At 29.3% G+C, this 105,576-nt stretch overlaps 4 protein-coding genes across 5 annotated transcripts; 1 reads left to right on the top strand and 3 right to left on the bottom strand.

Annotated features, from left to right (window-relative positions):
- Positions 1–3,108: 3,108 nt before the first annotated feature.
- On the bottom strand, positions 3,109–17,838 carry LOC145843333 (sperm-associated antigen 17-like). 2 transcript variants are annotated; one of them, XM_082950796.1, is made up of 23 exons: positions 17,766–17,838; positions 17,252–17,366; positions 16,567–16,693; positions 16,084–16,225; positions 13,569–13,683; positions 13,309–13,442; positions 12,806–13,036; positions 12,522–12,664; positions 11,574–11,713; positions 10,919–11,039; positions 10,616–10,773; positions 9,654–9,829; positions 8,525–8,748; positions 7,933–8,123; positions 6,827–6,904; positions 6,694–6,756; positions 5,620–5,685; positions 4,741–5,135; positions 4,564–4,680; positions 4,145–4,285; positions 3,650–3,806; positions 3,300–3,407; positions 3,109–3,223 (listed from the first exon to the last, which is right to left on the bottom strand). In XM_082950796.1, the coding sequence occupies exons 1-22, from the start codon at positions 17,811–17,813 to the stop codon at positions 3,304–3,306; spliced, it is 3,186 nt and encodes a 1,061-aa protein (XP_082806922.1). In that variant the 5' UTR covers positions 17,814–17,838; the 3' UTR covers positions 3,109–3,223; positions 3,300–3,303. The 2 variants fall into 2 exon arrangements, with proteins under 2 accessions (XP_082806922.1, XP_082806923.1); XM_082950797.1 differs by having other exon boundaries at positions 4,741–5,108.
- A 5,321-nt stretch (positions 17,839–23,159) lies between these two features.
- Positions 23,160–35,680, bottom strand: LOC145843092 (sperm-associated antigen 17-like). Its single transcript, XM_082950556.1, has 19 exons — positions 35,622–35,680; positions 35,104–35,245; positions 32,548–32,662; positions 32,288–32,421; positions 31,784–32,014; positions 31,500–31,642; positions 30,548–30,687; positions 29,892–30,012; positions 29,589–29,746; positions 28,634–28,809; positions 27,602–27,825; positions 27,042–27,232; positions 25,924–26,001; positions 25,791–25,853; positions 24,712–24,777; positions 23,833–24,227; positions 23,657–23,773; positions 23,235–23,375; positions 23,160–23,174 (listed from the first exon to the last, which is right to left on the bottom strand). The coding sequence occupies exons 1-19, from the start codon at positions 35,678–35,680 to the stop codon at positions 23,160–23,162; spliced, it is 2,709 nt and encodes a 902-aa protein (XP_082806682.1).
- Positions 35,681–42,547: 6,867 nt separating this feature from the next.
- Positions 42,548–93,504, bottom strand: LOC145843090 (sperm-associated antigen 17-like). The gene is made up of 45 exons (XM_082950555.1): positions 93,421–93,504; positions 92,657–92,794; positions 91,883–92,099; positions 91,017–91,163; positions 89,967–90,173; positions 89,395–89,576; positions 86,585–86,783; positions 86,276–86,460; positions 83,039–83,176; positions 82,228–82,430; positions 81,836–82,068; positions 81,332–81,523; positions 80,695–80,834; positions 78,201–78,355; positions 77,743–77,921; positions 77,191–77,436; positions 74,959–75,109; positions 73,522–73,625; positions 70,437–70,730; positions 65,595–65,741; positions 64,976–65,229; positions 63,988–64,117; positions 56,577–56,695; positions 56,063–56,177; positions 55,386–55,512; positions 54,905–55,046; positions 52,705–52,819; positions 52,444–52,577; positions 51,945–52,175; positions 51,681–51,823; positions 50,833–50,972; positions 50,177–50,297; positions 49,872–50,029; positions 48,981–49,156; positions 47,817–48,040; positions 47,254–47,444; positions 46,152–46,229; positions 46,015–46,077; positions 44,945–45,010; positions 44,067–44,461; positions 43,891–44,007; positions 43,467–43,607; positions 42,973–43,129; positions 42,645–42,752; positions 42,548–42,563 (listed from the first exon to the last, which is right to left on the bottom strand). The coding sequence occupies exons 1-44, from the start codon at positions 93,502–93,504 to the stop codon at positions 42,649–42,651; spliced, it is 7,182 nt and encodes a 2,393-aa protein (XP_082806681.1). The 3' UTR covers positions 42,548–42,563; positions 42,645–42,648.
- LOC145843334 (uncharacterized) lies at positions 58,747–61,936 on the top strand. Its single transcript, XM_082950798.1, has 4 exons — positions 58,747–59,000; positions 59,608–59,735; positions 59,807–59,987; positions 60,651–61,936. The coding sequence occupies exons 1-4, from the start codon at positions 58,857–58,859 to the stop codon at positions 61,260–61,262; spliced, it is 1,065 nt and encodes a 354-aa protein (XP_082806924.1). The 5' UTR covers positions 58,747–58,856; the 3' UTR covers positions 61,263–61,936.
- Positions 93,505–105,576: the final 12,072 nt, after the last annotated feature.

Genomic DNA, 105,576 nt, shown 5'->3' with positions numbered 1-105,576 from the left:
TTTACAATTTAATCGATAGGCCATAAAAAGAGAACAATGCACGAAGTCTGGAAGAATTTCGTCAACGAAACAAACTGTCACTACCTTGTGATAAAGTTTGCATTCAACATTTAGCTGCCGTTTATTTTAAGGCATGCATTAAAAACATACGACTTATAGGAAGACGTCGTTTTACAGTCCGACTTAATCTACATTGTATGGATATTTTTACAACCGTAAGTCTTAAGATTGATTCTTTATTTACATTAAAAATCTATTTGTGCTAAGACAACTAATGATTCGCAACTGCGCTCTTGAATGAGTTTTTTACTTAAAATTGACGGTGAACGCTCCACCAACATTCAAACATCGCAGGTGCCTCGGTAGGAAACGGTTCGTTTGAAATGTATGCCTGTCAATCGAAATAGCAGCAAAAATAAACGGTCAGAAATGAAAACTACAGAGAGCTCACAAATCGCTTCTACCGAGACAACAGCACGTCATGGTTCTCTCGAAATAAAAAAAAAAGAAAAAGTTCACCCTCTCTCAATTTTATCGATACATTTTTTCTGTATCGAAATTTACATTTAGCTAAAATCAAATTTAGCTTTAGAAATATAAAACAAGAAAACTATAATTTTTACTAAATGTACTTGTGTAAACAGTGTATTATGGTAGTTTACACGCTTTAAAAAATCATGTGTAAATATGTATTAAATAATTTTGTTATATTTTCATTAAAATTAATTAGAGAAGAAGTTCTTCGTGCAAATAAATACAAATTAAATTAAGTAAGTTCTTTAGGAAAAAATAAATGAAAGGAATGAAATGTTTTAAAACTCACACTAAACCATGTTTTTGTTTTTAAAAATTGTAGAACTCTGTTATGTTTATTTTTAACTAAAAATTTTTATTGAGTGAAAAATTAGCTTTTATAACAACCATATCTTAATATAATATAAAACCATAATTTTACCTAATTGAGTCTAACACAGTTGGTTACTAAACAAATATTTCTAAGTTGTACTTAAAACTTAGTAGTTGACTTTTAGATAAAATAATCTACGAACTATTGAGCAAAGTTTTAAAAAATCTATGTTTTTGTAAAAGTCTAGTAATCTAAGAGTATACTTGATGTAGATAATTTAAGTATATTGCAGAAAATGTTGTTAGAATAACCGAACAATATAAGGTTATACAATATATAGACTGTAAAATGTTATGAAACATAACCTTTTAAAGACTGTAAAATTTTTTTGTTTTTTATTTTATTTGTTGCTCATTATAATTTTGATTAAGTTGGGTGTGCAACTCGATGACCGAGAGGTCTTTCTGCATATCCAGGTCCTTGAACCAAAAAAAATTGATTATTTTTTTGTTTTTGTTTAATAAACCACCACTTTTAGAAAGTATAATTATTAAAATAAAATAAAAATTACAAACAAATAAGAACTAAAATTCAAATAAGATTTTCAAAGGCATGAAGTTGTCGTATCACTAAGAAGTTTTTTTTTGGTTCGCAAATACGTGATTTACTTTTACAAAATACTAATTTTAAACAAAAACAAAACAATTGTACGCTATAAAAGAGTTTGATCTCAGAATATCACAAATGTTTTAAACTTTAAAGAAAACTAAAAAAGAGTTATCTTTCCAATTAACAACCCAGTTGAAGTGTGTTGATTCGTTGACACACAGAAACATATGTTGGTAGAATAAAGGAAGATTACTGTATAATTTGAGTTGAAATTTAGCGATTTAACTAAAAGTTATGACTTTTAATTTTTTAACGCAACTTTTTGATAAACGGTTGTCACGAAAATGGAAAGTAGTTTCTTGATATTAAAATGTCAAAACTCTTGTTTATAAGTTTGCACCATATAACTTCAAAATAAAACTTTTTAATACACTAATGCCACTATTGCTAAGCATAAACTAGTTTCACAAATTTAATGTTATTTGGTCGAACGTTTTTTGTTATATGTGTCATTTATTAAGAGAAAGTAAAAATCTTAAAAAACTAAAATGATTAAGTAAGATTAAGCGCAAATACTTTTTTAACTTATCTATAAATAAACTTTTAGACCTTAAATAAAAAAATTGTAGGTTTGAGAAAAAAAGTTTAATTTTTACGTTAAATAAAAAACTTATTTTGAAAAACAAGTCAACTAAATAATGTTTGAGTTTTTCTATTAAGTATAATTACGCTTAAGCTGATTGAGATAAATCAATAAAAAATAAATTTAACGTAGTAGTCACAACTACAATTAAAAACTGTTACCTAAAAAGTTTCTTCATTCAAAATATTTTTTATATCTTTATATTAGGACAGTTTAACGACATTACTACACATAACTTCACTTATAAGATCTTATTTTTTCATTTTATACTAATTTGATAATTATAAAACTATTCTAAATAAACTTAGTGTTTCTATAAAATATAATTGATCACTAGTATGATAAAAGTGATTTTCATTATTTTTCAATTTAAAAATTATTAAATTTTCTTGCTGTACGAATCGTGAAATTGAAAAGGTTTGTTTTTATAAACTTCTAAAATACTTTAAATTCAATCTAACGCTTTTGAATTGTAGTATTTAATTTTAAATTTAATTATGTAACTTGATATTTTACATTTATATTTTTTCACCCATTTTTCTTATCAGTTTCTATTATTTCGTTTGATAAATAATTTTTAATAAAGCTCATCGATAACTTTTACTTATACTCAGATGGTACGCTATCAAAATCTATCCGCGTTGAAAATCCATCCAATTTTTTTAAATTTTCTTTATTTATTAATTTATTTTATATATTTTTTGCATTTTCTTTATTTATTTTTAACTTTCACTGTTACCTCTAATCCTCGATCGGTAAGCGGTTTTCGAATTTGACTGGGTGGACTTTGATCCCGGGTGGATTTTGATCGCAGGTGGATTTTGAAAGTGTCCCATTTAAATGTTTATAAAACTTGAATACAAGTTTTATACCTATTACAAATATGCCTTTTAAAGTAAGTTAAAATGTTATTATTATTTTAAATATAACTTATTGCAAATAAAAAAAACCAAAACACACTTAAGAGTTTATTACACAAAACAAAGTAAAGAGTTTACTACACAAAAAACACAGTGAAAAATACAGTTAGATAAAAACAAAGCGACAAAAAACACAGATTTTGATTTTTCATCATTTTTGTCAAACATTTTTCTGATTGATGGGTCCACAGCTTAAACCTAAAACTATAAAATTAATCGATAAAGTGTTTAGAACTGTCAGTGACAATACGAGTTATAAAAAAACTACAGTTGAACCAACTTAGTTACACCAAATCGCCAGAAACACAAGACTTGACATCAACATTTGAATTAAATTTGACAACTGCACACTTTTCCTCTTCATTTTCAATGGTGTTGTACGCGTTTGCTATTTTAATTAAAATATTAGAACTAAATAGTACATTATTATTGATTTTTTGATTTAAACTGCAAAATCTAAATAATTAAATATATAAAGTATGCTTTAATAAATCAAGCTTTTCCTTAAGTTTTAAATTCAACTTACATAAAACCAAACTATAAAACAACAATATTACAAAGTTTTTTGAGGACTAAGAACAAATAACGTCGTGATTGGTTAGATAATTACAAAATAATAAAATAAACTACATAGAAGAATAGTGGCTCGAATTGGAAGGTGAATAATTTCAGTTTCAGCAATAATTTGAAGCTGATAGTTCAAACTTCCAACAATATCTCCAACCAGCACATTCGGTGCAATCGCACAAATATCTATCGTTACTTTCTGCTCCAAACCGGCAGGTATCTTTGTAAGTTATTGTTTAAAAAAAAAGACTAAAAATGATCTTTGAAAAGTATTTATACTTAACTAGACAACTTGTGCGATAACTGTATACATACGGAAAAAAACTTATCAGACTTTAGCACATATAGCCGTGAATCTTATTTCAAATCTATAAAACTTAAATCATATAACAATTAAAAAAAAAAATTGGTAAACATATTCGATTTAAAGCAATTATTTGTTACGTTCTGTTCATACTTTACTACTACTATTAAACTTTTATCTGTAATTCCCCGATAGCAGAAAATATATAACAAAAAGTTGTTTACAAAAACTTGCGACAATTTAATGAAACCAACTTTTTTAGGAGCGTATCTGATTCGTAATCCAGTGTTGACTGGAGGGGATTTTATTCGGTATTTGATGGTATCGATGCCGACATTTCGAATCCTGAATGTGCAGCAATACATCTTACCTTCCACCAATTTTCCAAGATTCAACTGAAACAAAATCAACATTTTATTTAGTTCTTTATAGTCCATAAGTTTGTCAAACTAGCTTTGTTATGTCTATTTAAAATAAAATAAAACATGCTAAGGTAAATATATCCAGAAAAACGTTTACTTCTAGAATCTAGACGGTCTTAAATTCTGGGAAAAACTAAAGATTAATTAGTTTTAAATTGAAATGTATTAGAATTTAAAAAAATTGTTACAAAACTTCATTAAATAAAAAAAAAATCTTGACCAAATAGTTTTAGTTTGAAGTAAAACATTACTTGTCTAGGATGAAGTTCTACTCCTCTTTTCATAACTTTCATGTTTCCCTTGCTTATTGGTCCTGCTATGGACACATTGTTCACCTGCTTTCTTACCGGTTCTTCTATTTCTATGTACTAAAATAAAACAAAAAAAAATAAACAGATATTTAAAATAGTTATGACGTCACAAAAAACCTTTGTATTGGGCACCGCGTTGGGCTTGAAAGCGAGCAGCGACTGCATTATGACGTCACTGACGCCTTTCTCCCCTTTAACTTTGCCGCCTTTCTGCACCACCGCTTCCGTTTTATTCATCTTTACTTCTCCGGGGCGCCGCTGCCGGTAGAAATCCCTCAAAATGTGCTCGTCGCTGTCGATGGGCCTCGCCTGCGTTTGGCGGCCGATGGGGGGCGCCACCGGGTGCCTGCTCCTGCGGGGACCGATGACGTCATTGGGCCAGCTCATGACGTCGAAGCGCCGCTGCTTCCACTCGTCGTCGTTGCCAGGCAACGCGTCGGTTTCCAACGGCGGAGGGGAATTTTTGTTTTCGGGGAAGTTTTCTTCTGCGTTCGAATTGATGAATGTTGAGTCTGAACATATGAAGATTTTTTTTTTCTCATATTTGGTAGCTTAAACGTAAATTTTTAAAACTTTTGGAAGATTATTTTTGATTCTAATATTTTTTTTATGAATCCTCTTAATCCTTAAAAATTTATACTAGTGTACTTATGATCTCTATTTCACAACTTGAGTTCAGAATTAAACTTGAATTAAAAACTGTTTTAAAAAACATAACTTGTGTGATTAATATCACAAATATTATCCAAATATTTTGTTTTACATAAACTAAATTTTATTGAACTATCAAACTTTTGTATTTAGAAATTTTGTATTTTTTGACATTAACTTTTTAGTTGTTTTTATTATTTTAGGAAATTAAATCTAACTTTAGTAAGATTAACAAAAGCTACGTCTATAAATACAAAGGTATTATTAACTTTGATTATAATCATTAGAATGTGCTAATAACTATGTATTTTCAATGGAAGTTTAAAAACTATCAAATATTTCAACCTATTTGTTTTGTAGATCCATTTGTAGCTTGATTTGATAAAACTTCACCATTTTCTTTATAAGGTTCTGTCAATAGATTAAATTAAATTAGTTGAAAAAAAAAAACGTTTTAACTTGCATTTAGTATAGAAAGCAATTTATTTAACAAATTATTTAAAGGTAAAAGTAATTAAATGAAAAAGGTCTAAAGTTCAAAAACTTTATACCTGTTTATTAAGGGTAGAATTCGCATATACAACGAATATACATAGTTAAAAAGTAGTACTACAGACAAGATATTTATGTTTTTAAGACATGAAATATCTTATATCTATTCAGTAGCTTTTTCAAACATATACATATTATATTCAATAATACCGTGAAATCTACATGCAAATAAAGAATAAAAAATGAGTAAACGTAAGATTTGTAGGAGATTCTTGTTAATTCTATTGATTTTTGATCGGCTCGAACAAATAGCATACTTATACGATAAGAAGCCTGCTTTGTAATGTATTTTATAAAAATCCATACAATTTTGCGATTTACCTTATAGCACGCAAACAGAGACGGAATATAATCAATAAAATGTGCTTTTAATTTAGCAAATGTTACGAAAAATTGATTAACTTTTTCCATCGCAGCAAAGCAAAATGCTTCTTAATTTTCGCATCGATTTGGAAGCCTTGATAAAATTCGCTGTGAGTGTTTTGATAAAATGAACGATTTTGTGAATAAACTCAAAATCCTCATATTCGGTAATGAAATTGCATATAAAACTAGCTGTATCGAAATGGGATACATTATATGAATTAATAAAGTCGTGATCTAATTTCCTTGTTTAAAATAGAAGATGATCTTATCACGCATACTTGGAAGTACACTTATTTATTAAACATATAAAACTATAAAATTTCAGCTTATGTATGTTTTAGTTAAAATTTAATATAAACTATTATTAATGAAACAATATTGTGTTTAAACAATTTTTTTTTTCTTGTAAAGGCTGATAAAAACAAAAAGTTTTATTAATATATCTTTTTATTTGATGTGAATAGTCTCAAAACAATTTGTAAACAAATAAATGTAACTTACTTTCATTATCAGTGGATACTGATTCATTAATTTGTTGCAAAATTGACTTTTGTTGTGCATTAACTGTGTAATATAAAATTAATTAGTAGGAAAAAGGTAATACTAAAATGTTTTTTTTGCAAATATAAATCACCTGAATTACGCTGTAACTTTTCTTCTTTTGCGGCCATACTTTTTCTTCTCAGTTCATTAACTTCTAGTATTGATTCCTCTAAAGTTTTATAACACATGTTATTCACAATTTATCGAAAATTTCATTAACTAACTAACTATTAATAATAGATTTGTAGTTTAAAATATAATACCTTTATTTTGTTAGTCTTTTAAACAAAGTAAACATTTTTAGGATGCTGTGTTTATAGTCATAAAAATATTTCATGCGCTTTTTAGAAGTAAAACACTTATAATTCGTTATTATCATTGATTCAATTAAAAGCTCAATCACACAATAAACAGCTTGGAAAAAAAGTTAACCTTAAACTAAAAGTGGTACAAAAGTAATTGGAAAGTTTGTGGCATTTTGAACTTATTTTTGGCAAGCTTCCCGAAGTAAAACTAGCAATATGAGCAAGTTAATTAAAGTTGTGCTGATATTTTTTAAAAGGAAAAAACATCTGTTTAAGTTGAGGTCAAATATTTTGGCACAATTTCATGCTTTCAATATACTGAGGGTTACTTTTTCAATTAAATCAGTATTAACGTTAAAAATTTACAATTATTTGCAATTATTAAAACTGAAACAATTATCTATAAATATAAAAGTAATGTTCTGAAAGTAGTTGACAACTCAAAGTAATACTTTAATGTTTAATCATTCTAAATTTCAAACTAAGTTTACTTTTCTTCAGTATTTACAGATTTGGTTTTTAAAACAATCAATTTTTTACATTACGTTTATCAAACTTTATACCCAAAATGAATAATTAGACTAAAAAGTAGAAGCACATATAGATTTATATTTTGTCTCTTTTTCAAACAAATAAATAAATATCAAGACTTACTGAACTGTTTTTCCACGAATAAAATATGTTACACTACTTACTCACTTTTACTTAATAAGTCTATTTTCAAAATAAAATTACAGTTTTAACTTAGTAGAAATTTTTTATTGTTTTTACTCTTGCAGCTGTTTAATCAATTATAATTATTAAAAGCTAAAACATCTTGCTCATATTAAAAAGAAAAATTCAAAAAGTTTAAATTATTTTATCAAAATTCTTTAAAGTGACGTCACATTACCATTACTGGTGACGTTCATCTTGTCGATGGGGTGCTTCCCCACGTACACCTTCTCGTCGTTGTTGCCTAGCAACACGCTCATCTGTTGCCGCGGCTTCAGCCGCTTGCTGGCTTCGTTGAGCAACTCCGTTTGCGTCCGTAACCACTCTCTGCCCTCCTCACTCTGAAAGTACGTCGGCACTTTCTTGTATCTGTTAATGATTTGTGACGTCATATCAACAAATGTGTGGTTTTTATAAAAAAAGAAAATACTTTTCGATTGATCAAACAACTGGGATACTAAGTGAGCAAATTTTTATGACTCTGAAAATACCGTTAAAAATATCTTGTTATATGGTGTATACTACTTAAGTTATTACCATTAATATATGTATTAATAAAAAATTGAGTAAAAACAGTTTAGGAAATTAGCTGAATGCTATATATTTTATGGTTACAACAAAAACATCAGTTAAAAGTACTCAGAATAAAAATTAACGTAGGAACTTCCTAGTTTTTTAGGAACTCTTAGGTCGGGGCAACAGATTCACCCTAGTACATACATTTAACATGTAAATACAATTAAGATTTAAAATAATTTGTCTTTTCCGACCTGAGAGCGTTCCTGTTGCAGCTTTCTTCCAGCAGCTCCTCCCTGATCTGATCCCAATCTTCCCTGGTCAGATTGACCGACGCTCTTCTCGGAGTCGGGGGTTTTTCGGGGGAAAGCGCCTTCTCGTAATTGTGCTTCATGCAAACAACGTCGCCTAGCGGTTGAACATTCGTCGGAATTATTTCTTCTTCGCGGTCGATCGGGGCATTGCTGTCCTTGTGGGGCTGAAAAAAGTTTGCAACACTCACGTTGGATCTAGTAGAAGTTTTGCATTATCTTTAAATAATTTAGTTTTATAACGATAAATATATGTATTTTGAGTCAATTAAGAGTCGCATTTTTAAAATAACTTGTCACCCCTTAACATTAATAATTGCTTCCTATTAAGTAGACTAACACAAAAACTTTCATTACTTTTTACGACTTTAAAAGCACAAGCTTTTATTTAATCGTAAGAGAAAATGGCCGGTTAAATTTCAGCTGAACAGATGAATTAAAAGCTTTCGTTTGTAAACAAAACCCAAATTTCCAAACAACAAACTTTACTGCTGACCAAACAAAAAGCACTTAGGCGGCGAAAACAAAACAATTTCGCGTCGTAAAACAAACACTTGTCACTTTTCGCCACTTTTTATTACCAGGCCGAAATGCAAATGACTAAACAAATATTTGATCTATCACTGATGGGCAATGAAATGGACAAAAAAACGGATTTTGTTACATTAAATCCTTCAAAAAAGATTCATCTTTTTTTGTAGAGACATGACAATGGCCTCAGTTGTTGATTCAAGTTAAAATGTGAAAGTTGTTTGCATTTGATAAGGTGAAGAATTATCGACGATTAAACGTGTCACTAGACAATGCGTATAAGTTGGATGCATGACTTGGCTGTTTTAGATTTTGAACGTTAAAAACTATTGAAAGTATAATGAGGCATATGAGCAATATTTAAATCATAACGACAAACAATAAAACATATATTAGTAAAAAGTACTGCAATATTAAAATAATACTAGGTATTACACATACATTCCATTAAAAAAAATATATAAATACTAAAATTAAATGTTTGTCCTTAAATTTTCAAACACCTTTATTTGCTATAAATAAATATTGTTGTTAAACGTACAGACAACATTTTGACATTGTCGTCGTAGTGGAGGAGTAAGGTAAGAAGATCCTCCGCCCTCCTCACTTCTCCCTCCTCCCTCGGATCTTCCATCTGCATCAGCTTCCTGTGGATCTCCTCACGCGATAACTTCCTCACAAACTCCAGGAACCTCTTCTGAAGCATCGAACGCGTTTCTGTGCGGACATTGTTGTGAAAATTTTGTTTTTATGTTACTCTATATCGGTAAAAAAATAAATAAATAAAGCGATCAAAGTATGAACTTTGTATGAAAACTAATAGAATAACTAGAAAAACAAAAAATTTCAATTGCATAAATGAAATAGAAACTGTACTTATTTTTTACTAAAGTTCAATAGTTTATGTTGGATGTTAGTATTTTGTTAAATTGTGCTTAATTTTCTTTTAACAAAAAAATATAAGGCGTTTTATAGATATTTTAATAAGAAAATATTGTTTTTTCTTTAATATTTAGAAAATTGTCAAAATGTTTTAAAAATCAATGGTATATAAAGCAAGCCTAAAAAATAGCTAAGTTATAGTAAAACTTGTTGATAAAAAATTGGAAAGCAACAACAAGTTTCTTATTGAAAAAACTCAAGTATGTTTGATAAAGCACATTTTATTGTCTGTTTAAGCGCATTAAAGGAAATTAAGCACAAAAAAAAGTTTTGTTTAGAAAATTTACAAAGCAATCAACGGCAGGTGACAAAACTTATTTTAACTGAAAATTGCAAACAAATCACAATTGGAATGTTTGTCGAGCACTCAAACTTATCTCAGTACAAACAAAAAGCCGTTGAAACTTCATTACTTTCAGCTTAGAGCTTTTCTGTCAATGACAACTATGTATTGTAAAACCGAAAGTGAAAGGTGTTAAATTGAAAGGTCAAAATGCAAGATGATTTAAATGAGAAAATACAACTTTTAAAGCATTATTTTTGTTGCAGATATTTTCTTACCGTTTGAAATTTCCGGATGCCTGACCAATTGGCGCACTTCCAATGTATCGGGACAAGTTGGGGCCACTGGTGTGGGTTTTGGCGGCTCCAACGACCCAATTGCTAGTCCTCTGCCCTTTTTGTGGCCGAATTGGAAGATTTTTTCACTGACTGGCTTCCTGAAAAGGATAGACATATAGTACACTGTTTCTATTTTATTAGTTTAGAAAAACTTTGCATGCGTATTTTTTTACAAGTTTAAATAAAAATAAATTGTAACAACAACCATTTTTTTTTACGAAACTCTTCAAACAAACAACCAACCAGAAGTCGTAGGTTTGCAGGTCACGTGATCTGATATTTGGCGGGATTATTTCGCTTTCTATTTTGTCCAACTTCCAAACTTGCCCGAGATCGTTGTGATGAGGTCGCATTATTGTCAACCCTGAAAAAATTGTTTTTTGCTGTCTTGAATTAATATTTTTATCTTGGTAATACTAAAATAAATTAAAAAAACGGATTATGCTTTCTCTTGTAGTATTTTCTAAAGTGTACCCTTGTACTGTAGTAGTTGAAACTAATTTACTGTGCACATAAATTTGAGGGTAGTAATATTTCTAAAAAAACTAGTTACAACATATACTAATTTTTGATGAAAAGTTAACTTTTGAATGTTTTCAATAAGCATTTATACATGATAAAGACAGCCTTAATATTTTTTTTGTCATAAAACCTATACTAATCTATCTAGTATTCATATAATTTTTTTAAGTAGTTTACTGTCCACTACAATAAAGTTTTTGAACCAGTGGTCTAGATTTATTTTTACTTAAATATAAAATAAACCAGTCAAAAGCTTAAGTAAACTACAATATAACAACGCTCTTTGTAAGAAACCAAGTATACAAGTAAATAACTGCAACAAACAATTAAAATAAAATTTTATTAGTTTAGCAATTGATGTATGAGTGCAACGTACCAACTGCAGTTGTGTCACCTAGCAACTGGTCCTTGACAACAGCAGTGAACTGGTCCAATTCGGCAGCCTGTATGGAAGGTTTGACGTCACTATGACGTAACAATTCGTATCCGCTTCCGTCATTCTTGACTACAAATAATCTGCAAAAAAAGAATAAGCACTTTAGTTTGTTTATTTTAGAGTACACAACTTTAAACTTTTAGTTTCACATATTCTAATTTGATATTTAAAGTTTATTTATTTTTGTTCATTTAGTTAGCAAATTCTGTGGACAAAACTACAAATTTATGAGAAAAATATGTTACAAAAATATGTTTTCTCTATTGAACGAAAAAAAGAAACATTTATTCAAACTTTAAACGAACTATTACAAAATTTAAAATGTATTTAAACAATGTTTAATAAATTTTCAAGGAAACGTTTTAAACTACTGATAATAAATTACTTTTGATGATGACTTTACAACCATGAAATAAATTTTATATAATGTTGCGCCGCGTTAAAATTTATTTAAAGATGTTTAATTTTTCTTTCTTGTAGCAGTTGATTACTCAAAAACACTGCTTTAAAAATATTCCCACAAAGAACAAAAATACTTGCACTTTTAAATCATCTACGCAGCATGAAATTTTAACGGCATAACAAAACTGAATTAAGAGTTTTTAATCCTATTCAGCAGAAAAGCAAATTCTGGTTCATTATTTTGTCCTTGGAAACTAAATTTTATTAAGCCTGTTCTTAACTTGTACGTAAGGTAGTTAAATTAAGTTTTCATTTATAGATTTTTAAAGCAAATATTTTGAAAATAAGAAAATATAAATGTTGTAAAATACTTAACAAATTGTTCAGTAAATAAAAAATAGATTCGCCTTACATTTTTACAGTTTTGATTAAAAACCTCTACTTATCTTTCTAAAATAAGTCAAACCAATGTTCAAATATTTTCACCTGGGCGGATGTTTTGAGTATTTTTTCAGGTATTTTTGCTGACCCTCGATATTCATTGTAGGGTTTTCCCCCTCCTCGTCCTCATATTCCTCCACGCAGCCCTGATGCGCGTTGTATGACGTCACACAACCGTTGTTCCTGATCTGTGGGGAGAAAGTTGTTTAGCTCGAGAAAAAGTGGATATTTTTTTTGTGCTTAAAAAAATTACTTGACAGTTTGTAAATGCTTTAAAAACTTTAAACTGATATAAAAATAAATAAATTATAAAAAAACAAAACTTGAACCTGAAAAACGTTGCCGTCGAAGTCGCTCATTTCGAAGCAGACGGGGTCATTGTGACGCAACAAATAAGTGACCTGCTCCTCCTCGCCTGAGAAGTTCTCCTCACCCCCGACGTTCTCCCTGCTGATGTCCGTGTCCGATCGCTTCCTGGCCGGTGGGCTTTCGGGGGCAGGTCGGTAGAGGGCGGTGCCGCCGCGGGAAAGCACGAAGATTCCCCCCGTCCAATGCGACAGCTGTTGTTGTTTGGGTTTAATTTTAATAAACAACCTTTGTTTGATTGTTTATTTAATATTTGATGTTGGAACTTCTTTTGTGGTAAACAAAAAATAATTTTGGTGCTTTTATTTTAAATAGGTTTAGTTATTTTTAATTGATTTATCTGAACTTGAGCTTTTGTAAAAACAAAACAAAAACTATTAAAACAGTTATTAGTAGATTCACACGCCTAAATAATAGCAGAACTAGTATCTTTAATTAAAAGAAAACTATATAAAACCGTTTAAACCTTGTAGTCCTGATCCTGAGACATGGACAGAGTTGTACCACTTCCAAATAAGGTCATGGACTCGCCATTTGACAGATCGAATGTGACAGTGGCAAATCCTTCACATTCAACTCGAACCAGCCATACTATGTGGCCTGTAAAAAAACATAAAATTAGTATTCAGAAACTTTATTTTATACTTTACCTTGTAATAAGGAGTGTTTCAGAAAATGCTTAAAACAAAAAATACCTTAGAGATTAAATATTTAAAAAATTCTAACCGAATTGGTCGTAGGTGAAAAATTTGGTTATTCTGGTTCCGTCTTCGTGGTCACAAACCAGTCCACCGTCAGGTCTTTCAACCAGAACTGTACTGTCCTCTAAACTGTACATTACCTGGGAAAAATATTGTGTTTTAAAATTTTATTGTTTTAATGTATTGATTTAATTTCAAAGTAAAAGTAAAAACAATTATATTAAATTACCTTGGAACAAAGTTATCTACACTTACAAATACTTGTAAAACATATACTAATAAAAAAGTTGTTTTATGTAATATAGTTTTAAATCTTTAAGTTTACTAAAGCTAGACTCCAAGCTTAGCTAACAGCTTTTCAAGAAGGAAAGTTTTCAATGCTTAAACTTTACTTTATGTTACAAAATTTTGATTGCATTGAGAGAAATTTTAAAGGTAAATACAATAATGTTAAACTATTAAAACTAAGTTATCTACACTTACAAATACTTCTACAACATATACTAATATATAAATCAACAATATTTACACACTTAAGAACTAAAAATAATTAAAAAATGATTACGGAGCTTTCTATATCTTTCATTAAGTTAAAAAAAAACAGGTTTATCAACATTTTTTATATAAGTTTCTAAAAAATGTCCTTAACAGGAGTTTTTAAAACGAATTGTATAAGTAAAATTTTCATTGAACTAAACAATTATAATTTATTATACAATTGCTTTCTTAAAAAATAAATAACCAAAATTTTGCTTTTACAAATTTTGAAAAGTTTACTCCATGCTAATACTTTTCGGTGGTTTTTAAACTTAAAGCAGAAAGTAGCTAAAAGAATTTGAAAGTACAGAAACATATTCAAAGCAATTAATAACATTTGAAATTATAAATAAATCATAAGTTTTCGTTTGTATGCAAACATTCGAATTTATCAATTACAAACATTTTCGCTTCACATATCCAATTCTGCGCAAAAATATTTATAACTTTGTTACCCAATATATTGCAACTAGTTTTATATTTGTTAAACTTGCAATAAAAATTCAAACTATCTATACATTATTATGAAATTTTAATAGCCCACACTTGACAACCCTTTGAAAATCACAACAAGCTACTTGAAATAGTTGTGTGATATTTTTACATCAGATAATATTTGCAACTGCAGATAGAAAAATTGCACCTGGGCATAATAACGTTTGGCACGATATTGTCACTTTGAAATTGGCCAATCACCGTCAATTGGTCCGTCACACACCAGTGACTTCAACTAATCAATCAAAATGCAGCTTATAACCTCTTTCTAGATCATACATGAGCGCGTTTATGATGATAGATTAAAATTTAGCTCGACGGCATCACAAAACACTATTCGGAAAATAAAACAAAAAACAAGGCTTATAATATAAAAAGTCGCTCAAGTCAGGTTTTAGTGTTTGGATTGAGGGCGGCGATGACAAAAGACGCGCAAACATTTCGAGGGTCATCTCAAATTTTTATGCTTTCATGTGTGTGAAAGTTGACAGGCTGCTGGTGGGAATCGCGCATCTGCTAGTTGTGACGTCACATTTTTACGTCACGCCGTGAAATCGAATCGCCACAAACAAATTGGATTTAAAGGGGATTTTTTTCTCATAGCAGCTGAAAAAGCAAATTGAATTAGCGAGCTGACACCAATTGCGAAACAGATCAACTATTTTTTGATGCAATTTGTTTTTGTCAGAAGATTGAATCGATGTGATTGGTTACGCTCAAACAGTCACGTGATTGATGATTTGCTGACCCCTTGTGTTATTCACCCCAAGTTGATAAAAATTAAACAAGTAAATATTGACCCGCAAGTAGTTAAAAGAACACGAAAATCTACTTGTTATAAAAAACTTCTTTTTAGTACTTTTCAAATTTATAAAGTTTGTTAAATTGAAGAAAAATAATTTATGCGCTGTAAAATTTATTGATAATAAAAACAGGATAAACAGTTTAAAGTTAAAAAATTTCTAACTTGAAATACAGGATATTTTAAGTATTTAAAATAATTTAACTGTCAACAAAAACTTACAAGATACTAAAATGGAATAAAAAGTCAATTAAACCGACTATGAAACTTTATCTTATAAATTGAAGACAAAATTAAAGCAGTTCAAATGCAATTTAATGCACTTTAACGCATGAATAAGGCAGACAAAGCAATTAAAATTAATGTCAATTTGAGTTGAACTTCATAGGATTTTTGTAAGCTTGTTTGGGGTAACAATTGCTAGCAAAGTGAAGGTAATTACCGGCAAAATAGATGGCGATTTTAGCATAAACTATTTGTTTACTGCAAACAAGATTTTGTTTGAAACAAGAGAAAAGGATCAATCAGCTGGGATTAGTGCCGCTCGATTTAATATTGAAAACCTTTCGTTTTTTCCTAAAAAACTTTTTACCAAATGAGTGTTGATGTTTGAATTTTTTACTGCCATCTTTAGGAAATATAAAATATTGTTTTATCTAATCTTGTTTTTAAATAAAATAACAATTTGCTTTTTTTTCAAACTCACCTCTCTAGTGATTGGGTCCTTGGCGACGTAGCAAACTCGCTTGGTGATTGGCTGAGAAGGTTTGTTGTGGCACGTGATGCTGACGTCACCGCATATTGACGTAGTCTGCCACAAGTGGTCCGTATGATCTCCGTTATCCAATCTGTGATTGGTTAATTAGTTAGAATAAAAAGATAATGTATCAGAAGAAAATGTTAAGTATTTCATTATTTTATTTTTGATTGAAATTACTACTATATCTAAAAAAACTGCTTTTTTTTTAAACATCCTGTCATTTATGAGTTTTAAAGTTAAATGAATTAACTCAAGAAAAATAGAGGGTTTCCGAAATTTAATGGGTTTTCAATATATTTTTAGTTTACAACTTAAAAGCGAAACATGCAGATTTACTTACAAGTTTTTATGTATTGTTGCAAAGACTTTATAAATGTTTTAGAACTTATAGTTTAGTAATTTCTTTTTAAAATTAACAGTTTTATAAACTTGTATATATCGGATGGTTGGAGGTAAACTGCTGGATTCCGGTGCGAGTTGGAGGCCCTTTTCTCCTCCTTTGCGTTGGATTTTCTCCCATTTCCTCCTTTCACAACGCCCCCTTGCACCACAGAGTCTGTCGTGAGAAAATTAATTGCAGTGAAAGATTTTCGAGTGGCGATGAAAAGGGGTGATAGCAACAAAGAAAAGCTTTGAAATAATTCTTTAACGATTAACTCTTAACTCTTTTGACAATACCGCTATTGAGTTTTTAATTCGGCGTTAAACTTGATAAATGAAAATTTTTATGATTTATTTTAAGTTGATTTCCCAGTAACTTTAATATAATGAATTAGTACTTATACTTAGGCTTTTTTTCTGTGATTTTACTAGTAAAAAATAAATAAATTCAAGTTGTTTTAGTAATTTATATCGAAAGTATGTCACTATGTATGGTTTTATTTTAAAATTTATTTCTAAATATTATTTTTGCTTTAATAGTTGCTGCAAATAACGACGAAACAATAGTCAGAAACATCGATGATAACAACTTACTTTTGTTGTTGAATTCTATGTTGCCTTTAATATGAACCTGGATAGACTATTTAAATTTTGAGCTTAAAAAACTAATCCTGCTAAATCCTCCTAAGAGATAAGTAGAATTCTAATTCAGAAACATATAAGTTAAACTCACTCTTTTTGTAACTGTCCCCAGCATAAATTGGGGAATTAGGGGTTTTTTGGTCGTCTTTAGGGTAATTACCTTCATCGAAACCTGCTGTGTGAACTGTTCCGTCCAAACATAAAATCTGTACATAAAATGTTTTCAGGTTTAAGTGATCATATGAAGATTCATTAAGTCAGATAAAACTTGGTTTATGGTTTCATATTTAATGTAAACAGTAGAAATATTTAAGTGCATATTTCTATTGTTTACAAATATATTACAAAATATTTAACATTTTGATGCTTTGAAAAAGAGGTTTAAGAACTTAGATAAAGTATTTTTTTGTAAAATTTTTTAGTATAAACAACTTTACCATGCGTGTTTTATATATATAAAAATTTTTATAATTAAATTGTAGAAATTATTTTTATTATAGTTGTTTTTCTTAAAGTAAAAATATGTTTTGTCAATATAAAAAAAAATCGACTCATTACTTAAACTAAACCCAGATTAACTATATATATAGAAAAATTAATCTGACTTGTGTTGAACTATCCTTCATATTTTTCACTACTGTTCCATCGTACATAATGACTCTGGAAATCTCTTCTCCTATTGGTTGAGGGTAATACTGTCTCACAGTTGGCCCAAAAACTTCACCTATCGTAAAATTGTCAAGTTAGATACAAGTATGTTTGGTGAAGTTTATAAATAAGATATATATTATAAGAAACAATTAATAACAGAACAAAAGGTTATGAGAAATCGAGGTTATTATTAATTTTTACTAAACATTTCAAACTGTTTAAAATTAGACTATACTTATTATTAAAGTAAGGTATTCATTTCAAAACATAAACTATAAGTAGGTTGTTCTGCTTTTAATCATTTCATGAAGATTAATTAGTTTACTAAATAAATTATTTTGTTTTATTTGTATTTGAACATTTAGTACACATAAACTTAACATGCGCATTTTGTTTACAAACCAATCCTTAGGACAAGTATATAATTAGTTTGAAGTTGAAAATCAACTCAAATAGTAAATTTAAAATATCTAGAATAATATAAGTCAATATCTAAAAAGACTGAAACTTTTATTAAACATGTTATTTTTTCAAAACCTAATAATATCTTAAAGACATTGTTTCAAAACAATTATTAAAGTAAAAAAAAATGACTAATAATATTTTCAAACATTAATTGAATTTCTCAACTTGCAAAGCTTGACTCAAGCACACAAGATTCATTCAGCCAAAAATCAAATATATTCTTAGCTGCTTTATTTAAGTGCAGCTTTAAACACTTGGTAGATTTGAACAAAGCAAGTTGCTGCTAATTACACTCGACTTGAGGCAGACAACTTCAGCCTTCACAAAAAATGAAGGGTTGTTGAACTATCAAGTGGGGCAAGCAATGAACCAGCGAACAACAATAACAACTTTCCCCCTTTTAGTAAAAACTTGTGCTCAAAACACGAGGATTTGGCTTCAAAACTTTCATAAACCTTAACAAAACTATATTAAGAAAGCATACAGAGCTTTTGGTGCAAACTTGTGATCAAAGTGAAAATTTCTCACCTTTTATCTTGCGTCATTCACAACTTTGTTTTCATATAATCAGCCAGAATTTAATTGCTCGCAATAAACTTGCGTGTTTCTCATTAATTTAAAATTGTTTTTAAGTGGCTCGCGTATTAAGAATGGAAGTTAAAGTCAAGTGCGGCCTTTGAAGCTTGCTGAATCGAATTTTTAACCCAATTACTGAACAGGATGTTTCATTATAAATTTGTAAAATTAAAATTTTTATACAAATTCTAGTTTATGAAAAACTTTTAATCAATTAAATAAATTTATTATTCGATGCAAATTGTAAAAATTTGGTAAAGTAAATTAAGTAAACAGTTTTAAAATTGATTATTATAATTTTGTAGAAGTTTTATCGAATTTAATCAATTGTTATATTGTTTTAAACAGATATGAAAAAATAACAAAACCAAGTTGTTATGTGTTTTAAAAAAATGCATTTTTTTATAATTTTTTAAGATTTTATGTTTTTTGCTATTTAATAGTTTTTTTGTTATAAGCATAAAATGATATAAAATTTCAAATATATTAAAAAATTAAAAAACTTTTACAATTTAATCGATAGGCCATAAAAAGAGAACAATGCACGAAGTCTGGAAAAGTTTCGTCAACGAAATAAACTGTCAGTAAAATACCTTGTGAATAAAATTTGCATTCAACATTTAGCTGCCGTTTATTTTAAGGTCTGCATTAAAAACATACGATTTATAGGAAAACGTCGTTTTACAGTCCGGCTTAATCGACGTTTTATAGTCATTTTTACAATCGTCAGTCTTAAGATAGATTCTTTGTTTACATAAAAATCTAATTGTGCTAAGACAACTAATGATTCGCAACTGCGCTCTTCAATGAGTTTTTTACTTAAAGTTGACGGTGAACGCTTCACCAACATTCAAACATCGCAGGTGCCTCGGTAGGAAACGGTTCGTTTGAAATGTATGCCTGTCAATCGAAATAGCAGCAAAAATAAACGGTCAGAAATGAAAACTACAGAGAGCTCACAAATCGCTTCGACCGAGACAACAGCACGTCATGGTTCACTCGAAATAAAAAAAAAAAGTTTATTCTCTCTCATTTTTTTTAGTACAATTTTTTTGTATCGAGATTTTTATTCAGTTGGCTGCTTTAAATCAAATTTAGCTTTAGAAATAAAAAAAAAGAATTCTCAATCTTATTGAAAAATAAAATTTTTACTAAGTTTACTTGTCTAAACAGTGTATTATGGTAGTTGGTACACTTTAAAAGTTCATGTGTAAACGTATTTTTAATAATTTTGTTATAATTTCAAAAAATGAATTAGAAAAAAGTTCTTCGTGCAAATAATTTTTTTTAGTTAAGTAATTTTCTTACTCAAAATTTGAAAAAAAATAATTGAAAGTTTCATAATGATCTAAAACACAGACTAAACCATGTTTTTATACTGTTTTTCTAAATTTTACAACTGTGTACTATTTATTATTAACTAAGTTTTTTATCGATTGAAAACATAGTTTTTAAAATTTACAGATTTTGAAAAAATATAAAACTATGATTTTACCGAATTAAGTCTAAAGCAGTTGGAAACTAAATAATATTTTTTAAGTCGTACTTAACATTTAGTAGACAAACTTTGAGTAAAATAATCTAGGAACTACTGAGCAAAGTTTAAAAAAAATTATTCTTTTGTAAAAGCCTATTAACCTAAGAGTCTAACTTGATGTAGATAATCTAAGTAAATTGCATAAAGTTTTGCTAGAATAACCGAACAATATAAGGTAAGACAACCTATAAAATTTTTAAATATTATGGTACATAACCTTTTAGAAAGTACAACTATTTGAAGAAAAATTACAAATAATTAAGACTAAAGTTTTCTTAAAGATATGAGGTTTGACGGATCACTAAGAAGTTTCTATTGTTCGAAAATTTATGTTTTACCTCTACAAAATACTAATTATAGACTATAACACAAAAAAAGTATGCTATAAAAGTGCAAAAGAATTTGATCTCAGAATAACACACATGTTTTAAAAATTTAAATTTTAAATTGCTAAAAAGTATTCAGTAATACTTACGCACCGAATATAAATCTAAATAACTAAGAACCATGCATTACAAAACTAGAGTATTTCTTAAATTAGTTTAATGAAGTTTTAAAACTGACAAGAACTAAATATAAATTAAATATTAAAACAACTAAGACATACTTTAGAAATATTATATAAAAACTGTCTGAGAAGAACTAAATTACGAGTTGGAATTTAACGACTTAGTTAAAAACTAAGATGTTTAATTTTTTAACGCCACTATTTGCTAAAGGTTTAATACGAAAATGAAGAACAATTTTTTGATATTAATAAGTCAAAACTTTTGTTTAAAAGTTTGCACTATATAACTTCAAAAAAACTTTTTAATTCATTGAAATCACGATTGCAAAGCATAAATTATGGTCACACATTTTATAATTATTTTGTAATTAAAATATTGTTTCGTCAGTTTTAGTTTTTAACAAACCCATACCATTTATAAAATACAATTAAAAATATTAAAAAAAACAAAAATTAAGTAAGGTTAAGTGTAAATAATTGTTTGATTTACCTACAAATAAATTCTGACCTTAAATAAAAAATTGTAGGTTCCATATAAAAATTTTAATTCTTACAGTAAATAAAATCTTATTTTGAAAAAGTTCATTCAATCATAATTGATATTTTTCTGACAAGTGTAAAAGTACGCTTAAGCTAAATGAGATAAATCAATACAAAAAGTGATAATTTTAACCTAGTGGCCACAACATATGATTTAAAATTGTTAACATAAAAAGTTTCTTTATTCAAAACAATTTTCATTTATCTGTATGTTAGGACAATTTAACGACGAACTACACAATTTTTTTTTATCAGATCACTATTTTTATTCAGGTTATACTAATTCGATAATTCTAAAACTATTTTAAATAAACTTAACACTTTAAATCAATAAAATTGATCACTAGAATGTTAAAAGTGGTTTTCATTATTTTTTAATTTAAAAATATTTGTTTTTTTTTGCTGCACAAATGGTGAAATTAAAATGGTTTGTTTTTATAAACTTCCAAAATACTTGAAAATTTATTCTAAGTCTTTTGAATTGTTGTATTTTATTTTAAATTTAATTATGTAACTTAATGCTTTACATTTATGTTTGTTTAATCATTTTTCTTATCATTTCTATTATTTCGTTTGATGAATCATTTTTAATAAAGCTCATCAATAACATTTACTTATATTAGATGTTTATAAAATTTGAATACAAGTTCTATACCTCATCACAAAAAAATATCTTTTTAAAGTAACTTATTGCATAATATAAAACAAAATCACAGTAATGAGTTTATTACATAAAAAACACAGTAAAGAGTTTATTACACAAAAAACACAGTGAAAAATAAAAGTTAGATAAAAACAAAGTGAATAGGAACAAACATTTTAGTTTTTCATCATTTTTGTCTAACATTTTTCTGATTGATGGGTCCACAGCTTAAACCTGAAACTGTAAAATTAATCGATAAAGCGTTTGGAACTATCAGTGACAACACGAGTCATAAAAAAACTACAGTTGAACCAACTTAGTTACACCATATCGCCAGAAACACAAGATTTGACATCAACATTTGAATTAAATTTGACAACTGCACACTTTTCCTCTTCATTTTCAATGGTGTTGTACGCGTTTGCTGTTACAATTAAAATATTAGAACTAATTAGTGCATTATTATTCATTGTTTTATTTAAACTGCAAAATTTAAAATAACTTCATGTATAAAGTATGCATAGGTAGTCAAGGTTTTTCTTAAGTTTTAAAGTCAACTTAAATAAAACACAACTATAAAAACAACGATAATACAAAGTTTTTGAAGAACAAAGAACTCCTGATTTGTAAGATAACTATAAATGATAAAATAAACTACATAAAAGAATAGTGGCTCGAATTGGAAGGTGAATAATTTCAGTTTCAGCAATAATTTGAAGCTGATAGTTCAAACTTCCAACAATATCTCCAACTAGCACATTCGGTGCAATCGCACAAATATCTATCGTTACTTTCTGCTCCAAACCGGCTGGTATCTTTAAAAGTTTTTGTTTTAAAAATAAGAACACTTTTATTGATATTCAAAAAGAATTTATACTTAACTTGACGACTTGTGCGATAACGAGCTGTATACATACGGTAGAAACTTATCAGACTTTAGCATATACAGCCGTGAATGTTATTTCAAATCTATAAAACTTAAATCATCTAACAATTTAGACTTTAAAAAATTGTTAAACATATTCGATTTAAAACAACTATTTGTTGCATTCTGTTCATATTTTACTACTATTAAACTTCTATCTATAATTTCCCTATTGCAGAAAATACATAACAAAAAGTTGTTTACAAAAACTTGCAAAAATGAAACCAACTTTTTTAGGAGCGTATCTGATTCGGATTCCAGTGTTGACTGGCGGGGATTTTATTCGGTATTTGATGGTATCGATGCCAACATTTCGAATCCTGAATGTGCAGCAATACATCTTACCTTCCACCAATTTTCCCAGATTCAACTGAAACAAAATTAAATTTTTTGTTTAGTACTTCATAGCCCATTAGTTTGTCAAACTAGCTTTGTTATTTCTGTTTAAAAATAAAAAATAAATGCTAAAGTAAATAGATCCAGAAAAATGATAATTTATAGAATCTAGATGGTCTTAAAAATTAAAAAAATCAAAGATTAAATAGTTAAATTCATATTGAAATGTATCAAATTTAAAAAAGTTGTTACAGGACTTCATTAAATAAAAAAAAAATCCTGATCAACTAGTTTTAATTTGAAGTAAAATATTACTTGTCTAGGATGAAGTTCTACTCCTCTTTTCATAACTTTCATGTTTCCCTTGCTTATTGGTCCTGCTATGGACACATTGTTCACCTGCTTTCTTACCGGCTCCTCTATTTCTATATACTAAAACAAAACAATAAAAATAAACAGATATTTAAGATAGATATGACGTCACAACATACCTTGGTGTTTGGCACCGCGTTGGGCTTGAAAGCGAGCAGCGACTGCATTATGACGTCACTAACGCCTTTCTCCCCTTTAACTTTGCCGCCTTTCTGCACCACTGCTTCCGTTTTATTCATCTTTACTTCTCCGGGGCGCCGCTGCCGGTAGAAATCCCTCAAAATGTGCTCGTCGCTGTCGATGGGCCTCGCCTGCGTTTGGCGGCCGATGGGGGGTGCCACCGGGTGCCTGCTCCTGCGGGGACCGATGACGTCATTGGGCCAGCTCATGACGTCGAAGCGCCGCTGCTTCCACTCGTCGTCGTTGCCAGGCAACGCGTCGGTTTCCAACGGCGGAGGTGGATTTTTGTTTTCGGGGAAGTTTTCTTCGACGTTCGAATTGATGAATGTTGAATCTGAACAAATGAAGATTTTATTTTTCATTTCATTTTTAATAGTTTTAACTTTTGGAAGATCATTTTTGTATCCAATATTTTTTTAATGAATTCTCTTAGTCCTTAAAAATTTATATCAGTTTACTTATGATCGTTATTTACAACGTTAGTACAGAATTAAGTTTGAATTAAAAACTGTTTTAAAAAACAAAATTTATGTGATTAATAATCTCAACTATTATTTAAATATTTTGTTTTTCATAAACTTAATTTTATTGAACTATCAAACTTCTGTATTTAAAAATTCTGTACTTTTTAACATTAACTTTTTAGTTCTTTTTATTTTTTTAGGAAATTAAATCTAACTTTAGTAAGATTAATAAAGGCTACGTCTAAAAAACGTACAAAAGTCAAAGGTATTATTAACTTTGATTACAATCATTAGAATGTGCTAATAATTAAGTATTTTCAAAGGAAGTTTAAAAACTATCAACATATTTTTAACCTCTTTGTTTTGTAGATCCATTTGTAGCTTGATTTGATAAAACTTCACCATTTTCTTTATAAGGTTCTGTAAATAGATAAATTAAATTAGTTGAAAAAAAAACGTTTTAACTTACATTTAGTATAGAAAGCAATTTATATAACGAATTATTTAAAGGTAAAAGTAATTCAATAATTAAGTTTAAATTAAATACTTTATACTTATTTATTAAGGGTAGAATTTGCATATTTAACGAATCTATTTAGTTAAAAAGTAGTACTACAAATAAAATGTTTATGTTTTTAAGACACAATATATCTTATATTTATTCAGTAGCTTTTTAAAACATTTACATATTAAACTAAATAAGTAAATACCGTGAAATCTACATGCAAATAAAGGATAGAAAACAAGTAAACGTAAGATTTGTAAGAGATGCTTATTAATTCTATTGATTTTTGATCGGCTCGAATAAATATCATACTTATACAATAAGAAGCCTGCTTTATAATGTTTATAAAATCCATACAAATTTGCGATTTACCTTATAGCACGCAAACAGAGGCGGAATATAATCAATAAAATGTGCTTTTAATTCAGCAAATGTTACGAAAAATTGATTAACTTTTTCCATCGCAGCAAAGCAAAATGCTTCTTAATTTTCCCATCGATTTGGAAGGTTTGATAAAATTCGCTGTGAGGTTTTTGATAAAACGAACAAATTTGTGAATAAATTTAAAATGGTCTTGCTCGGTAATATAATTGCATATAAAACTATTTGTATCGAAAAGGGATATACTATTTGAATTTATAAAGTCATAATCTAATTTGCTCTACTTTTATAAAATAAGTTTAAAATAGAAGTTGATTTAAAAACCGCATACATGTAATTTTATTTATTAAACATATAAAACTAAAAAAATTTAGCTTATGCATGATTGAGTTAAAAATTTAATATAAACGATTAATATTAAAACAATATTGTGTTTAAACAACTTTTTTTTCTTGTAAAGGTTAAAAACAAAAAGTGATATTATTACACCTTTTTATTTGTAGTTAAATGTCTCAAAACAATTTGTAAACAAATAAATGTAACTTACTTTCATTATCAGTGGATACTGATTCATTAATCTGTTGCAAAATTGACTTTTGTTGTGCATTAACTGTGAAATACAAAAATTATTAGTAGGAAAAAGGTAATAGTAAAATGTTTATTTTTTAAATAAAAATCACCTGAATTACGCTGTAATTTTTCTTCTTTTGCTGCCATACTTTTTCTTCTCAGTTCATTAACTTCTAGTATTGATTCCTCTAAAGTTTTATAACACATATTTTTTATAATTTATCAAAAATTTCATTAACTTACTAACTAGTAATAATAAATTTGTTGTTTTAAATTTAATACACTTATTTTATTAGTCTTTTAAATAAAGTAAATATGCTTAGAATGCTGTGTTTATAAGTTAAAAATACATTTTAGTACGTTTTATTGAGTAAAATGTTTTTAGTTCGTCATATTCATCAATTCAATTAAAAGTTCATTCACATAATAAACAGCTTAGAAAAAAAAAATTGAACTTCAAGCGAAACTACTAGTGATACAAAAGTAATTGGAAAGTTTGTGGCATTTTGAACTTATTTTTGGCAAGCTTCCCGAGAAAACTAGCAATATGAGCAAGTTAATTAAAGTTGTGCTGATATTTTTTAAAAGGAAAAAACATCTGTTTAACTTGAGGTCAAATATTTTGGCAAAATTTCATGCTTTCAATATACTGAGGGTTACTTTTTCAATTAAATCAGTATTAACGTTAAAAGTTAACAATTATTTGCATTATTAAAACTGAAACAATTATATTAAAAAATAAAAGTATATTCTGAAAATACTTGACAACTCAAACTAATACTTTAGTGTTTAAGCTCTTAAAAATTCAAATAAAATTTACTTTTCTTCAGTACTTGCAAGCTTTAGTTTTGAAACAAACAATTTTTTACATAACGTTATAACATTTTAAACACAAAATTAAAGTTATATTAGGGAATAAAGACAAATACAAACTTTTATATTTTTGCCTTTTTTTTAAACAAACCAATAAACATTAAGACTTGCTGAACTGTTTTTCCACAAATAAAATATGTTATACTACCTACTCACCTTTACATAAAAAGTCTATTTTAAGAGTAGAATTACAGTTTTAAGTTAGTAGAAAATTTAAATTAGTAGAAAATTTTTATTGTTTTTACTCTTGCAGCTGTTTAATTAAATGTTATTAGAAGCTAAAACATCTTACTTATAATAAAAAAAAAACAAAAAACTTCAAAATAAGAAATTCTTTAAAGTGACGTCACATTACCGTTACTGGTGACGTTCATCTTGTCGATGGGGTGCTTCCCCACGTACACCTTCTCGTCGTTGTTGCCTAGCAACACGCTCATCTGTTGCCGCGGTTTCAGCCGCTTGCTGGCTTCGTTGAGCAACTCCGTTTGCGTCCGTAACCACTCTCTGCCCTCCTCACTCTGAAAGTACGTTGGCACTTTCTTGTATCTGTTAATAAATAGTGACGTCATAATAACAAATGTGGTGTTTTTAGAAAGTAAAAAAAAAAATTATCTGATCAAACAACTGTGACACTAAATGAGCATATATTTATGGCTTTGAAAATACCGTTAAAATATCTGGTTGTATGGTTTATTCTATTAAATTTTTCCCTATATTATATGTATTAATAAAAAACAGAATAAAACAGTTTAAGGAAACTGGATGAATGTTTTATGATAAGAACAAAAACATCAGTTAAAAGCGCTCAGCATAAAAAATAACATATTAACTTCCTTAAAAGAGCCCAAAACACAATGAACGAAATATTTAACATGTTCATACAATTAAGATTTGAAATAATTTGTTTTTTCCGACCTGAGAGCGTTCCTGTTGCAGCTTTCTTCCAGCAGCTCCTCTCTGATCTGATCCCAATCTTCCCTGGTCAGATTAATCGACGCCCTTCTCGGAGTCGGGGGTTTTTCGGGTGAAAGCGCCTTCTCGTAATTGTGCTTCATGCAAACAACGTCGCCTAGCGGTTGAACATTCGTCGGAACTATTTCTTCTTCGCGGTCGATCGGGGCATTGCTGTCCTTGTGGGGCTGAAAAAAGTTTGCAACACTTACGTTGGATGTTGAAGAAGTTTTGCATTATCTTTAAATAATTTAGTTTTATATCAATAAATGTATGTATAGTGAGTCAAAAAAGAAGCGAATTTTTTTAAGTAATTTGTCACCCTTTAACGTTAAGTAATTGCTTCCTATGAAGTAGACTGACATAAAAACGTTAATTATTTTTTACGACTTTAAAAGCACAAACTTTTGTTTAATCGTAAGAGAAAATGGCAGGTTAAATTTCGGCTGAGCAGATGAATTAAAAGCTTTCGTTTGTAAACAAAACCCAAATTTCCAACCAACAAACTTTACTGCTGACCAAACAAAAAGCACTTAGGCGGCGAAAACAAAACAATTTCGTGTCGTAAAACAAACACTTGCCACTTTTCGCCACTTTTTATTGCCAGGCTCAAATGCAAATGACTAAACAAATATTTGATCTATCACTGATGGGCAATGAAATGGACAAAAGATGGGATTTCGATACTTTAAATCCATCAAAAAAGATTCACTTTTTGTAGAGACATGACAATGGCCTCAATTGTTGATTCAAGTTAAAATATGAAAGTTGTTTGCATTTGATAAAGAGAAGAATTGTCGACGATTAAACGTGTCATTAGACAATGCGTATAAGTTGGATGCATGATTCGGCCATTGCAGATTTTGTAAGATAAAAGTTATAATAGATATTAAAAAAACAATGTTAGACAACTATAAATTATGTTTTAAACAATAAATTGTCTAACTTTCTCAAACACCTGTATTTGCTATAAATAAATATTACTGATAAACGTACAGACAACATTTTGACATTGTCGTCGTAGTGGAGGAGTAAGGTAAGAAGATCCTCCGCCCTCCTTACTTCTCCCTCCTCCCTCGGATCTTCCATCTGCATCAGCTTCCTGTGGATCTCCTCACGCGACAACTTCCTCACAAACTCCAGGAACCTCTTCTGAAGCATCGAACGCGTTTCTGTGTTGAAAATTTTTGTATAAAATTTGTTTTTGTGTTACACTATAACGGTTAAAAAAAATAAAACGAATCAAAATATGAACTTTGTATGAAAACTAATAGAATAACTAGAAAAACAAAAAATTTCAAATACATAAATGAAATAGAAACTGTACTTATTTTTTACTTAATTTTAATAGTTTATGTTGAACGTTAGTATTTCGTTAAATAGGCCTGACTTGTGTTTTTACAATAAAATTATAAGACGTTTTTTAGATATTCTAATTTATAAAAAATGCTTTTGTCTTTAATATTTAATAAGTTGTTAAAATGATTTAAACTTCAATGGTATGTAAAGCAAGCCTAAAAAATAGCTAAGTCATAGTTAAACTTGTTTATAAAAACTTGGAAAGGAACAACAAATTTCTTATTGAAAAAACTCAAGTAGGTTTGATAAAGCACATTTTATTGTCTGTTTAAGCGCATTAAAGGAAATTAAGCACAAAAAAAGTTTTGTTTAGAAAATTTACAAAGCAATCAACGGCAGGTGACAAAACTTATTTTAGCTGCAAATTGTAAACAAATCACAATTGGAAATGTTTGTCGAGCACTGAAACTTATCTCAGTACAAACAAAAAGCCGTTGATACTTCATTACTTTCAGCTAAGAGATTATTGACACATATATATTCAAAAACCGAAAGTGAAAGGTGTTAAAAATTTAAAGGTCAAAATCCAAGATGATTAAAATGAGAAAATACAACTTTTAAAGCATTATTTTTGTTGCAGATATTTTCTTACCGTTTGAAATTTCCGGATGCCTGACCAATTGGCGCACTTCCAATGTATCGGGACAAGTTGGGGCCATTGGTGTGGGTTTTGGCGGCTCCAACGACCCAATTGCTAGTCCTCTGCCCTTTTTGTGGCCGAATTGGAAGATTTTTTCACTGACTGGCTTCCTGAAAAGGATAGACACATAGTACACTGTTTCTATTTTATTAGTTTAGAAAAACTTTGCATGCGTATTTTTTTACAAGTTTAAATAAAAATAAATTGTTACAACAACCATTTTTTCTTACGAAACTCTTCAAACAAACAACCAACCAGAAGTCGTAGGTTTGCAGGTCACGTGATCTGATATTTGGCGGGATTATTTCGCTTTCTATTTTGTCCAACTTCCAAACTTGCCCGAGATCGTTGTGATGAGGTCGCATTATTGTCAACCCTGAAAAAATTGTTTTTTGCTGTCTTGAATTAATATTTTTATCTTGGTAATACTAAAATAAATTAAAAAAACGGATTATGCTTTCTCTTGTAGTATTTTCTAAAGTGTACCCTTGTACTGTAGTAGTTGAAACTAATTTACTTTGCACATAAATTTTGAGGGTAGTAATATTTCTAAAAAAACTAGTTACAACATATACTAATTTTTGTTGAAAAGTTAACTTTTGAATGTTTTCAATAAGCATTTATACATGATAAAGACAGCCTTAATATTTTTTTGGTCATAAAACCTATACTAATCTATCTAGTATTCACATAATTTTTTTAAGTAGTTTACTGTCCACAATAATAAAGTTTTTGAACCAGTGGTCTAGATTTGTTTATACTTAAATATAAAATAAACCAGTCAAAAGCTTAAGCAAACTACAATACAACAACGCTCTTTGTAAGAAACCAAGTATAAAAGTATATAACTGTAACAAACAACTAAAATAAAACTTTATTAATTTAGCAATTGATGTACGAGTGCAACGTACCAACTGCGGTTGTGTCACCTAGCAACTGGTCCTTGACAACAGCAGTGAACTGGTCCAATTCGGCAGCCTGTATGGAAGGTTTGACGTCACTATGACGTAACAATTCGTATCCGCTTCCGTCATTCTTGACTACAAATAATCTGCAAAAAAAGAATAAGCACTTTAGTTTGTTTATTTTAGAGTACACAACTTTAAACTTTTAGTTTCACATATTCTAATTTGATATTTTAAGTTTATTTATTTTTGTTCATTTAGTTAGCAAATTCTGTGGACAAAACTACAAATTTATGAGAAAAATATGTTACAAAAATATGTTTTCTCTATTGAACGAAAAAAAGAAACATTTATTCAAACTTTAAACGAACTATTACAAAATTTAAAATGTATTTAAACAATGTTTAATAAATTTTCAAGGAAACGTTTTAAACTACTGATAATAAATTACTTTTGATGATGACTTTACAACCATGAAATAAATTTTATATAATGTTGCGCCGCGTTAAAATTTATTTAAAGATGTTTAATTTTTCTTTCTTGTAGCAGTTGATTACTTATGAAACACTAATTTAAAATATTCCCACAAAGAACAAAAACACTTGCATATTTAATTCATCTACGCAGCATGAATTTTAACGGCATAACAAAACTGAATTAAGAATTTTTAATCCTATTCAGCAGAAAAGCAAATTCTGGTTCATTATTTTGTCCTAGGAAACTAAATTTTATTAAGCCTGTTTTTGACTTCGGCATAAAGGTAGTAGTAACATTTAAGTTTTCATTTATGGATTTTTAAAGCAAATATTTTGAAAATAAGAAAATATAAATGTTGTAAAAAACTTAACAAATTGTTTAGTAAATGAAAAATAGATTCGCCTTACATTTTTACAGTTTTGATTAAAAACCTCTACTTATCTTTCTAAAATAAGTCAAACCAATGTTCACATATTTTCACCTGGGCGGGTGTTTTGAGTATTTTTTCAGGTACTTTTGCTGACCCTCGATATTCATTGTAGGGTTTTCCCCCTCCTCGTCTTCATATTCCTCCACGCAGCCCTGATGCGCGTTGTATGACGTCACACACCTGTTGTTCCTGATCTGTGGGGAGAAAGTTGTTTAGCTCGAGAAAAAGTGGATACTTTTTTCGTGTTTATAAAAATTACTTGACAATGTGTAAATGTTTTAAAAACTTTAAAGTGATACAAAAATAAATAAATTATAAAAAAACAAAACTTGAACCTGAAAAACGTTGCCGTCGAAGTAGCTCATTTCGAAGCAGACGGGGTCATTGTGACGTAACAAATAAGTGACCTGCTCCTCCTCGCCTGAGAAGTTCTCCTCACCTCCGACGTTCTCCCTGCTGATGTCCGTGTCCGATCGCTTCCTGGTCGGTGGGGTTTCGGGGGCAGGTCGGTAGAGGGCGGTGCCGCCGCGGGAAAGCACGAAGATTCCCCCCGTCCAATGCGACAGCTGTTGTTGATTGGGTTTAATTTTAATAAACAACTTTTGTTTGATTGTTTATTTAATATTTGATGTTGGAAAAGTATTTGGTGGAAAATAAAAATATAACTTTGGTGCTTTTATTTTAAATAAATTTAGTTGCTTTCTACTAATTTTTCTGAACTTGAGCTTTTGTAAAAACAAGGAAAAATATTAAAACAGTTATAAGTAAACTCACACGCCTAAATAATAGCAGAACTAGTTTCTTTTAATTAAAAGAAAACTATTTAAAACCATTTAAACCTTGTAGTCCTGATCCTGAGACATGGACAGAGTTGTACCACTTCCAAATAAGGTCATGGACTCGCCATTTGTCAGATCGAATGTGACAGTGGCAAATCCTTCACATTCAACTCGAACCAGCCATACTATGTGGCCTGTAAAAACACATAAAATTAGTATTCAGAAACTTTATTTTATACTTAACCTTGTAAAACAGTTTGTTTTAAAAAATGCTTAAAACAAAAAATACCTTAGAAATAAAATATTTAAAAAATTCTAACCGAATTGGTCGTAGGTGAAAAATTTGGTTATTCTGGTTCCGTCTTCGTGGTCACAAACCAGTCCACCGTCAGGTCTTTCAACCAGAACTGTACTGTCCTCTAAACTGTACATTACCTGGGAAAATATAATAAGTTATAATTTTATAACGTCTTGATGAAATAGAAAAAAAACTTTTAAAATAATTAGCTTAACAGTCTTAGTATTTTAAATTTAGAAACAGAATAAAAAAACTGTATACATAAGTAAAAAAAAGTTATGTAAGGAAATATAGTTTTATTTACATAATATATTTTTAAATCTTTAAATTTATTTAAGCTAGACTCCAAGCTTAGTTAACAGCTTTTCAAGAAGGAAATTTTTCAGTGCTTGAACTTTACTTTATGTTTGAAAATTTTTATTGTTCTGGCGTTGTATTAAGACAAATTTCAAGTTAAAAACAATAATAATAGTTCATTAAAACAAAGATATCTACACTTACAAATATACTTGTACAATATATATTATAATATAAACGAACAATATTTACACACTTAAAAACTAAAAATGTTTAAAAAATTATTACAAAGTTTTCTATATCTTTCATTAAATTAATTAGTAAACAAGTTTATTAACATTTTTTATAAAAGTTTCTAAGTAATGTCTTTAACAGCAGCTTATAAGACGAAGTGTATAAGTAAGATTTTTAATTTATTAAACTTAATATTTATAAATTGTTACACAATTGTTTCTTAAAAAATAAATAGTCAAACTTTTGCTTTTATAAAGTTGGTAATGTTTACTCCATGTTAATTCTTTTAGATTGTTTTGAAATTTTAAGCACAAAGTAACTAAACAAATTGAAAGTAGAGAAACATATTCAAAGCAACTAATTATATTTAAAATTAAAAATAAATCATAACTTTTTGTTTGTATGCAAACATTCAAATTTATCAATCACAAACATTTTCGTTTCACATATCCAATTCTGCGCAAGAATACTTATAACTTTATTACCCAATAAAATGCAACTAGCTTTTTATTTATTTAAATTGCAAAAGAAAACTCAAACTATCTATACATTATTATGAAATTTTTATAGCTCACACTTGACAACCCTTTGAAAATCACAACAAGCTACTTGAAATAGTTGTGATATTTTTACATCAGTTAATATTTTCGCTTGCAAATAGAAAAATTGCACCTGGGCATTATAACTTTTGGCATGATATTGTCACTTTGAAATTGGCCAATCACCGTCAATTGGTTCGTCACACATCAGTGACTTCAACCAATCAACCAAAATGCAGCTTTTAAGCTCATTCTAGCTCATACATGAGCGCGTTTATGATGATAGATTAAAGTTTAGCTCGACGGCATCACAAAAACACTATTCGGAAAATAAAACAAAAAACGTGGCTTATAATATAAAAAGTGGCTTAAGTCAGGTTCTAGTGTTTGGATTGAGGGCGGCGATGACAAAAGACGCGCAAACATTTCAAGGGTCATCTTAAATTCACCCCAACATGCGCAAAATCTTTTGATGGAAGGGAAATCCCCTTTTAAATCCTTTCATGTGTGTGAAAGTTGACAGGCTGCTGGTGGGAATCGCGCATCTGCTAGTTGTGACGTCACATTTTTACGTCACGCCGTGAAATCGAATCGCCACACACAAATTGGATTTAAAGGGGATTTTTTCTCACGGCAGCTAAAAAAGCAAATTGAATTAGCGAGCTGACACCAATTGCGAAACCGATCAACTTTTTTTTTGACGCAATTTGTGTTTGTCGGAAGATTGAATCGATGTGATTGGTTACGCTCAAACAGTCACGTGATTGATGGTTTGCTGACCCCTTGTGTTATTCACCCCAAGTTGATAAAAATTAAACAAGTAAATATTGACCCGCAAGTAGTTAAAAGAACACGAAAATCTACTTGTTATAAAAAACTTCTTTTTAGTACTTTTCAAATTTATAAAGTTTGTTAAATTGAAGAAAAATGATTTATACGCTGTAAAATATATTGATAATAAAAACAGGTTAAACAGTTTAAAGTTAAAAAATTGCTAACTTGAAATACAGGATATTTTGACAATTTGAAATAATTAAAATGTCAATAGAAAACTTACAAGATAGTAAAATGGAATTACAAGTCAATTAAACCGGGTATGAAACTTTATCTTAGAAATTGAAGACAAAATTAAAGCAGTTCAAATGCAATTTAATGCACTTTAACGCATGAATAAAGCAGACAAAGCAATTAAAATTAATGTCAATTTTAATGAACTTCATAGGATTTGCATAAACTATTTGTTTACTGCAAACAAGATTTTGTTTGAAATAAGAGAAAAGGATCAATCAGCTGGGATTAGTGCCGCTCGATTTAATATTAAAAACCTTTCTTTTTTCCTAAAAAAAACATTTTAATTTGATATAGTTTAGTTTGAATATTTAATCTAGAAACTAAATGAGTATTGCTGTTTGAATTTTTTACTGCCATCTTTAGGAAATATAAAATATTGTTTTACCTAATCTTGTTTTTAAATAAAACAAAATTTTGCTTTTATTTTTCAAACTCACCTCTCTAGTGATTGGGTCCTTGGCGACGTAGCAAACTCGCTTGGTGATTGGCTGAGAAGGTTTGTTATGGCACGTGATGCTGACGTCACCGCATATTGACGTAGTCTGCCACAATTGGTCCGTATGATCTCCATTATCCAATCTGTGATTGGTTAATTAGTTAGAATAAAAAGACAACGTATCAGTAGAAAATGTAAAGCATTTCATTATTCTATTTTTAATTGAAATTACTACTATATTTAAGAGAAATTCTTTTCTTTTAAAACATCCTATAATTTATTATGAGCTTTAAATTCAAATACATTAAATCAAGAAAAACTGAGGGTTTCCAAAATTTAATGGGTATATAGTATATTTTTAGTTTACAACCAAAAAGTGAAACATGCAGAATTAGTTACAAGTTTTTATGTATTGTTGCAAAGATTTTATAAATGTTTTAGCACTTAAAGTTTGCCAATTTTTTAATATATAAACAGTTTTATAAACTTATAAATATCAGATGGTTGGAGGTAAATTGCTGGATTCCGGTGCGAGTTGGAGGCCCTTTTCTCCTCCTTTGCGTTGGATTTTCTCCCATTTCCTCCTTTCACAACGCCCCCTTGCACCACAGAGTCTGTCGTGAGAAAATTAGTTGCAGTGAAAGATTTTCGAGTGGCGATGAAAAGGGGTGATTGCAGCAAAGAAAAGTTTTGAAGTAATTCTTTAAAGATTAACTCTTAACTCTGTTGACAACAGCGTTCTTGAGTTTATAATTCGGCGTTAAACTTGATAAACGAAATATTTTGTGATTTACTTTAAGTTAATATCACAGTAAAATTTAAAATAATAAGTTAATACTAAAACTTTGGCTTTTGTATTTTTGTTGTTTTAATAGTTAAAAATAAATAGATTTATGTTCTTTTAGTAATGTATATAAAAATTTACTACTTCTTATAATTGTCTTTTTAAAATTCATTTGCTAAACATTATTTTTTGTTTAATAATTGCTGCAAATAGCGACGAAACAATAGTCAGAAGCATCGATGATAATAATTTTTTTAAAGCTCTGTGTTGCTTTAAGAACCTGGTTAAAATCTTTAGATTTTGAACTTATCAAGCTTATCCTGCTTAAATTTTTACTAAGAGATAAATAGAATTCTTATTCAGAAACATATAACTTAAACTCACTCTTTTTGTAACTGTCCCCAACATAACTTGGGGAATTTGGGGTGTTTTGGTCGTCTTTAGGGAAATTACCTTCATCGAAACCTGCTGTGTGAACTGTTCTGTCCAAACATAAAATCTGTACATAAAATGTTTTCAGGTTTAAGTGATTTTAGGTTCTTATAGAGAATGAATAAGTTAGATAAATTTTGTTTTTTGGTAGCATATTTAATATAAACAGTTGAAATATGAATTTATATATATATATATATATATATATTATAATATAAATAAAAGAAGCGAGTTTGTATCGTCTTGTAGACATAAAAAAAACGCTTTAAAAGTTTAACAAGTTTTAATTTCATCTTAGAATAATCTAAATTTCAATTTGTACCTTAATTTTATCTTTATCTCTTTCAATTATCTGTCGTAATATGTATTTACTCAATGAAGTTTTATGAATTTTTGCCAGTTTATTGTCGATTGGTAAAATAATTTTTGCACAAGCCGTTTTGCATGATTTTTGATAGTTTCAAATTACGTCATAATTTATTGCTAATTTTTTTTACTTTCATTTGTGTGTTTTGTTTTGTACTTTATTTTAAACTTGTTTTGAAGCTGATGAGTGCATAGACACGAAACTCGAGTCCTTTGAGTTTTACATCTTGAAATAAACTTTTATATATATATATATAATAAAGTTGTTATTTAAACTTAAACACCTTCTACTGAGCCCACTTGAAGGGCTTTTAAATAGTTTATTAGAAAAATAAGATTCTAAAAATACTGGTAAACGTGTTTCATAAGACTAGACGCCTTAATCTTTAGTAATTTCTTTCAGTAATTTTTTGTACTGAATTCTTGTAATTCACAATATTACGTCATAATGTTTTTTGTTTTTTTGTAAAACTTTTGCTTCTATGTTTAGCAAAGTGCTTTTTATTTTAAATTTAGCTGGCTGAAGACTAAGGCGTCTAGTCTTATGAAACACGTGTACCAGTACTTTTAGAATCTTATTTTTCTAATAAATTATATATATACATATAGTATAAAATATTTAACATTTTGATGCTTTAAAATAGAGGTTTACGAATTTAAATGAAGTTTTTTTTATGTAAAAGTATTTAGTATAAACAACTTTACCATGCGTATTTTACATACATAGTAATTTTTGTGCAAGCACCGGTATGATACCTTTATGATTAAATAGTAGAAGTTAACTTTATTGTAGTTTTTTTCTTTAAATTAAAATATATTTTGTCAGTATAAAATTTTCTTTTAGATTTAATTACTGAAAATAAACCCAGATTTAGATACTTATATAGAAAAATTAATCTGACTTGTGTTGAACCATCCTTCATATTTTTAACGACTGTTCCATCGTACATAATGACTCTGGAAATCTCTTCTCCTATTGGTTGAGGGTAATACTGTCTCACAGTTGGCCCAAACACTTCACCTATCGTAAAATTGTCAAGTTAGATACTAGTTGGTTAATGAAGTTTATAAATAAGATATATATTATAAGAAACAACTATAAATAGAACAAAACCTTATGAGAAACGAGGTTACTTAGCTAAAACTGTAAAAACAAATCTTGTAATGGTTTAACTGTTTTACTAGAAAACAATATATGAACAGGGTGGCCAAGTGTTTTTCCTGTAATTTCTTCCAGGTTTTTGAAAGTACATATATTTAGGTTTAATTTAGTTTGATATAAAATTAAAAGTAAAAACTGTGTTAAATAAGATAATAACATTGAAAAAATACTGTTCAAAAACTTTAGATGTGTTTTTTAATGAAGTTTTTTTTTGATAAAAGCTAATGTTTTACTAAATGATAGATTTTTTGTGTCAAATTGAAATTTCACTAAATGTAAAAATTGTTTAAAATAATAGGTTTGTCCTAATTTTTTAGTGATTTTGTTCAAAATTCCAGGTTTTATCCACAATTTTTCAAGTTCGAGATTTTATTAGCATAAATTAAACATTCCAGGTTTACAAGGATTCCAGGTTTTGTGGTCACCCTGTAAAGATTTTGAGACAGATAAATACATTGTTTTTCGATAGATATACAACATAATTTTATACACCAAGTTTACGTTTCAAGAAAACACTGTTTAGTATTAAAACATATACATTTTTGCTTCAATATGTAAAAAAATTAATGACATAAATTAATAAAAAACTTATTCCGTTTTACTAAAAATATTAAACTGTTTCAAATTAAACCATACTAATTACTAAAGTAAGGTATGCATTTTAAAACAAAAACTATAAGTAGGTTGTTCTGGTTTAAATGAAGATTAATTAGTTTACTAAATAAATTATTTTGTTTTAGTTGTGTTTATTATTTAGTATACACAAAATTAACATGCGCATTCTATTTACAAAGCAATCCTTGGGACAAGTATATAATTAACTTTTATTTAAAAAACAACTGTGATAGAAATTTTAAACTTAGATTACTAAATTTTAAAAAGTTTAAAATGTTTTAACTTTTTTTGTGAAATACCTGAATTTTTTTTGTCTATTTTTGTTATTTAACAACATTTAATATTCTCTCAATTTGCACTGAAATCTCAAATCTCAAAGCTTGACTCAAGCACATAAAATTCATTGAGTTAAAAAATCAAATATATTCTTAGCCGCATTATTCAAGTGCAGTTTTAAACACTTGGTAGATTTGAACAAAGCAAGTTGCTGCTAATTACACTCGACTTGAGGCAGACAACTTCAGCCTTCACAAAAATGAAGGGTTGTTGAACCATCAAGTGGGGCAAGCAATGAACCAGCGAACAACAATAACAACTTTCCCCCTTTTTGTAAAAACTTGTGCTCAAAACACGAGGATTTGGCTTGAAAACTTTCATAAACCCTAACAAAACTATATTAAGAGAGTGTACAGAGCTGTAGTGAAAACTTGTGATCAAAGTGAAAATTTCTCACCTTTTATCTTGCGTCATTCACAATTTTGTTTTCATATAATTAGCCAGATTTAATTGCTCGCAATAAACTTGCGTGTTTCTCATTAATTTAAAATTGTTTTTAAGTGGCTCGCGTATTAAGAATGGAAGTGAAAGTCAAGTGCGGCCTTTGAAGCTTGCTGAATCGAATTTTCAACCCAATTACTGAACAGGAAGTTTCATTATAAATTTGTAAAATTTTAATTTTTATACAAATTCTAGTTTATGAAAAACGTTTATTCAATTAAATAAGTTTATTTTTCGATGCATATTGCAAAAATTTGGCAAAGTAAATTAAGTAAACAGTTTTAAAATTGATAACTACAATTTTGTAGAAGTTTTATCGAAATTAATCAATTGTTATATTGTTTTAAACAGATATGAAAAAATAATAAAACCAAGTTGTTATGTGTTTTAAAAAAAATCGTTTTTTTTATCAATATTTCAGATTTTAAGTTTTTTTCTATTTAATAGTTTTAAGCATAAATTATATAAAATTTAAATATACTAAAAAATTAAAAAAACTTTTACAATTTAATCGAAAGGCCATAAAAAGTGAACAATGCACGAAGTCTGGAAAAATTTCGTCAACGAAATAAACTGTCAGTAAAATACCTTGTGAATAAAGTTTGCATTCAACATTTAGCTGCCGTTTATTTTAAGGCCTGTATTAAAAACATACGACTAATAAGAAAACGTCGTTTTACAGCCCGACTTAATCGACGTTCTATAGTCATTTTTACAACCGTAAGTCTTAAGATAGATTCTTTATTTACATAAAAATCCAATTTTGCTAAGACAACCAATGATTCGCAACTGCGCTCTTGAATGAGTTTTTTACTTAAAGTTGACGGTGAACGCTCCACCAACATTCAAATATCGCAGGTGCCTCGGTAGGAAACGGTTCGTTTGAAATGTATGCCTGTCAATCGAAATAGCAGCAAAAATAAACGGTAAGAAATGAAAACTACAGAGAGCTCACAAATCGCTTCGACCGAGACAACAGCACGTCATGGTTCTCTCGAAATAAAAAAGAAAAAAGTTTACCCTCTCTCATTTTTCAATACAATTTTTCTGTATCGAGATATTTTATTTAGCTGGCTGCTTTAAATCAAATTTAGCTTTAGAAATATAAAATAGGATTCTCACTTTTGTTAAAAAGTTATAGTTTTAACTAAATGTACTTGTGTAAACAGTGTATTATGGTAGTTAGTACACTTTAAAAGTTCATAAGTAAATATATATATATAATAACTTTGTTATAATTTCAAAAAAAAAATCAATGAGAAAAGAAGTTCTTCGTAGAAATTGAAAAAAAATTCAAATAAGTATGTTTCTTATGCAAAAGTTGAAGAAAATTTCAGTAATAAAATGTTTTAAACACAGACTAAACCATGTTTTTTAACTATTTTTCAAATTTGTACAATTCTGAACTATTTTTTTAACTAAAAATTTTTATCGAGTGAAAACATAGTTTTTATAACCTCCAGATTTTGAAAAAGTATAAAACCGTAATTTTACCTTATTGAGTCTAACGCAGTTGGAAACAAAACAATTTTTTTTAGTCGTATTTAACATTTAATAGACATACTTTTAAGTAAAATAATGTAGGAACTACTGAGCAAAGTTTTCAAATATCTATCTTTTTATAAAAGTCTATTAACCTAAGAGTCTTACTTGATGTAGATGATTTAAGTATATTACAGAAAATTGTGTTAGAATAACCGAATAATATAAGGTAATACAATATATAGACTGTATGTGTTGTAATGTTATGAAACATAACCTTTTAGCAAGTACAGTTATTAAAATAAAACAAAAAACTACAAAAAAATAAGAACTAACTTCAAATAAGATTTCTTAAAGGTATGAAGTTATCGTATCACTAAGAAGTTTTTCTAGTTCGAAATTACGTGTTTTGCATTTACAAACTATTTTAGACTAAAACACAACAATTGTATGCTATAAAATTATAAAAGAGTTTGATCTCAGAATAATAACACAAATGTTTTAAAATTTGAATTTTAAAGTGTTAAGTAGTAATAACTACGCACCGATTATAAATCTAAATGACTAGGAAAGATGCATTACAAAACTTAAAAAAATAGTTTAATCTAGTTTAAAAATTCACAGGAACTGAATATAAATTAAAACAACTAAGACATACTTTAAAAATTTTATACAAAGTTGTCTGAGAAGAACTCAATTACGAGTTGAAACACGAACTAAAAAGAATGATTTTTAATTTAGTAACGCCACCTTTTGCTAAAGAGTTGACACGAAAATGGAAAAGATTTTCTTAATATTAAAATGTCAAAACTCTTGTTTATAAGTTTGCCTTATATAACTTCAAAAAAAAACTTTTTAATTCATTGAAATCACGATTGCTAAACATAAATTAAGGTCACACATTTAAAAATCATTATGTAATTAAATTATTGCTTTGTCGATTGTAGCTTTTTATTAAGCCATACCATTTGTAAAGGAAAAAAAAAACTTTTAACTAGAAATAAGTTTAAATACTTTTATAATTCATCTTTAAACTAACATTTCGACCTTAAATAAAAAATTGTAGTTTTAAGATAATAAATTTAATTATTAGGTTTAATAAAAAGCTTGTTTTAAAAAACAAGTCAATTAAATAATGATTTTGTTTTTCTTACATGTATAAAAGTACGCTTAAGCTGAATGAGATAAATCAAATAAAATAACTTTACGTAGTGGCCACAACATATAATTAAAAACTATTAACATAAAAAGTTTCTTCATTCAAATATTTTTTTATTTTTATATTAAGACAGTTCAACGACGTAACTACGCATAGTTTTTTTTTACCATATCATTATTTTCTAATCAGTTTATACTAGTTCGAAATTTCTTAAAATCATTCAAATAAACTTAATATTCTAATTAGTATACAATTTATCACTATAAAATATTCAGCTTCTTTTACCTCACAAAAATCTAATACATTAAAGATTTCAACATATATGTTTATATATAGGATTTCAAGAAAAGCACATAAATTTTTCAAAATACTTAAATAAGCTAATAGGTTGCTTTAAAAAAATGAGTAAAATATTCAAGTTACACTTTTATTTAATGGATTTAATTTTAAAAAACAAATCAAAAAAATATATAACTAGCTTTTATTTTAAATATAATTTATTGCAAAATAAAAGCCAAAACAAACTAAAGAGTTTATTACACAAAAAACACAGTAAAGAGTTTATTTCACAAAAAACACAGTGACAAATAACACTTCGATAAAAACATAGTGAATAAATACACACATTTTGATTTTTATCATTTTTTCAAACATGTTTCTGATTGATGGGTCCACAGGGTATACCTGAAACTTTAAAATTAAGCGATAAAGCGTTTGAAACTATCAGTGACAATATAAGCTAAAAAAGAGTATAATTGAACCAACTTAGTTACACCAAATCGCCAGAAACACAAGACTTGACATCAACATTTGAATTAAATTTGACAACTGCACACTTTTCCTCTTCATTTTCAATGGTATTGTACGCGTTTGCTGTTACAATTTGTACATTAATATTTATTTGATTTAAGCTGCAAAACTTAAATTATTTAATATATAAAGTATGCTTCAATAACACAAGCTTTTCCTTAAGTTTTAAAGTCAACTTACATAAAACCAAATTATAAAAACAACAATGTTACAAAAATTTTTGAGAACAAAGGAAAAATAACTTCTTATTGGTAAGATAATTACAAATAATAAAATAAACTACATAGAAGAATAGTGGCTCGAATCGGGAGGTGAATAATTTCAGTTTCAGCAATAATTTGAAGCTGATAGTTCAAACTTCCAACAATATCTCCAACTAGTACATTCGGTGCAATCGCACAAATATCTATCGTTACTTTCTGCTCCAAACCGGCGGGTATCTTTGTAAGTTACTATTTTAAAATAAGAACACTAAAAATGATATTTAAAAAGTATTTATACTTAACTAGACGACTTGGGCGGTAACAAACTGTACAAACTTATCAGATTTTAGCATATATAGCCATGAATCTTATTTTTCAAATCGTTAAAACGTAAACTATCTAAAAATTAAAATTTAAAATTAATTAGAAAAAAATTCGATTTAAAACAATTATTTTTTACGTTCTGTTCATATTCTACTTCTACTATTAAACTTTTATCAACAACTCCCCGATTGCAGAAAATACATAACAAAAAGTTGTTTACAAAAACTTGCGACAATTGAATGAAACCAACTTTTTTAGGAGCGTATCTGATTCGGATTCCAGTGTTGACTGGCGGGGATTTTATTCGGTATTTGATGGTATCGATGCCAACATTTCGAATCCTGAATGTGCAGCAATACATCTTACCTTCCACCAATTTTCCCAGATTCAACTGAAACAAAATTATATTATTATTTATTTCTTCATAGCCCTTTAAGTTTGTTAAACTAGCCTTGTTATGTCTGTTTAAAAATAAAAAATAAATGTTAAAGTAAATAGATCTAGAAAAATTATAATTTATAGAATCTAGATGGTCTTAAATTCTAAAAAAAACTAAAGATTAAATAGTTAAATTCATATTGAAATGAATCAAATTTAAAAAAATTGTTACAGGACTTCATTAAATAAAAAAAAAAATCCTGATCAACTAGTTTTAATTTGAACTAATTCATTACTTGTCTAGGATGAAGTTCTACACCTCTTTTCATAACTTTCATGTTTCCCTTGCTTATTGGTCCTGCTATAGACACATTGTTCACCTGCTTTCTTACCGGCTCCTCTATTTCTATATACTAAAACAAAACAATAAAAATAAACAAACATTTAAATTAGTTATGACGTCACAACAAACCTTGGTGTTGGGCACCGCGTTGGGCTTGAAAGCGAGCAGCGACTGCATTATGACGTCACTGACGCCTTTCTCCCCTTTAACTTTGCTGCCTTTCTGCAACACGGCTTCTGTTTTATTCATCTTTACTTCTCCAGGGCGCCGCTGCCGGTAGAAATCCCTCAAAATGTGCTCGTCGCTGTCGATGGGCCTCGCCTGCGTTTGGCGGCCGATGGGGGGCGCCACCGGGTGCCTGCTCCTGCGGGGACCGATGACGTCATTGGGCCAGCTCATGACGTCGAAGCGCCGCTGCTTCCACTCGTCGTCGTTGCCAGGCAACGCGTCGGTTTCCAACGGCGGAGGGGAATTTTTGTTTTCGGGGAATTTTTCTTCGACGCTCGAATTAATGAATGTTGAATCTAAACATATGAAGATTTTATTTTTGGTTTCATTTTTAATAGTTTTAACTTCTGGAAGATAATTTTTGATTCCAATATTTTTTTAATGAATTCTCTTAGTCCTTAAAAATTATATTAGTTTACTTATGATCGTTATTTACAACGTTAGTACAGAATTAAGTTTGAATTAAAAACTGTTTCAAAAAACAAAATTTATGTGATTAATAATCTCAACCTTTATTTAAATATTTTGTATTTCATAAACTTAATTTTATTGAACTATCAAACTTCTGTATTTAAAAATTCTGTACTTTTTAACATTAACTTTTTAGTTCTTTTTATTTTTTTAGGAAATTAAATCTAACTTTAGTAAGATTAACAAAAACTACGTCTAAAAAACGTACAAAAGTCAAAGGTATTATTAACTTCGATTACAATCATTAGAATGTGCTAATAACTAAGTATTTTCAAAGGAAGTTTAAAAACTATCAAAATATTTTTAACCTCTTTGTTTTGTAGATCCATTTGTAGCTTGGTTTGATAAAACTTCACCATTTTCTTTATAAGGTTCTGTCAATAGATAAATTTAAAATAGTTGATAAAAAAACATTTTAACTTACATTTAGTATAGAAAGCAATTTATATAACGAATTATTTAAAGGTAAAAGTAATTCAATAATTAAGTTTAAATTAAATACTTTATACTTGTTTATTAAAGGTAGAATTTGCATATTTAACGAATCTATTTAGCTAAAAAGTAGTACTAGAAACAAAATGTTTATGTTTTTAAGACACAATATATCTTATACTTATTCAGTAGCTTTTTTAAACATTTACATATTAAACTTAATAAGTAAATACCGTGAAATCTACATGCAAATAAAGGATAGAAAACAAGTAAACGTAAGATTTGTAAGAGATTCTTGTTAATTCTATCGATTTTTGATCGGGTCGAATAAATATCATACTTATACGATAAGAAGCCTGCTTTATAATGTTTATAAAATCCATACAATTTTGCAACTTATCTTATAGCACGCTAACAGTGGCGGAATATAATCAATAAAGTATGCTTTTAATTTAGCAAATGTTACGAAAAATTGATTAACTTTTTCCATCGCAGAAAAGCGAAATGCTTCTTAATTTACGCAACGATTTGGAAGCTTTGATAAAATTCGCTTTCAGGCTTTTGATAAAATGAACGATTTTGTGAATAAACTCAAAATGCTCATATTCGGTAATGAAATTGCATATAAAACTAGCTGTATCGAAATGGGATACATTATATGAATTAATAAAGTCGTGATCTAATTTTCTAGTTTCAAATAGAAGATGATCTTATCACGCATACTTGGAAGTACACTTATTTATTAAACATATAAAACTATAAAATTTCAGGTTATGTATGTTTTAGTTAAAATTTAATATAAACTATTATTAATGAAACAATATTGTGTTTAAACAATTTTTTTTTTCTTGTAAAGGCTGATAAAAACAAAAAGTTTTATTAATATATCTTTTTATTTGATGTCAATAGTCTCAAAACAATTTGTAAACAAATAAATGTAACTTACTTTCATTATCAGTGGATACTGATTCATTAATTTGTTGCAAAATTGACTTTTGTTGTGCATTAACTGCAAAATATAAAATTAATTAATAAGCAAACAAAAAGTAATACTAAAATGTTTACTTTCCAAATATAAATCACCTGAATTACGCTGTAATTTTTCTTCTTTTGCTGCCATACTTTTTCTTCTCAGTTCATTAACTTCTAGTATTGATTCCTCTAAAGTTTTATAACACATGTTATTCACAATTTATCAAAAATTTCATTAACTTACTAACTATTAATAATAAATTTGTAGTTTAAAATTTAATACACTTATTTTGTTAGTCTTTTAAATAAAGTAAATAGGCTTAGAATGCTGTGTTTATAAGTTAAAAATACATTTTAGTACGGTTTTTTGAGTAAAATATTTTTATTTCGTCATATTCATCAATTCAATTAAAAGTTCATTCACATAATAAACAGCTTGAAAAAAAAAATTCAACTTCAAGCGAAACTAATAGTGATACAAAAATAAATAGAAAATTTGTGGCATTTTGAACTTAGTTTTGGCAAGCTTCCCGAGAAAACTAGCAATATGAGCAAGATAATTAAAGTTGTGCTGATATTTTTTAAAAGGAAAAACATCTGTTTAAGCTGAGGTCAAATATTTTGGCATAATTTCATGCTTTCAAGAAACTGAGGGTTACTTTTTCAATTAAATCAGTATTAACGTTAAAAGTTAACAATTATTTGCAATTATTAAAACTGAAACAATTATATTTAAATATAAAAGTATATTCTGAAAATACTTGACAACTCAAACTAATACTTTAGTGTTTAAGCTCTTAAAAATTTCAAACAAAATTTACTTTTCTTAAGTACTTGCAAGCTTTAGTTTTGAAACAAACAATTTTTTACATAACGTTATAACATTTTAAACAAAAAAAAAATGTTATATTAGGAAATAAAGACACATACAAACTTTTATAATTTTGCCTTTTTTTAAACAAACCAATAAACATTAAGACTTGCTGAACTGTTTTTCACCAAATAAAATATGTTATACTACCTACTCACCTTTACAAAAAAAGTCTAATTTAAGAGTAGAATTACAGTTTTAAATTAGTAGAAAATTTGTATTGTTTTTAATCTTGCAGCTGTTTAATTAAATGTTATTATTAGAAGCTGAAACATCTTACTCATGTTAAAAAAAAACAAATAACTTCAAAATAAAAAATTCTTTAAAGTGACGTCACATTACCATTGCTGGTGACGTTCATCTTGTCGATGGGGTGCTTCCCCACGTACACCTTCTCGTCGTTGTTGCCTAGCAACACGCTCATCTGTTGCCGCGGTTTCAGCCGCTTGCTGGCTTCGTTGAGCAGCTCCGTTTGCGTCCGTAACCACTCTCTGCCCTCCTCGCTCTGAAAGTACGTTGGCACTTTCTTGTACCTGTTAATAAATAGTGACGTCATAATAACAAATGTGGAGTTTTTAGAAAGAAAAGAAAATATTTTCTGTTTGATCAAACAACTGTGAAACTAAATGAGCAAATATTTATGGCTTTGAAAATACCGTTAAAATATCTAGTTGTATGGTTTATTCTATTAAATTTTTCCCTATATTATATGTATTAATAAAAAACTGAATGAAACAGTTTGAGAAAACTGGATGAATGTTTTATGATAAGAACAAAAACATCAGTTAAAAGCGCTCAGCATAAAAAATAACATATTAACCTCCTTAAAAGAGCCCAAAACACAATGAACGAAATATTTTACACGTACATACAATTAAGATTTAAAATAATTTATTTTTTCCGACCTGAGAGCGTTCCTGTTGCAGCTTTCTTCCAGCAGCTCCTCTCTGATCTGATCCCAATCTTCCCTGGTCAGATTGACCGACGCTCTTCTCGGAGTCGGGGGTTTTTCGGGAGAAAGCGCCTTCTCGTAGTTGTGCTTCATGCAAACAACGTCGCCTAGCGGTTGAACATTCGTCGGAATTATTTCTTCTTCGCGGTCGATCGGGGCATTGCTGTCCTTGTGGGGCTGAAAAAAGTTTGCAACACTTACGTTGGATGTAGTAGAAGTTTTGCATTTGTCTTTAAATAATTTAGTTTTATATCAATAGATGTATGTATAGTGAGTCAAAAAAGAAGCGCATTTTTTTAAGTAAATTGTCACCTTTTAGCGTTAAGTAATTTCTTCCTATCAAGTAGACTGACACAAAAGCGTTAATTATTTCTTACGACTTTAAAAGCACAAACTTTAGTTTAATCGTAAGAGAAAATGGCCGGTTAAATTTCAGCTGAACAGATGAATTAAAAGCTTTCGTTTGTAAACAAAACCCAAATTTCCAAACAACAAACTTTACTGCTGACCAAACAAAAAGCACTTAGGCGGCGAAAACAAAACAATTTCGTGTCGTAAAACAAACACTTGCCACTTTTCGCCACTTTTTATTGCCAGGCTCAAATGCAAATGACTAAACAAATATTTGATCTATCACTGATGGGCAATGAAATGGACAAAAAAAACGTATTTCGATACTTTAAATCCATCAAAAAAGATTCACCTTTTGTAGAGACATGACAATGGCCTCAGTTGTTGATTCAAGTTAAAATGTGAAAGTTGTTTGTATTTGATAAGGAGAAGAATTATCGACGATTAAACGTGTCACTAGACAATGCGTATAAGTTGGATGCATGACTTTGCCTTTTTAGATTTTGAAAGATGAAAGTTATTGAAAGTATAATTAATGAGCAATATTTCAATCATAACGACAAACAACAAACCATAACTTAGTAAAAAGTACTGCATTATTAAAATAAAAATAGGTTTTACACATAAATTCCAAACACTTGATTAATTTTAAACATTAAGAAAAAACAAATGTTTTAATTAGATACTAAAAAAAAATGTTAGAGATTTATCTTAACTTTCTCAAACACCTCTATTTGCTATAAATAAATATTATTGATAAACGTACAGACAACATTTTGACATTGTCGTCGTAGTGGAGGAGTAAGGTAAGAAGATCCTCCGCCCTCCTCACTTCTCCCTCCTCCCTCGGATCTTCCATCTGCATCAGCTTCCTGTGGATCTCCTCACGCGATAACTTCCTCACAAACTCCAGAAACCTCTTCTGAAGCATCGAACGCGTTTCTGTGCGGACATTGTTGTGAAATTTTTTTTTTTAACAAATTTATTGTTAAAAAAAGTACAAGTTGTAGTAAGAGTAAATGTAAGTTAACTGTATTCATGTCTTACATTAAACTTTACTAAGTAAAAATGCAAGTACAGTTATCTATTTTAAATATATAGTTGACATTAAGACTTAAACTAAAATAATTTTTTTTAATATAAATGTTTTTACTAAATACAAATCGGTAATACTCAGTTGTTGTTTAAGATATTGGAAACTAAGATGACTAATAATGTTTCAAATATAAGGAATATCAGACTGAAACTTTGTTACATAAACTTCAAATATCAAGGCGAATTTCCTTAAAAAATTTCAAGCTTGTCTAAAAAAGCACATTTTATTGTCTGTTTAAGCGCATTAATCGAAATTAAGCACAAAAAAAGTTTTGTTTAGAAAATTTACAAAGCAATCAATGGCAGGTGACAAAACTTATTTTAACTGCAAATTGTAAACAAATCGCAATTGGAAATGTTTAATCTAGCACTCAACCTTATCTCAGTACAAACAAAAAGCTGTTGAAACTTCATTACTTTCAGCTTTGAGCTTTTCTGTCAATGACAACTATGTATTGTAAAACCGAAAGTGAAAGGTGTTAAAATTTAAAGGTCAAAATGATGATTTAAATGAGAAAATACAGCTTTTAAAGTAACATTTTTGATGCAGATATTTTCTTACCGTTTGAAATTTCCGGATGTCTGACCAATTGACGGACTTCCAATGTATCGGGACAAGTTGGGGCCACTGGTGTGGGTTTTGGCGGCTCCAACGATCCAATTGCTAGTCCCCTACCCTTTTTGTGACCGAATTGGAAGATTTTCTCACTGACTGGCTTCCTGAAAAGAATAGGCACATAGTACACTGTTTCTATTTTACCAATCTAATATAAACTTTGCATGCGTATTTTGTAAACAATTTTAAATGAAAAATAGTTGTTACAACGACATTTTTTTTGTATAACATTCTTCAAATATACAACCAACCAGAAGTCGTAGGTTTGCAGGTCACGTGATCTGATATTTGGCGGGATTATTTCGCTTTCTATTTTGTCCAATTTCCAAACTTGCCCGAGATCGTTGTGATGAGGTCGCATTATTGTCAACCCTGAAAAAATTGTATTTTTATGACTTAAATTAATATGTTTACCTTAAGAACATTATAATAAAATCTAAAAAAAAAAAAACGGATTGTGTTTTCTATGGCAGTGTTTCCTAAAGTGTAAGCTTGTGCTGTACATAGCTGAAACACTGTGCACATAAATTTTGAGGGTAGTAGTATTTGTAAAAAAACTAGTTACAACATATACTAATTTTTGTTGAAAAGTTAACTTTTGATAGTTTTTAATAAGAATTTATTCATAATAAGGACAAGAATAACTTTTATTAGGTTGTTGTAATATATATATACTAATCTATCCAGTATGCACACAATTTTTTAAAACTATTTTACTGTCCACAATAATGAAAATTTCAACCAGTGGTCTAGATTTATTTATAATTAAATATATAAAAAACCAGTCAAAAGCTTAAGCAAACTACAATATAACAACGCTCTTTGTAAGAAACCAAGTATATAACTGCAACAAACAATTAAAATAAAATTTTATTAAATTAGCAATTGATGTATGAGTGCAACGTACCAACTGCAGTTGTGTCACCTAGCAACTGGTCCTTGACAACAGCAGTAAACTGATCCAATTCGGCAGCCTGTATGGAAGGTTTGACGTCACTATGACGTAACAATTCGTATCCGCTTCCGTCATTGTTGACTACAAATAATCTGCAAAAAAAGAATAAGCACTTTGGTTTGTTTATTTCACAGTACACGACTTTAAACTATTATTTACACAATCTAACTTGATATTTAAAGTTTATTTATTTTTGTTCATTTAGTTAGCAAATTCTGTGGACAAATCTGGAAATTTTTGAGAAAAATATGTTACAAAAATACGTTGTCTATTGAACGAAAGAAGAAAACAAGAATTCAAAAATTAAACGAACTATTACTAAAACTCAAAATGTATTTAAACAATGTTTTATGAATATTTTAAAAAAATGTTTAATTTTTCATTTTGTAGCAGTTGATTACTTATAAAGCACTGATTTAAAATATTTACACAAAGAACAAAAATACTTGCATAATTAAATTATCTACGCAGCATGAATTTTAACGGCATAACAAAACTGAATTAAATTTTTTAAATCCTATTCAGCAGAAAAGCAAATTCTAGTTAATTATTTTGTCCTAGGAAACTAAAGTTTCATTAAGCCTGTTCTTAACTTGTACGTAAGGTAGTTAAATTAAGTTTTCATTTATAGTTTTTTAAAGCAAGTATTTTAAAAATAAGAACATATAAATGCTGTAAAAAAACTTAACAAATTGTTCAGTAAATTAAAAATGAACTAGTCTTACATTTTTAAAGTTTTGATTCAATACCTATCCTTATCTTTTTTCAAATAAGTCCAACGAATTTTCACATATTTTTACCTGGGCGGGTGTTTTGCGTATTTTTTCAGGTACTTTTGCTGACCCTCGATATTCATTGCAGGGTTTTCCCCCTCCTCGTCTTCATATTCCTCCACGCAGCCCTGATGCGCGTTGTATGACGTCACACATCCGTTGTTCCTGATCTGTGGGGTAAAGTTGTTAAGCTTAAAAGTGTTTAAAAAAAAAATAATTGACAATGTGAGAATGTTTAAAGAAATTTTAATCAATACAAAAATAAAAACTATAAAAACAAAAAATTTAAACCTGAAAAACGTTGCCGTCGAAGTCGCTCATTTCGAAGCAGACGGGGTCATTGTGACGTAACAAATAAGTGACCTGCTCCTCCTCGCCTGAGAAGTTCTCCTCCCCTCCGACGTTCTCCCTGCTGATGTCCGTGTCCGATCGCTTCCTGGTCGGTGGGTTTTCGGGGGCAGGCCGGTAGAGGGCGGTGCCGCCGCGGGAAAGCACGAAGATTCCCCCCGTCCAATGCGACAGCTGTTTTTAGTTGGGTTTAATTTTTATAAACAATTTTTGTTGGATTGTTTATTTAACATTTGATGGTCAAAAATTCTTTTGTGGAAAATAAAATTTAATTTTGGTGCTTTTATTTTAAATAAATTTAATTGTTTTTTTCTAACTTTTCTGAACTTAAGCTTTTGTAAAAATAAGAGAAAACTATTGAAACAGTTATAAGTAGATTCACACGCCTAAAAAAGAGCAGAACTAGTTTTTTTAATTAAAACTATTTACAAACTATTTAAACCTTGTAGTCCTGATCCTGAGACATGGACAGAGTTGTACCACTTCCAAATAAGGTCATGGACTCGCCATTTGTCAGATCGAATGTGACAGTGGCAAATCCTTCACATTCAACTCGAACCAGCCATACAATGTGGCCTGTAAATTAACATAAAAATAGGATTCAGAAATTTTAGTTTATAATTAACCGTGTAAAACAGTTCGTTTTAAAAAATGCTTAAAAAAAAAATACCCTAGACATTAAATATTTAAAAAAAAATCTAACCGAATTGGTCGTAGGTGAAAAATTTGGTTATTCTGGTTCCGTCTTCGTGGTCACAAACTAGTCCACCGTCAGGTCTTTCAACCAGAACTGTACTATCCTCTAAACTGTACATTACCTGGGAAAAATGTTGTGTTTTAAAATTTTATTGTATTAACGTATTGATTTAATTTCAAAGTAAAAGTAATTTTGTAAAAGTTTCTAAATTATGTCTTTAACAGCAGTTTTTAAAACGAAGTGTATAAGTAAGATTTTCATTTTATTAAACTTAATATTTGTAAATTATTATACAATTGCTTTCTTAAAAGATAAAAAATAAAAATTTTGCTTTTACAAATTTGGTAAAATTTACTCAATGCTAATACTTTTCGGGCGTTTTTAAACTTAAAGCACAAAATAACTAAAAAACTTGAAAGTACAGAAACATATCCAAAGCAATTAATAACATTTAAAAATTATAAATAAATCATAAGTTTTCGTTTGTATGCAAACATTAGAATTTATCAATCACAAACTTTTTTATTTCACATATCCAATTCTGCGCAAGAAACTTTATAACTTTATTACCCAATAAAATGAAACTAGCTTTTTATTTATTAAAATTGCAAAAAAAAAACTCAAACTATCTATACATTATTATGAAATTTTAAATAGCTCACACTTAACAACCCTTTGAAAATCATAACAAGCTACTTGAAATAGTTGTGATATTTTTACATCAGATAGAATTTGCACTTGCAAGTAGAAAAGTTGCACCTGGGCATAATAACTTTTGGCATGATATTGTCACTTTGAAATTGGCCAATCACCGTCAATTGGTCCGTCACACATCAGTGATTTTACCAATCAATCAAAATGCAGCGTTTAATCCTTTCTAGCTCATACATTAGCGCGTTTATGATGATAGATTAAAGTTCAGTTCGACGGCATCACAAAAACACTATTCGGAAAAAAAAAAAAAACGTGTCTAATAATATAAAAAGTCGCTCAAGTCAGGTTCTAGTGTTTGGATTGGGGGCGGCTATGACAAAAGACGCGCAAACATTTCAAGGGTCATCTCAAATTCACCCCAACAACCGCAAAATCTTTTGATGGAAGGGAAACCCCCTTTTCAATCCTTTTATGTGTGAGAAAGTTGACAGGCTGCTGGTGAAAATCGCGCATCTGCTGGTTGTGACGTCACATTTTTACGTCACGCCGTGAAATCGAATCGCCACACACAAATTGGATTTAAAGGGGATTTTTTTCTCACGGCAGCTGAAAAAGCAAATTGAATTAGCGAGCTGACACCAATTGCAAAACCGATCAGCTTTTTTTGATGCAGTTTGTTTTTGTCGGAAGATTGAATCGATGTGATTGGTCATGCTCAAACAGTCACGTGATTGATGGTTTGCTGACCCCTTGTGCTATTCCCCCAAGTTGAAAAAAATTAAACATGTAAATGTAATATTGACCCGCAAGTAGTTAAAAGATCACGAAAATCTACTTGTTATAAAAAACTTTTTTTTAGTACTTTTCAAATTTATAAAGTTTGTTAAATTGAAGAAAATTGATTTATGCGCTGTAAAACATATTGATAATAAAAACAGGTTAAACAGTTTAAAGTTAAAAATTGCTAACTTGAAATACAGGGTATTTTGACAATTTAAAATAATTAAACTGTCAATAGAAAACTTACAAGATACTAAAATGGAATTACAAGTCAATTAAACTGGGTATAAAACTTTATCTTAGAAATTGAAGACAAAATTAAAGCAGTTCAAATGCAATTTAATGCACTTTAACGCTTGAATGAGGCAGACAAAGTAATTAAAATTAATGTCAATTTGAGTTGAACTTCATAGGATTTTTGTAAGCTTGTTTGGGGTAACAATTGCTAGCAAAGTGAAGGTAATTACCGGCAAAATAGATGGCGATTTTACCATAAACTATTTGTTTACTGCAAGCAAGATTTTGTTTGAAATAAGAGAAAAGGATCAATCAACTGGGATTAGTGCCGCTCGATTTAATATTGAAAACCTTTTTTTTTTCCAAAAAACATTTTTATTTGATACCATTTAGTTTGAATATATTCATCTAAAAACTAAATGAGTATTTCTTTTGAACTTTTTACTGCCATCTTTAGAAAATATAAAACTTTGTTTTACCTAATCTTGTTTTTAAGTAAAATAAAATTTTGCTTTTTTTTTTGTTTCAAAATCACCTCTCTAGTGATTGGGTCCTTGGCGACGTAGCAAACTCGCTTGGTGATTGGCTGAGAAGGTTTGTTGTGGCACGTGATGCTGACGTCACCGCATATTGACGTAGTCTGCCACAATTGGTCCGTATGATCTCCACCATCCAACCTGTGATTGGTTAATTAGTTAGAATAAAAAGATAATGTATCAGAAGAAAATGTAAAGTATTTCATTATTTTATTTTTGATTGAAATTACTACTATATCTAAAAAAACTGCTTTTTTTTAAACATCCTGTCATTTATGAGTTTTAAAGTTAAATGAATTAACTCAAGAAAAACAGAAGGTTTCCGAAATTTAATGGGTTTTTAATATATTTTTAGTTTACAACTTAAAAGCGAAACATGAAGAATTACTTACAAGTTTTTATGTATTGTTGCAAAGACTTTATAAATGTTTTAGAACTTATAGTTTATCAACTTTTTAACAAATAAACAGTTTTATATACTTATAAATATCAGATGGTTGAAGGTAAACTGCTGGATTCCGGTGCGAGTTGGAGGCCCTTTTCTCCTCCTTTGCGTTGGATTTTCTCCCATTTCCTCCTTTCACAACGCCCCCTTGCACCACAGAGTCTGTCGTGAGAAAATTAATTGCGGTGAAATATTTTCGAGTGGCGATGAAAAGGGGTGATTGCAACAAAGAAAAGTTTTGAAGTAATTCTAAAAAGATTAACTCTTAACTCTTTTGACAATACCGCTATTAAGTTTATAATTCGGCGTTAAACTTGATAAATGAAAATTTTTATGATTTATTTTAAGTTGATTTCCCAGTAACTTTAATATAATGAATTAGTACTTATACTTAGGCTTTTTTTTTGTGATTTTAGTAAAAAATAAATAAATTCAAGTTGTTTTAGTAATTTATATCGAAAGTATGTCACTATGCATGGTTTTATTTTAAAAATTTTTTCTAAATATTATTTTTGCTTTAATAGTTGTTGCAAATAGCGACGAAACAATAGTCAGAAAAATCGATGATAACAACTTATTTAAAGCTCTGTGTTGCCTTTAATATGAACCTGATCAAAGTATCTAAACTTTGAGCTTATCAACCTAATCCTGCTAAAGTTTTTACTAAGAGATAAATAGAATTCTAATTCAGAAACATATAACTTAAACTCACTCTTTTTGTAACTGTCCCCAACATAACTTGGGGAGTTTGGGGTGTTTTGGTCGTCTTTAGGGTAATTACCTTCATCGAAACCTGCTGTGTGAACTGTTCCGTCCAAACATAAAATCTGTACATTAAATATTTTCAGGTTTAAAAACATATGGAGATTAATTAAGCTAGATAAAATTTGGTTTATGGTAACATATTTAATATAAACAGTAGAAATATGCATTTCTATATATATATATATATATATATAGTACGTTATATTTAATATTTGGATGCTTTAAAATAGAGGTTTAAGAACTAAGATGAAGCTTTTTCTGTTAAAAAATTTTAGTTAAACAACTTTACCATGCGTGTTTTGTACATACAATAACTTTTATAATTAAATTGAAGAAATTAAATTTATTGTAGTTGTTATTCTGTAAGTAAAAATATGTTTTGTCAGTATAAAACATTTTTTAAGATTTTATTATTAAAACTATACTCATAACAATTATATATATAGAAAAATTAATCTGACTTGTGTTGAACCATCCTTCATATTTTTCACTACTGTTCCATCGTACATAATGACTCTGGAAATCTCTTCTCCTATTGGTTGAGGGTAATACTGTCTCACAGTTGGCCCAAATACCTCACCTTTTGTAAAATTGTCAAGTTAGATACAAGTATGTTTAGTGAAGTTTATAATTAAGATATATATTATAAGAAACAATTAATAACAGAACAAAAGGTTATGAGAAAACGAGGTTATTATTAATTTTTACTAACCATTTCAAACTGTTTAAAATTAGACTATACTAATTATTAAAGTAAGGTATTCATTTCAAAACATAAACTATAAGTAGGTTGTTCTGCTTTTAATCATTTTATAAAGATTAATTGGTTTACTTTATAAATTATTTTGTTTTAGTTGTGTTTAAACATTTAGTACACATAAACTTAACATGCGCATTTTGTTTACAAAGCAATCTTTAGGACAAGTAAATAATTAGTTTGAAGTTAAAAATAAATTTAAATAGTAAATTTAAAATATCTAAAATAATATAAGTAAATATCCAAAAAGACTGAAACTTTTATTAAACATGTTATTTTATCAAAACCTAATAATATCTTAAAGACATTGTTTTAAAAATAATTAGTAAAGTAAAAAATAATACTAATCATATTTTCAAACATTAATTGAATTTCTGAACTTGCAAAGCTTGACTCAAGCACACAAGATTCATTCAGCCAAAAATCAAATATATTCTTTGCTGCTTTGTTTAAGTGCAGTTTCAAACACTTGGTAGATTTGAACAAAGCAAGTTGCTGCTAATTACACTCGACTTGAGGCAGACAACTTCAGTTTTCACAAAAATGAAGGGTTGTTGAACCATCAAGTGGGGCAAGCAATGAACCAGCGAACAACAATAACAACTTTCCCCCTTTTCATAAAAATTTGTGCTCAAAACACGAGGATTTGGCTTGAAAACTATTATAAACCCTAACAAAACTATATTAAGAGAGTGTACAGAGCTTGTAGTGCAAACTTGTGATCAAAGTGAAAATTTCTCACCTTTTATCTTGCGTCATTCACAATTTTGTTTTCATATAATCAGCCAGATTTTAATTGCTCGCAATAAACTTGCGTGTTGCTCATTAATTTTAAATTGTTTTTAAGTGGCTCGCGTATTAAGAATAGAAGTTAAAGTCAAGTGCGGCCTTTGAAGCTTGCTGAATCAAAACTTTAACCCAATTACTTAACAGGATGTTTAATTATAAATTTGTAAAATTTAAATTTTCATACAAATTCTAGTTTATGAAAAACTTTTAATCAATTAAATAAATTTATTTTTCGATGCAAATTGTAAAAATTTGGCAAAGTAAATTAAGTAAACAGTTTTAAAATTGATAATTACAATTTTGTAGAAGTTTTATTGAAATTAATCAATTGTTATATTGTTTTAAACAGATATGAAAAAAATAACAAAACCAAATGTTGTTATGTGTTTTAAAAAAATGCATTATTTTATTATTTTTTAAGATTTTAAGTTCTTTGCTACTTAATAGTTTTTTGTTATAAGCATAAAATGATATAAAATTTCAAATATATTAAAAAATTAAAAAAATTTACAATTTAATCGAAAGGCCATAAAAAGAGAACAATGCACGAAGTCTGGAAAAATTTCGTCAACGAAATAAACTGTCAGTAAAATACCTTGTGAATAAAGTTTGCATTCAACATTTAGCTGCCGTTTATTTTAAGGCCTGCATTAAAAACATACGATTTATAGGAAAACGTCGTTTTACAGTCCGGCTTAATCGACGTTTTATAGTCTTTTTTATAACCGTCAGTCTTAAGATAGATTCTTTGTTTACATAAAAATCTAATTGTGCTAATACAACTAATGATTCGCAACTGCGCTCTTGAATGAGTTTTTTACTTAAAGTTGACGGTGAACGCTTCACCAACATTCAAACATCGCAGGTGCCTCGGTAGGAAACGGTTCGTTTGAAATGTATGCCTGTCAATCGAAATAGCAGCAAAAATAAACGGTCAGAAATGAAAACTACAGAGAGCTCACAAATCGCTTCGACCGAGACAACAACACGTCATGGTTCTCTCGAAAAAAAAATAAAAAAGTTCACCCTCTCTCATTTTTTTTCAACACAGCTTTTCTGTATTGAGCATTTCATTCGGCTGGTTGCTTTAAATCAGAAGCAGCTTTAGAGAGATAAGACAGTTTCAAACTTTAGTTAGTATCGCATCAGCTTTGTTTAATTCACTTTTGCGTAAGTGGCAGTCACACTTGACGGAATGTGGAAATTAGAGGCAGTTTGTTACTTCTCCTTCATTCTGTGGATGGCAGACGACGGTTTGTCGCGGGAAATTGATTGTTCGGATTTTTGCGGAGCGGAAAGCTGCCCCTGCCTTTGTTACGACAGCACGCATTTTTCAGAGGTGGTTGTTTGCAGATTTACTTTTTGAATAAATGATAATTTTTAGCGATTTTCTAAGTGATTTCATACAGGTCATGAGAAAAAATTATGGCTTAGACTTGAAAATTTTGCTTGACGATTTTTGTTTATGAGCTTTTTTAACTTTTGGTAATTAGTTTCAGTTTCGGAAAGCAATCGCTTTGCAAACAAAAAATAGATAAATGTGTGACAAAGTTTTGTTTGCGGGTGTCTTGAAGCCACGCCAATTTGTTTGACAAACGTGATTATTTTTCTAAACAAGTGTTTGTTGAACTGCTTAAACTTTGTTGCTGACATTTACTTTTATTTCAATATCTTATTGAATATAAACATGTGATTTCTTGAAAACTTAAACTTTATTTTTTTAGTTTATAAATGTAAAACTAATTATCATGGATTTTACTTAATTTGTGTAACTTTCACAATGTTTAAATTTGGGCATTTTTGTTTAGTAAAAGTTACAATATAATCAGCTATTTAGTCTATACTATACAGATTGAAATAAAGTTAAATTTGTCTAACAGTTTTATATGTTTGTGCGCTTTTATGTATTACATTACAAAAACTATAACAATTTTTATTAATTACAGGTAAGATGTTACGAGAAAAACATCACTAAAACGACCAGTTTTCCGTACAACTCCCGCTTCGAATCGTTCAACTTCAAAGGCAACTTTCTGACGGAAATAAAAACGGAGGCCTTCTACGAAAACGGATAGTGAGTTTCAGATTAAAAAAAACAAATCCCCCTTAATCGAAAAACATTCTAAATTTATTGTTTGCTTGCAGCTCGCACGCCACCAGAATGTACCTGAGCGACAACCGAATATACAAGCTGGAGCCGGAAGCCTTCAAGGGCCTGTACAAGTTGGAAGAGCTGCACCTGAAGAACAACCTGGTCCACCACCTGCACAAGGACACCTTCAAGGGACTGTCCCGGCTGCACACGCTCAACTTCAACAACAACAAGGTGAGAACTTCAAGCAATAAAAAGGTGCTTTTCAAAGTGCTTTTAAATCAAGCAGTATATAGGTGAAAAGTACAAAACTCACGCGATAAAAAAGTTTAAAGCGTTTATGTTCAGTATAATATAACTTATACGTTATTGCTTTGATAAAAGATATCGCTTCCTAGAAATAAGTGGTGGCAGCGAAATTGCCTCAAATGACTCACGACGGCCGCTTTCATCTGCTGGCCATTTCAATTGGTTTGCGGCCCGAGGCAATATATCGGCAGATTCCGACATTTCATCACAAATGTATGTAAATATGTTTTTTTTTGCGAACAACGTCGAAAAGTTTCTGTTTTTTTTTTTCATTTTAACCGAGAAACGTCTTTGCTGTGAAGTCTGTTGCTTTTAATCGAGTTTACTGTGAGTGGCGGGTGAATTGCGCGCTCCAATCAATAATCACTCGCTTTTAAAAAGGGCGCAAGAATCTGCAAGCCGTGAATATTCGAGCCAGGTGAACGATGTCAAGCCTGCGTGAGACTTTTGCAAAGGGCGTTTTAAATATTCATGAGGCAGGGGCGACGTTTCGGCGGGTGCCGTTATGACATATTATGACGTAACTAGCGCGTTTTAAAAAATCCATTAGAATTTTACTGTTTGTCTTAATGGTTAAATTTTTTTCAGCTGCAAACGTTGGACCTGAGGGTGCTGGCGCCGTTCTTCGCCACGCTGAAGAAGCTGTACCTGAGGGGCAACCACTTGAGGCAGGTGCGCAACGAACACGTGTTCGCCGAGATGAAGCAGCTGAGAACGTTGGACCTCAGCGACAACCGCATCCTGCAGTTGGACGGGAACCCCCTCGCCGGACTTCCCCGCCTCCAGACCGTCTTCGTCGCCAACAACCGCTTCAGCTGCGGCATCACCGACCTTTGCCTGCTGGACCCCCTCCTGCGCAAGGAGTGGCGCGTGGTGGGACTGGAGAGGGGAATCACCTTCGACGAGCCGAAATGCACTGACCGGCACCGCAAGCAGCACCCAATCCAGTCGCAGCACAAGAAGCAGGTGCTGGAAAGGGGCGTGAGGTGCGAGCCCCCGCGGACCCCGCCGCTGTTGGACGTCGCCGTGGAAACGACGGCGGTCGAGAGGAGGCAGGTCGAGGAAGTGACGGGTATTCCCGGAAGCCAGATGGACTCCATCAACCAGGAGTACAAGGGTTCGTCGTCGACGAGACATTTTTCGAGCCTCTCATTGGCGAATTTAACAATTTTGTCGTTTGTGTTTAAATGTTTGTTATGATCGAAATAATTTTATTTTTAAAAAGACTCAATCACTGCTATTTTATTTATTTTTAATTTCTTTTAATCCATACACTCAAAAAAAAAAGTCGAAAGAGTTTCCATTTTTACATTTTATAAATCAATTTTATTTATTTCGATGGAATTTAATCTCGACATGCTTTGTTGGCAGCTTCGCACTCACCCCAATCAATTTGAATAGAATTTTTGATCAACCGATTAGCAAAACGTGATTTTTTTTATGTAGCTAAAATCAAACGTGACAGTTTGATTTTTTTTGAAGCCAAGAAATTTTGTAGCGATTTGTTTTATTTTCATTGTTTCTATTGACAGTAAATATTTATGCTATTAAAACTTTGGTCTGCGATTTACGTTCACACGAATTATAGTTTTTGTAGTTTTTTTTATTTTTTATTTTACATAGCATCTGTGTGAAATTTTTCATTTACAACAAAAAAAACACTTCTACAAAACTAATAAATTAAATCAATAAAAGTTTGAAAGGTATTGTTTCTATGAAGGTATATTGTTACTGTTTATTTTTTATTGCCTATTTTATTTTTTACATTTTTAGTGACATTTCGTTTTCTTTTGTGCACTTTACTTTTCTTTCCTCAAAGGAAACCGTTTTTTAATTGCGCTCTCTGACATTGAGAACAAAAAATAAAAAAAGAACAAGTAGCTTGTCAACGACTCTTGGTTTTTGTAATTAACAACATAAGTAGTAGCACTAGCAGCTTTGCAAGAGAAAGTAGCAATGGTTTTTTTTTGTTGTAGGGTGAAGTAGTTAAGTGTGCGGCCTGCGCAAATAACCCGTTGCTAACGAGACCACCAGTAACGACGTTTGTTTTTGTTGGCTCGGCAGAACCCCTTTTCAGCTTTAATTTTTTCAAATTTTGTCAGCAACGAAGTTGAAAGCAGAAAATTCGCTCGAAACTCTCTCTCTTCCCTTTGCACGACTTGCTTTTCAAACACAACATACAAGCGCACAGAAAGCAAGAACACGGCTTTAAATCAACTGTTGGTTTTTCAAGACATTCTGTTTCAAACAACACGCGCTCGCCCGCTTTATTTTGTCATAACAAACGCGAAGTCGTCGACCTTTCAATCTTCTAAAAAAAAAATTCTATTTCCGCGCTTCCGTTGAACCTCTTTTTTTAGCTCAACTTTTTTTTTTGCGACCTTCCAACAACAACAACACAGTTTCTTGTGGTTTTTGACTTTCGCTTTTAAGAAAATATTTTTACAAGTTTTCCAAGAAACACCACATAAAACTAATCGGATTAAAAAAAATATTAAAATGTCAATTACTGAGCGTAATACACTACACCAAAGCATTGAGCTTAAAAGTTAATCTTTTTTTTTGCGTACAGTTGCAAAACTAATCAATACAGATTTTATCATTTTTTATTAAGTTAAAATCAAAGCTTGTAGCGGAATACTTCTTAATTCTTTTTAGACAAAATAAGAAAGCTTCTTATGCATAATTAACAAGCATGACTTTCATAAGAAGCCCCATAACAACAACACACTGTGATGTGTTCAGTATCTCAGCTATCACGGAATGCGAAATGTGATTAGCAGCAGATAAGCTTTCCAATATGGCGATAACTGTGACGTCACACTGAGCAATCAATCGATGCGGCTGACTAGATAATGAACTGGCGCAAGTGATTGCAAGCAATACATAATTAGACGGGCGCTCGATTCGAGCAGAGGCTTGTTGTTGAAAACAGCTAAGCGGCTTTGTTCATGCAAAACAAGTTTTTCTCATGCGGCTTATGAGAAAGTATCCCACACGGCAGAAAATAAGCCGAACTTGAGTTAACTTACAGAGGAAAATCTCCTGGAAACACGGGCATAAACAAACAACAGCTTATTAATAAAAAACCCCGTTTAAATTAGCTCTTTTTTTTAGTTTCTAGAATAGAGAAAATAAACGTTTGCTGACATGTGTAATATATCAAACAGCCAGGTTTTTGTTTTCGATTTAAGCTCGTAATTAGACTAGTGACAAACCAATTTATAGGTTAAATTACTCTTAACCTTAAGTTGTGTTGTAACTTTAAACAGATAAAACCGTCGTTACAGACTTAAACAGCTACAAGTTTGCTTTTCAAAAGCTGAAAGCACCAAATCTTTAAACTTAAAAAAAAAACTTTAAATAATTTGAAAAGGCACGAAACACAATACAATAATACACAATGGGCAAAAAACTTGCTCTCTCTTATTTTCGAGCAAGCTGGTTTGCAAATCAAGAAGGCAATTTGCCTGGATTAAGAGGCCTGCTTCGTCGTTTGTATTAATCAAAGCTCGTTACGCAAGTGGCAACATTTTCGTGCGCAAAGGGGAAAATTGGCATTAGCGCGAGTCAAATTCAATTACGCGAAAGGTGAAACATTGAATTAGGCAGGGAAACGAGGAAAAATCAGCTTGCAAACAAAAGTCAGAAAAAAGAGAATCAAATGTTGATTTTAAGCCGAATAGCAAAATGAGTAAAACATTTACAAACACCCAAAGCGTGCAACAGCGATGCGTTTTGTGAGTGAAAAATTGAATTAATTTGATCGGATCAGCGGCTGTTCGGTTCGTCAGTGACATTGTCATCCGATTAATGGCCGCCCCAAACCGCCCTAAACCCATGAAAACCGGCGTCGCTATGGAAACCGAGTGTGCTTGAGCGTAACGGACATCAGCAAGCGTATTTACATTATGACGTCACAAACCGTTTTTGCTGGTGTTTGCGTTATAGCAGAGGGTGAGGCCGTTGGGGCAGGAAACGTAGAGCTGGGGCTGCCGTTGGGTGTCGCTCTTCTGGTGGTGGTTACAGTTCTGCGGCTGAACTTCTTCTTTTACCTGAAAGTAAATAAATTATGTACATTACACAATATCGTAGATATTGAGAAAAATAAAAAATACGTGCAAAATAAAGAAGCTAGTTTCACGCCAATTTTTATTTATATTTTGAAATATTTTGCGGCTAAGTTGAGATGAATTGAAACCGTTTTTCTCTTTCAGTTTTTCCATTGAGCTTTAAAAGGGCGAAAGACGCCATTGAGAGAATAAATTAATAATGAGAGACATTATCCGCGCATAAATTTATTGCCCTCATTCAAAACAGGTGGCAGACAAGAAATTTGCCAAGAAATTTTCAAAGTAAACAATTTCTGTGCGCAGTTTTATTGAACTGGCTTGATTTATTGTCTTTTGAACACTATATTTTGTATTGTAAAATTCTAAATGCTTTTAGAGATAAAATTTGTATAGAATTTCACTCTCACTTTATTTATTGACTGCGTTTATTCAACGTGAGATAAATTTTATAAAATATCATAAATATAGGATTTTTATAGTAGTTCTCAAAATTTTAGTTATACATAAAGCGTTAAAAAAAAACTTGTGTAAATTGAAAGTTATTCAAACTTAACAAATTTAAAAACATATATAAAAACAGCTTGTACACGGTTAACAACGTAAACGAAACTTGCAAATCCCGAATTAAACATTACAAATCACTTTGCTAATTAACAAAACACCAAACCGCACAACACGCGCCGATTCCATAAATCAACACCACAACCGTCACAGCACCGAAATAATCGCAACACCAATCAAAACGCGTCAATCAGCACCCGCGCGCGCCTGCTGTTGCGTCACAATCGCCTTTCGACTCTCTAATCGCGTTTGTGACGTCACAACACAAGTTTCGCTCACCTGAGCTTCCTCCTGCGCCTGCGCCACGTCCGTCTTCGAGTCCTGGACCACGCCCTTGCTCCTCCGCTTGTCCTTGGGGCTCTTTCGGCCCGCCGGCGACGAGTCCTTGGCCTTCTTGCCCTTCTTGGCGGCCTGGCTGGTGGCGGCGGTCGGGGCGGCTTGGACGTCCGCGGGGGCCACCGAAGGTTTGGACAGCTGCTCCACGGCCACCTCGGCCTTCTCCAGTATCTTGCCGATCTCGTTCTTCAGCTTGTCTGTTGCGAGAATTTGTTGGAAGAAAGCAAAAAATTAGGAAAAAGTTCGAAGTATGTCTTAAATTTAAAAGTAGTCGTAAAAATAAAATGCTGATTAAAACTTTCAAGATATCAAAAACAATACGACTTATGAAAAAATCTTTAAAAAATATAGCACAACTAAAGTTATTAAGTTGGTTTGCTAAGATATAAATCTATGTTTTCAATATTTTATCATGTTTTTTGTTAACAAGCAACTAACCAGCGTTGGGGATCTTAATCTGCTAAGAAGGTATTTAATTTATAAAAAGTGTAGGCTTGAAAAATCAAATGTTTTAAACTTTATTGTTTCAAAAAAATGTTATGCTTTGTTAATAAAAACTCACCAGCGTTGGGGTTGTAGCCGGTTTCTCCGTGCAAGCTGTACGAAAGCACCATGTTGTCGCAAAACACGGCGCAAGTCGAACCGAACTGCGAGTGACAATTCTCCATCTCGATCTGCTGCTGTAACGACTTTTCAACTGAATGCTTGCCTGGAAATAACAAGTCAAACTTTGCATGATAGTTGTAAAAGCGGAATGTATCAACTTGCTTGGTGTTAAAACAAAGCTTCAGAAATCTACCAACAAAATTTAAAAAGATATATTGCTACTATTTTATCAGTTATTCTTAAAGATTTAAACTGGAAAACAACCTTGTATTTTGTATTATATAGCTAAAAGTGTTGTAGGAATACTAAAGATCAAAAATTAAAATAAAGGTTTTTCAAACAAGTATAATTTTTAGCTAACAGTTGTAGTTTGTTGAGTTTACAGCTTAATTACTATTATTTGTGGTTACTTATACTCATTGTAATTTAAACATTTAGTATGCTAAAAAACACTGAGATATTTAAAAAATTGTTAAATTTTTCACAGCTTGTAACTTTCAAGTCAATAAACACACGGCTATAAACTTTTAAAATTGTTTTATTTGGTTAATTCTTACTTGTTTTTGTTAGTTCATATAAACTAAATAGCTTTTAATTTTGATACACAACTTTGAACACAGGTATTGTAAAAATAAAACTCATAAACAATATTAAACCAATGCCAAGTTTAGAACGGATGTAAAAAATTAATTTGTTTTCAAAAATAATGATTTTTATTAAAAACAGTAACATGAAAAAGTACAAGTTTAATTTTAATTTAATACAAACTTAAGTATGTCCGTTACATGCTTATTAAGTTAGCTTTGTTCTTTGTAATACTATACTTCAAGTTCTTTGTATTTAATTTCTTTGTAATATATTTCAATATTAGTTCTTTGTAATAAAAATAAGCATTTCCCTTTAAACAAATGTAGAATTCAAATTAAACGAGTTGTATGGAAATATTCCTCGGGGAAAAGCGAACATGCACTACTCCGGGTTGCAATCAATCGCACTGCCGTAAAAGCAAGAATTACTCGCAAATATCGATTTTTAATCTACTTCTTTCTTGCTTTTTGACAACAAATGCGCTGAATTCGTAAATGGTTTTAACCTAGATCCATAACGAAAACCGTGTTTGCTCCGAATATGCGTATTTAGAGCAGAGTATTCTTGTTTTGCCTTTTAGCTAATAAAATGATTAATATTGCGATATTGTCAAATATAAAACAAGCCAAATCAGTTTTCTCTTAACCTTTTATAAAGAACAAGCGTCATTCACTCGCATTTGTTCTGCCCAAAATATCAATTTTAATTTCTTGTTTTAGAAAGCATCACCGGCTGTCAAAAGAAAAGAAAATAATTTATTTCTGATTGCGTTCGAGACTGTACAGAGCAGGTTTGTGCTTCTAACGACTTACTGATGGCTTCGTAATAACTTTTTAATGTTCGCCTCGAATAGAAAGAAGCGGCCACCGTGAAATCGTCATCTGCATTTCATCTCTTATTTTGATCGCTTGTGGCCGAAAGCCGATCTCGCAGTGTTTAGAAAATCGAGTTAAGCTTTGAAAATTTTCTTTTTGGTTTTTTCTAGTAGTTTGCTTCTATAGAAAAATTCCAAAAAAAAATTTTTGAATAAATTATTAAGAGCACGATATTTTTATTAAACTTTTTTTTTGTTCATAATTTCAAAAACTTATTTGTTTTTTTATTATATGTAATTTAAATAAAAATCTAAAAAAAGTAGTAAAGCAATTTATTTTTTTCTCTATTTTGATAATAATTTCAAAAACTTATTAGTTTAAATTTTTATTCTATGTAAATTAAATAAAAACCTAAAAAAAGTAGTAAAAAAAATATTTTTTTCTCAATTTAGTTGAATTCAAATTAAAAAATTTAAGAAAAATACTTTTATTAACTATTAAGCTAATCTTATGATATGTTGAAGTTCTGTTTAAATGATTTATTGCAGTTTTATAAATACATTTTCGTAAGTCAGAGATTTGACAGTTAAAAATTAGTAGAGAGTGTTGTACTTAATCGAACCAAAAGATAAAATTACTCTTTCACGTTCATACCTTTAGAGAAATTTTTCTTTGAAGTATGAGAATATAAAGTTACAAGCAAGTCAGAAACAAATTATTAATATCACTTACACATTGATGAGTTGCACGCCATGTCAGCACTTGTGCGAAACCCAGCTTGAAAGTAATAAAAATGCATTTGTAATTAGCTTGGCTCGCAAACTTCTAATTCAGTTTGGATTTGCTTTGAAGTAATTAATAGATGCTTGTTTACAGTGTTTTTCTCAAAACAAGGCAAGCAAACCTTTTTTAAAGCGTCCATTAGTTAAGGGTTTGTTTTGAGGTTAAAACGTGAAGGGGAATGATAACAAACAAAATCGAGTATGAGAAAAGAAATTGTTCTGTTCAAACGTTTGCAAGCTGGTGAGGATTCTTGATTGCTTTTGAAACAAACAAAAACTGCACGGTCAAAATTGAAAACATTCTCAGTACGACTTTCAATTCGACACAACAAAAAAGTCTTTATTGAAAATTTCGCTTCTATTGTGTTTAGCAACCCTTACAGAGTGCTCACAATAAACATTTGTGATTTACAAGCTTATTTAGGTGATTGTTTGCGCAGGCCAATAGCCATCACTACACTTTTCTTCGCTGTGTGGTAATTACTTAATGCAAACAAGGAAGCCAACAAACAGTCAAGTAACCAACAGTTAAAAGGCTCGCTTTTTGCCATCGAATGAATTTGCTTATCAAACTCTTGCTTCGATAGCAAGTTGCCAGTTGTCTTTTGCTTTTTAAAGCAATTTTCTCAAGTACGTTGCTTGATAGCGAAGGTCACTTTCTGATAGCAGTCGGCAGCTAAATGCGTTTTTGTGTTGTCTGACGTCAGTATAAAAACACTTACGCTAAAGTAATTAAAAAACCCATTTAAAGTGTACTTGAAGATTTAAGTTTAACTTTTTTGTTTTCGTTTTTGTAGCTTATATATGCATCACAACAACTTACATTAGAACCCGAATAAACTTTGAACCAGCTAAACAACAATGCAATAAAACACGCAGTACCTCTCACGAATATCTGAACTTCCAGAAAATTCTCGCCGCCAAAGTTTAGCGATCAATTACAAAATAGGCATTTAAGAAGCGCAAAAACAGCCGATGAAGCTGAAAGTTCAAGACCGAAAGCTCGGTTCTTTTAAAGCGCGCGAAACGATCAAGTTTAATAATTGATAGGCAAAACGCTCCACTTGCGCAAAATCGCGCGGATCAATTTGTCCGATATTTGAGAACAAATAAGAAGGAGCCGAGAATCGATAATCTGCCGAATTGTCATCGCGCCAGCTCAGAAGCTGCCGATTTCGCGGGCTAATTGCCGCGCGCAGAAAGGGGTTAAGTTCGAGATTGATTTTTTCGTGAGTGGCGCAGTGATGTAGCGCGATTGAAGCGGCCTTTCGTGTCTTCAACGGTCAGCTCTTGTCACTCGAACAGGTCCGTAATGACATTGAAGACTGAAGAATGCCTCTTTGGTAATCCTCGAACAATCCCATCAATAATTCACGGCTGGTCTAGGGAAAGATGAAACTTGATGAGTAGAAACCAATGTTTTTACTAGAAACTACTGCGCAACGTATATGCAAGAAAAAATAAGCAAAGACTTTCGAAACGTTGTTTCAGTTTTTTCGACAACAAATGAAGAAGCTCGTCAAAACAAACGTGATTTTTTGTTTTTTGAACAAAATTACGTATTTTCACTTGTTTTTTAGCATTTGAACGTAGGCTCGCCTTGGAAATATTTCTAAAGTTCACTTATACAACAAATTTTCTTATGCGGCTTGTGTTTCACTGTTTTTACGCCTTGACATTATAATCAATACTATTGAATAAATCAATCAGATTTTTTACGTAACCTAAATTCGAACTTATTGCTACCTTTTCTTTTTGCCTAAAGTTCTTTGTGTAAAGAAAAAAAAAATATTTAAACTCCCAATCAAATTAGGTACACATGCGTACAAAAGAGCACAAAAAAAGTTAATAATCTCAATCAGAGCTACCAAAAAGTTAAACGTCGATGCGATCAACATCAATTAGAAGCAAACTTTAATCGGATGAGCGAATACATGTGCTACGGTTCGAACTTTCCCAACAAACTTTCTTATCAACCTGCGCATCGCCAAAACGCGGCTACAATTTCACATTGTAAAATTTTTTCAAACATTTTTCAACCGAGGCTAATGCAAACTCGTTTCCTCGGGGTGATTTTCACGGCCACTTTGCGCAGTTCAAAAGGCAGCACAGATAGCAAGTCATCTATCAAACGATGCAATTTCATATTTATTGCCGATTTTCTCGATAGCAAAAAAGCTGGCCTGGTGGCGAAAAGCCTGATTTTATCTTTTTTGCAAAGAATATCTAGAAAAGTTACTCTCAGTACTCGGTTTTTTATCGTGTTTAAAGTTTGTAAAATTGTTTCAGATAAGAAAGGTTAAATGATTTAAGTTTAATATTCGTGCTTGCAATTTTTTTTTTCATCTTTAGATTATGTTTAATAATACCAAAGTTCGCAGACTATTTTACAACTCAATAGTTAAAATGAATAAACAAACATACACTTTTTGATACAAAGATTGTACACATATAAAAAAATGCATTAAGACTGTTTTAATACATTAATATCAATATTATTTAACCTTATATTAAGCATTTTATGATAAATAAGAATATAAATGAACAAATGTTTTGATTTAAAATATTCAGAATTTTTACAACATCAAAATTTATACACCAAAACCAACTCACCGGCTTCCGAAGCTTTTTTGCTCTCGTCGTCGAAACAGACCACGTGGTGTCCCCCGCCGTTGCCGTGGCTGCCGTTGTGGTGGGAGCTCTTGCGCTTGTTGTCGTGGCTGGTCTTGGTCGGGTGGTGGCCGTCCTGGTGCTTCTGCTCCTCCTGACCACCTTCCCGCCCGAACTCCTGGCACTCCTGCAGCAGCGACATCAGCTTCGCCTCCTCGTCATGGTCGGTCGGCTCGAGCACGTGACACGTGATCACGTGACCGTCCTTGGCCACCTTCACCCGGACGTGAGTGCGACCTGTTTGTGTTGGAAATCGATGAGAGAAGTTGGAAGTCGGCCAGGTTTGTTTGCGACCGAATTACCTACATGCGACTTGTTGATTTTAAATAGAGAATTAATTGAGAATGATAAGGAGATTTTAGAAGCGTAAGCATTTTAAAAGGAATGTTTTGCTAGATTTTGTTGCTACTTTTATTTTGATTAAGAAAGGCAGCTTAAACTAAAAACATTTTTTTTATTTAAAAAATGAAATATATTTAAATTAGTAAGTATCAATTTGTTAGGGTAAAAACAGAATAAAAATCAAAAAGTTCAACTGCTTGGTATAAGCTTAATTATTAATTGTGTTTTTATTATAAATTCTGATTATATATTCAGAAAATAAGTTTAACTTGTTCTATTAACTAGGTTGATACATATAATAAAAAAATTAACCAAATCTTAGAGAAAATCTACAAATTTTAAAGCTTACAAATGTCAGTAATAAAATCAAAAATTATGGCACAACATTTGGATTGATAAATGTTTCATAAGACAACCAGACTGAGGAATTGATTGAATCAGTCAAGCAGTGAGCAACACAAAGTAGCAATGTGTTTTATATAAAGTCTGTTACAGGTTTTATATAAGCCACCAAAACCGAAAGTCGACAAGAAGCTACCAGCATGAGGCGTGATAAATCGCGGCATATGGCACGAAAAAAACAGTGACTCAGCGGTGAGAATCCGACTCTCGGGTCACTTTTATATCTCGAGGGAGTTCGTAACCGGAAGGTTCGCATTCTAAATTCTCGCTTTGAAATATTCCCTTGCTTGTTGATGTGTGCGAGCTTTGAAATTTTTTCAAGTTTCAGCGTGAGTTGTGTAAGCAAAAGCTTAATTGGCTTTTTGATTGATTTGAACTTGCGGCTGTGAAATATAAATTAACTTTCGACGGTTATGCGCGTAATCTCTACTTTCTGATGCTTTAATGCGCGGATTAATAATTGATGGCTTTTTGAGAAAAAATTTCGATTAAAAATTTATCGAGCTTCCGTAGAAAGTAAAACAACTTTTATGATTTTTCATGCGCCGGTAATTGCTATAATTAGAAACCTTATTATGTGTAATAAAATTACGTCGAAAAGCAGTTATTTTAATCTGACACTTCTAACGTGTCAAAAAAGAAAGCAAGCATCGCTCAAGGCTACAAAATTATGCTTTTTTCTCTTAAACTTAAAAAACTAATTAGCGCACACAACAGCTCTAAACGGTCGTTTGCAAAAAAAAAAAAACTAACACGAAACCTTAACATGCCAGTTTTGAAAAATTCAATAAAATTCTTCAGCGCTTAATGGGATCGGACCGCCGCGAATTAAAAACTAATTAGCCGCCGCACCGAATGCACGGGGCTTTGCAGCCGTTGTAATCCGGTCAAGCCGGCTGTGGAGGGAGAGCCGAAATAAAAGCGGGAACTTTTCAATCAAAGGGGCAAGTTTGGCGTGGCATAGAAGCACAAACAGGTTTGTGAAAGAAAACCTCCAACACGAAAGTTTGTGTTTTTGAAAAATCGTGAGAAGTTATTACAAGGTGCATTGTTGTGAATAATGAATAAGCGAGATGTGGAAGCTAATGACACGCCGAGAATGCGTGTTCTCCCGACTTTTGCGCAATAAAATAGCAGTTTCGAATAACGAATATTCTCTTATCTGGCCAATGATGTCGGGTAACACAATATCGAATCGATTTTCCGCGGACATTTCGAACCCAGACGACCTTTTTATCTTTGGTATCGGATGTCTGGCGACTAAAAGTTAAAAGAAAAGCTGCAGAAAACTTAAGTGACGCTAAGCTTTAAGAATGTGAGACTAAAACTGTTTCATTCGAAGCTTTAATCAAAACAACTTTTAAGTGAAAAAAAGTTTGTTCAATCGTTTATTACACTATTCTGGACGCATCCAAATAGTTATGCAACAAAAGTGTATAAATAGCTCACTTACTAATCACTGTTATTTACAGTTGGCTGTTAACTAGTGAAACAGGCAGTGAAAACTAGATTAGTTTTATGACGTGTGCAACGAAGACTGTTGACGAAAAATACTGCTTGAACCAGAATTCTACTTTTAGCAACTGTTTACTGTTGCAATTTTAAAAGTCGTACACAAGACAAGTGCTTCTGAGCGATTTGTTTGGCCCTTGTAATCGATTAAACTCGAAAATTTGGAGCGAGTTCTATTCTGGAGCAATTTTGCCGCAAACTTTTTATTTAAACAAAACCGAATGTCAAACTGTGAACTTGGGAAATTAATTACAAGGGCACAGTCGACTGCTAAATGATATTAAAATCAGTCAAGTTAAAACACAAAGCGTTACACAATCTATTGACTTTTAAACGTTAATGTGTAAGCTTTTTTGGCTCGGTTTTTTTTTACCACTTGTAACATACATCTTAGAATATTTTCAATTTACTTAATTTTCTTACAGCAAAATAGCTTTTCTATATAAGAGTTCTCAAAAAGTGAGAAACTTTTGAACACAAAAAAAATATGAAAAAATAAATATGTGTGGTTATCAAAATATAACTTATAACATTTCCTTAATAAATATCTATTTCTTTTTAGTTTTTTACTTCATTTTTTATTTTTTATTTAAGGTACGAGTAATATTAAAAACCTAGTAGTTACAAACAAGTTATTAAAAAAATGTAGTGATAATTTTACTTTATTAATTTACTATTCACTAAGAAACTGTTTTTTCTTTTTTTTTGTAAGTTTACAAAAACAAAAAAGACAATAAAAATAACAATTTTAACATAATATTTTTATTCAAACCTTGGGTGTAAGATATTCTTTGGGCGGAAACAACGCCACCATCCGACGGGTACACAAAAGTTTCGTTTCCTCCAACCTGGATTAGCTCGTTCTTCACGTCGAATCTGATTGGATGAATTTATTTGTCACGTGATTCAATATCAAGTTGATTATATAAGAAGTTATTTTAAAATTTATAAAAAATTACTAGAATCTTGTCATGTTTTAGTATTTAGTTTTTAATTTTTTTATACTATTATTGTTGTACAAGTACTGTAAATACTTTATAAACTTTCAACTTCTAAAAAAATACACAGTTTCAGATTGTACAGCTACAAAAGATCATAAACTTTTTTTTTTACTCGATTAGTTTTTGTAAAGCAAAAACAAACAAAAAAGATTTAAGCACGAAAAAATTTACAGTAAAAAAGTACGTTGATACACCAAAAATTATTTATTGGCCTTCTGAGACAATAACGTGCATTGAAGTTATAGTAACATTTGTTTACTGAATAAATGACAGCCACAATAAACAGCCCGGGATACGTTGGCTTATTTATTTTTACTTTTACAAAGTATTATGCATTGTCAGAAATTCAGATGAAGCTAGTAAACGTTGAAAAGTTATTTTTTGTGCAACAAAGCTTACTAAGATGTTAGGTAAAATTTAAAACATATTATTTAGTTCAGCAAAAATGTTTGAATAAATACAGAGAAAAAATTTAAAACAAAAAATTTAAAACAAGATTTATTGATCAAAGCCACAAAATTTTAAACAAAAAGTTGAAGTTAGAATATAAATCATAGTTATATGTATGAAGTAATGCATGAAGTTTAAAATATATGCTCGAACAAAAAAAACTTGTTATTTTCGTAAAAAAATAAATATTATGAAATGTAAAATTACTTAAGAAAAGGTTACTTAGCTGTCAGTAAAAATTTTGTGGTTTATAAAAGCATGTTTTCGTTATGAAAAATTAATCAACATTCTATAAACATATTTTACTTAATTTTTTTCATTTTATACAAGTTTAAAAATTAAATTTACATTTTTTTTATGAAATGTTATTCATAAAAACGTGGGTAAATTTAAGTTATTAAACTTAATTTCATATGAACTTAACCATTTTCACGTGTTAAGCTGAAAAATTTATGTTAACAACATTTTATTACTTTTTTATAGCAAATCTGTTACGATCTTTAAATATTTTTAAGGTTTTTAATCAATAAAAGTATGGATATTGTTATTACAAAATAGAGTTTATTTATAGTGGTAATAAATGATTTCAAATAAAATTTTTCAATAACATTGTTGTTGACAAATATGTAAAGTTTGTTTGATTATTAATTATTTGACTTTTTTAGGTAATTAAAATGAAATTTACAAAATAACTACTACACTAATTATTATTAAACTATAATAACACAAAAATAAATTTTCTTATACAAACAACCAACCCGACGAAAGGAAGCTTCTTTTTGATTGGCTCCTTCAACAACTTCGCTTCGTGTGATTGGTTCTCGCGACTGGTGGACGGGCTCGGGGTCCGCTTGCCTTTCCGGCCCCTCGAATTTGGACGGCTGCTGGGACTGGCCTGTCTGCTTGACCCTGGAATTAGAAAAAATTATATTTAAGTTATGTGCAGTTTGCTATTAATACTAATATTTTTTAACAATGAATTATACTTAACATACAAATATTAAACGAAATTATTATTTGAAAAGAGCTTTTGTTTAGTTTTTTAATAAATATTATTAAGAAGCAAAATGAAATTAAATAACATCATACGAGTTTTTTCATATGTGTACTTTTCAACAGATAATTATACACAGTTTTCACTTTAAAGGTGATGTTTAAATGTTCAAAACTGCAGTTTTATCAAGAAAATTAAAACACTTCTCTGCAAAGTTTGTGCTTCATATTAAATTTTTCAAAAAAAAACTTTTTGTTGAAAAAATTTATGTGTTTTAGAAAAATTGCTATGAACTAAATTTATATTTTTATGTGAATAAAATATTTCGATATTTAGAATTTAATGTAAATGTTAATGAACAAAAATAATATTTATATGCATCGATTTTAACTTAAACGATAGAACTTTATAATTAAGTATTTAATAAAAGTTTTAACAGCCTATTTTTAATTTTTTCAAATCTATCGTCAACATTGTCATAAACTCTTTTAGTACTACAAAAAAAATCCAAGTATATATTTTTACTGTAAAATTGTTGCAAAAGACCGAACAGTTATGAAACTTAACTGTTTCAAACCGACAGTAACATAAAATCCAAAAGTTTTAGCAATTAAGAGACCGGTAAATTTTACCAGGCAAAGAGCAAAAATAGAAGAATTAGATTTGCAAACTTAATTTCACTTTGCCATTTGACTGTGACGAAACTGGAAATCAATTTGCCGGCTTGCCGAACACGCAGCTTCCACGGCAGTTTATACACAAGTGCGTATCAGTATAATGCATAAAGCATTAAAACATTAAAAGTTTTCGGCTGGGAAGAAAATAAAAACATGTTTTGTTCGAGTCTCCTTGGGAATTTAAAGAGCAGTTTTACGGTCGCTCTAAAATGTTTTCGGCTTTAACGGCGTACCTTTTACAAGTTTGAAAATATTTATGTTTTTCATTATCTGCAGAAGTATCTTGCTTTGTTCGGGATTGTATTGATTATTTACACGGATTCGTTTGAAAATCGTTAGCATGTGATGGTAATGTAAAATTTCAATTTACTGCACCATTACGATCTCGCATGATAGTGTATTTTATAATTAAAATCGGTATTCCTTTTTCTTTGCTGTTTATCAACTTTTAAAGTTCAATACTTTATTATGTTACTGGTATAAAAAGTTGTTAGTAAAGTCCATAACACTTTCAAAGTAGACTACTTGTTTTTATGTTGACCTTTTCTACTTCATTTAGTGTTGTTTATAATTTAAGCTTTACCTAACTAACAATAATACTTACTTGAGTTTGAGAAGTCAATGAAAACATAAATTTGATTTTTTAACAGAGTTTAACTTTAAGTATGAAGCAAAATAAAACTTTATATGCTTTTATGAACGAAATTGTTCAATTTATCTTACATCAAATTATTAACCTTTTGTTTAGTAACAGTAGTTCTAATGAATACAGAAAGTATGTTAAAGTTAAAAAAGCTTAAGTAAAAGATACAAAATGCTACAGAATATACGATATACCATAAAATATGGTGAAAAAATTGTAGTCCATCATCAATCTATAAAACTAGAGTTGCTTGGTTCATAACAAAAGTTAAAAACCATTGGTTGTTTACTTATAAAAACTTTACATTTATTAATGATTTGATTTCACAAATCTTTTAAAAACCAGAAACAAAAAAGAGATAAACGCATATCTTAACAATAAATAGGGTGGGCAAAAAAAAACCAAGAAAGTCAGTTACATAAATTTAAGCCAATTCAAAAAACAAATGTACACACAAATTTTAATTCCGACCTAAATTGTTCTAGCTTGTTTGACTTACATCTTTCAAAATACCTTATTGTATATTTTCAACAAAAACTTTAAAACTAAATATTTTTTTGTTTTTTTTTGTTTATACATACCTTAGTTCGCATACGCGACACTGTAAATGTAAACATCTTAAAATTACGTCGAGCTCGTGTGAACTAATCAATCTACGTAAAAGTTCAAAACAAACTGGAAGATCTGCCTCCCGACTTCCTCCTCTTCGCGTCATTCAGCTTCCCCTTGGACCCCTTCTTCTTGCCCAGCTCGGGACTGCTCTCCAGCTTCTGCAGCTGCCGCATCATGTCCTCGTCCTTCAGCGACCCGGGCAGCACGAACGGGTTGACGATGACCGGGTTGGCGTCCTCCGCGTTGTCCTCGGCCGACTTCGACTCCTTGGGCGGCTTCTGCATGGGAGAGGGCTTCTGGTCTTTGGAGCCTTTGGAAGATGCGGGAGTTATTTTTATTGAGTGTTTTGTTCTCATGTTAGTTTGAAGAAGTACTAATTTTTTCTTTTCGCTTTCATACATTAAATTTAACTATCTTAAAAAAACTTTGTTTAAAAAAAATAAATTTTATATGAACAGTTTCGTTTCAAGTTAAAGAAATTAGGACTACAATAAATTTTAAGCAAATATCAAACTTAGATTAATTAAATACAGTGTTTAAAACACAAAAACTATTCACTTACACAAACTGAATCGTATACACCGAAACAACCAAAAACACCGAGTTTATATTTTACCTCTCTTTCCGGACTTCCCCTTCTTCTTGGTGGTGGCCGGGCTGGGCGGCCTGAGCTGCGCGTTTCTCGACTGCTCGATGACCCTCCGCATCTCCTCCTCCGCCTTCTCCTTCTCGTACAGCACGTCCTGCTCCGCCGTCCACTCCTCGATGCCTCCCGCCACGTGGTACATGTAGTTCCTTGTTGATGTTTCATGGTTAAAACAGAATGCGGAAATTAAAGAGTACATTACAAATGTTATGAATGTTGGTGAGCTTTTGTTGTTCAGAAAAATAAAAACAATATAAGTAATCGCTAATTCTTTACTTATTTTCTGAATGGACGAAAACTCGAAAAATGTTTGGTCAATAAAAAAATAGTACAGAACAAATTATACTGTTTGTACAATGAAATCAATATTTGTACCGCATATGAAAGTTTATCATACTAACTAAAACCAGATATAACCAAATTCCCACCTGAAACCGACGTTGGAGTAAACGTTGTTGAACCACGCGAGCTTGGTGTCCAGCTGGTTGGATATGGGGTGGTGGAAGACCAGCAGGGTGGTCCCGTCCCTCTTGTGCTGGTAGCTGTCCATGCATGGGTAACACATACGGGACTCTTCGACCACCTTCACAAACGTTTGGTGGTGTTTATTTGAAAATAAAGTGTTAAGCTGCTATATATCTCTATAGTTTCGATAGTTTTAAATTGCTGTTTTAAGAACTCGTAAATTTGCACTATAAATATAGTTGTGTCATAAAGTATTAGTTTATAAAATTAAGGGTTGTGTTGGTTTCATTATGAGGTAAAACCATTTTTTAGTTTAAAAAGCAAGTTTGTTAGATACAAACAAAACTTTTTTACATAACTTAAGATTATAAAAAAAGTATATTTTATATAAAACTTCTATTTATTTAAGCCAAGACTTAACGAAGTTTTCTAACTTAAAACTTGAAAAACATGTAAAAATACAAAAATAAAATTCTGTTTTTTGTAAATAAAAATATTTAACATTTCTTAGTATTTTTTTAAAGGTTTTCAAGCTTTAAAAATACTGTGCACGATTAGATATTTTAAAAAAAAAGTTTAAGGGTATGTAAACTTAAAAGATTTACATTATTTTTTTAAACAGTTAATATTTTAAATAATTTTTCTTTAAATTAAAAGTAAAAAAGATGCCAAAATTACTTAAAAACTTCTAAAAAAATTATATGGTTTAACACTTAGAAAATAGTTTTATATATAAATAAATTTTATTCAGATAATAAAAAATATTTAGGTACATTTTAAAAAACATCATCTTAAGTTAATTACAGTATATATAATTTTTACACAACATTATTATTAGAGTCTTTGGATATTAGAATCTGTGAACATTAGAATCTTTGAGGGTTATTTCAGGAAAGTTTATTTTTTGTTTTAACCCATATTAAGACAGAATTTTTTTTTCTTTTAGCAATTACGTAACTCACAATTTTCAAAAAGCTACTGGAAACACGGAGCTCTATTTACAAAACAACAATATCAATCATGCCGACTTGGGAAAATCTCAAAAAAAACTATGCATGCAGCAGAGGCAATATCAAAAGTTTAATATCCACAAAAGCGAAAGATGGAATCGATACGGCGGCAACATTATCCGGCTTTAAAGTTTATCACTTTGCTCGTTTCTTGTACACAATCTGAAAGGGAAAAAGGGTTTCTGTATGCAAAGCAGGGCGCCGGTATGCCTTTAAATATTAATTTGCTACACGGAAGACCCCCTGTTTCTCCCTAGAAGGCGGGAAGTTACCATTTCCTTTGTCTAAGTCACTTCGCGTGTTAGTTGAAGTTGCAGAAAAGTTTATGCAGGTTTAAGTGCGGTTTTGTCGTACATTTTTTGCTAAAAACTAGTTTTAAAGCTTGAACACCTAATTGTTCCATCAAATTCATGTTTGTTTTTGAATGGTCGAACTTTAAATGTTGGGAAATACATTTAAAATTGTTTTTTGCATTCAAACATCAAAATTTATTGAGTTGCTTTCGTTATCTTAAAAGGTTCGGTTAGCAATCGATCTACGAGCTTCTTGAAAAGTCATTACGAGTTGTTATGTAGACAAAAGTTTTAATTTTTTATGAAGCGAATTATTTAAAAATCAATTTAGTACTTTTCAGCGTAATAAACTCTCGACTTTCACTGGAATACTGAAATATACTTACAAGTTTTTACTTAACTTAAATTGAATCTGAAACAAGTTAGTTATAATTTTAAAAAATTTTAAAAACTTTTTTATATAAAGTTATCTAAAACCACTAACAACATTCTTTTGAACAAAGAAGAATAAATCGTTTTTTAAGAAATAAAACGTTGCAGTTTAAGCCATGTCCCTTAATTTAAAAACACAAAGACTCATGAGGTCAAATTTTTTAATACTAACCTATAAGTATTTTATTTTCTAAAAATATCAAACTTCAACTCATTAAATTGTACAATATTCTAACTTGTAGGTTTTTTTTAAGTCATTTATTATTTTCATACATTTTTATTTTTTCAAAATTACAAATATTTCAAACATGGTGATACTTGAATTTGTTTTTTATCGCATTAAGTAGTTACCATTCTATGATAAATTTAATTCTGATTTTTTATTTAAGAGAATAAACAAAATTTAGTTTTAATAATATTATGAACTCTTTAGAAATTTTAAAATTAAAAGATTAAATACACTTTTTGAACAATTTTTGATCGCATTAGCTTAACTTATATGAAAACATACTTAACAATTAACAGGAAAAAAGATCAGAATAGGAACTATAAAAAACGAATAAAATTCTGTTTGGTAAAATTAAACAGCTCAGTTTTACCATCAATAAAAATCTCACTTTTATTTTCAAATGAAGTAAAAACATTATTTTGGGTTTTAACTTTATCTAAAATTCATTAGTTGTTACATTTTTTAACAAGTCGTAAAGTTTTAACTGTCGTACCTGCAAGAGCACTTTGTTGTCCATGTGTTCGCTGTACACGAACTCGTCCAAATACTGCCTCGGTTTCAGCTGGTTGTGGGTGGTGATGGCCTGGTACAGCATGGCCGTCTGGTCTTTTTCAATTGTTTCCACCTCGTTGTCTATTACAAACGTTTCTTACTTTTATAAAACATACGAAATCAGCTTTATACAAAAAATAATAAAATAAAATTTAAATTTAAAAAACAAGCTTTTGATTTGTTTGCTGTATTGGATTTAAATTGGGCTCACTCTTTTTTCTTGTGAATTAACACGAAGCCATCTTAACTAAGTAAGTGATTAAAAAAACACATCAATAAAAAGCAGTTGCAACCATTTTGTGGAATTCACTTATTGTTACAACTTTCATCTAAAGAAAATCTTCAAACTTTTATAAGTTGTTTTAAAAATCAGGGTCTCAAAGATATCGCCCACTTTTGAGATAAAGTCATTGACTTACATCCAACTTCTCATTTACAATCAATGGTTTCTCAAAGTGGGTGATATCACCAAATAGGAAAACAGTGTTCACGGAAATTTAGAAGCTAATGCACTTAACAATTTTTTTAAAAATCTGAAACCAACAGACACTATGCAGAACATGCAAATAATTTGAAACCTGACTCGGCGGCGTCGACGCTCTTGTTGAGGGACCTGACCAATAAATTGTTCCTGATCATCTGCGCCTGGTCCGGGGACAGCTGGGGCACGCAGTCCTTGATCAGCTCGTCTATGGCCTGCTGGTCCACGTTCTCCATTATGTTGTTCGCCTCGCGCATTATGATGTCATAGGGGTCGTCCCAAAAGTTATCTGTTGCGAAACAACACGGTGCGGTTTTTATGAAATGCAAATAAATAAGAATGTGTAATAAGGTTTTTTAAGTATTTTAAACATTTTAATTTAAATAAAAGCTAAATAAATTTAAAAATAACTATTCACAGAAATTGTTATGTTAATAAAATAAGTCTTTAATTAATAATGAAAACTTTCTGAAAATTTTTTTATTTAGTGAAATTTAAATTTTTTTTAAATGTTAGCTTTTACCATCATACGCACTTATATCAGTAAGCTTTAACGCAAGCTATTTCATAACTAGCTCCCAATAACAAAAACCACACAAACTTATGCTTGGCTGATTCGCTCCGCTGCGCACGACTTTCCCGCCACCGTCCACGTGCGACAGCGGCATGGACTCGAAGACGAACTGGCGGAAGGCGCGGTCGAGCAACGAGGCGGTGACGCGCACCTGGCTGCCCCCCTCCACCATCGTTTGGTCACGCATGAGTTCGTGCAGCCTGGCCGACCTCTCCTTGCACATCTCCGCCGGTTTGTCCTCCCGGAACCCCGACACTATCCTGAGAATAATTGAAAAGTTTCGAGGATTAGAGTAGGTACTGCTTTAAACTGTTTAATAGCTTGATAAATGAACAATTTCAATAGTTCTAAATATTAAAAAGTAAAACAACTTAAAGAACAAAATATATCAAAACTATCACAAAGAAACTTCAACCAACTTGTTCGCGATTGTGCACTGGAGCATGTCCTCCTCGGCTTTGGAGGCGTCCAATTGGTCGGTGGCGCGCAGGTAGTGGGTCCTGGCCCTCACCTCGTCGTGGTAGTTGATTATCTTAGGGGCGTCCCCTTTCTGCTTCTTCTCCGCCTCGAAGTCGTCTTTCGCCAGCAGCTCCTTCAGCTTCGGCAGGTCTTCGCTCAGCATCTGTGACGTAATTATTGTATTTAAAGTGTTACGTCATAACGGTAATAATAAACTGCAAGTGACTTTTAAAAAGCAACTTTGTTATTGGCATATTATTTTTTTCTGAAAAAGTGTTAGTGCGACTGTGCATTTGAAAAATAAATTTCAAAAGTGTAATAGACTGCTGGTGTGGTGTAATTGAATTGTCTAACATAGTACTGTTGTACAAACATTAAAACATGAGTGAGAATACTTTACATGTTCGTCCTACCTTTACTAGATAGATGTATACACAAAATAACACTTGAATATTAAAACAGCATTTTTTTATTTTGAAAAACACTTCTGTGAGGTTTTTAATATACTTAGTTTTAACACTAATAATTTTATAAAATAAAAATAAAAGTATTAACGATCATTAAGTACCAGAGTCGTAAGTAAACTTTTAAGCGCAACATTTAGGTGTTTTTTACATATAATATTTAATTACGGTCAGAAAACTATTAAAAACATCAAATAAAAAAAACTTTAAATTGGTCTCTACTTTATTAAGTAACTGTTGGATATGACTAATACATTTATGAAACTACAGAATACTATATTAATTAACTAAAATCCACCAATCAGACCTGCTGCTCCTCCTCCGTCAGCGCCATCTCGTGCATGTGTTCAGCCATGCATAGCGCCATCACGTGGTCCACTCCGTCGCTGCGAGGCTGCTTCTCGATTTCGCTCACCGGCAACTGGCCCTCCTCCGTCGCTACTACCTGTTTCAAATGAGGGAAATCACCTTTAGAGATAGTGGTTGCGTTTGTTCGGTTTTATAAATTGGTTGGATAAAACAGTGAAGCGTAAGAATATTAAAATATAAAAGCGGTGAAATAAAAATAAATGGAAGTTTTATTATTGTCCAACAAATGCAATCTCAATGAATTACAGTGTACAACACTTGTAAGGATAAGAGGGCAAATTTATTTATTGAAATTCGACTAATGCTTTTTATCAAATGTTTCGTTGTAATAACACTTTTATTGTTATCCTGAAGAACTGTTTTTACAGTGAAACATTTTAGATTAAATTAAAAGCATTAGTTGAATGAAAGCTTTCAAAGTACTCGACACAATTGTAGAAAAAATCAACACAAGTTTTAAACTAAAAATAATAGTATTAAAATATAGTCCATTCAGTCAAAATTAATGCAAAATAATGCTTCACAGAATTCATATTTCACTAAGTTTTAAAAATTCAGCTAGATCAGTATAAAAAAGGTAAGCAAATGTTTGTTTACAAGTTTGTTTTTAAGATAAGATTTTATATTTAGTTTTAACAAAAAATAGATTAAAAACAAAAAAAAACAAAAAACAGATAAAATAACTCTCACTAACACTAGATACTTTTTTAATATTTATAACTAAAGTTATTTATACTTTCTAGTTGTAAGATTACTTCGTATTTTTATAAGTTTTATTTTAAAACTACCATTTAATATTTTTTTAAATATCAGAAATTTTATAATTTGCAAAGCAACTTTTATACTTTATTTACTTTATATAACTTGATCTTTAAATAAAATAAATGACATTATAATATTTGTTGTTTTATCAATATTAAAATAGGAACAAAACTTTTCAGCCACACAATAGTTACTTTTTCGTTTAAACTTTGGATTAAATACAGTTCAGATATATTAAACTATAGAACTGATACTTTATTTTGAAATATTCTGTTTTAGTAATATTTAAACATTAAGCATAATATAGTTTGAAAACATTTAAAAGTTCTTAACTTTTGATAAACAAAATTATTATTTTTGTTGTACATTTTCAAGTAACAAGTTTTAATATTAGCAAATACTATTAGTTACAACCTAGACTTAATGACTTTATATTTATTTTCAAGATATTTAAAAAGCATACTAACTAAATTCATTTGAAACAATTTCTAATTTAAATAGACTTGTTATGTAAGCAATGTAGTTTCAAAACTTCACGCTGGACAAAATTAAGTGCATACGGGGCAACAGCTGTTGAGAAAGTGACAATTTAAATTCCCTTCGCACCTCAACTCAACACTGACACCCGAAACAACTCGATTTGTCACTTCAATTTGTTTTGACACATTCAATTTGGCAATTTGGCGCATTACTCATGTATAAGCCGTTACCCGTTACATATTTCATTAGGCGAACTGAGAGGCATGTGCTAAAACTGCGCGAACTTTTAAACTTTGCTGGTGTTAATTTTAGTTGGTGGTGTGAGCTGCGTTTGTTGTAAGTTGTTCACTACGGTAAAGTGTAAAAGTTTGATAAAGCAAAAGCTTTCTTCAATTAAAACAGATTATCATGAAACTATAAGTGTAAAAGTAAAAATGTTCTGATTTGTAGAGTTGATGTATAAGATTAAAAAAAAGTCTTGAAATAATATTAAGTTAAACTTTAATATAATTTTATTCGAATATACTTCTAATACCTACTGTAACTTAAAAAACAAAAAAGCTTAAATGCTAAATACAGGCAACCTCTCATTTTTTTTTTTTTACTTAAAATAAGTAAGTACAGTTATAAGTTAAGATTCAAAACTACGATATAAGCACATTACTAAACTTAAATTTATTGGAAATCAAAACTATAAACTATATTTTTGCAAAGTCATGAAATAGAACATAAATATTTACTACAAAAATATTATTTGCTTCATTGCTATAAAGGTCGAGATATTTCTAGTGTTTGGTACGCGCTTCTCTAAAGCCCTTCGTAAACATAAACACGAATTTCGCGCCGCAACGAAAACATTCGCCTTTCGCTTTCATCCCAACCAAAGTGTGTAATCCGCGCAATTCGGCATTCAAACGCAAAACGGTGTGAAGAAGACGTAAAGGAGCGTAAACAAAACCTTTATATTCGAAAATATTCGCTCAATTAGGCAAGTTCATTTTGTTTGAATGATTCACTCGGCACAAAGCGCTTGTTTATTATCAATCAAAATGGTGGGTTTGCTTTTTTTTTCAGGGTTTAATGTTTTGCCGTTTAGTCATCATTAACATTCATAATCAACGGAAGACTCGGTGCGAAAAGCTCGCGTTAATAATTGATGGTGTCATTTTTGCCTTGGTTTTTGTTTGTAGCTCACTGACAGCGTTTTGTTTTGGTCTGATGCTCCTCGATAAATGTTTTGGTTTATTTTAATTTTCATCATTGCTTTTAAAATACATTCAAGTACTACCAAACAAATATTTTACCTCAGTAAAAATACTAATTTAAAAATGTTTAAATGCCAACTTGGTTGAGTTTATACAGACGACAGATCAACTTTGTATGAAAATTTGAGTATTTATCAATTTTATAACTTTTTATACTGAACTTAGTTTTTATATGAACATTTTACATTTTTTTGTGTCTCTTCATATGATTTTGGAAAAAGTGTCAATTATTTAAAATTTTTAACAACATGGCAAACCTTCTCATTATAAACTTAGATTATACTTTTAGTAGACGTATTTAACCTTTTCAAAGCAAAAACTACAACTATTGATTTATATTATTCAGAATGTTAGTTTGGATAATAAATATATCATTTAGTTGTTAGTATAAAACAACAAGTATATTTATATGGGTATTTTAAAAAACAATGACTAGCAGAAAAAAGTACCAATTATTTAATTATCAATCATTCTTAAACCAACTTTACAGTTTTGTGGAACATAATGTAAAAAATAAAAGTTTCGAAATTTTTGCATAATAATATCACACTTAAGAAGTACAAATTTGTAAGCATTATCAATCTCGATTGAACGGGAATTTATTATCTTTCTACGCAAAAACTATTTATTGTTTATTTTCTTTAAAAAATTCGCAAACAGTTTCGAACCTGCTCGACGAGGCAGTGCAGTATGAGCGGCACGCTGGCGCTCTCTTGCGGAACTTCCTTCAGAAGCTCGTTGTAGTGACGCATGTCGCTGAAGTCCGGAACCATTATTTCCGGCTCGACGCTCGGCGGCATCGCGGGCTCGGTGGCGACGGAATCCTTTTTCTTGCTCATCGTCTGCTGAGCTGCTGGAAATTGATTAAAAAACATTCAACTATTTTTTTCTTTTAAACTAGTACATACAATTTTGGTTAAAACTTATTATTAAATAAAAAAGTAAACTCTTCAACGCCGCCAAGCGGATATAAAAACCTTGATGGATTTCCTCCTCGTTGGGTTCCACCGCCGGGGGCGCGTTTTTCTTCTGCTGGGCCAGCGCCACCTGCTCGGAGTACTTCGGCACCTCCACGACGTTGAGGTTGCGGAGGAAGGTTTTGTATTGGCGGAGGTTCTCCACCGTGTCGTAGATGAACGTCGCCAATTGGTCGAACAGCTTGCCGCCGTACACCATCTGGCGGAAGAAAAAATTTCCTTTAGTTCTCTATAAGCTAAAAACTTTGAATCAGATTGGTATAAGCTTAAAATTCTACAATCAAAATGATGCTGTAACAAACTTTTGATTTTTATTTTCATAGGTTGATAAGAAAACCACTTAAAAACTGGGCTTTGCTTTAGGAAAACAAAAAAAAAATGTTATTAGGAAATAAAAGAAAAAATAAGGGCGTTCACCATAACTAAAATAAAAACTTTACAGCATTCGAGTATATTTTAATTGGATAACATTTTAAACTTAAGCCTTATATTGAGAACAAAACTGAATCTTTAAAGTTTTACTATCATCTAAAACACTAGGTATAGGTTTTTTCTATAAAAAAAAAGTTTTTTATTATAACTTTTACAAGCTTCATTATTTCAAAAATAAATAAGCCCCAAAAACTATTTGTGGTAAGATAACAAATAAAACTTTACTTATTCATTGTTATTAACATTTTTGCTTGTACAACTTAAGTTTTTAAAAACATATTAGTATAAGAACTTTGAAATTATATTTAATATGCGAACGGGTCTAAATTGCACGAGAACAAAATTGCACAAGTGCACAAAATTGCACGAAGTCAAATTTGCACGAGGGCACAAAATATCACGAGGGAACAAAATTTCACGAAGACGATTTTGCACCAAGGGTCAATTTTGCACGAGAGTAGAATATACAGAAAAGATAAAGAATAACAAAACAAAAAAAAACTAAAAGATAATTAAAAAAAAAGAAATCTACCGACTGAGGGTAAGGGTTAGGGGTAACAGTGATAGTAAAAATAAATTAATAAAAAAAGAAAGAAAGAAAAAAAAAATGAAAAAATGATTAATAAAAAAAGAAAAATAAGTTACCGACCAAGAGTAAAGGTTAGGGGTAATAGTGAGAGTAAAAAAAATGATAATAAATAAAATAAATAAAAATTTATAAAAAAAATATTTATCCAGTGCAAAAATGTCTCTGTGCAAAATTGTCTGCTCGTGCAAAAGTGACCCTTTATGCAAAAGTATCTTCGTGCAATTTTATATTTTTACAATTTTGTCCCCTCGTGTAATTTTGTACGCTCGTGCAAATTTGACAGCAACCTAATCAAAATATGTGCATGAGAGTAAGAACGAATAAATTTTTGTGTGCTTTTGAAACGTTTGTTTCCATTACTTATCAGTAACTCTTTTGTATAAAATGAAAACAAATGATAAATATTATGATAAGTTTTATGATAAGTTAATACTATAGTATTTTGAATATGAATTATATATCATATTATTCTATAAAAAAATCATATAGATAAAGCATTTTACTTTTGGAAAAAACCTATACAGTTAATCACAATACATAAAATAAATTTATTAAGTTCAATCAAAAAACGAGCGTGAGTTTGGCTTGAATGGATTATTTTGTAAATTTTTTTTTAACCAAACTTTTTTATCATTGACATACTTATTTAATTAAGTTTTAAGACGTTATTAATTTTTTTTCAAAATTATTTTCCTTTAATAACATATGAAAAATTAATTTTTCAGAAAAGTTCCAAATTTACACGGTTTTGGTTTTTTTTTTACATGGTTTTATAGCAATAGTAAATTATGATTTTTTTAAGTTTCATTTTTAACAGACTTATAAAATTAAATTTTATAACGTTATTATATTTTTTCCCAACTTATTATTATTTTTTAAATATATGACCCATTCAAGTTTTACCTAAATTATTAGTATTTGATCAAGAAATCCCTCAAATTACGTAAACAAAAAGTTTAGGTAAAACTTGTATGGGTCATATAGTTGAAAAATGATAATAAGTTGGAAAAATATATTAACGTTATAAAACTTAGTTCTATGAGTTTGTTAAAAATAAAACATATTAAAAATTTAATTTACTTTTGCTATAAAACTACGTAAAAAAAAACTGAGACCGTGCAAATTTGGAACTTTTCTGAAAAATTTATTTAAGCATATGTTATTAAAAAAATAATTTTGAAAAAAAAATTAATAACGTCTTAAAACTCAATTAAATAAATATGTTAACAATAAAAAACTTGAAAAAATAAAAATTTTGAGTAAAACGTTGCAAATAAAAAAAATGCAAAAAAACATTAAATTTTTAAAGGGGCCCCGCTACAAAACTAAAACCCCAACTCGATGAAAATTATTGTGAAAAGCTAAGCAAAAGAACGTTCTTTAGAATAAAAAAAAGTTCCAAGTTAGCATTAAAAAAATTGAAAATAATTGGTTTTAAAGTTTGGTTAAACAAAAAAATACAAAAAAATCCATTCAAGCCAAGTTAACGCTCGTAATCAAAAAGTATACAAATTTGTTTTAAGTATAATTCTAGAGTCTAAAATATCAGTTTTAATCAAAAACAAATTAATTTGATAAAGTGTTATGGATAGTATGAAGCAAATTGTTTATAAGTTGATAGCTTGTTTGATAATAAGTAAAAAGCTGAAAATTTAGAACACATATCGGAAGTAAAGAAACCTCACAATATCTAACAAAATAGTCAATGTTTCAGATAGTCTAACAACTAAAAGCAGCGTCGTTTAAACAGAGTTGAATTATTAAAAAAATAAAAACAAAGTGCCCGTACCATCTTGTTGTAGTTGTGCCAATCGTTGGGGAGCAGGTCGGAGCTGATGACCAGCTGGTGCGTGGCGACATCTTGCGTCCAACCGTTGGACTTGTTGCGCGTGAAGACGTGGGGTAGGAGCTTCCAGAATATTTCCAGCCTCCTCGCGTCCGACTCCCTCTTCCTGGCGATCATCTTCAACTCTGCGGTGTTTATTTTGGTTTTCACAGCAAGTTTCTCAATGAGTAAAGTTAAATAACAATTTTAATTTTTGCATTGAGTTAAATACAATTAAAAATTGAAACTAACAACTAAAAATTCTCTTTAGAGTACGAAGGTGTGTAAATAACATTTGAAAAAAACTGAAGTAAACACTAAAAGCTTACTTGAAAAAAAAATATTACCTCAACATATAGCATTTGTAAGCTTTAAATCAACAGACGCTGACAGTGATTGAACCTTAACAACCAAATGTGTTTTCAGCTTGATTGAAGTTTATTTTTTTAAACCAAAAACATTCTACAAGCACTAACTTTTAACGCTATTAAAGTGTTTATAATTATTCATAATTTTTCAAACAATCAACAACCGACCCTCCTCGCTCAGCTGAGGCTCCTGCATGAGCAGAATGGGCGGTTTGGGCGAATTGACCAACTTGTTGAAGTCCTCGTAGCTGCCACTCCTCACCTGCATGACCCCGTTCAACTGCACCCCCATGTGCTCCAGCAGGGACAGCATCTCCGCCCTGTAGAAGCCCACCACAAGGACGTAGTGGTCCGGTCCGGTTTCAGGCTCGTCGTCTGCGGGCCAAATTAGTTTAACTTGAAGCATTCTTTCAAACTCACTCAAAATAGTTCTTAATTTTATATTGTTTTAAAAATTTTATTTGGAAATTTTTAGAAATTTTTAGAATTTCTGCAACAATAGATAAATTTATAAGTGTTGCTGGAAACGTGTTAAGAAGTTCATACTTTTATTAGATAAAATTGTTGCAACAAACAGCATAATCAAAGAGCTAAAGCTAGGGCAAGGTTTTGGTGTTATGTGTCGAAACTAATTAAGGTAATACTTGACGTTTGAAATTTAAAACAGTAATTTATCGCATCGAAAATTTTAATGTAATTAAAATTTACTTCCACTCTCTTTATAATTGTCACTAAAATAAATTAACTGTAGCTAAAATTATACTTCAATGTCAACACTTTTTACCCGATGTTTAGTTCATAAAAAATTTAGATAAGAGAAAATTGATTTGGGCTTTAACTTGAACATAATACACCTTTTAATTTACCACAAATTGACAATTTAAAACAGATGAATTTATTTTTGTTAAGAAACAAACTAGAAGTTATAAACTATTAAAAAACACAACTTTCTCATAAGTGTATTCACCAATTATTTTTGAAATTAAAAATAAAAAGAATATATATTTATCAATTTTTTTAATTGAAAACTTGAGCAAGTATTGTTTCTTTTCAATAACTCAAAACCAAATAAAAAATTATATTACCAAACACACAAAACACCATTGAACTCACTTCTTTTCATCATATTTTCATATCTTTGAAAAAAGAAGTGATTTTATTGGCACGAGGTTGTACTATATACATGTAAAAAAAGTAATTACAGGTTGTCAAACGAACCGATGAATGCCACTGCAACTTGTTCTTCAGTTCTCTTCTTCAAACCGCTCCACTCCTTCATCTGCTTGCTGTCTGCTTGTTTTGGCACCAGTGGAGCGTTCGACTTCCTCGACTTACCGGCCGACTTCCTACCTCCTTTCTTGCCTGCTGGAAATATACATCTAATAAAAAAAAGCTAGAGATAAATAGTTGTCCTTAACAACTCATATAATGTTAATGTATAAAAGAGTCGAACTAGTGGTACTCAAAATTTTTGATAGCTGTACACAGCATGTGAATAAGCATATTGCACTGATCAAAGTAAAAGTTTTTGCTTATTTCACACAAAAGCTTAATTATTATTAAGTAATGTTTATTAGTATAAAAATATTAGAACTTGAAAAAACTATTAAAAACTAAGTTTCAACAAAAAGAAAGTATGTATAACTATAGATAATTTGAAAAATATTTTAACAGCTCTAAAGAGAACATACTTCTGTGAATATGTAGACACTTTAAGAAACACAGAGTTAAACTATGCACAAGTTTTATAAAAATCATCAAAAAACATATTCACAGTTACTTTTGTTGGAAAACAAGGAATGCTATATTATTTTGTTACTAGTTTTTTTACAAAAGAGATAAATTTATTAAAAATGCCTATAGTTGTATATTTACCTTTATATAAGAATTTTGAACTTTGTTTAGACTTACTAAATAAGAACAAGTACGATTTATTAAAATATTTGCTAAAAAAAAGATTTTTTAGATTTTGTTTAAAATTTAATTAGACTTTCTTTTTTACACCATTTTAGAACATATTTACAAAAAAAATTTGATAAAATAACTAAAGTAGTATTAGATACGAAAAATCATCCGAAACACACCCAAATTTCTGCTTGAGTTGCTGTCTTCAACTGTTGAGCTGGGCTTGTAATGCTCGCTCTTGATCTCCAGCAGGCCGATTTTCAGCAATTTCGCCCACAGAACGACAGGCACCTCCTCCCCTTTCTCCATACAGTGGTGAATCCCCTCAAGGACGTCCGAGTGCGGCACCTGCTGCTTCTGGCCCTTCTTATTTTTTGTGTCGCCAAACTCTCTGACCTTTGTTTTAATTTGTTTTATTACAATTCAAAAACTACAAGTATTAGTAAAACTAGCTTTAAAGTACTCTAATAATTCATCAGTAATTGATTACTCATATATCTTTAGGATTCATTTGGCTATATTTGAAACAAATTATAGAAATTTGCGTACAACAAAATTTTCTGTATGTATCACCTAATAACTATGATAGATAATCATTTTAGTTTTCATACAGTTACAACGTAACAAAGTATGTTTTTAGCTCTTACTATATACCTTATTCATATGAGAAAAATTACGTAACTGATTTGTATTTTTCAAAGTTTTAAAACTTTATACACTACATGAATTAATTTTACTTATGTAACTAAAAACTATTGGTTTAAAATTTCATGTTTCTTTACTTTAAATTTCTTTAAAACAATTTTAACAAACATTTTTTTCACACCAGATAAACATTTATAACTTTGTAAAGAAGCGCTGAATTCAAAAATAAAAAATAATTAATAGTCAATGATCCATACAACAATTCTTAAAAAAAAATCAAGCTTAGTAATCATCATAAAAAATAAAACCTTTGCCATAAGTTCATCTTTTATCAAAATACTAAACTTTCTTCTAAGGGGAACACGAATGGCATTTGTGAGAACCTTAATGTGTTCAACATCTTCTATTTGATTTTCTACTAGCAATTGAATATTTACATTCCAATCCTGAAAAATTAAGAAAGTAATTTCAAAGTGTTTTTTTTAATTGATTTATATGTGTTTTCTAATTAAAATTTATTATCAATAAACACTTTTTTAAATCTAGAAGGAACTTTTTATAACTTTCTTAAACTAACAACAACTAAATCATGTATTGCCAAAAGTTTTTTAACAAAAATATAAATTTTAACAATATGTAAAACTATGTGTACTATTTCACAACAGTATGTCTGAAAAATACTTGGTAAACATAAAAAAAACTATGTTTTTGAATAAAAAATTCTATATTAACTTAAAGCTATTACAAAAATCCATCAAACATATATTCTTCTAATTTACTAAAATTTGTGTTTTGAATTTTTCATTTGAAACAGGTTTTTAAGTATTTAATAAAACAAAAAGATATAAAAGTTGTATAGTATGCTGTTGTAAAGTGTATTTTCACTCAAAATACACGGTTAAAAGTTTAAACAAAGTTTCATTATTTTAATTCTTAGTTTAAAGTTAAAACAAAAAATATTAAAAGTATAAACATCGAAAAACATCAGTAAAAAACATCTATAAACATCAGTAAAAAGTTAAAAGTATAAACATCTAAAAATACAATATTGTTAAAACTTTATTTGAATTACCTCAGAAATTGAAACCGTTGCTAGATCTGTCTTGGGTATTTTAGACTCCCTTACCTTGCCTTTTTTCTTGGCACTTTTGGGCATTTTTTAATCCATAAATATTACAGCAAACTTACTTAATAATCTAAGAATAAGATTTAACATTTATAAAACAAATTTCAAATTTTAATTCTGAAGTAAGCATTTATTTATAAAAACTTTTTGAAAAGCATAAAATATTATATGTAGTATGTTAATTCAACAAAACCAAAGCAATAAATGTTTCAAAGTTTAGTTTTAAAAACATTTGTTTTGTCTAAACAAATTCAGAATATTAAAATGAAACTTATATAATTTTAAACTAAATAAATTTAGAATTGTTTTACCTATCTATCTGTCTGTAATATAAACAACTTAAACTAAAAACTAACTTTTTATATACGAGTAAAAGCTGTGCTTGAAAACCAAACTAATAAAAATGTATAAAAAGGTTTGAAAAATTGTTATGCTTACCTGACTATTTAGTGTAATTAAATACTTAATAAACAGCATACTTTTTATGTACTTGGTTAACTTGATAGAATGAAAAAACACTACTTTATCTTTTGCTGTATTATTAACATAGGAGACACATACTCATCTTATCAAAAAAGCTCATTTTTACTATAGCAAACAAGAAGTTAAAACACTGTGTATAGCAAATAGTATTGCTATACACAGTGTTAAAGCAAATTAAATTGTATTGATGCCTGCAAAATTCCAATGAATAGACAAATTGTCAGATTTTTGTACTATACCCACCTTTGTGTTTTACATACACTAGTTAGAAAGAAAAAATAGTATCCTTAGTATTTTGCAAAATACACAAATATTCAGCTCTTCAATACACATTTGTCAGCAGATGTAGGTAAACTATGTCAACCAAAATTAGGACTATTTATAATTTTATAAATGTAAGTTTTTGATATTAACATCATGAAAGTATTTTATTTGTTTCTAAGAAAATATTTTCCTTACAAAAACATTTTATGTAAATCAAATTTCTATCCATTCAATAAAATTATTAAAATTTAAAAATAAATTTACATTATCAATGTTTTATAAATAGTATCACTTACCCTAACATAGATGATAAAAATACAAACCTAAATGAATAACTAAAATTACTTTCAATAAAAAAAATAATAATATTTTGTACACAAAACTTTTAGACTAGTTACTGTATCAATTTATAGCTGACATTATAAAGAGTTAAGTTTTTAACAACTTTCACATTTCATTGGTTATAAAAAATATTTATTAAATTAATATCATAGGGGGGGAAAGGCATTTTTTTTGCAAACTGAGCTCATATATCTATTTCAAGCAGTAGCTGTTTATGTATTTTTTAAGTACAAATACAGAAAATTTAATAGGTTTCTTATGAAAAGACCAAACTCAAAAGGCAAAGAAATAATATATCATTAAAAATCTTTCTTTTACAGTTTTTAAGTAATAATTTTTATGAAACTTTCTGAGTTTAAATTAAACTAAATAATGAAAAATAATATATAATATTTATTTTTTAGTACAGGTGTATTTTTTCTAAAAAAAATGTTATAACTTTTTACTTTTTGTATTTTTAGTTTTTGGTCATTATAATGGATGGAATACTTCATGATTTTTTGAGGGTAGTTGTTAAAAAATAAGAAAGAATAAGGAAGAATATAAATTTTCAGTAATGTATTTAAAATTTTGAGAAAATCTGCTTTGAAAAAATTCTTCATAACATATTTGTATATGAAAACCTTTATTAAACTAGTTACATCTAATTGTTTATGTTTTACAAAAAGTTTTTTATGGTTTAAAATTTTAAATTTTAAATAATTACCAAAATAAAAGAAACTACCCTTCACTTATGGCCTTGAAAAGTTATATATAAATCTAAGAAACAAAAAGGTTTGGTAAGATGCCATTTGCTTAATACTTAATGCAACAACATCTTAAATTGAAAATCACAAAGAGTGTAAAAGTTTTATATTTTAATTTCTCAAGCTAGTATCAACAACTGCAACAAGAAAAACTATTTAAGAATAATCCAATTGTGCAGTTACTTTAAACAAATATGAACCTTAAAAAGCTTACACAAATTTGTTACCATAAACATGTTGGTAGGTAATGATGTTCTTTTTGTAAGAACTTTTTTTGATTTATTAAATCTTGTTTACTTTTTTGTCAGAATTAGACTATATAAATAGCACTTCATAAAACATCTTTTTTAAATATATTTTTGTTTTTACATAAAAATCATAACTCAAAGTTTTTAAATGCACATACTTTTTTCCAGTAATAAAGTGTTTTATGTTTCAAAGTGTTTCAAGTTTCAAATATTTCAAGTTAATTTTTTTTTTAAACATGCATCCAAATTTAAGAGTTATAGTTTCCAGCGCGACAGAAATTCCCACAAGTGATATATTTATCTCTGGTAGTCAAACAAAATAGCAACTAACAAGGGTCTGTTAAACTTGTTTTTTGATTATCTTTTTAATTGTCAATATTAAGAGTAATTATTTCTCTGATTATTTCATTTATAGAGTTTTTTTTTTAAGAAACGTATTTATGTTTACAAAATAAAAACTAAATGAGAGACTTAATTGTATTTAGCAAATTTTAGTTATTGTAAATTCTAATCCGTTAAAAGATTCTATCAAAGAAACAGCAATAATTTTTTTTTCATTAACTTATTCATAATTTGTTTAAATATATGTTTTCAAATTTTTAAGTTAATGTTTTTGAAATGTCAACATGAAACAGACATAAAATATAGAATGACGATATTTGCTTAAGTTAGAAATAATCAAGGTCTACAAAAACTGTTAGGTATGTTCAATCACTTTTGAACGAATATTTTTCTTCCTTGTAGAAATAGATAGTTCAGGTAAGTCTAATTATTATCTTACAACTTTTATAACTGTTCAAGGTTTTTCAGATTTTTTTTATGTTAGTCGAAATCTAACTTATAAATTAAAATAAGATATATAACATGTGCTGTTCGATAGCATTTAACTATGAGATATTTATATCTAAAAAAACTTTAAACTTTCGAACAACACATATTAGTAGCCTAATATGTAAGATATATAAATAACAAAAACAAATCTACAAAATAAGATACATTTATTTCACTACCATAAAGTTTTAACATTTTTTGTTACTTTTTTTTTTGTATTCTAAGCTTCAATGTCTGTCCATTTAGTTCTTTTAGCTATTTTTTTTATTATAGATTTTTTAACGACAATAATTCTAAAATAAGAAGAAATTTAAGTCATTTTTGTTAACTTTAACATTTCAAAACATAATAATTGCTTTGTTCATTGGTTTTAAAGCACATTTTTTACAGATTTAAATAGCTAAATAAAAAAGATTTTATTTTGAGTCTGGTTTTATTTGGTTAGTGTAAGAGCCCATAGAAAAATTCGGACACTTAGGTTTTTTTTATTCCTCGAAATATATCTCGAAAAAAAAAATTTAATTAACTTAGTTTAAATATTCTTCAATGAAATAATTTTATTTCTTAATGTCTTTGTTTTTTTATATAAACTTAAAAATTTTAAGATGTTGTCCATTTTTAATTTAAAAATTATGGTCTTTAACTATGGTCTTCGTGCTTAATCAATAAAAAAAAATTCTTATCGATATTCACTGAGGAATAAAATAATTTTGTCAATTATTTTAAAATAAAATGCCCATTTTAATCTTTTTATAAAGTATTTTGCGAGAACTAAAATAACTTAAAAGGGTCTACAAATTTAATAATGTATATAACTTTGTATCGAGATTGTTAATGATTCTATTTAATAATTTTATCACATTGATAGAGATTTAGTACGAAAATATATTTGTTTAGATCAAAGTTCACTGTGTATTTAAAATTAAAAAACATTACTTCTAAAACATTACAAAGCTTATTACTCAATATTAGAGCAGTTTTGAAATTTAAATCGTTTAAAATAAACTGCAAAAAAAGTTAAGTTAAATAACCAACATGATTTTCTTATAGTTTATAAGTTAAGTTTATCAGTAAAATGTCTCCATATTCACCTAAAGAAGAAGGGATTCAACAAACCCTCAACATAATATTTCGGGATCAACTGTAAGCAAACAAGTAGGATTCCGGATCAAACCTTACCGAGTGTTCACTCAATCAATTTGGAAACCGCCAGAAACCTCGAAAAACGGAAGAAACTCGGTTGCGTTGGGCAGACTGAGAAAGCAGCTTGCTTAGATGTTGCAGCTGTGTCCTGACTGCATTAGCGCTTACCTCAAAGGAAACAACATTCAGTAGTGGCAGGTAGCTATTGTCGGAAAGCAGGGAACATTTTACGAAGACTTGACGATCTTCTTTGACAGCATTTTTCCTGATAGATATCCTTTTTGTCCTCCGAAGTTTACGGTTGTCCACCGGGTTTTCGACAGCAAATTCAAGTCTCAGTTTGGTATAGGTTGGATTATGGATTGTAAATGGATTCTAGCTGATGTATGGTTAGTGTTTTGATTTTGCTATTAGAAATGCTTGATAGTTACACCATTTTGAAAAAGCCCAGTGTTTCGGCAGAGAAACCGTCTGAAACTCAGCCAAACTCCTGCAGAAATGCTTGCAAAAATAATATTTTGTCACTTAAACCGTTGAAAAGTGTAGTTGAAAATGAAAATTTACAAAAAAATCTACAGGAGAAAATAAAATTAACACAAATATTTTGAGTGAAAACCAAGAAAAACAGCAGTGGAAAGGCTAAAAATCGAGCTCAAAGAGTTCTAAAACTCCTACTCGTCTGACATAACTGCAGTGGTCTTCATTACTCATTAAACCTGCTGTCAACTCTTTTCGTCGACTGCAATCCTGTTGATCCTATGGTGGGTGAAATTGCGGATCTTTTCATGAAAGTTTGCATTTAGCACGACAGGGTTTGCAGGGAATGGACAAAAATATTTCGCAAATTTGAATAAACATTTGTTATTATAACATTGTTTTGCTTGTCACGTTTAGGTTGATTATGTTTGAAATAGTCCTGAACTTAATTTTGTTCCATTACTTCTGTTTAGTTTCATGTATATTGATAGTTTCCTGCTTTCGTTTTGTGTCTCATTTTTTTGGCAATAAATAGCACATGTAAAAAATGGTTTTCTACATGAAAGTTGAAGCGTGCTCTGACAAATTGTTTATTACTTTACCATTGTTAATTTATTGTCTAATAATGGTAAATGGCATTTAAGTGAATTACAATTTTAAGTGAATACGTGTTTAAACTATTTTCCCAACAGAGGTCTGCTAATTTCATTGAAATTTCTGAAAAGTAACTCCATGCTTTTCCGTTAAAAGATAAATTGATATTCCGACGCGTTTTGTTAACTTCAATATACATAAAAAACTTAAAATTATTGATCACACGACAAAATAAGTCTAAAATGAGTATATTGGAAGTTTTCAATTACTAAGTTTAATCAATAGAAATAAAATATACTTTGTTCATTTAAAACGTATAATCAATAACAAAAAACAAAACGTATAACGTATAGTAATGATCAAACTTTTTTATTTGCTGTACAAAATCTACTATAAAAAAGTTGTTCGTAAGTTGTTTTACTTTAAAACTTATAAAGTTTATACCAATTTAATTAATTTACTTATGTAAACTTTTATTTTCTAGATGATACAGCTTATGATACTTTTAAAGTTCATAATTTTTAGTCTCCTTTTTTTTTTAATTAGTTTTAGTTTTTAATTTTTAGTAAAACTCAAGTCAAATCGTTTTATAAATAGTTTTAATTTCAATAACAATCTAAAAACATCAGATACTCATAACATTTGTTAAAGTTTAGTAATGATATGCTTTGATTAAAATATTAGTGATAATTATTTTATGTTTTAAGTGGTATTCTACATACATACATTATGAAGTTGGTAAGAACAGTTTTTTGTTTAACTCAGAAAATTTTAAATTTTTGCTACTTTAGATAAGTTATCGTTAACGTAATTTTTGTTGAAATATTTATTTTTTGATAGGCTCAACAGTTGTTTTCGCGTCTAACTAAGAATAAAGAGTTTTGTTTTTAAATCAAAAAAATGTTTGTTTTATATTTTGTTGAACTAATTCAATTTTAAATTTGAATAAAAATGTATTTATTTGTTCTTTAAAAACATTTGACTTTTTCAAGCATAAGTTTAACAACTTGGAAACGCTTTTTTTTTCAAAATTCATGGCACTTTATAGCTAAAATAATTCCGTTGATTTTTATGCCAGTGAATTTCGAATTCCTAAAGTATAAATAATAGTAACCAAAGATTTTTTTTTAATTAATAAACAAAACCACCTATTTATATAAAATATTATCCTACGTTTTAAATTCGCTAAAGTTAAACTAAATTATTTTTTAGTCAAAACAAACTGTTGCTATAATGATGGCAAAAAATTTATTTAAATATTTCTTAGCAATTTTTGTTTTACAGTTAGTTAACTTTCCTAAATTAAATTTTTATGTTACAAGCAAATTATTTAAAATAATTTTTTATTTACAAGTAGACGTTTAAATATATTTTATCTTTTAAAATTTTCATATAAAATACTTTAATCTAAAAATAAACTTAAAAGCATTAAAACGTTTAATTAAATAAAAGTTAGTTTTGGTTTAAAGTATATATTAAAACATATTAGTAATTTATTATTAGTATGCGTTTAGAAATTTTTGTACAAAAATTTTAAGAAAACTTTCTCAGGTTGTTATGCGAAGTTTTAGTTAAAAAAAATTAAATAAAAGCAATTTAGTTTAAGCTATTTAGCTCTTTAACTTCAGTTTATTGTTACAGATCAATTTCATCTGTACAAACGAAGCATATAGGTTGGTTTTAATGTTAAAAAATAGAATAATTACTTAAACTAGTTTAGGATCATTCTAGTATATGCAACTATAATTAGATAAACCTTTAAAAAGTATTTGATAAATTTACTTAAAACATATAGTTATTTTTCAGTAGAACACTTTTGTTAGATTATACGTCATCAATATGCTCCAAGGATTTAAACAAGCTTAAAAACACTTGCAACGGTGATATCGATTACTATAGCAAAAGTTTGAATCAACTTACCAATGAAATAACGCAACTAACATCAGCAAAATTGAAGTATGAGATTTGTATTAAAAAGCCAGCACTAAAGAAATGTTCAGATGGTAAGTAATGAATTCAGCTGTTTCGTAACTTTTATTCAAACACATTATAAAAGTTTTGTATAAATTTATTAATAAAATTATTTTATTCATTTAAACAACTTGTATAATTTTAGCAGATTTTGAAGTATTTGATAACAACTTTATTATCTTAGAATAGATGTCAACAACAAATAGTATATTGTTATAAATATATTTTAGCTTTTTTTTTCAGAATTTTATTTATTTTTAACTGTACCTTTTTTTTAAATTAAACCTAAAAATAAAAAAATCTAATACAAAACTAGTTACTTTTGAAATTTACCAAGTAACATTTTTTAGCTATAAATCATACAAAGCTTGCTGCTAATTACTTGAGTCTTTCTCAGAAAATGATAGAAAAATATAACGAAATTCTAAGTTAGTGTTGATAATTTTCAACTAGCTAAAACTATAACATGATAAAAAAAGGTTTATCTTGCATCTCTATTTAAAATCATTTGACTTTATTCAAAGTTTAATTTCTATTTAAAAGTTAAGGCTTGAATTGAATATTTCTAAAAATATTACGTTATATATACGAAGTAAAACAAGTGAAAATCAATTAAGCTTTAATTTTAATTTTTTAAATATGAGTTACTTTATATAGATATAATGATAAACTTTTTGTCACAAAACGTATGAAAACTTTTATTATTTTTACAAAATTTACAGTATTTAGGCGAGAAAATAAGTTGTAAAACACTTTTAACCGTATGTTAAAGTTAAACAGTTTAATATATTAAAAAACAATTTTGGTAACCATGTCTAGTATTTAACTTAATTCAATAAACTTTCTTTGTACAGATTCAGGTAAATATGCCTACAGTTTTGGTGACTATCTTAAGGAAACCCTAAAAAATAACAGAAAAGTAGATGAATTGTTTAAGGATAAAAGTATGTGCAAGAACAACTTTGATTTATTAGTTGTTTAATGTGTTGTTTAACTTTTTATTAAAACTTTTATTACTAGTTTTTTACTTTACTGCTTAACTGTTCTTTCGACTCATTAAAAACTAACATAATTCTATAGTTAACTTAAGTTATTTCACAAATACTTTGAGAACTGTAAGAAAATAAAGAAAATATAATACTTTATTTATAAATAAAATATTGTAAAGTTGTATTAGTTAAAAACATTATTTGAAGTGTTTCAAGATTAAAAACTTTCCAAAACATTATGTTTTTAACTATTGACTTTCGGCTTATATTTGTTCAAAATGTTTGAAAAACATAAAAACATAAAGAATTACTAATAGTTATCATTGTTTATTATTTTATTATCATATTATTTATAAATTACAGATTTAGCTCAGCATGCTTACAGGTTTGACGATGGATCTCATACGACTTTAGATAGTAATTATATAAATAAAAATTACGAAAAAACAGGTTAGAATCAAAAGGCTAAAATTTAGTAATATATGTTTTTTTATTTGTCTACTTGTCAGGTTTAATTAAAAATTTGTCAAGCCAACTTACAAAAGCTATATTTTTAGAATTTAAACTATTATCAAAAAAAACCTTCTTTTTTTAAACTTTATTTTCAGTGAACTAGAAAAAATAATGAAAGCTTTTGGTAGAAAGAATAAGTATTTCTTTTATACTACGAAAAGTAATTTATCAGTATTAACTGACTTGTAAACTTTAAATGAAAACATTTTAGATTACAATCTTCGTCATTTTGCTCGAAACTTAGTTGGATATTCTAGTAGAAGTTATAGAAATTGGAACAGTATTTTGAGTTAGTTAGTTTTTACTGGAACATTATGAACTTTTATGTTACAAAATTTAAACTGTTATCTTTTTTTACACTTTTTTATACTGAAAGACAAGAAAACAACTTTTGTATAAAGCTTCAAGGTTTTTCTTAAAGTTACGAAATTTAATATGTTGAAAGTTATTTTGTTTTTACATATTTCTGGTTCCAAACTTCTCTGTAAAATTTACTCTATATTAATCATAAAAAAAGTTTTACTTTTATTTGTTGTTTTAACATACAGACTCAGGTGCATATACGTACAGTTTTGGTGATTACTTTGAGAAAAACACAGAAAACAAAATAAAAACAGGTATATTGTTAGCAGCAGAGAGTTTGTGTAAATGTTGTTTTGGTTTAATAATCTTTCAAATGTGATTAAAAAACTGCTGAATAAATTTAAGATAAAAAGTTAAATACAAAGTACATGGCAAAATTTTTAACAGTTGCATGACTTTTATAATAATTACATATTTAGGTACTTACTTATTACATGAAAATATTAATACTTTTTAATTATTTATTAAGATCGTGCGCCCATTAGATTCGGTTATAGTTTTGTGAGTATGCGGCGGCCAACATACAGTTACTACCATCATATTTTGAGTAAGTCATTGGGTTTTTTTTTTAATTTGAATACTACAAAAATTTCAAGTGAATAGAAACACTATAAAGCTCTTAAATTAGAAGATGATTAAAAGTGCTTTTTTTACTTATACCATTACTTAGTTGTTAAACTAATGCTAGTATACAAACTAAATGTATCTAAAATTATTTGTTTTAAAGTTTAATGAGGATTTTTGTTTAGTTTTATTACCTGTTACAATTTATTTTTTCAAAATTTTTCTTGAGAGTTACACGTGAAAAAAAAAGCATTTTTAACACAGATTGATCTCCTTAAAATATCTTATTTGTGAAAAGTTTTGACTATTTCTTAGTGCTTAGAATTTATTATAACTGACTTACAAGTTTAGTTATACTAAATGAAAAAAGATAACTCTTTCATTTTGTAATTAATTAAGCTTAATGTTATTTTTTATTATAAACAGTTTTCAAACCTTTGCATAACACAGTACAATTTTAACAAATCATAAACAAATTTAAAATTTACTAAAAACTTGTTTTCTAAAACTTAATAAAAACCATTTAAATTTTTTAGTAAATTTTGTTTATACAGTTGTAGAAAAGCACTGAGAAAAAATTAATTAGATTAAATAAAACAGATTCGGGGCGACATACTTACAGTTACGGAGATAACAGTGATAACTATGAAAAAACGGGTTAGAAGTAGAAGACTGTTTTTTTTCTTCTAAAGTTTTTTTCCATAACACTGAATAGATTTTAAAACTGTTTACTTTTTGAATATTATCAAGAGTTGAAACTTATTTTTAAAATAAAAATACTATTATATTTTTGGTTATATACCAAATGCTATTTTGTGATAGTTTTTTTAGTTTTATTAAGCTGTTTAGCTGATATGTTTCTCGAACTATAAGACTACTTTAATTTGACTATAAACTTAGTTAAATATTTTTGTTTATATTAATATCTTTATTTCTCATTTTCGTTATAACTTAAGACGTGTTGTAAACAGTTGCGACAAATTGTAATAAGTATGTCAAGTAACAACGGAAGTAGTTAGAACAAAACAGAAAAAATCTTAAAATTTAAACTAAAACAATTCTATAAATACGGCTGTTTAAATTCTGGTAGAAAATTTATGTCATAAGTTTTGTACAAACTGTTATTTTTATTAACAAGTCTGAAATATAAAGTTAAAAATTATTCAGTTTAAATTTTATGTTTGTTTAGATATTTATAAAAAAGTCTTTGATTGCCGTCGTTATTTATAAATTAGTTTTTAACGGTTATAATAAAAACGAATTATTACAACAGACAAGTTAAAAATTTATCATTACTTTGGAACAAGTAGAGAGAGTTTGGAACATTCAAAATTGGCACACTACCTACATGTTTTAAGTTTGTTTATAAAATACTTTTTATATCACATATTTAAAATATGTGGTATAGTTAAAGTTTTTATAATATAAGTAGTGACAGTTTCATCCCTTATTGTTAGTTTTTCTTTTAAAAATAGTAGTAAGAGTTTCAGAAATTATTTAAAGCCCCTTTAAAAAAAGTTCACTTAGAACACTTTTGTTTAGTTGTCGTGTATAATAGAGAGTTTTTTATCATAATACATGTTCTGTTTGTATTGTCAACACTAGTGTTTTTGTAAGACTATAACTAATAAAAAAACATAAATGTAAAAAAAAAAAGATTCATAGTCAATTCTTAATTAAAAAATTAAGTTTTTCGTTGATACTTTTGTAGTATTAATATATCATTCTGCTTAATTATTCTTTCAACTTTTTTCAAATTGAATTTATGTAGTAAGTTAAACTGAAAAATATCGTTAACACTTTGAAATATTTATTGAAATAATCAATGTTCAAATTTTGATTCATAAATTACTGTTTAACTTTTAAAAGCCTTTATCAATTAGTATTACGTCAAAAACTGATGAGACAGATGTATTTGAAAACTTAAGAACTTTTACAAACATTTCATTTATGAATATTTACAATCGCTTTACTTTTGTACAAAGCCTTTGAAATATAAAAGTATATTATACTTTGCAGATTCCGGGCAACAAACTTACAGTTTTGGAGATAAATATTATTCATCTTTAGACAAAGATAAACTAGAAGAAAGTTACGAGAAATTAGGTATGTAAAGACTATTCCAATGCTTGTAACATAATCTTCGTTGCTATTACGAAAAATAACTGTTTAAAAACTATTGGTGTAGCAAGAGCATCATTTAGAAATCTAAAAGTCTCAAATATTTTTTTTTTTACTGTATATCATTGACTACCTAAACTTTAATAACAATAATATTGTAGATATCAACATTTTTACCATTTTGTTATATCTTAACTTTTTAGCTTCTTTGTAGTAAAAGTAATACGAGGCATTCAAAGAGCTCATCTAATCTAAATGTTATTTGGTTTCTAAAGTTAAAAATAAAACTAATCTAATAATTGTGTATACATGCTATAAACCAATAAAAGACTTATGAAAAATTTTAATTTATCAAATTTAAACTACCCTGTTGACGAATAAGCTAGTCTTTTCACTTAAAGATTGTTAAGATTATTAAAGATTGTATAAGCTACAAATTATCACTTAAAAACT

The sequence above is a fragment of the Thalia democratica genome, chromosome 8, assembly GCF_965202585.1.
Source record: "Thalia democratica chromosome 8, ktThaDemo2.hap1.1, whole genome shotgun sequence".
NCBI classification, from domain to species: Eukaryota; Metazoa; Chordata; class Thaliacea; order Salpida; family Salpidae; genus Thalia; species Thalia democratica.
Note: the sequence above shows the minus strand (reverse complement) of the source record. Positions and strands in the feature narration are given on the sequence as shown.

Coding starts and splice junctions, on each gene's coding strand:
- LOC145843090 (XM_082950555.1), bottom strand. CDS start 93,504: ATGCCCAAAAGTGCCAAGAAAAAAGGCAAGGTAAGGGAGTCTAAAATA. Junction 55,513..56,062: donor TGGGGACAGTTACAAAAAGA/GTGAGTTTAAGT, acceptor TTCTCACGACAG/ACTCTGTGGTGCAAGGGGGC. Junction 43,608..43,890: donor TAGAACTTCATCCTAGACAA/GTAATGAATTAG, acceptor ATTTTGTTTCAG/TTGAATCTGGGAAAATTGGT.
- LOC145843334 (XM_082950798.1), top strand. CDS start 58,857: ATGTGGAAATTAGAGGCAGTTTGTTACTTCTCCTTCATTCTGTGGATG. Junction 59,736..59,806: donor GCCTTCTACGAAAACGGATA/GTGAGTTTCAGA, acceptor GTTTGCTTGCAG/CTCGCACGCCACCAGAATGT. Junction 59,988..60,650: donor TCAACTTCAACAACAACAAG/GTGAGAACTTCA, acceptor AATTTTTTTCAG/CTGCAAACGTTGGACCTGAG.
- LOC145843333 (XM_082950796.1), bottom strand. CDS start 17,813: ATGTACGATGGAACAGTAGTGAAAAATATGAAGGATAGTTCAACACAA. Junction 16,694..17,251: donor TGGGGACAGTTACAAAAAGA/GTGAGTTTAACT, acceptor TTCTCACGACAG/ACTCTGTGGTGCAAGGGGGC. Junction 16,226..16,566: donor CAACCATCCGATATATACAA/GTTTATAAAACT, acceptor AACCAATCACAG/ATTGGATAACGGAGATCATA.
- LOC145843092 (XM_082950556.1), bottom strand. CDS start 35,680: ATGGGAGAAAATCCAACGCAAAGGAGGAGAAAAGGGCCTCCAACTCGC. Junction 29,747..29,891: donor CTGCAAACCTACGACTTCTG/GTTGGTTGTTTG, acceptor TATCCTTTTCAG/GAAGCCAGTCAGTGAAAAAA. Junction 23,376..23,656: donor TAGAACTTCATCCTAGACAA/GTAATATTTTAC, acceptor ATTTTGTTTCAG/TTGAATCTGGGAAAATTGGT.